General features: G+C 41.0%; 3 protein-coding genes across 4 annotated transcripts in view; 1 reads left to right on the forward strand and 2 right to left on the reverse strand.

Annotated features, from left to right (window-relative positions):
- Positions 1-530: 530 nt before the first annotated feature.
- On the reverse strand, positions 531-112,668 carry iqsec3a (IQ motif and Sec7 domain ArfGEF 3a). 2 transcript variants are annotated; one of them, XM_069670710.1, is made up of 14 exons: positions 112,054-112,668; positions 90,094-90,174; positions 53,811-54,399; positions 43,352-44,622; positions 32,244-32,405; positions 27,900-28,022; positions 21,652-21,818; positions 19,066-19,205; positions 13,517-13,642; positions 12,414-12,513; positions 12,142-12,300; positions 8,589-8,681; positions 6,849-6,892; positions 531-3,211 (listed from the first exon to the last, which is right to left on the reverse strand). In XM_069670710.1, exons 1-14 carry the CDS (start codon positions 112,641-112,643, stop codon positions 2,660-2,662), a joined length of 4,197 nt encoding a protein of 1,398 aa, XP_069526811.1. In that variant the 5' UTR covers positions 112,644-112,668; the 3' UTR covers positions 531-2,659. The 2 variants fall into 2 exon arrangements, with proteins under 2 accessions (XP_069526811.1, XP_069526812.1); XM_069670711.1 differs by lacking the exons at positions 90,094-90,174; positions 112,054-112,668 and having other exon boundaries at positions 3,066-3,194; positions 53,811-53,874.
- Positions 112,669-125,567: 12,899 nt separating this feature from the next.
- Positions 125,568-127,575, reverse strand: LOC138599362 (troponin I, slow skeletal muscle-like). The gene is made up of 7 exons (XM_069670997.1): positions 127,557-127,575; positions 127,371-127,412; positions 126,899-126,940; positions 126,651-126,782; positions 126,474-126,563; positions 126,019-126,201; positions 125,568-125,933 (listed from the first exon to the last, which is right to left on the reverse strand). The coding sequence occupies exons 2-7, from the start codon at positions 127,389-127,391 to the stop codon at positions 125,832-125,834; spliced, it is 570 nt and encodes a 189-aa protein (XP_069527098.1). The 5' UTR covers positions 127,392-127,412; positions 127,557-127,575; the 3' UTR covers positions 125,568-125,831.
- An 8,416-nt stretch (positions 127,576-135,991) lies between these two features.
- The window catches only part of st8sia1 (ST8 alpha-N-acetyl-neuraminide alpha-2,8-sialyltransferase 1), a 10,985-nt gene continuing 2,797 nt past the window's right edge, over positions 135,992-144,179 (forward strand). The window contains exons 1-3 of the mRNA XM_069671240.1: positions 135,992-136,721; positions 137,599-137,743; positions 143,190-143,299. Of these exons, the coding sequence (XP_069527341.1) occupies positions 136,543-136,721; positions 137,599-137,743; positions 143,190-143,299 (434 nt within the window). The 5' untranslated portion in view covers positions 135,992-136,542. The remainder of the gene's footprint in view (positions 136,722-137,598; positions 137,744-143,189; positions 143,300-144,179) is intronic.

Below are 144,179 nucleotides of genomic sequence, written 5' to 3' on the forward strand. Positions count from 1 at the left end.
GATATACTGCAAAGACAGGTAGAGAGGGATTCAAAGCCAACTGAGGAAGGTGATGGTTCATTTCTGTCACACTCAGTTTCCACCTGTCTTTCCCTTAATATGTCCTCTTTTTGTCATTTTTTAAACTAGTATGAGCAAACACAGTGTTGAAGAGCCAGACATAAGATCCACACGTCATTCATGATGCAGTGCACTGTTATGGCAGAGCCCTTTTTCAGTTTCTTTAAGAAAGTTAGCCACTTTCATATCGTTATGCTGCAGAATGCTACATTGGTTTCCTTTCAAACACAAGATTTTCAGTATTTCTCCCAAAATGCTTGAAGATTGTTAAATAGGAAAAACTGTGCAGTCACAGACAAAGGGTAGTGAACGACAGGGAAACACATACAATCTGGCAAAATAGAGGCCTTGAATGTGCCACTGGAAATCGACGTTTCTGTTTGAAGGGGAAGTTTGCCGTCATGTTTTTTTTACAGTTCCACTAAAGCATAACAAAAAAAAATCTGTCATCTTCATCTTTGCTCAATTCATTCATGCATTAAAAAATTGGGGGGGATTAAGAGTTCGTTAGGCCTGAAAAGTGATGTCATGCATGAGAAAAGAATCGCATTATATCTGAATGTTGAAAAAAATCATACAATCATCATCCATCAATGAAAAAACCCACAATTACCTTCAAAAGTTTTGTTTGTAACCAGTAAAAATTTTCATTCATTCAACTTCTTTGACAGTGTAAAAATTACTGGGATGGACAGCCAGGAAGAGGTCGGATTTGATTACAGGAAAAGTTTGGATGCCGCTGCGAGAAGGTCGAACACGCATACACACTCATCAGCCAGAACAGCTGATTGTTTTTTCTGCAACCTCTGCCTCTCCGCTGGGTGAAATCAAGAGTGGAAAAGGACGGAGAGATGAGATAGAGACCTCCCCGCAGCGGCTTTGTGATTATAAATCAACAAATCAGACAGATGGGGGTCAGATGGGAGCAGAGTTTACCGAACATCCATTCCACAATACCTGCTGGGGCTTATGTTTAAAAGATGGACGCATTCAGGCTGACCTATTTCAGAATGAAGGACGTGTGAAGGGGGCAATAGCATTTTGAAGGGGGCTAAAGGTAGCTTGCTTGTCCTTTCCGACACTGCTCCAATGTGGTATTTACAATCTAGGCTGGGGTGCGGGAGAAAAAAAGGATCAGATAATGCATTCTTTTTGTCCCATTCTTATTTAAAGCAGGCTAGCCAACAGCACAAACAATACTATTAATGCCAGCATTTGCAATGTAAGCCGAGTGTGCGCCTCTGTAGTTTCTACCTTTTTGAAAATGTCAGACAGAAAGGTTAGGACGGGAGAGGGAACAGTCACAAGGAGCTGAAACAAAAACCTGGGACTTGTACCGACGAAAAGACACAGAGTCTGGATGTTTCATCGGGGGAACGCACAAAGGTGGAATATTAAAATAAACACACATTTTGACATTTTACAGTTGTGGCAGAAGCATGGCGATTTCCTGTAAGAGCGAAGAAGCATTTCATAAACAACAGCAGACGGCACAGTGTGTTGCTCACAAAGATTACACGTGGATTTCATTTTGAAGTTGGAGAGCAGCTCAAACTATCTAAAAAAAACGTTCCCTCCCTCAGCGGATAAATGTGGCGAGAACTCCTGGTTCAAGATATTAAACATGAAGAGAAAAAGACAAACAATCAACAGGACGTTCCTCGGCGGACTTTTTGGCATGGCAGCAATCCACGTGATTGGTTGCCTTTGTTTCCTGTCATCCTTCGCTTGTAGGATGATCTACGGAGAGAGCGACGATTGAGCGAGAGTGTTTTCTGATGATAGAGAGAGGAGGACGCGTGACAAACAAACACAGCTTATCGGGATGTTTTTTTTATCCACAGGAGCGGAGAAGAAGAGAGAAGGCTCCATCACAGAAATAAATCAGCAACAGTGCTAACAGGAAGATGGGTTTTTATGAAATATCAAGTTTTGCTATTCGTTTTTTTTTTGTTGTGCTCCTTTAGATCGAAGCGTGAAAGGACTATTTTTTTTTCTCAAAGCAAAAGGAAGGTTTTTTTTTATTTTCTTCTAGCCCTAGCGTTTAGTCAAGTGCAAAGAAGTCAGTGTTTTAGTGGAGGCGTATGTATTTTGGCACACGTTTTCAGTTAAGTGCCAGCGATGCACGCGGGCGCACATACAGCACAGTAGGCATGAGGTTTGGGACGATAAAAGCGCGAAAAAGAAGCGGAAGGAAGGTCCGAAGAGTGTCCATCCATCACAATCCAGAAAAAAAAGTTCACGTGTTTTTGTTGTTGTTGATTAATGGAACTACGAGGAATCCATCCATCCAGGAACTGAATAATGTGAAGAGTTAAAACTGACAAAAAGTTATAGAAATTTGTTAAAACTACATAATATTTCAAAATACATGTGGAATCAAGTAAAACTTTATATATATGCACTTTATTTCTCCGTATCTTTTAAAATCTTCATTTTCTTGTCTATTTTTTCCTTAAATATATGCATATAAGTGAGATTTAATTTTTTCATTATAGCTCTGTATGTATATATGTACATTATGTACTTTTAAATAGGTAGATAAGGAGGAGGGTTTGTGTGGAAGTGTGTGCGGGGAAAAAGATACTAATTAATTTATTTACACCATGCTCCGAGAGCCGCTGGGGGTCCGATGTAGACTGAGGCGGGGGTCTGGTGGGATGTACTGGTGTGGGTGGTTGTAAGGCGGAGGCGGAGGAGGCAGCGGGGGCTGGTGGCCGTCGCTGCCGTGGGAGCCGTCCGGCGAGCGGACCGGGGTGGACATGGCCGACTGGCTGAGCTGGTGGTGGCTGTGGTGGTGGTGGTGCTGGTAGTGGTGGTGCGTGGGCGTTTGGCTGAGGAAGGCCTCCATGCGTCCGTGCCCGCTGTTGTCCAGCATGATGACCTTGACGATCTGCTGACACTGGATGAGCGTCTCGGGCCGCAGGTCGGCCATGCTGACAGCAGGCTGGTGGAGGTGGAGGTGGTGGGCGGGGGTGCTCGCTGCTGACTGCAGCTGCGGGTGCTGAGGTGGAGGCCCCTGGGTTAGCCCCTGGGGCACCTGCTGGAAAAGCAGCTCCCCCCGGTGGTTAAGAAGGGCCATGCTCTCGGGACTCGGGGCCGTGCTGCTGCTGCTGAGCTGGTACGTCTGAAGCCTGTTGTGAATTGACACCTAGTTTAGAAAACAGCCAAGAGAACAGCATCAAATGTTATAAAACTGGTTCCTCCTCTACAATCCGTCAAGCCCTCTTTTTGTTTTTTTGGGGGGGTGTTCAATGCACAGCACACACACACAGGGCATGCGTGGGGGCTTAGGTGTCGGGGGTCGGTGGAGGTGTAAAATCATCGTGACTACTGCACACTCCCCTCCCTCCACCTCCCACAGGTACTGGGAACTGTGTAGGTCGGATGCTGGGAAAATCAGTGTGTGAGCGGGGTTAAGGGGGACAGTGATCGGGGAGTGGGGGTGAGAAATTTGGTGCGACGCTACAGAAAAAAGGGGCCCGGTGGTTCCAAAGGGGACACTGAGGGCCCCCGTGTCTCCCTTCCAAACCACTGTGTGGCGCTAATGGGGGACAGCGGACACGGGGAGACTTGCTGGGGGGGTTGGGGAAACCAGAACATAGACGGAGGGCATACGTAGAAGAGGGAGAGGTGGAAGAAGAGGAGGAGAGGAGGTGAGCAGACTGACAACCACAGACGTCCACAGGCAACACTCATCAGAATGCAAACCTCCATAAGTCACATTAAACTGTTAATTAGCATCATCTTAGCATTTCTTATTTCTTTTCCAGACAGCTAACATTATAGCGACTGTGCAAGGGAAAGAGCTTAGTTTTGAATTAACTATCAATCTTCTTTCAGTGTGTCAATCTGCTATAGTTCCATCTAACCGATATGCTTCCATATAGAGACGTGTGCGAATAAGGTCAGCGGTTATTCACCTGCTATATAATAGACATTTAATGTGAAGTATCTGAGGTAAGAAGGGGATTACAGCCGTGTTCTTACAGAGCTGATGTAACTCTGGTGTGAAAGAACTCCATTAACATTTGATCCTATCCATTGTGCCACCACTATTTCTCTTTGGCAACTGAGCACATACAGTATACTTAAGGTACAGTATCAATGGGCTTTAAAGCACTTTAGATAAAGAATGAAGGATTTCTCTGACTTTGTGATGCCTTTGAAAGTTTGATTTCTAAGTACAAGGCATCATTTTCTTCCATTAATGACTAAGAGAATTGCAGCGCTGGTTATAAAGTCTCCTTTAATCATTTATTTCAACATGTTTATCGTTACTGTTATTTGGTTGGGACCAATGACAGTATATAAAGATGGACGACGTGTTTCTATCTGCTCTCATTCTATTAAAATTGATGCCAAAATAGCCCCAGTGACGGGCGCTGCCACCTTGTGCTGGAGACATCATCTGGAGCCAGAGGTGTGCAATAGAGATCAGAGGGTGGAGCCGCCGTAGCCACTTCAGCTAACCAAAACACACAAATAAATTACCGGGAAAAAAAGCAAAGATCCCGCACGTCGCTGTGTTTAACAGCAGAACAGCTTCTTGTGTTGGTCTGAATCACCAACACGTTCACAGAAACTTTTAGTTACTTTTCCTCTCGCCGTTCCTCCTCTACTCTGCTAATCCGGAACAGATTTTGTCAACAGAGCTGTCAATCATCCTTTTTACAGCATTAAATAACTAATTAAAACTAAACTTGTCAGAAAAACTAACACTTGGACGTAAATCAGCATGATAAGAACTAATTAAAATGACAGAAACCATGTTTGAGAAACATTTATCTGGCGTGTATTTTGATTTTATAGTTTGACTCATGTCCCATCTGTTAACATGGACGAGGCGGGCTTTATAACCTATACTGCAGCCAGTCAGCATGGGGCGATGTTTGGCTTCACTTTTAGGGAGCTGTCATGTCGTCCATCTTTTTAAACAGTCTATGGTCGGGACAGATTCGGTTGTCTTGTTGCTAAAATGTCCAAAAAACTTTCTGGAAGACGATATTTTAGCAATACAAGATATACACACCTTTATAGGAATAGTGGTAATCAAGCGTTGCCTGTAATAACTCCCTATTTATGATAGTGTAAAGTGCACTGTATTTATTCTGCTGTGCAAATTCTGGAAGAAATGTATTCACCATGTAGTGGCTCTAAAAATCCCCACAACTGAATAAAAAGGGCACTGTGTAGTCATTTTTGGTGGCAAACCACACTCATGTAATTTGGACTGGGCAGTAGCCAGCTGCAATTACTTTACTCTAACGAGGCCACACATTTTAATTACGCGTCTGTACTCGTGAAGCTGGATGACAAAGAGGGGTTGGGTCGTTAGCTGGATGGGTTGCACCTGTGGAGAAGCTGGCAGAGCTTTAAAGGACTGCTTCTTACAGCAGGCTCTGTTTGCCTTTCCTTGCTTTGATGTTTGCTATCAGAAAAACAAAACAAAGCTTCTCAAATATGTCACTGGTATTTCTGTCAGACATCACCACGCGTTTCTTCAATGGTGTAGATTAAAAAAACTGGATTTTGGGGGACATGTAAATAACACTCTTTACTGTCTTTCCCCACTTTTGAAACACGAGCACACACGTTTATTGTAACTGCTCTGAATGGACAGCTTGCTGTGCAGTACAGCCTTTTTGTGCCTCTAGTAAAAGCAGGATTCTCACGGTGACCCTCCTGGTTTTCAAAATAAATGTGTTTGAAAGGCTCTGCAACAGCCACTGACATTTACTGCATGCTGCATGGTAAGGCTGGCTCAGAAAATGCTCAAGACTGACCTGATCAAAGGGACCTTTATAAATGCATAAATTGAGCAGATATTCTAGTGCAAACACACACACCTTATTATTGTCTTTAAATGTCTCTTACGCAGCTCTGAATGCATGTTGGCCCTGCTGTAATTATTGTCATTCTACAAGCATTTGTGGCTGTAAAATGAAATGACTCTGCAGCCTTTCACTGTGATGTAAATGTAATTACTTCTGCTCCCACCTGCACCTGAGTGAAGATTTACAGCCTGACACAGCGTAGCAGTAAGCTGTGTGGAATTACACAGCCTCTGAATGTCAAATTGACTCTGTGTATGTGGCTTTTCACCCTTAACTACACTGCCACAGAAAGGACTAGGAAAGGTCGTGTGCCGCCTCTGGGATGGTAATTGCAAAGCCGCATGGGTACTGTAGTTCAGCTGGCACATGATGTTCGCACGGGAAGTTTCCCCCCCTGGAGGTCTGGCAAAGGGGCGGGGAGGTGACAACTTCGGGTCAAATGAGTGTTAAATTTACCCGCCTGCATGTTAATTAAGGTCACACACACACAGGCAGCATCTGAGCTACTTAGAGCAATGGCTGCGTTCTCCATTTTCCTTTAAAGGCCCTAAAGGAGTCACAATTTCTGCCTGAGCTTGTGAACTCATTTTAATTTCTCCTTAGGCGTACAGATAATATTTAAGCCTATGAGTATGATGCGTTTTCAGTGATTAGAACGTCCTATGACTGCTATGGTTTTATTAATTTTCACCAAAACTTTATCTACATTTTTCAGTACGGCAAAAGGGTCCTTTTTATCTAATATTTATTTAGAGTTATTACCTCAAATGCCCGCAGCACTCGTTCTCTCATCCACTCTTCACCCACTCCTGCTTGACGCCTCTAGCCCTAGATATATGACTTGTCCCTGGGTTTCTTCTAATCTCATCCTGCCTTGACAATGACACTGCGCTAACTTACTGCGCTGACTTACCTGCGGTTTGGGACACGGCCCTACCACTGAGCACTTACCTCTACTGCATTGTGTCCGCTTCTGTCATCTACTTCCTGGTTTCCTGGATGGGAAACGGGGAAAAAGGGAGGGAAAAAGGGACAGAAGTGGCAGCAAAATGTCTGTGTTATACAGTAATGTAATGTTTTACTGCATCTTAAACTGTTTTGGGAGAAGGAAATAAAGTTTAGAGTAAGGCACTTTATTTCACTCCAATTATTTCAAGATAAAGAGAGGAAATTTAATTTTGGTTAGGCTGCATTAGATCTCAGTGATATTGGGCTCCAGAAGGGTTGCTTAACATAGAAACAAAGGAATCCGCCTGATAATGAAACATCTCTATGTGTTAACATGAGAAATTCATTCAGTCATTTTGGCATTGCAGACGATGTAGATAACAAAATAAGGACCTGTGTCCACTAACAGCGTTTTTTGCACTGGCAGTGGCTATTTTCTATACAAAACCACTGCAGTAGAGCGTTTCAGTGCTTCAGCGCTCTTTGTCGGAAGTGCAAAAACACCACTGTGCTCGATCAAGAAGGGGCGGGATTTCCGATAACAACTTTGTCAACAACAATGGCGGTGGAGAAGCTGGTGCTTTCGTTTTTTCGAGGGTATAATGTAGAGCTGCTGCTAACGCCAGGTTTTACGTTTTCTTTCTTTTCTTGGATAAAAGCAAATATTAAGCATACAGAACAATTTAAAACAGACCTCACTACCAAGGGACGCGGGAGTGCCGCCAGACAACTTTCGTAACCTAGCAACACTAAGTGCCGGAGAGAAGCGCAAAAACTCAGTTAGTGGACACAGACCCTAACCGTGACAGAAAAAAGAGTCAAGTGCAAATCTGAGTTGCAGCAAATTCAAAATGCTACATTGTTGTGACACAGCGCAAAACACGCTATGTACACAAGCGTTTACTTTCTATTTTTGATTCAAATATGCTTGTTTGAAAATGTATTTATTAACAAATATTTAGCCTATACCAATGATTTAAGATAAGCTTCAAACAGAAGCTACGTAAAACAGAAGATAGCATGTCCACCAAACGAGCTGACTTAGATTCTCTAGGCCATCAGAATTTTTTTTTGTGGCATTGTGTTGCTGTTTCTTGTAGTTACACTTACCGAAAACTTACCCAAAGTAGCTTTACATTGCAACGCAATGGTAAGTCCTCAGAATATAACGTAGTTTTCTACAGTAAGCTAACGCTAAGTATTGACACAGGAAATTTGTCAGAGCTAAATATAAATGGGACAGCTTAAGCCGCATTTTATTTAGCATTTTATGTAGCCATAAGTGCATTATTGGAGACCCTTTCTTCAGGGTTCTGGTTTAAAAACAAGACATTCTGAGAAAGTCATCAAGTTAGCTTTCCTTATAAGCTAGCTAATAAAGCTAGTTAGCATGTTTACTGTTGCTGTTTCTCATTGTTGGATTTATCTACCTCTGTGTGAAATAAATGATGATCTCGGTTAGAAAAAATTTCAGTGAGTATCCCACTGTTTTTGTAAACTACATATGTTATACAAGAGCATGGCATTGTTAATGAACAGAGGAGATGCTGGGCTCACAATTATAAAAAATCTTTGGTGTTATATTTGTTAAAAAAAGATAAATAAAATGTATTTTTCCGATTTCATAAATAACAGCCAAGGTTCAACTTGGGTTCAACTGTCGGTAAATGAATGTGGACAAGGACAGGGTCTCTGCGTCGGGTTTTAAATGACGCAGCAGTGCACACGCACTCACACACACACCTGAAGGGGAGCCCTGTTTGCCGCGCAGCTCGAGCTGTGTGCCGTTGTTCTTCACCGAGTGAGTCTTTGCTCCCTGCTGCTTCTCCAGCTCCCCTGCAGAGAACAGGAGACACGGATTATCATCATCATAATCACAACAACAGAGAGAAACACAGGTAGAGAGGCAGAAGTAGAGGGTAAACCACATAACTCAACTTCCTTTCTATTTGTTTAATCACACACACACATGCTCTTGCACACGGTGCCACCTCCTAACATGGAAAACGCGACTCTCCATCTCCCTAATTAAACTTTGCACTTGATGGTAATTGCATGTCATTTCCAATCATGGTGACTAAATGTTTTCTCTCTAGCGCTGCGCTGCATCCTAATTTTGACACTTAACCATAAAACTAGCAGGTTGGACTTTAAGGAGTAAATTAGGTAAATTACTAGGTACAGGTTACAGGTAAACTGAGCAAAGTTACAGTGAGGTTTAGGAACAAAAATACTGAACACTTCCTGTGAAGAGGGGAGTGTAGGACTGACTACAAAATCTATTCCATTCTGAAGTTTCCTCATTTTAATCATCCAGACGCAGGAAGAAAAAAAACGCATCTTTAGATAAACAAACTGTATTTTCTCCTTCCTATCTCAAAGCAGGAAAGCCGAAACATAACTGAGGCAGCCGCGGGCATGTTTACCGATGAGCCAACAACAGAAAGCACTGAGAGGAGAGAAGACGACGTGCTGTTTGTCTGTGAGAGTTCCAGCAATCATTCTTACTCCAAGTTTTGTTCCTATATTATGTCTTTAGAAGAAGTTTGCACGAGGGTTGTCACGATATAAGAATTTCAAACTTCGATTATGATAGTAGGAAAAAAACCAGATGTGTTTGGGACATCTCTGGACGTCTTAGAAGTGGTGTGGAGCTCAGCCAACAGTCCGCAGGTCGGCTCTACGTGAAAGCGTAGGCCCAAGGTGACATGTACTATCGTAACTTTTGCATCTTTATGAGACGTGAAACTTCACAAAACATCTTAATTTACTGTTCCGTGAATGAGAACAGTCCGCCGTGTCATTGCTGTATCAGAGCTCAAGGTGTGACGGAGGGCGGAGCAGACAGACACATACACAGTCTGCAGGATGAAGCGCGACCTACAAAAACAGAATACTGTGGGGTATTCTGCGGGGTTTTAAAGAGGTGTAGGCGTGCTGGTTTGTCGTTTAGAGCGTAACCGCTGTGAAGCAATTGGAAAAGAAGAAGTCTTATTTCTCTCTTTCACTGCTTTATTTACAATTACTGCACTCGCTGTCTTCAGTTCCTGTGCATTTCACTCAACCACAGCTCCTCTCTTTCGCTTGGTTTGAAAATCTGACCGTAGATCTTAGGGATGCAGAAATTTAGTCTCCCTTTCTGTGTGTGGCTTAATCAGCAATGGAAAGGGTGTCCTGCTCGCCACATATGGCAGTTGTTGCCTCCTGCAGGGACTTAAGCACTGGGGTGATTTCCCCAGCATCCCTCCAGTATTCATCCCGGAGCTCCAGTGTGCACACGTTGCTATGGCTGGTGAAAGAGCGGTCAGAGAGGACGGCAACGATTGCCCACCTCTGTTCAACAAGGCGAACAAACACTTCATAAGCGGAGTTCCAGGGGTTTTTACAACACTGGATAAGGATGCGCTTTGGGAGCTCCTTCTGAACCTTCAGGTGAAGAGCTCCCACGATGGCTCTAGGTTGGGGACAGCTTTGAAACCATCATTGGTGGCCAGCTGGAGCGTGTGGGTCAAGCAGCTGACCGACTCCCAGCCGTGGTTTCACCAGCAGCTTTAAGCTAAGTCTTCACAGGGTTCTTTAGCTACAGCCGGCTGCGCGCGGTTCCTAAGGCATCATAGCTGAATTCACAACGTTGCCATGGGGATTATTTTAGAAAGACAGAAAGCAACAAGCATGATCACTTTTTAAATAACAATTCTAGGCCTACATGACAGAGAACTTACTGGGATAAAATGTAGGACTACAAAACGATTATCGAGCTGTGGTACCTTTCGGTACTATGCAACGTTTTTTTCATATAGGTGCGTTGTTTCATGTTTTTGTGCACAGCAGCTGTATGTCCTTGCTCCAGTGTAGAGAAAGAAATAACTTCCTGTCTCCGTATGTTGCTGCCTGCCGGCCCTCCCTCTCTGCGCAGGGTAATGCAGTTGCGTCAAATCCCAGCAGGGATGCTCCCTTTGATGCCCACTGGCGGGCCGAGCCGGGCTCTGGATGTGTGTCTGAGTATGCGCATCTCTTATTGTCTGGAGGATTTCACATGCACAGAGAGAGAGAGAGGCAAACAACACAGATGCCCGGCTGCTCTCAGGAACACTGGCCTCTTTTTTTTTTTTTTCTAACCTCAGATTCTCTGGCCTCCTGCAGTCTGTTTGAGCTGCAGTGCACCAAAGGAAGCACAAAGCTAAAGTCGATCTACACCTACATGAATGTTTGCTGAGGACCCGTTTGCAAAAAATCCTAAACATTGGCTTCTGACTCGTGTGCACTATCTTAGGACCCACTTACAGCAGCCAAGAATCTACCGTAGCCTCACACCTTCCAAGATGTAAGAATATTGATTGAGGTTGACTCTTCTTTTGTTGCTCGGTGCACGGCAGAGGGAGGAATACACACAAACATGATGCACAGGAGCCAACAGAGACATACCATACGTGCTTGCAGCCAAATAGCTGGATTGTTTGCTAGTTATTCTGGCTCTTAATGTCACATAAACCGAACATCATTCCATCTGCGTTTTGCCGTCTCCTGATGCTTTCAGCCAAATTTGCTGCAGCCAATTTTGCTTATACTTTCAGCCAATTTTCAGTCTTTACTCGGGCTGCACGTCTGTTCTGCTTTATTTTTCCAATTTTAATTAATACAGAAAAATATAGCAGATAAACGCCGTGTGTTTTCATGTACATATAAATATTTAACGATCATACTTTTTATTATTTGGAACAAACAAAACCTGCTTCCTACTTTTAACCTACTTGGTTCAGAGACTCAAGACAGAAAAAGTAGTGAGGGTTCAGGTGGAGCGACTTACGGTACGGTTAAATGCATGTTTCAACAGCGTGATCAGCCTGTGACAGTAACTTTTTGAAAGCTCACTCCTACTCTGTCCTACTTCCTGTCAGCACACAACCACAAGGCGTGTGCGCTGCAGGTGTAGCCGGCAAAAGTAAACACTCCGCGGCACGTCAGCTCTGTGAAGGGTCCGTTTCGGTGGCCACAGCGTTAACGAGCACCGGGACAAGGTGCTGCCGATAACGGGAATGCGCTCTCGGAAAAGCCGGTTGCCGTAACGGAGCATCTGCCTCGATCATCCCGCCGACATGACCTGTGACAGCAGCAGCGTTGCGTGCTTGCAAAATTTGCCTCACTATCGCCTGCGATGTGACTATTGCACAGGTGCACATTGCAATTGCGATATCGCGCAGCCCTTGTCGATACTTCAGTAAAGATTCCCAGGAAGGTCATGAAAAATGTAGACGAATATTGACATCAGAAAACCCATTAAAGGTGAGGTACTTACACTCTATGCGTATCTGCTCCATCTCCGACACCTCCGCGATCGATTCCTTCAGGTCTTCTACGAACTTGAGCAGCTCCTCGGCACTTTGGGCACAGAAGTTTAGTACCTGCTTCTTGTCTGAGCCGAAGGGCGAGAGGATGGTGATGCCGTGGGGGTAGTCTGAAGGACACAGAGGGGAGGACAGTAAGTGCCAAGTTTTTTTAAACTAGAGGTGTGAAAATGGCCGGACATGTTCAGCTCATTTTCTTCTTTCTGTAGATATAGTTCCTTACATTCATTTTCAAACAGGTGAAACTGCATGCCGAGTAGGCCCATGGCTTTGCAGAAAGTGTACGCTGCAGAACTCTTCTTCTTTGGACAAAGCTTCAAGATCTGCAGGGGAAGAGAAAGCAGTGGTTTAATCACAGTTCAGTGACAGGATGATAGAGGAAGAACTATTTGATCATTTAAAATACATTCAATAAGCAGATCGAGTCCGTACTTCAAAGTGTTTCAGATTGTGTGCTGGTCCTCTGACTCCTATGAAAAACATATTTGCTTTATATCCGGATGTATAAGAGATGTTGCGTTTTCATTAAATTACCATCCAGCTGCAGAAAGATGAGACAAATTGACACGTTCATCCTGCCAGAACAGGAGGCCAGATTCAAAGAAAAGTCCCAATCACGCACTAAAATCTTTCAAAGACAACTTCTGCCCTGCATTCAAAGCTGTCGGGAGAAAAATGTCTCCCTGGAATGAATCGCATCGCTTACTCTTGGTGCCAAATGAAAAGAATTCCACTTCAGAATTGGCCTTTTAACCTCCTTTTCCTGCAGCCACCAATTACTTTAATGCTGTAGCAGACAAAAGGAGGGTAATGCTGCTTTCTCTTTCTGTGTTTGTTGGCACGAGATCAACATTTGACATTATTATGAGTTTGCTTAAACACTTTGGATGCGTAACCCCGATGTGGCTCCTAATGAGCACATTAATTAAGCCCAAAAACTCTGATAATCCCCCCCGTCTACAAGACAAATGAACAACTTTTCCGTGCTTTGGCCCCGAGTGAGTCACAACTTTATTACCGGCTCTTAAAGCAGCTCTGTAGGGGACACATCTCTGCTTATGAGCGCACTGCAACGCTGCGTCTGCGACTATCTATTATTAAAAGAAATGGCCGGAGAGTCCTGAGCTATGAAACAACATAAAAGAGGAGCTGGAGTGATGGTGCATTGCAGCTGTCACAACAAAAATAAGCAGCTTTAAAGCTCGACTGTGCGCTGCAGAGAAAACATTTCAGGGGCGGTTCAAAAGAAACTGTCAGCATGTTAATGAAAAATACGGATTATCACATCAACTCTCATTATGAGTCTTAATTTGTTTGTATTCTTACCACAATGAGATCGTTGAAAAGGAAGACTTCTCTCTGGTGTGCCGCCTGCTTCTGGGCCTTGTTGACATCCGTCACCTCAAACAGTCGACTGCAGCACACCAGTCGTCTGTGAGGGACGGACAGAACCTGCAGAGGAGAGACATCCAGGTGAAAGCTGCTTCAATCACTCAGATTAGGCTTTAAAATCACTTAAAACAGCATTAGAAGAAGAGAAGAAAAGTAGAAGCTGGAATCCTCCAGAACAAATGACTTTCCTGTAGCTGATCAGGTTAAAGACTTTACATGCTGTATAACGAGGTAAATTAGTGACATGCAGATCGACCGAAGAGTCTTAAAATAGATTTATTAAAGCAACAAATAAAACTGCGTAATATTTTAAGGTTATGCACATATGTTCCCTTCAGGAGCACATTCACTCCATTTTATTCCCCAGATTAGGTGTGAACAAGCAAAACTTCCTGTGTTCTTGGGGAAAATTACATTTATTACAACAGACACTTTAATTAGATTTCTTTGTAAATGTGATTGTTTCACCATACCGGCTGATAATGCAGGTAATTGAGAGAGAGGCTGTGTCTAAGGGTGCATCTTTATTATTATTATCTTTAGTAGCTCTTTATCAGCCATTTAACAGCACTTTATTAAAGCCGTAGGGCCTGTGTCCACTTACAGCATTTTTTCCGCTCGCAGTGCCTATTTTCTACACAAAACAAATCCTGTTCAGTGTTTTCAGCTCTCAAAGCACTCACTCACTCACACTCAATATACTCGCTGCGCTCTCAGTTAAGAAAAGTTTAACTTTTGGAACACCGCTGCGCTCGTCAATGTCACTTCTCTCTAACTGACCAATCAAAAACAGCAAGGGGCGGGGCTTCCGATATCAACTTTGTCAACAACAATGGCAGAGGAGATGCTAATCCTAATGTGTTTTTCGAGGGTACAATTTCCAGCTGTAGAGCTTCTGCTAACGTCGGGACACGAATCAATTCTATCGTTTTTACGATTCATTTGTAAAATTCCCGTGAATAAAAGCAAATATTAAGCACACAGAGCGATTTAAAACAGACTTAACGGTCACTACCAAGGGAAGCAGAAGAGCCGCCTGACAACTTTCGTAACCGAGCAACAGTAAGCGCTGCTAAGAAGCGCTCTGAAATTGAGGTTGTGGGTGCTGCCAGTGCAAAAAACGCTGTTAGTGGACTATTAATTAAATACCCTCCTAATCAGTGCTAATTGATAGTAAGTAAGGAAGTTTATGTACATTATTTATGATCTTAATATGCTTTGCTGAGTATGGCAGTACTATCACAACACTGAGCAAAGCATTTTGTAACTCACGTACAACATCCTTACTATTAATAAACAGTAATTACAAGGTAATTGAACGAAAAGAATCTTAGTTTATGAGGCATTAATAAGTGCCTTTTAATGATTAATAAACTACCAATATATTATTTCAGTGCCAGATAACTAGATATTGGTGAACATGTGTACCTTTAATATAAAAGAGCACAAAATGGAGATTTTTTTTTCCCGGCACCAGCACTTTTCATTAACGGAGTATTATATGGTTACTAGAAGATTCTTAACTGTACCAGGAGCGATGTACAAGGTTTTTCTCGGATAAAAGCTGCAGCCAGTAACAGATTGAAAATCTCAAAAATGTAAAATATTGGTTTACAAAGTAATTTGTTTAAAAAAGCAGCAGTCTCTGGACTTACTTTGCAGAGTCTTTTTTGGGGCAAAATTGGTGTAGTACATATTATTCCAGTTTATAGAAAATCCCTATTTTGCTCACCATATTAGTAATTTAAAAACAGTATTGGTTGAAAAATTCATATATTAGTCAGGATCTACTACAAAGTTGTCCTTTAATTAAAGGGGAAGTTCTGCCTTAGCTTACTTAAACAAAACTTGTATATGTTGCTGCCAAATTATGTGTAATTTTTTGCAAAATGCATGTTGCTGTTTAGTCTCTGGCTCTGACACCAGATCAAATCAGATTAACAGAGATGGTATTGCTGCACTTGGAGCTCTTAATGTAGACTTTTTTATATAAAATGGTGCAGTTGTGTCCTAAAGGCCTGGCTTCTCCTCTTGGACTTAAGTGCTTTTCCCCGTTTAAGCAGATTACACTGCAAAAATGGCTCAGGCCTTCGGAGGCTGATCTAATCACGTTCTCGCCCCTTCACACTGACTTTCCTCATCCAGATTCTCCATGTAGGATGTCTGAAAGCCGAACGCCATCTGAGCGCGAGTCGGTCGATGTGGAGTTGATTCCTTCCTCATGATAAAATAAAAATACTCTCTGGCATCGGTTCAGTTTTCTCTTTTCGCTTTTCCAGTTTTTATCCTCTCTGCTCCCTGTGGACTGTTTGCAGTACAGAGAGAACACACACACAGCCGCTGTCTCTTTCTCTCTCGCTCGCTCTCTTCAACACTGCAGGGCATGCAGACTCCCACCCAGCTGCCACAGACAGCCTGTTTTCTCATTACACTAATGTCAGAAACATGTAAAGACATCATTAGCTTGAAATGCCTTTGCTTTTTCAAACAAAAAAAGCTCTTTACTGACAGGATTATTAAGAAGCAGCGTGACAGGAGAGAACCGATTCTACATATATTATTCATATTTCAGGGAATTGAACAGAAAATATTTAGATTTAAAGCTTTTTTTTCACATTGAAGAAGAATTTGTATATAGCTTTAATCAAGTCATAAATAACCCTTTCATGTGAGATACTCCCCTCTGACTCTTGCTGTGCTACTATTTTAATATCTCTCAAGATAAAACATCATCTGAGTCGTTCTTTTTGTAGCGGACAGCGCCCACGAGACAGGAATAGTCACTTCCTGTCACAACAATCCATCATTGTTTTGGCTGTGACAACACTCCCTCTGTCATCCTATGGCGACTCATCCATCACCGAGAGACAATTAAAGGCACAGGCCCCCCAAAAAAATCCTTCCAATGTCAGAGATTCAATGTCACTCTGAAAGCTAACAGGAAATAACTGATTAAATTTAAAACAAATTAAAAATGAAATTAAAAGTAAACTTTGAATATACAAGAGGCAGTATGAGACAGTCTTTGTATATGCAAGACTTAAAGTCTGTAGTTATACTCGCACAATGCTAACATGCTGATGCAATCTTTGCCGAGCATGTTAGCATGCTAACATTTGCAGTTGGTGGTGATGTCATTAGTATCGCAAGGATTTAGTCGTAAACTTTATTAAACAGTATCTTATAGAACATTAACAATATAGTCTTTTCACAATTATGAGTCAATGACAGTTAAAAATCAAGGCTACGAGTCTCTAGGGGCTCATGCAATGCTAGCGTCAATATGTGAACATGGTAGCACTGACAATGCTAACAGGCTAAAAGTCAGTAGCTATAATGGGAAACTTTTAACTGAGCTAATGTGTTTGTGTTTAAATGTGTCCTTATGTGATATACAGTGTTTTACATGCTACATTTCAAGAAGCACACACATAGAAGCTAAAGACAAATTAGTCGTGTAGAATGCTATTTTAGTGTAGAATGCCAATGTTTGCTAATTGGCACAAATACAAAGTTATTCTGCTTATTTTCAGGTTTCTAATTGTACTGTTGCAACTATTTTCTCATGGAAGGTTGCTTATTACATTACACATTATTAGCATATTTGGGGCATCACTATATAGTATTTAAATAGAGTGAAAAAACAAGATTTAACCGACTCTAACAGTCTTTATCGTTAGCTAGTATTATTTTTCAAGCTGCTATCATTTTTAGAATTTGTACACTTGTATGGGAATTCCTTTTAATATTACTATTTACAATTGGAAAACAAATCTGCAACTTTTATTTATATTTCATGAATGATGATTCAAACATTGGAAGGCCTCTGTGCAGTGCTAACATCCAAACAGAATTCCCTGAACTGTGTTCAAAAGCCTTTCAGTGTTATGCGTGGGCTGACACAGCACATTCCCACATGTATCTGTGTAATCAGTCAATTATAACGCTTAATACTGCACGAGTCTCAGAAGAAAATATAACATTTCCACAGAAATACTCATACAGTGAATAAAAACAGTAGCCCCAAGTCAGTATGGGAGTAGCTATGAAGTTAAGAAACTCTAGTGTTGGGTTCATCCTCTTACATTATGTTACTCATGTGCCCTGACCGAGCCTTTTAACCTTAAACTGATAGAAAAGACTCTAATGATGGCAGTGGTTAATGATGTATCTAGCTGAGTAATGAGCTGAGGTAATGATCGTGCTGCTGATGAGACGTTTAATGGCTAATACATTTGCTCTGCTAACGCTGCTAAGGCTAGGTGAGAGTGATAAGGCCTTGAATAATGAATGAGTGTCTTAGAATAGAGTTGACAAAGACTGTGTGTGAGTAATCTTATTCATGTTTTCGTATGATTAAGCCTGCCCTATTAGCAGGCCTAGGATACATAGGATATCGGATCCTGCTTACTTCTCCTAGGACAACTTCCTCAGCCCTTCCAAGCTTCCTCGTTTACTAACCCCCCCCCCCCCCGTCTCCATTTCCTTCATCAGACGCTCTCCATTAATCCTGGACTATTTCCTTAGCTTCATTGCTAGTTTATTCTTGTTGCTATTATTGTTGCTAGCTTGCTTTTTGTTTTGCTTTTGGAGTTTGCACTTAAACCTGGACCTGCCTGTTTCCTGTTACCAGGAAGCTATTAAATGCATAATAAGCTAGCATGTGGTTGTACTATCTTACTGTGCCGCTCCAGATTGCAAATAGTATAAACATAGTAAGTATGGCAAATCTTTACCATTTCACTGCTTCCCAATTGAACAGCAACAATGGATAGTGAAATTCAGGAAGGGCATTCGGCCATACGTCATGTTTAAACAAAATATTTTAGAACCCATAAGTTACCGTAAGAACACAGCTAACATTAGCATTAAGCCACTTCCTAGCTAACACTATTGTTTCATAGTGTAATATGATAAGATGGGAAAGGCTTAAATTCCTAGCTAATGTTAATGTTAGCTAGCAAAATGTAATGTTAGCTAGGAACTTTAGCTGTTATCTAATAGAAGAAATAGGTTATTAAATATGTTATCACTTAAAATATGGCCTTTTATCCATCCAGATTTTCACTATCAATTAGTTGTTTCCTCAATTATTCAATTTGCAAACCTGGAACACAGCTAAAGGACCTAGCAACATTTGAGCTTAGCATCAGGGGAAAATGGCCGCCATGTGAATATGTTGAATTGTTGCCTGTTACAGTTTGCATTTGGGTCCTTCCTTCCTGCCTGCATTCCCCACTGTGACAGTAAAACGAAGCAACCAACTGGTGAACAAAGTAAAGTATTAAGAAGCTAAATAGGTGCCTGCTTGCTAACTTGCTAAACTTAACTGAACGTTGTGTCTTAACTTGTTGTGCTGTCCCAAGTGGCCAAAAACATTAACTAATTCAGGTTAAAGGCTGTTTTGGTTTCAGTGTGAAGTTAAGCAACAGTCAGGGTGTGCATTTTGTTCTCAAAATGATAGAACAAAATTGTGTCCTTACCGTTTTCATGCCTACGATGGACTGCTCAACCTTGGAGACGTAGGTGACGTGGTCTTCATTGGAGCGTAACTCCCTCTGTTGTATTCTTTCGTAGATTCCCACCACCATGTCTCTGGGGATGTCTGCTCCGTCATCCACACCTAAGATGGGAATAAGCTTGTTACTCATAAGTACACACCTCACAGAGCAGTTGCTTTTAAATTTACAAGACATCCCAGTCCCTCAGAAGGAATATGGAGTGACTAATGAGGTACAGGAGCCAAAGTGTGACTACTTACACATATGGCTGTATCTATATTGTACTGACACATATTAACCTTGTCATTAAATGAGCAAAGAGTGGAAACAAATCCCATATTCGGCGTGGAAGAGAGCTCTTTCTTTCTGTCTCCTCCTCATCTTTGACTTTGACTCTCTGTCTTTCATTGTCCATTACCTGATGACAGAAGGCGATGTAAAGAGGAGGTTAATAGGCAAGCGAAAGGTTAACAGTCGCAGATGATTTTCTGTCTGGAAGACAGTGCAGTTCAAGGCCGTGGCATTTCATCGCCGGTACAGCTGCATGTCGTTACGCTGAAAGGTTGCCCTCGAGATGCTCCCCATTCTATGCAAACAGCTGTACCGCGCTGTGTGCTACATTGAGTTTTCAATGGGGCAGGATGTGTTTGCAGAAAATGAAGCCGCCACAAGAGATGCCGATGACAGTGAGGCACACTGGGACACCGCTGAGACATCGCTGCACATTATGGAGTCGCAGGGAGAGGAGGAGATGTCCAGGGGGAAATGTGTGTAAAGTGTCAGATTAATAAGTTACAGGGTTTTGCTGAGTGTCTCTTTTTTTTCACACTGTCTTTGCACGTGTCATGGCTTTTTAGCTATGCTATCAGTGTGGCTCTTTGCATGGTCATTCTGGTTGATGGTCCACCTCATTGTACAACATTTCAATCCATCAAACAGCTGTTGAGATATTTTACTCTGGACTACATATTCCTGGTTCTCAGAGGATTAACCCCAATGGCAGCTGGTCTTCAGGCTTTATATCCAGAACCATCAGCAGGATCAAATTTTCCTCTTATCCTGTGAAACATCTCAACAAATCTAGTAGATGGATCTGCACAAAGTTCTTAGACATTCATGGTCCCCAGATGATTAATCCTACATATAATTACTTTGGTCATCAGCAAACGTTTCCTTTACGGCCACCGCAACATTGGTTTTGATTGAAATATCTCAACGACTGTAAGATGGATTGACCTTAAATTTGGTAGAACCATTCCTATTTTGCTTGCAATGCATTCGATAAACTTTGGTAACCTGTTGACTTTTCATGTGGCGCCATCATTGGGTCAAAATTTCCATTTTTCTAAACATCTTGCGTATAAATACCTGCAAATGTGACACACTTGTGCTAATGAGCAAATGCTAAAGATGGTGTACAGATTGGTAAACATTGGACCTGCTGAACATGCAAAAGATGAGCATGTTAGCATTGTCATTGTTAGCATAGCTAGCTGCTAGCATAGCGATAGTGTGGTTTCTAATTTGCACAGAGTTAACTTGATTTTGTACGTCCTTAACATGAGCTGTTGTTCATCAATAAGCCGACTTTACACTTGGGATTATGACAACAAGAGCAAACAGGGTCAAGCATCAGGGGAAACATGGCAACACGACGCATCCTGTACATATTTTGAACTTTTAATGAGCTGCCATAATGGATTAATGTATGGTGGAAGCTGGTTCATATTAGAACAGGCCATTGTGGACCGGCTTTAACACTGACAGTCTGTTCTAATTGAGATAATTAATGTTCCATAGCTCTCCATTACTATTGGTTTGTGGTCCATAATTGCATTTCACCTCAGCCAATTAGTAGAGTGAGCTATTCTTCTGTCAGTGTCCATGAGAGACGTGAGTGAGGAGAAAAGAGGAGACAGAAACGTAGAGAATATAAACCAGGAAAGACAGATGAATAAACAGACAAAATAATAGTCTGACAGAGACCAAACAAGATAAGAGAAAAGAGCGAGACAGAGAAAACACAGTAAACCGAGCAGAAGACAAATAGAGAGGCCAGGAGAGAGTGGCACATTTTAATTTGCATAAGATGCCGAAATTGATTTTCCAACTTAATTTAATTGTGGGGAACAGTCTGGATGAATCTATTAAAGTTGTTCTGCTTCGACCTCAGCGTTCCCTGATTGATTGTGCAGAGGGAGAGCAAAACTACGACGCTCCTGTCTCGTACTCAACGCTCGCCAAATGAGCATCTGTCTGCATACGGGAGGCAAGAATTACAGGTGCTCTCTGTCTGCGTCGCTATGAGAAGTGAATATGTAAAGCAAGGCGGGCAGAAAATGTAACCTTATTTTTATCACCTTAATTTATACAGGGTGTTTGATTGAATACAGATTCAAACGCTGTTGCAGACGGACTCTCTTTACTGATTCATCTGTGGGTACGCTGCCGAAGTCAAAGCCCTCAACAGGAGATATGAAGATGCGTGATATGTTTGATTTTTACTACTTGTTGCAAGAAATCCAAACTTTCACTCCCTTAATGTGTCTGTAACACTGTGTCACTCACCTCTTAGGTTGCGTATGAAGTCCTCCAGCATCATCTTACGGTCGGGCTTGATGTTGGGACTGTACATGTCGGTGTTGAGCAGGATGATGGCGAAGGCCAGGATGAAGATGGTGTCTGGGTTGTGGAACTGCTGCACGATGTCGGGGTTACACATGCAGTAGCGCTGACTGTAGAGGAGATAAAGAAGTGGGTCAAGTGGGTAAAATTTTATGCAAGAAGGGGCGGCCAAAGGATAAAGAAGGTGGAAACGAGAGGGATAAAAAAATGTGGGTCATGACAGAGGACACAAACATGGAGGAATTACAGAGAGGGCGGGAGAGGAGGATAATTACACATAGAGGGATAAATTAGAAAATTATAAGAGACAGATAAAGGACGGAAAGAAAGGGATAACAGATGGGATAAATACACAGAGAAAACATTATCGTTTTAACATAACATGCTCATAAATGCCCTTTTACAAGTTGAGCATCAGAGTGTCCCGCCAAAATAAGATGCAGCTTTAATTTTGCTTGCGCCTTCATAACAATAAACCTCACAGTGGGCGCTCTGCTGATACTACGTCTCTGGATTGAATGGTTAATTGAAATAAGCATTAGAAAAACTAAGGGTGCATTTATCGTAGGAGAGTCCGCTGAGATTTAACCTCATATAAATGGTTCCCAAACATTTATGGGCCCTGTTGCTGGATTTACGCAGGTTTTCCTCGTACAACAGAGAAGATAAATGACGTTTGAAATCTGAATTCCCTCACTAAGGCACTTTTTTGTTAAAGAATGTGACAGAGACCAGACTTACTGTGATGTACTTCCAACCACACCCTTAAATATAAGAGGTGGAGAAGGGAGATGCCAGCGCGTCGTGAGATTTGTAGCTTTTATAGCTGTTTGCATGTGAGCGTGTTTAAGAAAAAAGAGCCCACATGGGGAGAGAAAAATTGTCGCTGTCTCTGTAAGGTGTATGGATACTTCCTGGTTAGGCATGAATAATACAATAGTACAACCTCGACTGCTTATGAGTAATCAGACACAGCTCTATGCGGAACAACGAGAAGGCGTGTGTGTTCGTGTGTTTGTGGCCCCCCTGTGGGCTCTCTATTGGAGTGTATACTGTAATGGTTACTTTAATCAGTCATCATTTCCACATCGGGGCTGTAGCAGTGTTATGCAGACCTGCTGAGCCGCATGATTGGAATCTAATGTCTCTGTGGGATAAAGACGCACACATTGGTATGCACACAGTACACTCATACCAACGTTTCAACACAAGAGGAGAAACAAAGCTTGTGTTTGTGCACATGTGCCTGTTTTTATATATGTCTCATCTGTCACCGTTCGCTTTTACAGTGAGCTCACAGCATTTAAGCTTTTAAAAGTGCAACGAAAATGCTGCCTTAGGACTTTTTTGGCCCCATATGTTGCCTGTCAGGTTACTTATAAGATGCCCTACCTTCTGGATGGGGATTGTTGAGGCTGTATGCACCTTGTGAGGAAGAATGTAGACTCTTTATAAGGCTGATAAACGTCCCCCAAAACTGCTATTCATTTTGAGAAAACAAGCTTTTTATTCTCCTGAAAAGACAATAAAACTATCATGCAGTAAACATTGCTCTTTGTAGGAGGCATAAAATCTTACTTGCTGAGCTTAATGGATTGTTGTTAAGAGAATTATTGTTAAATAAAAAAAATAAATTCAAAAGTAGGATTCTATTAAGGTACTTTTAAATGACAAGCCTGTCGATACAATATTATCACGATAAGATATTACCACGATACAATATCATGATACGATATTATCACGATACAATATCACGGTACGATATCATAACGATATAATATCACGATACGATATTATTGTGATATATCATCATAATACGGTATTATCACGATACAATATCACGATACGATATTATCATGATACGATATTATCATGATACTATAAAATTGCAAAACATATCGTGAATAAACATTTAGGATTGTTTTATGAGAAAATATTGCTATAGCAATAAATTACCTTATTTACCTGTAATTTATTCAAAGAAAACTTGAAAAAAAGGATACAATTTTCATCCTCCTTTTTTCACTTAAACCATATTTACTCCAGCAAAATAGGATTGTCCAGCAGACAAACTGAACATAAGACCCTGAACATGTGTTATAGTCTACAAAGTCCAAATATAGTGTTGGAAAACACTATGTGGATTACTGTACAGTTACAGGTACAGTGTATTGAAGATTTAACTTGTACGAAAAAGTTATGCAGCCCTTCAGCAAAGGATTATTAAGGTTAAATTACGGTTAAAATTGAAGATAAATAATCAAGTCTCCATCTTTGTGTTGACCAACATACTAGCAATCCCACTGACCGTGACCTCCGCTGAACTTGCTCGAGGAAAACTAAACACCATCTAGTGGACTGAAAAGCAATTGTTTTCATAACTTTAGTGCTAAACAATGTAAATTCAACTCCATGTAACAATACAATATTGCTACATACTTACTATAGTGATTTTTATACCACCACCCCTAGTGAGTATTTGGTTATTCCATTTATATGCAGCATGTTTTTTTTTTGTAAATTAACAATATGGAAAATATAATATCCATTTTAATCTTAATTATTATTTGCTAGATTATGTGCTTAGATTATATCCTGTGTTGTGTCTGCACGTTAAGCAGCACTGCTTTCATGTGTGTTCACCCTCTTACAGTATTTGTTTAAGGCTGTTAATGACAGGGCTGCACACAGATGCTGCTTCACATCTCGGTGTCTGAAAACCTCAACTCGACAGATACTAGTAATTATGCCCTTCTCTGTAAACCCTAAAGTACTGTAGCACCATGCAGTGAAAAACATCAATTTACGCCGCTCTCTATCTAAGTGTGCTCTTACGCAGCACTGAAAGACATGGAAAAAAAATACCCACCAAACATGAAAATGAGAGGGTAAAATGGAACATGATGCTTCCCACTGAAATAGATTTGGCAGGCTTCAAAATTTTGGCATTTGTGGCTGTCTTCCAAACCAATTTCGATTGCTAAACACGGTGTAATCCAACTGTCATTATGTCCTCAGTGAGGCTGGAATCTGCTGAAAGATTACACAAGATGCTTGATCTTTATCTTTAATAACATAACAGAAAAATGCAGTGATTGTGTGTGACTGTAGGGTGAGTAAATATGGATGTCTGGATATTACTCTGAAAATCTAAATCTGCAGCGTTGGGAGCCGGCTCATATTTGCTCATTCATTAGCACACTGACGCAGCAGATACCGAGGCTGCTGGCTGCTTTTCACTTTTCCCCCCTCACTCTTTTTTTAACTGCTGCTTCAAATCCCCTTCACTTACTTTAGAGATTTCTCTCTTTCTGCGTGTGTATGTGTGCGTTTTTGGAGGCATATCAAAGCCCAGGAGCAGGGGAGGCAGGCACAGAGAGGCAGCGACGGTTATGCAACGCTGGTTATTTATAAACCTTCCTACCCTCTCTCCTTTTCTCCCCTTGCTTCCTTCCTTTTCCCACTTCGTGTCTCCTCACCCCTCTGCTCCAGAGCCAATGTCCAAACATCACCAGTGCCAACCTCTCTGCTCACTGGCTACAACAATGCTGCTGTTTTTCTCCTCATTGGGCATCTCTACAACTGTGACAGGTGGTTGTTACTCCAGAGGGGCTACGGCTAACGGTTAGCGTTAACAAGCAGTGGCACAGCTGCACTGCAAATTGTCTCTGTCGCAAATTGTGGCTGGAAATTACATGCTTGGCTATTCAGATGGGGGCTGAATTATTAACTCTTTTGTGTTCGAACAAAAAGAATAGAAGAAAATATTTTTTTTTGTTTTTGTCAGAGGCAATGTGGAGAGATAATGTGATTTGACTGATGAGGTCATACCTATGTTTTCAATGTTTCCATTATTTTTCCATTACTCATTAGATATAGAGGATTTTGTGTCTCTTTCCATGTGCATGAATATTGTGTTTGTCTGATTAAATTTTGTCATACTAGCTTATTGTGACTGATAAAATGTAGTCAGCTTGTTGTCATGCCCCCTCTCTGTGTATTTGTCCAGCACAGCTGTGCGGTACCTCTGGGAAAAAAAATAAACGAAGCCTAATCTCACCTCTCACGAAAACAAAAAATAAAGTCACATTTGTACCTCTCAGCACGCCATCAAAACTTGATGTGGGCACATTTCAACATCAAAAGACCTGTGACTTGCATCTTAAAGCACGGCAAGACAAGTTTGGCCCAGAGGTAATTTTTGAGTGACAGTGCTTCATTTCACTTTTTACACCCACACGAATATCAGCAAGTAGAGAGTTACAAAAGAGGAGAAAATACATCACCAGCAAGTCAAATGAGGGATATTTTGCATAACCTTTGCTTGGAAAGTGAGAAAAGAAAGAGAAAAGTTCGAGTTGGATATGAATATTAACACACTGCTGTTCATAGTCAAATATCTGGTTCTTGCCTGTCTGTTCACTATAGCAATTAAGCCTGTCAAGTATCCATTTCCGCACAGCACATAATGAAAACATGGCGGATTCACCTCTTGAAATGTCTTACTTATTTTTAGACAACAGGTGCTTGATTTCAGAAATTTCTAACATTAGATGAACGTAGCCTTCTTATTTGAAGCTGGTGAAAGATTTTATAAACTGTAGCTTGTTAGCTAATCAAGCTAGTGTTAGCTTGATTTCAGAAAGAATTAACACTAGAAAACACAGGCTTCTTATTTGAAGTTGGTTAAAGATTTTATAAACTGTAGCTTGCTAGCTAATTAAGCTAGTGTTAGCTTGATTTCAGAAAGAATTAACACTAGAAAATGCAGGCTTCTTATTTGAAGTTGGTTAAAGATTTTATTAACTGTAGCTTGCTAGCTAATTAAGCTAGTGTTAGCTTGATTTCAGAAATAATTAACACTAGAAAATGCAGGCTTCTTATTTGAAGTTGGTTAAAGATTTTATAAACTGTAGCTTGCTAGCCAATTAAGCTAGTGTTAGCTTGATTTCAGAAAGAATTAACACTAGAAAATGCAGGCTTCTTATTTGAAGTTGGTTAAAGATTTTATAAACTGTAGCTTGCTAGCTAATTAAGCTAGTGTTAGCTTGATTTCAGAAAGAATTAACACTAGAAAATGCAGGCTTCTTATTTGAAGTTGGTTAAAGATTTTATAAACTGTAGCTTGCTAGCTAATTAAGCTAGTGTTAGCTTGATTTCAGAAAGAATTAACACTAGAAAATGCAGGCTTCTTATTTGAAGTTGGTTAAAGATTTTATAAACTGTAGCTTGCTAGCTAATTAAGCTAGTGTTAGCTTGATTTCAGAAAGAAGTAACGTTAGATTAAAGCAGACTTCTTATTTGAAGCTGGAGGAAGATTTTATAAACTGTAGCTAGCTAGTTAATTAAGCTAGTGTTAGCCTAATGAGTTGGTTGAAAATGCTGTCTATGACTGACTTTTTAATATTTCCAACCAAGAACTGTATGAAAAGGGATTAGCACTTGTTGGCCTCAATGCATTATGCTAAAAGAGTGATGCTAAAGCTACGTGTTTTGGCAAAAAGTTAGCACCACAGAGGCAGCAGCTGCAGCGTCAATATGTTTTTTTCATCTATCCACGCTACCCAAATATCAAGGAAAAATATTATGCTAACATAACAACCCTTAGCTGCCTAACATTAGCTAACATATTTTGACAGGTTGTTTGTTAAAAACATTTAAAGTTCAAAAGAGAAAATGGCTTTTAAGAAGAGACTAACCATGTGTCTGATTTTGCAGCGCTGTCTTGGTTGAGTTTTGCCAGAGTTGCAAGAGAGTATACAACAGGGCCTCTGATGTTAGCTTACATTCTGATATAGCATCAGATTCCCCAGTGAGTAAATGCTACAGTTGCGCTGGTCGTGAGTTATTTAACAACCTGTCACCACAAATAAAAATAAGCAATGCTTCTTGACCTTGAACATAAAGCGGTGACGATTACTATAGTTAGCTAGTTAACTGGACATGCTAACAGTAGCACATTTAACCTATTCCCTACGCTTTCTCACTTGCCATGTAGCAAAGTCTATAGCTTGATACTGAAGCTATGATAGGACATCCGGGTAGAGCTTTTAAAGAGCTTTAATACAAGATAACAATATCCATATTAATAGAAATTCTATAGAAATGGCAGAATGTGCTCGCCTTATAATACAAGTGAGAATACTGCAAGAGAGACCCAGACTCCCACGGCTAATGCTTTCTATAATTACCTGAAGGCCTCGATAAGACGTTCCACCTTCTGGGCTTCTCCCTGGACACGAATGTGGGCCTGAAACTTCCTCAGTGCTTCGTCTAACTCCATTCCTGAGAAGTCCATTTCATCCACCACACAACTGTTGAGCAAAAGAGCAGAAAAAGGGAAAATATATTGAAATTATTAGCAATATATAAACATGATAAACCCAAGATATAAGATGTAGCAGTACCCGGCCACAGCACCTCTCTGCTAACTGCAAGTATTAGCCATGCCCGGACAGGGGATTAGACTGTGCCCGCCTATCTTCTCTGTGCCACAGAGACACACACGTACTTGCATACAATCCCTCCGAGCAGAAAATCCTCCCATTACCTGACAACCTCGGCTTAATGACTTTAATTAAAATAAGCAAAATATCCCGTCCAATGAGTTCAGGGGGGATAAATACAACGTGGGCGCTTCGGAGGTGAAATGAGGTTTTGAAGCGGAAGGTGACTTTGGAAAACGAGTCGGGAGGTTTAAAAGTTTTTCCTCGCTTTGATGTGAGATGTTCTATCAAGGTACAAAGTGGCACGATAATCGAACTATGAAATTAAAGTTTTTTTCTGAACTCGGATTGGCTTTCATGTGGTTTGAGCTGAACTCATCCACACAAATTTAAGATCAACTTTATCTTCGCGGCTGTTGATGGTTATGGATGGCATGTTCGGAAGTAAGACCCAGCTGATCTGAAAACGCTTTAAACATACAGTACGTAGTTGTTTTAAGATATCGTTTTCGCCCCGTGATCTCTTCTGTTTGTTGTACCACAGGAAACACTGGGGAGCACGCACGTTCAGAGACACCACATGAAGATTGATCGCTGTGAACAAAGAGAGTTAATGAGGTGAGTACTTGTTTGTGGCACATGCTGCTCGAGCAGAAAACAGTCAAATCGCTGAGTCTACAGAAACAACATTAGATCACAGCAAAACCTGCTCCTCATAAGAATACTATGAACCGTATACTCTTTCATTAATAACTATCTCTAGCACTTCTCCCATACTATTACATCTCCTACTGTCTATTAATTTTTTCTTATTAATACTTTTACTTAGTACAGATATTCAGTATAACAGCACGGCCTTGAGTGTGATAATGCTTTTATACAACAGTTATACAACCAGCAAATAGCAGTAAAATAACAACAGATTACTTTTTGCTCCACCAACTCAACTAGTTCCACGCTTCACTTCACTGAAACTTTTGTTGCCAAGCAACCCAAACATTCTCCTGCACTCAGGTTACCACAGATCCACTGTGTTTTTTATCATGTACATTTATCTGTAGGTTTAACTTCATTATCAACCAGTGAAATAAGAGTCTGTGTGATTCAGAGGAACCAGCTTGATTAATGTAGACATAAACGGTCTGCTGTGATGTTAACAGTATTCAGAACACGTGGCTGAGGCGGAGTGATACACAGAGTGAAAAGTCCCAGTGATGTTATACTATATTAGCACTCATGGAATGCCTCTTGTCCAATCAGATTACTTGATTGGAACTAACTGTTGTATAAATTTGTATGTGGTATTGTGACTTATGTCTACTACAGTAATTAGTAGATGCTGATACTTTATCATATTTACTGATACACTTACAGGTCATGTATCTATACGAAGATACAGCTTAAAGTGCATCTTCACAGTGACTCTGACTTGATCCTCCTCTTGATCACCTCTCCTGACTGCCGAGCCTCTCTGATCGCCCTCTTCACGACTCACTTCCTCACTCCACCACAACCACCCTCTCTCTCTCTCTCTCGTCTTCCTCGCCTGTCACTCCTTGTTTATGTAACGTCAGGCGCGATGCTCTCTAGCCTGAGTACATCACTCCTCTCCTTCCTTCTCTCTCCCACACACTTGCACGTATACACATACTGTTTACATGCATACACTGTTTTGATCTGTATGCAGTACCTGGCGGGGAAATAGACACATCTGGCTTGAATTATATGTTTGCAAAGCTGTGACAGCAGGTTCACACACATATGCAAATAAAAATGAAATGGCAGGCCAGATGGAACCATATTTTAGCAACCAATGACACTGAAAACAGATCTCATTTTTCCTGCTAAACAAGCACTCTACATTATCAGTAAATGAGTCCTCCGGGTGCCACATTTCTTGGAAGCTAAATCTATAACCACAATTTGGCTTAATTGACTTGAGGCATTTTAACTGTTGTTGTTTATGCTCGAAGAAATGGGAGGAGAATGAGGCACGATTAGCTTTATAAGGACAGGATATATTCGGTTATACACCAGGCAATGCAAAGAAAACACAAATATAGATCCACATGCATCCAAACCTTCCCTACAGACACACAAACGGAGGTCACATGCTCTCACGCACACACATTCAGGCTCAGCGAATCAACATGAGTGATTTTCACATTAGGCTGCAATCCCTCACCCGCTCTCCTGTGACTACACTTTATCGAAAGTGCTCTCACACACACTTTGCACTCTCCTATCATGTTCCTCTTCAACATTCGCTTCCACTCAGAGCGAGGCTGTATGACTGCTCTGTCGGAAAATCGGGAAAAAATATACTTCTATATGTCGTGTATCTGCGCTGTGAATGCCAGTTCGAAGCCTTAAAAGCATTATGATGTTAATACAATGTATTTGGAAGCAAGGTAGTGTCCATTTAAGGTTACGTAGATATTAGATGAGAGCGACCGCAGGCGCGCAGCTTTGAGGAGTGCTGTGTCGTGTTTGTCCGACCCCGCTAAGACTAAAAGTGTTCTCGGTTTGATAACTTGGACAAAAAGGGGACGATGAAAGAAAGATCGGCTGTACCTCCTCTGGGCTGATATGCAAATTTGGAGGTAATTGGCGAATAGGAGAATGTAATGGAATAAGAAAAGACAATTACTGAGATAAAATAAGCAAGGTTTTGATAAAAAGAACAGAGAAAAGGGGGAAAACTAAGCAGTTTAAAGCATTTGATCGCTAATTATTAGTAGTTATAATTCTTGTTCTATAAACCCACTGAGTTTATTTAATGTTTTTTGTCCTTTATTTTTATTTAGATTTAAATTAACTTCTTGACAGTCTCCGTTTTGTTGTCCTATGGAGCCAATTGCTTTAAAATACAAATGTTTACTCGTTTAGCTAGCTTTACACACAAGTCAATTAAAGAGCTAATCTGGTGCGTTAGCTTGGCTTAGCCTCTCTGGTGGACAAACGACAGTCTTCAAGATAATTACTTTAAAGAACAGACTTTTGTAAACAGGGAAAACAGTTATATGTTATGTTTGCAACAGTGCGTTTTGGATAGCTTTTATTTAAGCCTCAAAAGGCATTGAGGCTTCCCTCATTTACAAGCTAATTCTATTGTAGAGAAAAGAGTTCTAAGACTTATTTCCAGAAAGTTCTAATGTCATTTTTGAAAAGAGAAGTTATCTTCTGATTGATTAATATAATATGGATCAGCATCACAATGAGTCCGGAGCTTAGGATCAGAGACCACCACAACACCCTAAAGGACAAGAGCTGAAGGGTTTAAGAATAAGATAAGATGGTTGCATCATGGGAGGTGTAGGATTCAAAATTTTTCAACATAGGATTAAAGGATAAGGATTAAAAGTCTGGATATCTGGGCATCTGCTGTTTCAATTCTAACCATTCTTTTAAAAATCTGTCTCTTGTGAGTTTCCTAACGTTATGGAACTACAATATGAAATCACTGGAGGGACCCTTTAATACACTCTAAAACCTGCATTGATTCATGTACAGCACACTAGCTTCTGCAGCTAACTGTGTGTAAACAGACCAAATGTCAACCAACAAACACAAATTCACAAAGAGCACTGCCGAACAGAGAACATTGTTTGATCTGAGATCTAATTTAAAGATGGCACAAGCCAAACTAAACTACAGATAAAAAAAACAACAAGACAAGGAGCTACATTTTCCGCTGTTCTGCTGACTTGGGATATAAAAACAAAAACCTTATATTTACATTATCTGATTGATGTGATAAAAGAAGCTAAAAAACAAAAAAGGGAAGTCAAAGTTTTTATTTTATTTTCTAACTAAACAATAAAAGCTTTGACATAATCGTCCGAGGCTAAAGACTAAAATGAATCTGTGCACAGTAAAGCTAAGGTATCAACCTGACTTGCCACAGATACATAGAGACTTCTAATGCAAAGGATTTTCCTTGTGCCAAATCCCCTATCGAATCCAGCCCTGTAGTTGACCCTGACCTCTGATCGCCCAGAAAATGGAGGGATTACCGAGGAGAATCACCTTAAGAGGAGCGTTAAATGATCCTACAAACCGCTTCAGGAAATAATGTGCGCTACTCACTCTAGGACGTCTCTGTTGAAGGGCTTCTTGCTGTTTCCGAGGAACTCTCCGATCATCTGTCGGCTCAGGCCCTTCCTCTGCAGCAGGAAGTGTGCGACGCCGATGGGTGTGTCTGGGATGAAGCCTCGAGAGATCAGGAACTGAAGGCCCTTGTCGGGGTTTCTGATACAAAAAGAGGAAAAAGAAAGGACTGAATGAGTAAAAGGGAATCTTTTTGGTGTTTTAATTCCTAAACATTGGTGGAAGTAGTTTGACTTTGACCAAAGATGTGCTCTTCAACATGCTTAACCCCACTTAGCAGCTGTAATACGACTTTTTATTCAGATTAACAGTTTCCAGGGGGAGGTATTAGTGACACACTCTTTATTTATTCATCATTTATTAACCATAATAGCTGCTGAAAGAGCACTGAGGACATTTAAAATAAATAATTTAAAAAATGATGCATTGCAGTAATGAGCTGGTCTGTAGGTTTGTCGCTCACTGTGAACACCTGCACAAAGTAAGAATCTCATCTGTATTCGTCCGTGAGCTGAATCGCAAAATTCATTTACTATTTCAAAACACCTCAATACACTGCTGAATTCAGAGGAGACTTGCAGAATCATTAAGGCTTGGGTGCAGCTTTAAATGAGTGTTTATATGCACTTTGTTCTCAGGTAGACTTGGAAGATTGTACATGCAACTAAAAAATGTAACTAAGACGGTTAACAGTAATGTATGCAGTTTAAATTTAAACTGAGACCATTTTTCTGGCAAAAAGAAAAGACAAATTGCAAACTAAACTGCCACCTGCAAAAGTTCTGTCATGATTTCTGTAATCTTCCTCATTATAGATGGGGAAAACAGAAAATTGAGAATGGAACCACAACTTTACCGCAAAAACACCGCAAATTGGGGATACAAAAGGATCATCTTATCTTAAAAAACACACTTCTTTTCTACACCAGAAAGCTAGTAATGACATATTATAGCAACCTTTAAAATACAGTGTAACTGCCATCAACAAGTGTGGAGCTACTGAAAGGCTAGCCACCACTAGATTGTAGCATTAAGCTACTGTTACATGTAGCGAGTTGTTTTATCAAATGGTTAGCCTTTCTTGAAAGCAAGACGATCTACTTTTGAATGAAGACATATGACATTATCTCCCTCATAAACCAATTAATTTTAAACGTTGCCGAAATGCTGTAAAAAGCCTATACACAGTAGTTCAGCTGCGACAGCAACTTGGTCTTCTACGACCAGTTGGTGGCTAATGTTAGCAAATCCCTATTTCACTGACATTAGAGTTAGCTTACTGCCTAAATAACCTTTCTCTACCTCTGCTACAGTTTTAGCACCATCAAGCCTTACAGTATTTGTTGCTGTGGCTAAAGTGACCGTACTCTTCCACCAACTGTTGGTTTCAGTTGAACATTCTGTTGCTAGTAGCAACCGCGACTGGCACTGTTCCAAAGCAGTTTAACTGACACTTTACTTTACTATTTTGTCAGCTATGTGACCAAGGAAGTATTGACATTGACATCTTTTATTAATACCCTTAAAATTTGCTTGTTGGAGCATATGTAGCTACAAATTTTTACCTTATGTGATTGTTGGTAGACCTACTTGTTGATTTATGCTAGCAGTTTACTAAGCTAGCTATTTTACCTGAGGCTAATGTTTTGCAACAGTATTCCAAATAACTGTGACTTACAGTTGCTAGCTAGCTTAACTGTTATGTATTTTACAATAAACTTAGACTCTTGGACTCTTACGAATGTTCAGTAGATTAATTACTGTGTTTTAGTTCTGTGTGTAGTGTTTGTGTGTATGCAAAAAAGCTTTTACTATTTTTGTAGTTTCATTGTTCCAACTCTTTTTTTTTTGTAGTTTAAGGTCTCTTATTTTTTCTGAGTTAAGCTTGCTAGTGAAGGTTTATTTAGCTGGATAATAAGGTGCATGTCCATGCCTATGCCTTCAGAATATTATTCAAACATCTTTCAGCTGATTCCCTTGCAGACGTTACTTATGTATGAACAAGGAAGTAATATCGTAACTATTTATAACCCTATTAGACACACAGGGTAGTTGCTCCAGGGAGGCTACCACATTGTTGCCACGGCTCTCGCTCTCCATTCAGTGTTTAAACCACAGCCTTTACATAACAGAGCCGTATGTGTGTGTACCACAGCTAATGGGTTTAGTAAGGCGAGGGCGGTACAGAGGGGAGGGGATGGGTGGGGGGATAAAGGGCAGGATAGCAGGAGGAAGCTGGAAGTCGACCAGACGGAGCAGATGTGCGGGAATGGGAACGTGAGGACAGAGAGGGAGGACGATGAGTGCCGCCTGAAAGCATCTGCTGCGACAGCCTCGGCACACTCTCAGCTTCAAGCTCGCCCCCTCAGCTGAAGGTGATGTCTCGCCAAACGAATTTGGCAGATATTACTCATTTGATGTTTGCCCAACAACAGATGGATCGCACATGGTGATTATTATTCGTAAGCAGAAGTGTAAGGAGGGATGATGATAGGGAAGGGAGGAAACGATGGAGAGAATCAGATGTGTGCTGCAGTAGACTGTCCTCATTAGAAAATCATAAGCAAGGCTGCTTGTTTAAATGCTGTTTACATTAGCCTGTTTACATTAGCCTGTTGTTATCAGGCGAATGATGATCGTCCTTTCTCCGGAGCGAAGGTGGATTTACTGCAATGTCATTATATCTCAGCACTGTTCAAATTCTATCTACGAGATGCTGCAACCTTGTCTCCTAGAAATTGTGCATATGAAGTTGTTTGCCACTTATATTTTAATGGGGACTGTAATTGTCACCTAAATTATGTGCAACCAGCCCATAAACATCGCCATAAAGTCATGCTCTAGGAGGCAGGGTTTCCTAAAGTCTATTCTGTTTCGAAAACCGACCTTTACCAAGTAGTTTTCGTCTCCTTATCGTGGCCAAAACTTCAATATTGAGTTGGCAGATCAGCAAAAAAGCGACCTCTTTAGTTGATTTATTATGAAGGCTTGTGGGCAGGTGATTCACAGCTGAAGACAAAAAAACTTACAAGGTTGACGTGTGAAAAGAGAACAGAGCGAAGTACAAAGACACACACACAAAACACAGAGGGAATGCAAGAGACGGTGCCAGACAGGACCCAGATGTCATGCTAAAAGCCAAACTCCCAAATGAACTGCAGCGTGCCCAAACATCTTTCTCCCTCAATCACATTTTTTCTCACCTTGCGCTCTCAAGCTATCATAAAAGCATATCTTACTTCAGCCATAACCTTATATACACTTTTATTGGCTCCCTATTTTAGATCTACTTCATCTGTGCGAGGTGTCCGTACCTCAGAGCTAGATGTGTTTTATGGCCTTCACAAGTTCTTAACTGTCAGCGCTGCACGTCGCCTATTTCTCCAGATGCACACATTTCAGTTTCATTACAAACCAGTGATAGATTGATGGCCCGGTTAGCGCCTCTGTCCATCTTTCTGAGTGGAAACACGATTGTGTGGTGTCACTGTAAACGCTTGGAAACCCAGAATCATTACAATGATGTAGACTTGCTGTTGCGAAGCGCTGCCCTTGTCTATCAACTATGCTTCTGCTGAAAAGGCAACAACATATGGCTGCTTTTCCCTTCCTTAGGTTAGCAGTTTAAAGAGCAGTGGTTTTGAACTACTACTTCTTCTACTATTTCAACTGTTTAACCATTAACTACCATGTTTTAATCATTTATTCATTTCATTTAGCTAATTTAGCCTGTTATGATTCTGATTAAGCTAATTATTAACGTTTTCATACTTTTAGCTATTAGCTATATGTCACTTTTAGCTAGAACTCCATTTATCTCCCACTTCACTTAAACTACCTTGTTTTCTTTAACCATTTACTTACTGTTTAAGCTCGCTATCTTATCCGTTTATGCCTTACTTTTAGCTAACTATTGACTGTTATCCGTTAGCCCACTTTAACTTAACTTATATATAGTATCACATTGAGTTATTTAACCATTTATGCTGTATTTTGGTATCACAACTGTTAATCCAACAATTTTACCACTTTTTTAGCTATGTTAGCTGTCTTGCTTTTCTATGAGCCTATGCGCTAACTTATTGCAACTACCCTCTATTTCAAACTCTAAATCCATAAATGTACCTGTTTTAACAATTTACCCATTATTTTAAGCTAGCTAACACTGGTGACAGTTATCCAATAGCCTACTTTTAGATAATTTTTTCAACACTTTAAGCTAATTCACCATTTATACTTGCTATTTCAATTGTTCATCCCTTGAGCTACCTATTTTAACCATTTACCAGTAATTTCAAGCTAACCATCTCCTATGTTCAAGCGTCACATTTAGCTAATTGTTGACGGTCTATTTCTACCATATATCCATCAGGCTACTTTTAGTTGACTTATTTCAACACTTTAAGCTTATTGACCATTTATACTTGCTATTTCAATTGTTAATCCATCAATTGAACTACCTATTTCAGCCATTTACCAATTATTCCAAGCTAACGATCTGCTCTGCGCATGCATCACATTTAGCTAAGTCTTGACTGTTATTCTTACTTTTATCTTATTTCAAAAACTTATCAACTCTATATTTAGCAATATAACTACTTATTTAAACCATATATCTATAATTTTAGCCGAATATCTCAAATGTTTATTCATTACTTTTATCTATTAACTATTTATCCGTTCGGTTTAGCTATAGCTAACTGTTTGAATTGTTAATTCATTTGTTTTAGCATTTTCACTCTAAGTTGCAACACACAGTATTTAGAAGTTAAAGCTGGCTCAATGTTTATTCATCATTAAATTGTAATTTCTTTTTTCATTTCAGTTGTGCTCTTCTCCAACCTTTGTATGTACCACCTGCCTGCAGAAGAGAATTCAGAAAAGCTTCCTCTGTTCGCCATCTGGATTTTAGATTTGTAATTATGTGCCGGGTCATTTAGCACCGAGGGCAGACTGTTAATACAGGCGAGCTTTGTGTATGCACAAACAAACCATACACATTTTTTTTTGCAGAGGCTCCCTCCTCCTGTCGTCAGGTTATCCCTTTGGAGGAGTTTGGCAGGCCTTGCTTTCCTGCTGGGTTAATTACCCTTCCTCTCTCTCCCACTCGCTTCACACTCACGCCTCCACCTATACATCTTATGTCACCTTGTATTTAATTCATAAAGCTCTGCTGCTGCTCCATTTTCACGCATGGAGAGTCGATGTGATTCCACCGCGAGCTGCTACAAAATCAGATCAATGCTTTCACTGCGTTTGAAGGTGGAAGTGAATTAAGGACATGTCTTACATGGTGGTATAAAATTGAAAATTAATGCACACAAAGAGGGAAATCTACTCAGGAATCTGTCATTATTGTCACATCCTCTCCTTTCTCTTTCCCTGCTGTAGGTTTGGTACCAGCTCCCTTGTGTGATGGCCGTGTCCTTGACAATCTCCCCTCCTGTAATGGAGTCATTGCTATTCCATCCACACTCAAGGTGGAAACTTTATCAAATGGTCCTCTCTCAACGTCTCCCCCTCTCTACCTTTCTGTGTCTCTTTCAGTTCCTCTCTGTTGCTCCTGCTCTCCATTTCCATCTCTCGCTGCTCCATTTTTTTATTCTCGCACTGTTGCACACACAGACGCCCAAAACTTCTGACTTTTCCTCTCTTTAATTTACTTCCTTCCCTTGCCTTTTTTATTTTTTAACTCCTCCTGCTACGGTGGGGGCACAGACCACCTGCTGAAAGACAAATACTCAAGCACTCTCACACATTACATTACCCGACTGTGTGCATATGAGAGAGCTTTCCTCTCCGCATGATCAAGCAATACCCAAGTTTTAGCCCCAAGCCAACAGCCCTGTTTAAGATGCAAAGGATACAACAGTGCAGGTATTAGAGGGAGGATATGAACTGGTGGAACTAATAAGCCTCAAGCTTGGTTTCCCTCTCTCTCCTTCCCTTCTTTTTGCTCCTCCCTTGTAGTCAGTTTATTAAAAGTCAGCTTATCTTTCAAGGTGTTTGATCGGGGGAATGAGAAGAGGGGATCGCATATAGACAGAAAGGGCTGTCATTTTCTGAAAATATCTCAAGAGTCACAGAAGCTCGTAATCAAACTGGGAGCTTTTTTAAACAGTCATAACAGTTGGGTTCAGTCCTCACTTCCCCTACAAAGATGTGTATTTAAAAATAAACTGCTGAGTGTTTCCAATAAAGCCTGAACAAACAGATAAATGCTACAGCCAATCTTCCTCCGCCGTTTAGACTGACACTATCAAAGCGGACATGTTTGAGAAGCTAATTGTACAGAGGATCGTAAAGTCTGAACAAGTGATCCTTTTTGTTTTAACTTGCAGGGACTTTGTAGGTCGACTTGGCAAGGCTGAAAGCTAGTAGGCAGGACTTCATCTTCATGAAATCAGCAAATACAAATACGTTTATGAAGTTACATGAGGTAGAAACAGATTGGATATTTTCTCCTCATTTGAGCGTGATTAAATCCTGACCTTAACTTGAACCACGTCTCTTTTAATTGTCACAGCACGACTCATTAAAGTAGTTTTGTGAATTTTATTTAACTTTAGCAGTTCAAAAACCTCATTTTCAAAAAGTCCTTCCAATTAAACAACAGATTATTTTTGTCTGTGCCTTTTTAGAACGACACATCCAGAAGCAGAACTGGGTCATTTATCAGTGCCTTCCAAAAATGCAACAAGCACTGTTTAAATATTTAATCAGTTTGATGATGCGGCAAAGCCATGATTAAGGTTTGGTTCGATGTGGGTTGAAATGGTTTGTTAGGTTAGAGGACCTTTGTGATGATTTATGCTTACGAAGATTTCATGGGCTACAGTTCTCAATGTGGCGGCCCCAGGTTCGACTCCAACACTCTGCCCTTTGCCGCATCATCCCCACTCTCTCTTCCCCTGTTTCCAACAATTTCCTCTCTCTCTTAATAAAGGCATTAAAAGGCCAAATATGGAGATTTCTTAAACTGATGTGTTGACATCTGATGTTATCCAATCTCCGAACCCATCAGCCATTACTTTTGGTGCTTCCGGTGGAGCCAGTGGTTAGCGATAAAGGACTACCAGCCAAGACTTCCTTTTCTGTATGCTACATTTTCTACAGTCTGACTACAAACTCAAGAAGTAAGAATGGTGTTGGAGGCAAGATACGACGTATAACAACAGATTGTTAGCTGCACCACGCAGATAGCTGCTTATAGGGATTAATAAACCGTCAGCAGACGATCGCCAATGGGAGACGGGATGGCATTACGCCGCATTGCGTTCCACGTCTTTAGCTCTCACAACAGACTGGTTTAGCTGCATGCAACCAAAGCCTGCTGATACGTGATTGGTCAATACTACTCGGACTACAAACAAAAAATGTGTAAGAAGAGATGCGATGTTATATAATTTACAAAGTCTACCTTTATTACCATTTATATACCGTAAAATCTAGAATATAAGTCACACCAGAATATAAGACGTGGTCTGTTTTTGGTTGTATCCCAGAGGGGAAAATGGTTTTCTATAGCTATCTATTAATAAAAACATTTATACAAGTTATTTTTAACACTATTTACTATAAACTAAGTTATCTTAATTTGACAACACACATTACGATTTGTTTTCGCCATTTCAAGTTTGCAATCCTGCTAGCTACCGGTGCGGCAGTCGAGCTCAGCCTACGGTACCGTTGATTGTTGTGAGGGTGGTGGTTGTACTTGCTATCATGACGAAGCTTTAGCTAGATTATAGTGCCATCGTCTGGGTAACATACCTTAACACAATAAAAATACCTCTCTCTGCATTTAATACTAGTATATTGGTTGCACCGCAGCCCACTTTTTAGATGAAAACAATGTATTAAAACTGTGCCTTGTACACCAGATTTTACGGTAATCCACCCTACTTGCCCTCGCAAATGAAAAATAATTCCATACTCAAATTGAATTGACAAGTCTTTTTATCGACTTTTGTTGTATTTCTTTTGTTTCCACATTTTGTTTCCCTGCTGATTACTCGCTCTGTCTCTTCCTTGCACAATGAGCACATCTCGTTCCCGCTCCCCTTGTTTTCAGTGTCACGCTCCAGCATTGATTCAAAGTTAATCAGCTTTATTGTGCCCTTTTATTGCACTGCCGAACTTGGCAGTGAGCAAAAAGATAATGTTTGTTTATGAGCTCCAATCTTCTAAATTTGTACAAAATGGCTTAATTGGGGAAATATCTTGACAAAATCTTGTAGTGGTTTTGCTCCCGGGGGAACGCAGTGTATTTTCTGTTACCGCAAGGTATTTTTGGAAAGCAAGGGGAGCTTCTACTGAAATGCTTGAGGTGGCAGGCACATAAAAAAAACAGCTTGGATTGAAATGTTAACAAATTTTTCATTCCAGTTCCCAAGGTGCCAGTTCACACAGTGGTGAAGGAACTTTTAATTACATCCACAACTCGCAGCAGAATGACTAATGAGAATTTTAGGCTTGGTGGATCGTTGCCATTATTTTCAAATCCACCTCTCATGCATTCCAACTAATGTTACCCAGCTACTCCATCAGTGGTTGAGCTCAACTTGTAATATACGAGTAAATCTAACAGATTTATTTGAATTTGTGGGGTGTTTTGGTCCTTTAGGGTACACTGTGGGTGAAAAGCTAATAGCGCGTATGTTAAATCTCCCAATTTAAGATTCCTTCCAAGTGTGCTGTTGGCTGCTTTGCACATTTTTAGGAGTAATGTGGGCACAAACATCTCTTAATGGAGGATACAAAGTGTTGACTAATGAAGGCAGGGCTGCGTATGAATTATGTAATATATTCAAATAGTTTGAGTGCTTCTCTGAATGTGTAATTGATTAATTCATACCTGATAAATAGCTAAAGGTCTGCTTATTCGTAGATAGATTGAAAACTTGCTGAGTAACTTGACACACATCTTCAGGATTTCTCTCAACGAATCAACACATCAGATTCACTCAATGCTGGCTTCGATGCACCGTTGTCACCAAGGCAACACTTTCTCTTCCTATCTCCGGCTGCCATGTAAGCACCTTGCACCTGTCTGGAGGGCGTCTTGCGGAAGTCTTATCTGGTTTTGACTTTGTCACTCTTCACTAGGCAGCGAGGGGGAAGTGAATTCACAAGGACTGAAAAGCTGCGACGGGCAAACAAAAACAAGCTTTTCAAGACAGACATGTTTTTCTTCTGCTGACAATGTGTGAAGCCACAGAGGAAAATGCAAAGGGAAGTTGGGTTGTGGGAGGAATACGTGAGTTACCTGTACAAGGTTTTGCACTCATGAAAGACGCACCAAGACAAATCGTACCTGACACGAATGTAAGATAAAGTATATCCTAAAGTTTCTAAATAAAATTGTTTAAAAAAGCCTATTGACGCTGAACCCCTCCCCTGAGCTTGACGCAAGCTTAGCAAACATAACAAGATACAGCCAGTCAATCAAGGTTTGGATTTGTCTACATTTTCCATCCTGTACAAAAGAACAAACGTGTACAGAGTGTATTAAAGGGTGTGTTTGCCTACTGTAATATCAGCTGCAGCCATTAGCATGTCCAGCTAGTAAGGTTACAACCTACAGTAGGTTAGATCTTCCAAGGCCAAGGAGAAAATCATTAGTAAGCTAGTGTAGCCTGTTTGGGACAGGATTAAAAAAAGCTGTGTCCACAATTAGCATACACAATTAGCAATTAGCATAAGGTCACACGAGCTAGCTAGTGTTATGTTTCAAGAAAACAAGTCAGTAGTAATAAGCCTTTAAGCTTATCTTACTCTTTTTACTTTAACAGTTGAATATCCTACTTGATATTACAAACAAGTGTATCCAGCTAAGTAGGCTAATATTTTATGTTACGGTATAATCGACTTAGCTCTTCATTGGCTTGTACTTATATTTTTATCAACTAATGAGAATGTTGACTTTTTGCGTGGGATATTGAGCTTTAGCCGTAATATTTAGCATCATAAGTAACCATCAAGAACATTTTCTCATCACGTTTTTTTGAAATACAGCTGAGAACAGCATTTTCCACTTACTCATTGAGCCAATGTTAGCTTAAGTAGCAAGCTAGCTAGAGCTGATATGCCAGCAACAGTTGACAGATGTCACTCTAGACAGGAAATAAAAGGTTGCCATTTAAAAAAGACAAGCATGATTTTTTTCTGTCTTGATTCAAGTACTATTAGTTTAAGGAAAAAATGGTAATGGTAAGTCTGCCCCTGTTATCATTGTAGCTGCCTGTGTGCTGTGTGAGAATGACATGCTTGACAGTGAGCAACAAGAGGCTTGGGGATAAACTGTCATTTCCACCATGTCTGGATATGTTTGCAACTTCCCATGTTAGGTCACCGAGTGTCTCATCTAATCCCCCTTTTCCTTCAGTTCATTCTTCTCCTCTTGCAAATCAGTCTTCACGCGCTTCTTTGTTTCAATAATTCATCTTGTCTCTTTTTGTCCCCGTTCTGATTTATCTGTCTGAGAAGAAAAAAGACACCTCAGATCTAGCAAGGGACTTGGTTTTCATACTGTTTGTTCTCTCAGCACAACGGGGACCAGTGAGGAAAATGCTTTTCTTTGCTCTTTGAGTCCAGAGGGCCCCATCAAACTTCAGGTACAGTTAGGGGAGGGGTGGAAGTACAGACTGTTTCATAAATCTCACTGTACTTACAGCACCATATCCTTTCCAATAAAACCACTTTCATATCTCTTTTTAAACTACCCCATAATGTCTTAGTTTATGTCCATATTAAGTCGGTTTAATAAATTTCACTCCTCTCGAGAAGGACGATCACATTCCTGGACCTGAACTCCTGGACTAATTCTTTGAGGATGGCTGTTGAAATCCTAAAATAGCAATTGCCTCAATTTAACATCTGATCATGTGTGTGTTAGAATAAGTAATTTGATGTGCTCTTTTTGCTACTGTTATTCCCTTACCTCTTTGGAAGACAGGAAGAAGGATAAGCAAACTTTCCCAAACTTAAGAAAAATACATCCCTAAAGTTTTAGATAGAACGAAACTCCTGATACTTTCAGTCGAATCATCTAAACACAGAAAAATGAAGATTAAGTAGCTACTCACACATTGAAGAGGTTGAGGCCAATGCGGTAGAGGCGTTTTCGCATGACATCAGTGGACAGAGTGGGTGATTTGCAGCTGGCAGGGTTCTCACAGTGGTAGCGTGGCAGGCTGAGGATCATGGCCTGCAGTGCTTCCTTGGATGAGGCCTCCGATGTAGAGCGTGCCTCAGTCGACGTGCTACTACTGCTCATCTGCTCTGAGCTGTTGTCTGCTGTCTCAGAGCTACACCTCTTGACCTCCAGTGGCTCTACCAGGGGCGAGCTACCCAGCAGTACAGCCTCCTGTGGTGGAGGGATGTGAGGAGGGTCTGTGGGTGGTGGTGCCACCAGAATATTATCCATCAAGATTTGAGGGGCAGCCATCTTATCCAGCGGGGTTAGGGGAGGTTGCACCTCCTCCTCCAGCTCTTCTTCACTTGGTGGAGGAGCCGGGAATTCAACATCCTGCTCGTCTTCTATCTCTGATTCTGGGGGAGGTGGGGGTTCTTGCGGGGGAGGTGGGGGATCTATAGGTTCAGCTGGGACTTCTGCAGGAGGAGGAGGGGGTTCTTGTGAGGCGGTTGGAGGAAAGAAGGCCGGAGTGGAGTTTGTTGTTGTGGAAGAAGTTGTGGAAGTGGTGTAGGCTCCTTCTTGTGGGACACAGCTGCCAAGTGTGACAGATGTTGATTCCATTAATGAGGATGACACACGGATATTCTGGCTGTCAATCTGCACTGTCACATCCCTGAACGCCATCATCAGTTTGCTTGCACTTCTTGACAGGTCACTTGGGTCCATTGGGCCTTGAGAAATTGTAGAGTCTCCCACACCAATGCCTTCTCCTCCACCTCCTACTCCTGCTGCTGCTGCGCCGAAGGAGTCAGTAGTGAACTGGTAGGTGCCCCCTTCTTGCAGTGAACACATGGTCTTCAAGCTCCAGTTGCTGAGTGCATCATCTATAGACTTAGCCAGGGACTGAACCTGTTCCGTGAATGAGTCTTCAAGGTCAGTCAGGGTACCACCAACTGTGGCAGGCAGAGATGGCGAGCGCACCAATGGGATGCCTGCCAAGTTGCAGCCTTCTGCCAGGGCCCGTTCAGCAGAGAAACCTTCCGTGTTTTGCACACGGACTTTGCGTAGGGAGATGCGTCGAGGCAGACGACTCTCAAGCAAGGAATTGCGGATCTTCTCGAAGTTCTTGCTGAGCTGGTACTGGCGGAAGGCAGTCTGGATCTTGCAGGCAGCACGGCGGGAGATGAGGTGGCCACCGTATTTGTGCTCTAACATTTCGATCTAAAAACAGAACAAAGAAGGATACAAAAGGACAGCATAAGTTGCTGGAAATTTCTGAGATAACAGCCTATAATCTTTCAGGAAAACAAACACAACTGTCAGTAAAGCGCAAGTTATTAAGAAATTGCAGCACAAACAGAAGACGGGTAAGACTTTGCCAAGGTCAAAGAAGCTTCTTCACCCATTACTCCCATAAAAATGGAGCATGAATGCCATGTCGTTTTCTCTTGTATGTCGCTGTGGTTCATGGATGATGAATATGGTAGATGAGTTGAACAGTGATGGGGAAAACCAGGCGGAGTTTGGGTTGAGAATAAATGAGCATTACATTAAAAGAGGAAAGGGGGGCTTTGTGGTACATGAAAATCCAAAGAGATGAAAAGGGTTGTAAAGTCCAATTTTTCGGAAGATTTAGACGTTAAAGAACTCCAAATATATCCCTACATGGTTCAGTAATTGTATTTTTCAAGCTGGCCTTGTGATGTCTGGACCGAAACTATATACAGTTTGGTCAAAGCCAGGGTATGAAAGAGAGAACAGAGTAAAAGCTGACTCATGGCATTTGGACAAACCGTTCATTTCCTCAGCAAAAAGAACTCATAATCTCTGCGAATTCCATAGAGAGGTCCTCCACGCAACTTTAAATTGTCTGAAACTGAACAAGCCATTAATCTTGCCTGTGAAAAATTGCTGAAATGCTATGGGAAATAGATAGAGATGTAATATAGCCATCCTCATCCGGCGGCAGCTCAAACACTAGATGAGACCTCTTTGAGTTTCCCAGAACAATCAGGGTGTGGGTATCTTTGGAAGTGCCCAGAAAAAGCTCTTATCTTCTGTCGTCGCTCTGCAATCCTTTCATTCAGACTAAATCAATGAATATAATTCTGTTTCTGTTCTAACTTTATCAAGGGCACGAGTGCGGGGGAGGATTGGGCTTTGAATACGGCGGTGTCACATTCTGCAATCTACATATGCTGCAGTGCACATTAAAAATAGCATGGTATGTAATTCTAGAAAATAGAAATCATTGCGGATCTGCCTTTCTTAAGTATGGCTTCTTGGATCAGGGTGTATTTATATGAGGATTAACTCGGTCCTCCTGTAAATTCAAATGCAGTTGAGCGAGTGGGTTCTGTGGCCACTGAGGATCAAATTGTAACTTTCAGCTGCTAATCTCTTTTCTCTTTAGTTGTGGACAAAGTCAACCAACCACCTTGCATGGTGTCCTGATAGGCTGTAATGCCCCGAGGCTTTGCAATTTGTGATAAGTGGTTAGTTCAACAAGATGCAGCCTGTGCCGTTGTCACTGGAGGGATGGAATCACATACAAAGCTCTTTAGAAAAGTGGAATGACGCTGAAAATCCATCTTATCTACTGCATTTACATTTCACTGCAGAGCCTCTGCGAGCAAAGTGAGACGTTCTGAGAATATTAAGATGGTTTCTGAAAAGGACGCTGGTTTGGAGCTCTACTGTATCTGCTGATGGCGACTTCTCAGTCGCTGTCAGACTGGTCGAACTCAGCCTGAATATTCATCACTTTTTAATCTGGATTGTTCTGTGACTGCGCCGTGTGCGCTCCTGAAGCGACAAGTTTAGCCTTATCACCATGAATGCACTCCAAAATAGACCTTGTTAGGTTTTCCTTCTTAAAGTCAGACGCAGAGGTAATATGATTGACCCCATTACTCAGAAAGGTGTCCCTCATCAGAACAAATTCTGCAAAGAGTTCCACAGCAGAGGTGCCCTTGAATGTGAAAAAGGGCCGTCAGTGTGGCTGCGTTTGATTAAATGTGGCAGTCTGGCTTGTTTGTTTTGCCTTCTGTGTTAGCCGGGTCGGGGATGATGAATAAAGCATTTAGGTCACGTTGCTTTCTTTATAAGAGTGTGTATCTGATTGTCATTGAGACGGGATTATAGCCACCGGAACGAGCTGGTATGCAGTCGAGCGGAAGAAAAAAGTAAGAAAAGTGGCAGCTATTACTCCTAGCAAGAATTATTGGGAGATGTGCCGGTTTACCCTTTTTTTGGCGTAGTCCAACAGTCTGAAGGTATGAATACATCCAGCAATTTCTATCATTGTCATTACCAATCTTTTAAGACCCTGAACATAGCACAGTGCTCTTGTCTTTCGTAGGAGATCTATTGGTCGGACCTCAGCTATGTCTACGAGCTTCAACGACTGTCTATGACGTACTGAAGCGTGGCATGGTTGTAGGCTCTAGAGAGTTGTAATGTCCAGAGGGAGAGAGCGTACATTTTCAAAGTCCACACGTCAACATCATTGCGTTCTTCCCGAGGTTAGGGTTAAGACTAGAATTTGTATTGGGGGGTTAGGGTAAAATCAATCTAATTTCTGTGCTACTTAAGGCCTAAATAGTAGACGCATGAATAGTGGATACCAACAATCAAGAAAACATGCAAAACAATGGATGTACAGGAAACTGAAGAAAAGGAGTGACAGAGGTTATTGAGGAGAAGGTAAGACATAGAAAGAGGGCCTGAGACAGACGACCGTGCCAAGAGCGGCGCTGCTGAAAATCCCCTCCATTATCCGACTGTCACTTCTACCTCTGATCACTTCACTAAGCGCTGATGGAGAGAGATTATTCCGGAGACGCAGTGGCGAACGGTGATGGCACTGCTCTGTTCCACCAGGGTTTCTAAATCGATTTTGACGGGCAGATCAGCACCATGCTGACCCCATGTGCCCGTTTGAATGAGGGGGTAAAAAATTAATGAAACAAGCCGCGCAAAGTGGGACAACACTGCAGTATGAAGTTCTATGTAGACACTGAGATACTACGGAGAGGAAAAATTGAATTCTCTGTAATATAAGACAAAATAAATGGGGCATAAATCAAGCATATAAAAAGGAGCATACGTGTCACATTGAAATGGAAACTTTAGTCATTGCAAATATTTTTTTGAAAAGGCTGTTGGTGGACATTTTGGCTTGAAACACGCTTTTTCTGTCTATGTATGAAATATTAATATCCAGAGGCTTCGGAGAACGAATGTGTTGTAGGCTGGCTTTGCTGTGCTTCAAATGGAAATGTAGCTCAGAAGAAAAGGTCAAACTAAAGTACAAAACTCAGCATGTTTTTTTTGTGTGATTTCATAAGGCAGATTTTGCTATTAAAAGTTCTGTGCCACATTTATTATGTCCTCCCCTTGTTCTGTAGCATTATAAGAGAATTTCCAGACAACCTAGCATTACGTGTCCGCCTTATATCCTTTTGCTTAGCAATGTTAACGAGAGGCACATTAAGTTACTTATGGCATTTGCACTGAAAGTAATAATCTTGAAGATTTTCATTTAAATAAATGTCTGTTAATCTATCGCCGAATGAGATAACACAATGGTGATTGAGCCTATGGCCCACTGATGGAAGTTTTGCATTTGCATTACAGACTGGCTGTCTGTGGCGACTTTCGTGGAAAAATCAAAAGCGGCGCCCAGTTAGTGACGTGTTTTCCATCACCCAGCAGTGGTTGGTCTGCCAGAGAGGGTAGGCGGAGCTAAGTGGCTGCTTTTCCAGTCTCTGCAAGTGTTGCGAGTAAACAGTAATCTACTATGGCTGAACAAACAAAGAAAAGATGGATGACTACAGATACAACTTCAAAAATAAGTGAAAATCCAAAGAAAAAGAAACAAACTCGACGCTCAGATGAAGGCAAAACAATCAAATATATTGTATATTGTATCCATAGGTCTGTATATAGTAGTTTTAGATCTATTTTTTTAGTGTCTGTGTTACCTTGTCTAACCTGTCCTTGTTTTTAAGTTTAGTATGTCTGTTTAGTTTGTGTCTGTACAGTTAGAGCAAAGAAAACCCGGACTCAAATTCTTATGTGCCCACATACTTGGCCAATAAAGCTGAAAAGGAAAGGAAAAACGACCGTCAGTGAGGAAAATCAAGAGTTACAACCGTTACAACTGCCGACCGTGGACGTCACACATGCAGCACTGTCTGGTTATCTGGGAGTATGTGCCCGCAATTGCCTTTTATTGCCATAAGGTGCCGCCAAAGAGAACGAAACTGAGAACTTCAAGATTAGCACTTCAAATTCCTTTCTCCTGTTGTGAGCTACAATGGCAGCAACAGTAAGTATATAATTGTCTTGAAAATATTACATTTCATTCCGAACGAGTCAACATTTGGCAGACATGCTCATTTGTTTCTTGCGCCTAGACTTAGATGAGATTTATTTGACACTATGTCTGAGTGGTATCAATCTTACCATTTAAACTGTCAGCAAAGAAAATGCAAAAAGTGCATTTTCAAGTGCAGCATGGCATTGCTGTCCAATTAAAATGATTTACTACACCCCCAGATTTGATTATATTGAATTTTCAGTAGGACTGACGGATTAACTCTAAAATTAAGCCACTTTAAAACTCTTTGCTTCTTCTGAAAAAAGGTTCAAACTGATGCCAGAGTTGTTTTCCTCACTCATAAATTATTAACGTCTTTTTTACAAGACAGCAACAATATGTTATCTTTAAAATGGCATTCACTCTGACATCAAATACAGCCCTCTCTTTTAATGTATGATGTTAGCTATAAATCAACCAGTTCCCACATTAATGTGTGTTGCCCTTCAACTTGAAAGAAAAGACGAATGTGCGTAAGTAAAACAGCAGATTAGCAGATTTCACATGCTGCAGGAATCAGGGGCAAAATGCAAAGCCACGTTTATTAGCTTTCATGCCCATGCACACTGTCTTACAGCACAGAAACATCTGCATGATTAATGAGATGATTATATAACAGCAAAACTGGGACACAACTAATGCTGACTGTATTACAAAATGAGGAGGACAATAAGAGACTTGATGTCATCAGAAGATGCTGATCCGTTAAGCTGATTCATCCTCGACCAAAGGCAGTCACCGAAAAGGTCAGTAGTTCCTGAAAGACTAAGTGTGACGCAGACAATAAAACAGGAGTTATTTCACAAAGATTCTATTCATTGGTAAGGTGATATATTTTCACTGTTCTCTGACATATGCTTCATTTAACATTTCTTGCATGTCACTTGCTCATTAAAGGAGATAGGTGCCTTTTGATTCATGGCCGCCACAATTACTCAACCTGAGGTTAGCCGCATTTACAGAGCAGTCGTCTGAAGTCAGGGCTCATCACCTCTCACATTATCATCCCCTCAAACAAAAGGCTCTGCAGTCAGCAAAGACTGAACGTGCATTACTTACTTCGCCAAGATCGCTCACAACTTTTTAAGTCAATTTGCAAGTGTAATATAAACAGAAAAGAAACATGGCTGAGAGATTTTTAATTGACTCGGAGCAAATTAAAATGCAGATAAAAGTCTGAGAAACACTGGGTCCCCTAAAACAATTAAAAGGAATTCATTTATGCACTGTAATGTAAGGTGATTATTGTTTTTGTGAAGATGTATGTTGAAGATCAGTTAAACCATCCGGTTGACAGTTGATGCTAATGCTAACCAGCATTATGCTAGTGGCAGTAGGTCTGTGGACCGCATATTTTTGCTTTGACGTGGGATTACTGGCTACATCCAACTTTTTGTTCTTCCTCATCAATCACCATATTCATAAGGCGGCCATTTTGGAATGTAAGGCTCAGAGTAGAAAGATCAATATAATGTTATAAAACAAGGATTCTGACAAGTCATCATTTTCACGCTTCACATTTGATCAACAGTTAAAAAGACAATAGATATTAAAAATGGTGAGGGTTATATTTCAAGACAAAACAACATATTTGTTAACCGATTAGCTAACGTTAGATAGCAGCTAATGTTAGCCTTTAACCACTTCCTAGCTGCTGTTTGATTCTGTTTCTGGTTACAATCCAGAATACTGATACAGAAGGGTGTTAATTCCTAGCTAAAGGTAATGTTAGCTAAGAAGTGGCCAAAAACTTAAGTTAGCTGTTGGCTAGCTGTAGCTAATGGGTTGTCAGATATGTACAGATATGTAGTTTTAGCTTTAAATATGGCTTGTTGCCCCTCCATATTTCGTTATCCATTGTTGCTGCTGCTGTATAGCCTTAATATGAAGAAAACCCTGGTCCTGCTATAAGCTAAAGCCATAAAGCAACAAAATCTAATGAAATAAAAATGGACTTAAGGTCGGTTTAGATGGTTGATTTTCGTGTCATTTGCGCAAATTTGACTAATATTGTTTATTCTGTGGTTAACAGCCATTTTGTATTTTAAGTAGCTAGCTAGCGTCAACCGTGTTGTCCAGCTCAGCTCCTGACTGAGACTAGAACTCATCGGAATGTCCGATTCTTTATGTCATTGTTGTGCTACTTTTATTTTGTTTTGTCGTTTTATAAGGCACTTCATAAAGCCCTGGGGCACATTTTTTGCATGAAAGGGTCAACTGGCAACTTGGGACAAAAAAAACGCACCATATACAAGAGTGAGACCGGTATGGTGGATATTTATTCTGTGGATTACTGTGCACGAACTCTGCGGCTTGTAAACATACGTCCTTTGAAGTTGCATATTCTTCACTGACCGCGTTGTTCAACTCAGCCTCTCACTGAACTCAGAACTCACCAGAAACTCTCTCTCTCTTCACTTGCCCACATCTCAACGAAGCTTTCGCTGTGAAGTTGCTCAGCGTGAACTTTAAATGCACTCCCCATTGTTGAGCCTCGACTGTGGGCTCCATCAGTCACATAACTGTTGCCATGAACAACTCTCCTTTGGCAAGAGAACTAAGTTGTGTTTCTAGATCAAAAAATATACATATACCCTTGAGATTGTCTGTTTTTTTTCTCAGTCATACCTTATGGTGATTTGAGCAGGAGTGACATCTCCATCAAAGATTAAACAAATGTGTATGTTACTGATAGTTCCATCTATTGTAACAACGAAAAAGGCGTTTAGTTTTTTCTTCTGTATGTCATAAAATGTGAATTTTATTGTGGATAGTTTAAGCTTCAATAAGGCAGAATTTGAAAGTAAACCTCAAAGTAAACGTTTGAAGAACACAAGAAAATTGAACTGGAGGTTGAACGCTCAAGAGGAACTGACTTGAAGCTCAAATACTTCGTCATGAGCTTTTTCCCCAGCAATCAAGGCATCGCCCTGCCGCAGATCCAATTACCCTGACATTGATCTGTAGATGCATCAAGCCCCTGCACCCCCGGCTGTACAGACAGAAGATCAATGTAGCTGATCGTGTATCTCCAGCATTGTTGACAGGGAGATAGTGGAGGAAGGGGACTTTCAGATGTGAGATTGAAAGAGTGAGAATGGAGGTGAGAGGGAAATGTGGGTTAGACGCTGAGGTTAAAAGAACCTTTAGTCTTGAAGAGGGAAGTGATGAAGTTGAGTCAAAACTGAGTGAAAATGGAGCTGACAGACGGTTAAATAAAGCAGCCATCTCGCTCAAACACATTAGTTTCAGTGGCAGGTTTCTTCGGAAGATAGATTTCAGCAAACATCCACCATTTGTGCTGCGCTAGCTTATCTTGTACTCTAGTACGTCTTCTTCTTGTTCTTGGAGTTTCAACAAATGTTAACACAGAATGACACAATCCAAATGAAAGTGAGAGTTTCACCTCTGAGCTGATTTAAGTTCAGTCTTTGGAGGGTACTTAACACCAGGGCAACTTCATTTACCAATTGTTCTGGGTTATCGATTATGTGCCGTCAAATGTGCCAAACCACACATACAGAGAAAGTAATGGAAATCACGACTGTAAGGAGGAAGGTCAGCAAACTTTGGGCCCCGTAAGGAACCAATGAATCCATAAAAAATGAACAAAAAAACATGCATGCTTAACAAATTAAGTAACTCAATAGTTGACAATCTAACGACTTCTCAATTGAACGTCAAATGTCTTTAAATGGCAACTAAACATCTTGTTTTGTCCAAAGGAACTACGTTGTGTGTCTGTATGACGACGATGCTGTTGTGTACCTGACAAGCCTGTCAAGGGTCCAGTGTAAAAAAGCAATGTCGGAGTAGTGGCTAAGCTACTACCAATAGCTTAGCCACTACTCCGACCGGAAAGTCTGAAGACTTACAAGAGACAAATTACAAAAAGAATGGTAGAAATTCAAGCAGCAGAGGCTGAGACGTCCTGACTTTTAGGGTAAGGGTTTGGGTTAGGGTGGGCCTTCCATCAGACCGTCACTGACTCTTCAAACTTTCTTCAAACTTTGGAATTGTTCTGTTCACAGCCAGAAAAGACAATATACAACCGTTTTTCACAGGCTGTGTGGTTCTACTTGTTAAAGTAAACTGAACTTTCCGTGTAAAATCAATAGAGTGTCCCATTCGTAGGAAATCTGCTCAGGTGTACACTGTGAGCCCCACAAGTTCGACCCAAACTCAGCTGCCTTACCTGCTTGAAGATCCATGGAGTGAAGAATGTTGGTTAGATAGATGACAATGAAAACACATGGAGGATGTTTCATGGTGGTTGAAATGGAGATGATTATGTAATGATTTCCAAGCCCCTGATGAACAGCATGATAAGATAACACAAACATGAGAACACAGAAATGCATGTTTGAACACAGTCACAGTTCATAGACAAATCGGATTCGGACAAAATCAGTTTAACTGGCTGTAATAAGATGAGGACAGATAACAGTTGCATGCTGTTGTTCTCCATGGAAATGGGGGGCTTTGCATCATCCAGAGTAGCTCAGAAAGCAGCAAAGGAAAGACAAATTCAGAGGCTTTTCATTCATGCAAATATGTTTGCACATTGTCTTTATTTGGCCCTGATGTGTGCATGTGTATGTTTTCATCTTAGCCAAAACGAAATCTGTATAAAACCTAGAAATGTATGTACAAGAGTCGCTCTACTTTCAGTAAATTACAAGAAAACAGTCAGATACCTGGGAATAAAATGTCAGAAAACACACGTTGACAATCCAAGTTTGGTGGAAGACGAAACCATGTGAGCATGTGGATGAAATGATGACATGGCGATGACAATGATGATCCATGAAATGAAAAAAAGGAAGCTCATCATTAGTTGATACAGTTTGGAAAGTCTAGAAGAGCCAATACGACATAGAAACAAAAAATCTCATCCAACACCAGCTCAAAGCAAAAGTCCTCCCCAGACAGAAAACATGTCAGACAACAAGACGTACGACACACTCCCCTCACCCAAACAACACACCGACCCTCATCCCCTCCCCCGACCCCAACACAACCCTACCTGCTTATTTTTGAGGTCGAGCGAGAGCTCATAGTCGGAGGTGCCAGAGTGCGAGCCGGCCCCGTTGCGCTGCACCCTCAATGGTGAGGCCGTGTGGTGCAGGCTGGCTCTCCTCCCCGCCCCACCTCCTTTAGCTCCTCCCCCTTCCTCCTCCTCTTCTTCCTGTGCCGCCTCGCCTTCACGCCATTCAACCTGGGCCTCCTCTCCCTCTTGTATTCGCTCCGGCTCCAGAACTTCTTCGGGTTTTTCGTTCTCTTGCTGCACCTCCCTGCAAGGCGAAGGGGCTTTCGGGACGTCCTGTGCTGCTTCCTCTCTCGGAGATTCGACTTTGGGCTGAGGTTCTGTTGCTGGCTGTGGTTTTGGCTCAGGTTCTGGCTGGGGATTAGTTTCAGGCTGAGGTTGAGGCTCAGATTGGGGCTCTGGCGGTTGGGGCTGTGGTGGTTGAATGGTCTCTTGCTGCTGTTGCTCAGGCTGCGGTTCTGGTTCTGGTTCTGGTTCTGGTTCTGGTTGTGACTCGACCTCACTCTGCAGCTCCCCCTCTCCTCCCTTCCCTTCCTCCCCCAAAGACGGCTCTGGAGAAGGGTCATCGCTGCAGAAAGGAGGAGAAAACGCAGAGTGAGGTTGCTGCTGCATCCGTGGTGACCTTTGACCTCTTCTCCAGGCTGCCTGCTTTAGTGGTAAGAAGTTGACCCTTCATTTTTTTTCTGTTTTGTATGATCTCACTCATCATCTGTCTACCTGCTCTGCTCTGTCTGCCTCTCTTGTCTAGACTGTGGCAGACAATGAAGCGCAGTAAAAATGCACAGCACAGAACAGCTGACAAAATCAGAGCAAGAGTGAAAAAAAAAGATCAAAAGTAGTCATTTATTTCAGCAAAATCTTCAGAAGAGAGAATGTGAGAAGAAAATAAACGTTGACAGCCAGTAGTGACACACACCCAACACACACACAGACATGGGGGACAGTCATGCAGCTAAAACAAATGTCTCTACACATTTTAGGCTGTATTTGCGCTTGTGTATGTGTGAACTGGCGCAGGAGTGGAGTGTTAGTGCGGGAGGTGAGTTTTTATGGTGTATTAACAACAAGAGGTGCGACGTGAAACACAGAGGGGACGTGGGAGTCTGTGTTGCTGTGTTGCCATCTGTTTTTTAATACAAACTCGCGCCTCTTCTTTCTTTTATAAGCCCAATCTTTCTTTGTCTCTGTGTTTGTCACACTGTCGTGAGTTTCTTTTCTCCCATTATAACGAGACGGCCTTGAGTTTAATCATCCCTGCTGAGGTTGTTTCTAAGTGAATGCATTTATGAATGCATCTATCTCTGCAGCGTGGACTCTTCTTCCCTGATGCTAGAGCTAAAATGATCTCTCAATAAGGCACATCCATAATAGAGAGGACATTGAAACATGAATATGTATTAAGCTTCATGTCTCTGATGAATTAACAAACTAAAAAGTGATACAAAATATTATCAACAAAGCAGAAAGTATGAATTTGAAGTTTAGCAACACTGAGAATTGTTAGCTAGCTAATATAACATGCTAAAAGTTGATAATTAGCACTGAACACAAAAAGCACAGCTTAGGCTGATGGGAATAAGGATAGATAGCGACTCAAATATTGTCGACAATTGGGCCGAAATTGGTAGGATCTATTTTACATATTAACATCTGTTTTGCCCCTGGCAGCAATTTTGTTCAAAGGAGAGGGAGAAGCTAAAGTGTTAGCAATTTGCTACGGCAAAAATGTTCTACAGCTACTTGGTGAGTTTTGTTTACCAAAGTATGAAGTCAAGTCTGAGGTCGCCTTAAACATAAAAGAAAAATCCAAGTCACTTCCACACAGTGTAACATGAAGCTACTTAATTAAACGCTGCTATCTGATCTGTAGTCAGTATTGATTGGCCTATACCCAAAGCGAAGGCAATGGTATCAGCAGGGATGGGTATCGCTAGGATTCTATTGATACTGATATCGCTACTGATACTTAAAGATACTGTTATCGATACTACTCTCCATTATTTGGTGCAAAAAGACATGTCTTTATTAGGGTGTCTGATAATGTGCCTCTGGAAGGGGTTTGTAACCAGGGTTAAGGGCTGTGGTCATCTTCCTACAGTTAACATTAACCGTAAATGTAGTAACAGTAACAACATAAGTAATGCAAAAATAGTTGTCATGGCAACAAATTTACACTTTGGTGAGCAATCACTTACTAGCGTACCTAAACCAACTGGACTCCACTGTAGTGAAGTAAATCTTATACAGTAACCTTGGCGACAGCTCTGTGACATTCCTCTCGTTTAACGATGGAGAATGGGTTTAACTTGGCTGTCTGACTTCCGCTAATGTTACCAACTGCAGTTGAAGCTGGGGGTGGCTGCTTGACTGATGCCGTCTATGGATTAAATTGAAACATAACTTAGAAGTGCTAATAACCGAAGCTAGCTGACAACAGTGACTGAATAACTACAGGCTTATTTATGAGAACCATTTAGTTTGGCTCATCCCATCTGCAGCATTACTATCAGAGCCGCTGGGACTCGGAGGCTGCGCTGAGGAGGTACTAGCTGTAATGCTAGCAACGGCGTTAACATTAGCCGCTTTGATAAATCAGTCAAACATACCGTAAATTCGTAAGTATAAAGGACTGAAAATATTGGATTGGAGCAACTACAATGGGAATCTCTTTTGAGATCAAATACTCAAATTATGATCCAATAATGTAGTCAATTTCATGGTAATCCATCCGATAGATTTTAACATATTTCATTCAAAACCGGCCAACATTTCCGGCCGGAAAAATCTGTAGGATACATCGTCTGGGAACCATGAATTTCTATAGAATATGTTATGCCAGTGCATAAATGATGAGATATTTCAATGGATATAAGAATGTTACTTTCTGGTGTCACGAGCTAGACTGTCAGAGAATCAGCAAAGGTATTATGTTTGATTATATGAGGACCACAAATGTCTGCAGTAAAAATTCATGATCATCTAATAGCTTTTGAGATATCTGCGAGTGAACAGAAGTTCCACAATCTTTCGTCATTCATAAAGCCAACGTGTTGAGAGTCACTCGACTTCCCTGAAGGACCCTCTGGAATTCAAACCAGGTTTTTCACACTAGTTCACCGTGGTTCAGATAACAGCTTGGCGCGTTATTTTCCAGATTAAGATAAGCATTTTATTTTCCCTCTTATTGGATACGGTGATAAGACTGTCGAGTCAGTGAGCATAAAATCAGGACATTCTGGCTGCCATATGCAGAGTGCTGCAGAAGAAAATCTGCACGGTGCTCCCCAGAGGAAGAGGCTTCAGAGAGACAACAAACTTTTAGTGTAAACAGCAGAAATCTGTGTTTTTGAAGAAGTTGCAGAGACACTTCTAATGTATGTTGATGTTTTATATATAAAAAGTGTATATGGGTCTATATATCTGCTTCCTCTTCTTGCATAGATAGCTCAGGCCTCCTTTTTCCTCGCATGGCAGCACGTAAGCTTGCAGAGAAAGTATCTTTAGCGGGGGGATGCAGCTGGGTCTGCAGCTTCTAAAATAGAGCCTGTATGAGTGATGAATAATGAATAGAGAAATAAAGTCTGCTGCTTCGACACTCGGGCTGCAGGTGAGCTTTTTTTTTGTGTGTGCGAAAAATAGACCTTCACGGAAAAACAGAAGACTTCTTTGAATTGTATTCGAACTTCGCAGGAGCACTTGTTTTGATTAGAGTCGATCAATAGGCTATGTGCAGCTGGAATTAAGTCAAATTCTGATGAGGGAACCAAAAATGGTTGTTGAAAAGGTGTTTAAAAAGGATTATTGGAGAGGAGACACCATAAATACGCCTTTGTCCTGTATGTGTGCATCCGCTCAAGACAACTTCTACAATTCCGATTTCAAAGTCTGCCACTCACTCGCTACATTTCAACCTCCTCATTCCTTTCATCTATTTTCCCAAGCTTCCTGTCACCCTCTCTGTCCAATCATTTCTCTCGCACGCACACATTCGCCAATGTCGTCCCGCCACTCTGTCCTCCACCAGGTAAGGAGATTGAGCGGTTCCAGGTGTCATCGTGACTGACGAGGCGGAGACGAGCCCTGGATGCTGCCTCTCCCTCTCTCTCTCTGCCTCTCATCTTTCCGTACGTCAGTTTTGAAGACGGATGAGCTCGGCGGCCTCCACGCGCTCCGACCAGAATATAATTATGGTGTCCGCTGACGTCTTCTGTTTCTCTGCTGTGAATGCTAACAGGCTGCTACTGTAGTCGGACGTGATGTTCAGGTCTGTGTGTTGCCTTAGCAAAGACTTACAAAACACATGTCACTTTATCAAGTCTATGAGTTGTATAAGGAATCTGATTAAAAACTTTAGAATTTAGCAGGATATCTAATCTGTATATTACATAATAGAACTGGCTGAACTAAGACTATAAGCTTCATTCTATTTTTGGATGCACACAAGGTCCATACATGCAGCCTTTGTTGTAGAGTCACGAATGTGATTTTGCAGCATTGCAGGGATGTGAAACACCGCATTAGTGCTGAGTAGGTGTGAATATAGAGCGTGCTCACAGCTGTCTGTTTTTCTATGTATGTGTGTGAATAAGAATGTTACAATGCTACAATTTCATTTAGCAGACGCTTTTGTCCAAAGCGACGTACATCTGAGAGTTAATACAACACAAGACGGGAAGGAACAAAGTCAGGAAGACAGAACAGATCTTTTGTATAGTAACGGATGAAATATTAAGATTCTTTACTAATATAAAAGTACACAAAATAAATGTAAAATTTCAAATGAGAGTAAGTGAAAAACCTGCATTTAGTTCAATTATTAACAGAAGTATTAGGGCCTGTGTCCACTAACAGCGTTTTTTGCGCTGGCAGTGCCCACAACCTCAATTTTACAGAGCTTCTCACCGACGCTAAATGTTGCTAGGTTACAAAAGTTGTCTGGCGACACTTCTGCTTCCCTAGGTAGTGACTTTTAAGGTCCTGATCAGACAGAGTGCGTTTTGCCGGCTGTAAAACACAAGAAGCCTACGGTTTCGCTGCTCCTTTCTTTTTTTTCACTGTTGTTAAGGCAACCACCGAATCATAGGCTGTCATTAACCTAACCGTTATTTTGTAAACTGATAGAAGGCCTCTCCATTCATCTGATTGGACAATAAGAAAAAGTGTTGTTGGGCACTTTTCTGCTTTGTTTTTCAACTCGAGGCGTTCAAAGCGAATAGCCGCACCTTCTCGATTTAGATAGGTCAGTGAGGGAGAAGGGACATCGATGAGCACAGCAGTGATACAAAAGATTAACTATTTTCAACTGTGTGAGTGCAGCGACAAAAAACAGCTGACGTCGAGGGCATTTTTGCACTTTTTGCTGCTGAGCGCTAAAACGCTGAACTGCAGTGGTTTTGTATAGAAAATAGGCACTGTTAGCACAAAATACACAGTTATTGGACACAGGCCCTTATTAGCCAGCTAGGTCCATGACATTATTCAACTATACCCCAGACATTATTATTGTTGCTATGGAAGAGATGTTTTTGGATACATTGGTTTGCATTTCATTTATTTTATATTTAAATTGATCAGTGTTTGAGTATTAACAAGTTAATTTACCCTGTGGGAGATAAATAAAGCTTATTTTATCTGATCTTATCTTAACGTAGTTTTAGTACAGTTTAAAATGCATAATGTCTATTTTTTTAATGGTGGGAGGAGCCTTCTGATTGGCTGAATACATACAGGCAGATTGCCTGACAGCTCGTTATCCCTGATTTGGTACACCTGTGGAGGTGAAGGTTATATCTGCCAGGGAAGTTCATTGTTGGTGAAGGTCAGAAAACAGAACTGTTTCTCTGATCAAATTTAGTGCAAGTATGATGCACTGCTGTGTAGATGTTTCCTTCTTTATGTCTACAAGACACTGAAGGTATGAATGAGCTTTTATAGTGAAGAAGTTCGAGCAGCAAAACGTGCTTAATGTTTACAAGGTCAAAGTACCATTTCGGCAAAAGATTACCCCTGCCATTGATGTATTATCATACATTTCAAAGGATATTCATGGGAGCCTTCTAATTGGCTGAATGCACACAGGCTGTGGGACTGATTGCCTGACAGCTCGTTATCTCTGATTGGGCACACCTGTGGAGGTGAAGGTTATATCTGTCTGGAATGTTCTTTGTTCCTCAGCTTTCACTGATGAAGGTCAAAAGACAGAACTGTTAACTTTTATGAAATGTTGTGTAAATATAAAGACAGTGTGCGGGTGCACTCTTTTCTTGCTTTCTGTGATTGATACATTATCATATGTTTAATAGGATATTTATAGGACTTTACTGTTGTTGCTTGTCAAGCAGAACAGCATACATAAAAGTGTTAAATAATTTTGTCAACATTTTTCTGTTTGACGATGTAGAGGTTCAGATATGACTTGGTCAGGTTTGGGGAAAGATCCTGGAATGGGTTAAACTTCTATTATTGGGAGTTTTGTTGCTCAATCTGAGATGTGGTGAGAGAAAAACAATCTGAAATTCAATTCTTTGTTCTTTTCTGACTTTTCTTTAATCTTTGTTTTTCTTCTGTGCAATTTCAGATGCTTTTGGAGCCCCAAACTGTTATTGAATTGAAGCATTACAAAAGTTTTGAGGAAAAATCCAAGTCTGGAACGGCTTTGATCTCAAGAACATGTCAGATGTGGAAAGAGGCCGCAAATAGACGCTGCTTTTCAATGATAATTCAAAAGCTTGAAAGGTTAGGAACCAATTCTTTCCACTTTAACACATACTTTTATTAGTTTGACGTGTTTATTAATGAAAAAAGATTAATATGAAGACAAACAAGTACTTAAAGGTCAGATAAATGAAGAATATTTTCCTTTTAAGTGTAGTCAAGCAGAAGTCTAAAGCTGCATAAAATCACTTTTCTCCAACTGCTGTCAAACCAAATCACAAAGAGGATACTAAGAAATCCTATCACAGAGACCTCACTGGTATCACCCTCTCCACCCTTCTTTCAACTTTCAGCCATCTTTGTTTTCTCCCCAAAGAGCCTCCCAAGTGGCTCAGATGCACCTGTGCTCCCTCTTTGAGCCCCAGCAATAGAACATCAAGGAGATGGATTGTAGAGATGCTGCCTTCGCTCCGGTCTTATCCATCACTTCTGTTGCAGAGTGAAGCTGAAGGGCAGCGACAAAGTTATCTGAAAAAGACATCGTTCAGTTCTTCTGACATGATGTATCTGTAGAAAACGGAAGATATTTTAAAGCTCTGGACATGAGTTTACTTTTTGCCAACACTGTAATTTATTTGATCCAACAAACAGCCAAACACACAGTGAGGCTTCTCCCACATGCTTAATGTAGGAAGTAAGTTTCTCATTGGGCAGCCTAATGTTTGAAACAATGCCAAGAATACACATACATTTGCAATGTACCTGGAGGGACGGATATTTGCGGGTAGTTTGGACCAACGCAATTAAGCATGGACGATTACAGAGGCCACCTTTGACTGCCTCAACAAACCAAAAGACGCGGTTGGATTTTGGCTAAAAATGACTGACAACTTTGGAAATAAGTTACCAGTTGCAAAGACATCAGCTGAAACTCCAGGAAGTTACTAGTTTTGGAGAGATTCAGAGGTGCTTGCAGGCACATTTTTTTACCACCAGACTTCCGCTAAGCCTTGGGAACTCAATTTGACATCTTTGCAGATGATGCGAAGATTTCTGCTTCAGGCTAGCATCTCCAAAAACAAAACACTTGGCATGACTAGAACATCAGACTGTATAAAAAGATAGACGACATGACAGCTCCTTAAAAGTGAAGCCAAAACCGCTGCTGATTGGCTGCAGTACATGTCATAAATCATGCCTCCTCCATGGTAACAGTTGGTACATGGGTCAATCCACCAGTTGATCTGTACTGCGCAGACTCTGGCTCCAAATGTGCAAGATGGTAGCACCCACTCTAGGCGACTTTTGGCTTAATTTTTGTACAACTGGAGGAGGTGGAGACCCGTCGTCTATCTTTATAGACAGTTATTGAATAACAAACACAACTGTCTGTCGGTCGAGCTGCATGGTGGGTAATATTTTGAGTTTTCCTTTGTGAATCCAACAATAAAGCTGCATAAAAAATGTATTTTACAACCATGGCGAGCGGTTCCATTGGGAGGGATGGTAAAACACTGCTAAAATTCCCAGTGCTGACTGTAGCCACTGAGCATCTGTTCAGCTGTGTGTCAGGGCGATGACTTCTGACAGGAAAGACCACCATCTTTATGCAAGAGGTCCGCTGATTATGTCTTCAGCGTGAACTCGGCCGCTGTGGGCGGCTTCGACTTTCATTAACCTTGATCGCAGAGCTTTCTGCTGCATCATCACCGTGGAGGTGTTGCGGCAGAAATAAGAGATGAGCTATATCGGCCCGTGTGACCAGCGGGGTTCAAAGGGTCTATCCTCTGGTGGACCGCAGCCAAAGACTTGCTGAAGGGGGCATTATGTGAGGAAAAAGCACATCAGCACAAGTCGCAGCAAATGAGGTCCCTGAAGAAGCTGCTCGCCGCTATCAATTCAGACTCGAGGAAGTCTTTCTTTCAATCTTAGACGTGAAGTTTATGTCCTTCCCAAACAGAACAATGATTCATATCGATCAACGGATTGTGCAGACGGAAAGCCTATTCATGTTCAAAGATGGATTACACTACTTTCCCCATGTTATAATGACGCATTACTTCCCCTAACAAGAAATAAAAAAGGCAAAAGGCAAAGAAAAGCTGATTCACTTTGATCTCTCACTGATGGATTTCCGAGCCGCAAGAAAAACACAGATTCAACAAAAATCTGCCGCCCCTGACAGTGACAAAAGTTCAGTGTTGCACCATTCCTCTCCAGACTGCAAATCATTTTTATTCCGGTTCATTTAAGAAGCTCTCACCCCTGATGAAACGGGGAAAAAACAGAAGCTATTAACATGCCCGTGGTCAGCTTCACATTAGCATCAAAAAGCCTCTGGTTCTCTCTAATCACGAGGTCAAGTTGAGTTACATTGGGCAATCATAAAGAGGACATCAATGAATTCCTTGTTCTCTACATTAATCTATGACCTGACTGCTTGTTAACCTCCCTGTGAACATATATATATATACAGAGGTTCAGAATGGGACACTCTGAGCCTGTCTACTGGAAGAAGTGGAGGATCATTGGTAACTTTTCACTTAGGAACTTATGTTGCCCAACTCAATATCCTTTTAATTGTCACATAAAGGAGGCTTTTCAAAGGTTTGTGTTTTGAGGAAGGTCAAATGTTCAATGGGTTTTTTCCCATAGACTGTATATAGGACCTGGACTCAGCCACTGTGATGTCAATCACTTCATCAATCATTTTTTTCAGCCAGAGGTGACCATATTTGGACGAGAGGTTGGTTACACATTGCCACTTTGCCTTAGTTGCGACTTGTCAATCAAAAGTAGCCCCGCCCTAAAGCATACCCTGCTTTATCTTTTATTTTACTCTAAATGGCACCATATTTTCCAAAAGTAGCATCGTGCTGTGTTGAATAAGATTTGTCACAAACTCATTAGGAAAATGTTTAGAAAAAGTAGGGCCCATTTTTTATTTGTTTATATACAATAGGGCATCTTTTTTGCAACCGAAAAGTCGCCCCCTGCTGGCCATGAGACAAGAGCATTTTAAGGCACTTAGCTTAACTTTAGCAAAGAGGCTACGTCCACTCGTTATATGCAGTTAATATTGTTTCTCTGGGTCAGTATATTGGAATAAACCGATTTATTTTATCACCTTTTGACTCTTTGAAAAATATACACTCACATTTGTGGGCAAGACAGTTTCCTTGAACTTAATTCTTGAATGAAAACATTGGTATCCCCACTGTAGCTGTTTTTTTTTCTTACCATGTTAGTGACCATAGGACCCTGGGGAAAGGGAATACTTCAATTTGAGCTAACGTTAGCATGCTGATATTTAGCTGAAATGTTTAACATGTCCATATTAGTTCAGCAAGTTGCTACGGCGGATTTTCCAATTAGCATCAAACAGGACCTACAGCTGAGGCTAATTCAAGAGCCAGAAAAAACCTATTGTAAGTACTTGAAATTCTGATCTGATGACGTCTGATCACATTTCTTCCTCAGAGGGATATACATCTTTCTAGCAATCTGTCTGATAGTTGATGAGATATCTCACTCAAAACCACAAATGTCAACCTCATGGTGGCGCTACAGGAAGAACAGGGAGATCAGGATGCTTCATCCTATGGGAATGTCGGTACAAAATCTCAAGGCAATCCATCCTGCACTTGTTGAAATATTGCACACTTGGTATTTTGACAGCGTGGTAAAAGAGAACAGGGCCTTTAGCGAGAATAAAAGCCTCGCACATAAATTAAATAATAGCCTACAGTCTCTCTCTCTCTGTGGAATCAAATGCATTCGTCTGAGCCTCCCGACATCAACAGAAGCCGTACGTCTTCTCTTTGACTCTCTGCTTTCCGCGATCAAGGTCAAACATACATCATCTCCCCCCACACGTCCGCAGCTCCCATAAGATACAACCCTCTTGTTCCGGGGCAGACAATGCAGGACTGTGATCTCCGGAGAGCCTGCAGCACATTCTCAGCCATGTTGACTGAGGCTTTAGAGCAGAATGGTTAACAAATATAGCCATGACATGTATAAATCATGTGATAGGCAGTAGGTGAGTCACATGGTTAGCTGTATCTGTGCTCGCTCTCTTTCCCCGAGGACAGTCGAGGCTTTTGCAGTAGCATGCTAGGGTAAAGGTCATGTGGAAACATAAAATGGAGCCTTCCTTTTAGAGCACTGATTTCTTTGTACCCAAAAACTGAACGATTGACATAATAAAGTTTTATTTGAATGGTTAAATTAGGCTAAAATAGCATGAAGTAGCTAGCGTACCAAGCATGGCTCGCTCTGATATTCACCTTGACTGGACATGCAGTGAGGCATGTAGGCGGTATCCTCTTTGTGCTTTCTGCTCGCCTCATGTGATCAATCTTGAAGTGATGGATTGGTTATGGAGATGCCAATCAATACGGCGCTCACTTGGGCGGGACGACATAGCTCATAAATAGCACTTTGAAGCATAAAGAAGGCAGAGAGACGAGAAGAAGCCTGGCGCAAAAGAGAAGCGGTCTGTATTTCTGTATTTTTAGATGTAATCCATAAGTTTTGAGCGCTGGGAGTTGCCAGAAGAGAGATCAATGTCGGCCAGTTTATGTCTCTAAAAAGCACAGAATCAGCTTTTAGCTCTTGCAGGTTTTTATGGAGGCTTGTAATCGGTATTACAGGGTGAGCAGGTTGAGGTGAGTCTTAAGAAACAGCGGCACGGCAGACTCAAGTTCCTTCCTCTCCTGCTGCAAATGTTAGACTTCCATTTATCGTGTTGAATTTGAAGATTGGACAAGAAGAGTCGCCCTTAAGGATTAAGGAACAAACGGCTTGCACTTACAGTATGCAAGTATATACACACAGCGTGCTATAACCACAGGCATTCCCGTGCATTGTCAGTGAAACATCTCTCCAGCAACAACAGAGCGGTGGGTATAAAAACAGGTTTGGCTCGTGAAATATGCAAGACAGGATTTCAAATTGAATCACTTCTAAAGCCGTTGCCCGGGGATGTGGGTAAAAAGGACGGAGAGACGGCGAGAGATTGAAAGAGAGAGAGAGACAGCAGCAGTGGAAATTGCATCCTAGATTTACGGTTGATACGCTGCAAGTGTGTATATATACACAGGCAGGACTGCAAGGATGGGAAAAGACATTCAATGTCAGAGTGTCATTTTTAATGCCAGGTGGATTTCAACCCTATCTTTGCGTATTTATTACAACATTTCTTTGAGGAAATATTAACCTTATTGACGACAATAACAGGTGGGACATCATTATTGTTTAGGAAGATAAACAAGGTACAAGTCTTGGCTGCAAAGTCGCAAGTTACAATTTTATTTAAAGGCTTTAAAGGCCTGTAAGTTATAGAAAATAATTGTCAAACCATTTAAGTACAATATGATAAAATATTAGGACAATATACAATATTAACATCATATCAATGCCTAATTTTTCACCAAAATAAATGTCATTTTAAATCCCTAAAAAGAAACAGCACACAGTAGAAGGCTGATAATAATTTTGACTTCAATAAACTAAGTCTACAGCCACACTAGCCGCTCTGAAGGCTGCACTTAGCCTCTGTGGTGTTTTAAGCTAAATGCTAACACATCTTAATGTAGCATATTAGCAACATTTTCTAACCCATTGAACATTTGACCTTCCACAGAACAGAAACCTTTGGAAAGCCTCCTTAATGTGACGTATTAAAAGGATATTGAGTTGGGAAACATAAGTTCCCGATGATCTTCTTCCAGTAGACAGCAGAGTAATAAATAAACCTGAACAACGTCACCTTACCTATAATCAATGTGCCTTAAATAGTGCTCTTGCGATGATGATGATGGAGTGGGAATCGCAGGGTAGCTCACGCTGCGATACTCGGCCCGCGATAACGATTAATATCACGATACAACGTTTCTGCGATAATTGATATATTGCAAGACAATCATATATCTGATTGATTTCTTCTTCAGCCAGTTAATTTCCGTTCACGTGCCCCAGTCATGTCATAAGTACCATCATGAGGAGTCAGGATGACAATATATTGCCGTATCAATATTTTGTCCCACCCTTCAATGATAATTTATAAGCCACATTGTGTTCCTTTGTGTTGTTCACCACCTCTTTGTCTTTACATCTGAATGTGATAATCCGAGGTGTCTGTCTGCTGGTGTGCACTGCCAACTACATCTGCTTCTGCTCGCACAATGTGTTTAGCTGTTACTGGATGTGCTGTACATTGCTGGCAAATTCATTGCCACTCGAGTGAGGCACAAAATCTCTTCATTCATTGGTTTGACTCAAGTCTAGGTCATGTGATCCTGTAGATTTAGCATCTTGCAAGCCAGATTTTGCCAGGAATTGGCTGCTAACATGCTACCATTATGAAGGCGCTTGTAGCTGCCTGCATAACCATGAAACAGTTTGGACATGGGTCTTGCATTAACACTTTCCTCATTATCTTCGCTATTTACGCTGTCTATGACCGAGCTGTTGTATGAATGACATTATTCCTGTCCTGCTCACAGTAGGTAATCCATACAGCGCCGCAGTGTGTTACAGTAGATACATAAAGCCTGCTCAGGATTGTCATTGTCTTGTCATTTCTCATGCGTATTTCCCTGCTTCTTATTCACATCTTGTGACACATAAGATGCTATTTTTATACCTCACGGCAGAAGCAGCTCTTTATGGGCGTCTAACAGAGAGGCAGGAAGAGAAGGGTGCGTTCAAGAACAACAGTGCCCCAAGAAACGATTCAGCTGCCGCTTTGCCTCGATGTGAGCGGAACAAACAATCGAGCCGTCCCCTTACCCTGATGATTTCACACGCTAATTGCCTATTACGTGGCCCATCGGGGGGGAAATACGTGTACTTTATTTGTCTTCACATATTTGAAAATATCTTCAGGCGGTTTCCTCGACGCATGAAGATGTTGTTTGAATTTGACTCGAAAGAGCAACACAATACTTAAAGGTTCAAATGACAGAGGCTCTATTATGATCACATGACCCCGGATAATACTGATAATGGGTTGGGAATATCTAAAAAAGTACGACTTTCTATGTTAAGGCATGCAGAGTGTATTGATTTCACTGCTCTACAGTTGCTTGCTGCAGTGGACTTCCCTTGGCAAAGAGGAGACATTTGACAGTATTAAGGGTTTGAATAGTATTCTACAGTTTGCACTTGTAAGCTGAATGGGTAAAGTTGATGTAATGTGCAGGAAATGGCACACTGTTCATCATCTCGGTGGGTCTGAAGACAAAAAGAGAACAATAGAGCTCAAAGAAAATCACTGCCTTATGCACAAAAACAGTACTTGAGTGAAACATAGAAAGCTCGTCTTTTTAGGTCTTTATTTCAAAACTATAATACATGCTGACACCACTGTATTAATCCATTCAGCGTACAGGGGTGATATGACGACAAGTGTCACATACTTCATCTCTGAACATTTTTTATTTCTTGTAATTCACCGCACAGTGGTTATGATCAAAGTGCAGGTTGTCACCTCCGGTTTGACAACCCAAGTTATATGTTAGCTGCCTGCTCAGGAAGGCTGTAACAGAGACGTGAAAGTGAAACTAAAAGATGTGAAAAAAGCGGTTGCTGTAAAATGACATGGTATTTCTGGATTTGAGGTCGCTTCAGGAAGAGGAAGGAGAATATTTAAAATCATTTCTGCTTAAAAATGTAGTTAATAGGCTCTAAAAATACACTTTCTCAATCAGCTTCTTACTTTGAGTGATTGAGTCCTACATGGACAAACGTTACCTGCCCTACGTGTAACAGTTTTGGTTAGCCTTTTTCACATAAGAGTTTAAAGAGGGCGGGGTTTAAATGGAACATGGTGATGTCACCTGTCTGTGAACCAATCAGAATTGGGCAATATTTGAATCTGATAACTGTTGGTGGGTGGTGTGCATAAAATCTAATCAAACCACACCCACGCAGTTCTGATGGGTTTTTGGATGTGAGACTCTAAATAAATAATAGGCCTACATATTTACCTTGATTGTTAGACATGAATATTTGATATTTAATATGATTACTATTTCTTTTTTAATGAGAAATGACATCTTGAGGGAAATACCACACAGGAGGCCAGTCACTGTTGCTGTTGGTCGTTTTTTTTCTTCCAATAAAATGAAGGCTAAATCAAAATACCCCTGAAATCTTCTTGGTTATGTATTCTGAAAAGTCAGTTTTCATTAACACATTTTTTGGCCCAAGCAGGAAGAAAAATTCCCTCCACAACAAGCAAAGATTAAACCTTTGACAGAGACTGACCTCTGACCTGTGATGAGATCACTTCAGTGCTTACGATCTTCTCATTCACTCATTAAACGTGTGAAGACGACCCACCATGATCTGGAATCTCCCGGGAGCAGCTTTATGTCATGTGGGCGAGGATGCAGATCAATATTACACTTTAAAAATGAGTGAATTAGCAAGTTGTTTATCATATATGGTGAAGGCTCACTTCAGTTGACCATTTGCTGAACCCCATGCATAGATTAACAAACAATTCTAGATAAGGCAGAATTTTGATTTCTCAGCCTGCTGAAACGCTGTGCTTTGGCCTTTGCTAAGAGAACTTTTTTACCTTTCAAAACCAATAACACACCAGAAAAAGTGAAAAGAATAATCTAAACTCTCTGTTTCTACTCTAAAATAACATGCAAATCTTAGTGTGCCAGGCTAACTAGCTTAGAACTAACAGGGTTAGCCTAGCATTATTTCCAAGAACACTGTTACTACAGTTAGGTATTTAAAAAAAAAAAAATTTAAACCACCTTTTTAAGCCTTGTTTCTGCGCAAACCTTATTATGCCAAGCCTACTAGCTTAGCGCCAACAATATTAGCCTAGCATTATTTCCAAGCTAACAACATAAGTACAGTTATCTGTTTTTAGCCTTTCAAAACCAAAAATGCACAAAATAAAAAGTGTAAAGGATGATGTAGAAACTCTGTTTCTACTCTTAAATAAGCTGCAAACGTTAGCGTGCCAGGCTAACTAGCTTAGAACACAATTAGCTGAGCATTAGTTCTCAGAAAACTGTGTCGCTACAGTTAGCTATTTTAAAGAATGATCTAAACTCTCTTTTTAAACTTTTTTTCTGCTTTAACATAAACAAACCCTAATGTGCCAGGCTTACTAGCTTAGCACCAACAGTATTAGCCTTGCATTATTTCCAAGCTAACAATATAAGTACAATTTGCTGTATTTAGCCTTTCAAAACCAAAATCACATGAGCAAAAGTGTAAAGACTAATCTAAACTCTGTGTCTACTCTAAAATAAGCTGCAAATGTTAGCGTGCCTGGCTAACTAGCTAAAAACTAACAGGTTCTAAGCTAGCATTATTTCCAAGAAAACTATGTTATTACAGTTTGCTATTTTAAAGAATGATCTAACCTCTCCTTTTAAACTTTGTTTCTGAAATTAGTCGCAAACCCTAATGTGCCAAGCCTACTAGCTTAGCATCCAACAGTATTAGCCTAGCAACTTCCAAGCCAACAATATAAGTACAGTTTGCTATTTTAGCCTTTCAAAACCAAAAACACACAAAAGCAAAAGTGTAGAGAATGATTTATAATGTCTGTTTAAATTATGTTTGTGCTGAAGCATAAGGTGCAAATTTTAGCATGCCAGGCTAACTAGCTTCATACAGACAGTAGGAACATTATTTTCAAGCTTACATTAGTTTTATTCAATCTAAAGGGGTGATAAGTAAAAATATAATATGTTAAAATATAGATGAGCATTGATTCAAGTTTTAATCCAACCAGCAATTTGATGAATTTGGCAAACTACATGACCTGACTGATGTCAGTAAAATACCTTTAGACTAACATAAATGGAGACTGAAAGAAATCAGAGACAGCTGCTGACATGGAGATACATTCAGACTTTCATTACATCCAGGAGCAGAGAGGTAACGGCTACTAAAATGTAAGTTTGCTGGAAATTGCTTCAGAATATCCATGAACTCGCTGTGATATTTCAGAATTGGACAGTGAGAGGATGAAGATGTCTCCGAGAGTGGAAAAGACAAATTCCCAAGTGGAACAGAAAGGCTCACGGACATGCCCTGGAAAATGACACGAAACTGCTCGATGCAATGGTGGTATCAGCCAAAATATTAAAACCTACTCGATGCTGCGAGTGACAAATTTCCCGGGTGAGTTGAGGAATGACTCAGCTGAATGGAGGATAAAGAATAGCTCTGAGAGGATTATCAATACAGTACTGAAGCTGATTGTCTAAGAGATTATGTCCAAAACAAACGGAGCACAGACAAGTCGGGGGAATGGATTTCTCAATTTTCAGATTGATTCAGACAGAGTTGATGGAAGGCGAGGCGAATGGAAAGATCAAATGTGCAACAAGCCAGGAACAAAACAATGACATTTTATCATGTCAATATGATATGGTGAAACACAGCCGAGGCCATTTGCATATTGAAAAGACAAACAGCTACATAATTTGAGTAGAGTCTGTCGCCACTTTGCCAATGCAATTCTCATATATACAATGCTTTTTAGCTCTGCTTTGGTCTCCACCAACTTAAAGGGCCACTTCGCCAATTTTCAAACTCAGTCCTATCATGCTATTATGGGGAGCTAATGCCATTGTGGTACAAAAAATGCAATTTAGCACTATGCCTTTGGAGGATGCTATCTGCTCTTCCAATGGGCCCTGGAAAACCTCCGTCAGACTACATTAAACGCATCATCTGGCGGAGGCCAATTAGCTCGCTAAACTACACTTCCTCAATCTAGGACGCCCACCTCCGATATCATGTCTCATTCAAAATCATCAGGTTTGAAATGTAGACTGCCTGAAGATTTTTTTAAATGATCCACCAGTAGATTCTCGCCGTTTGGATTCTGTACCACTCTGAGCCTCTCGGTGGGCCGTTCCTTTCAGAGGGAGGGGCGCAATGCATGCTGGGTGTTGTAGGAATGTAGAATGGGCAAAACCATGAACTATTTGAACAACTTTCTCAACCGCTATGGTGTAAGATAAGTTAAAATATTCTTGCTTCTATCGATTACAGAGAACATCAGCTTTGACTGACGGTCGCTTTTTCCATGGGAGAACTGCTCCTTTAAGTTTTGGGGCAGCAAATTGGAAAATTATCAGTCTGTAGGTTTAATCACTACAAGTAAATCTTTTTATGTTACATGTAGTCACTTGACACACTGTAAATATCTTCTTTTTATTCTCTTAATTGCAAAGGTCGGCTCTATTTCTTGTCATATCATACTGCATAGTCAACCAACGAAGCGTTACATCTATTGGATGTAAGGCTTTTATTTTGGTAGCTGCTGCTGACAATACATTATTCCTGCAGAACTAACAAAATCCTGTACTCATAGCTTTAATACTCAGTTTTTTGCTTTGTATGTAGATATAGAAAATAAAAAGTGATGAGAAATGGAGTCTAAACTTTATGAAGAAAAATGCAAAGCTGTGATATATAAAGAAAAATCTGATTTTCAGGCACTGCAGCATTGTGATGTCAAAATAGTGCCAATATAACAGAAATGGAAAACATCAATCCTCCTCCTTACTCTGCAATTCACCTTCAGAAACCTTAAGAGCCTGCTGATGGATCACACACTCACACACACACACACTTGTGTCAGTAAATGAAGTGTACTGTCAGGGTGAAAGCTATCCGGTACAAACACAATGATCTGTTTGATCCATGTTTGAAGGAGAGATAATGGGACAAGAAAGCACATTTGGCATCTGATAAAACACATTGTAAGCTCTTCAGTGTATCAAACCAGAGTGGGCCTTAGCGTAAAAACACACACGCACACACACACACACGAGCACACCCAACACAGATTCGGCACAGAACAGCCGGATACTAATGCGGCCAAACACAGTCGGGGCTCAGGGCTGGACAAACAATAATAATAAGAGACCATGAGACAAACATGCACACGTGGTTCACGGTATTACCAAAGACAAGGCAGCCTCTGTGTACACTTTATAAATCCAAATGCAAAAACATAGAAACAGCCTGATTCCAAACCTAATCTTTATACATCATTAAGTGAAAAAACATTAGTGCAAGTCTATTCGATTGATTACTTTTACTTTCAGAGAGAAACTGAGTCAAATATGCTTATTATTCAAGGACCTGGGCTTCTGAGTCATTTTATAGTTACAACTTATATACTATGTTGTTGACAGTGTTGGGTAATGTTACTTTTAAAAGTAACCCATTACGTTACTGCGTTACCTACAAAGAAAAGTAACACGTTACCTTTTGCGTTACCAAAAATTAAAACCCCCTTTTATATTGTCAGGATGCGTGTACGCTTACTGTACGTCAGCCTTTAAATGTATTGACTCTACTGTCCTTGCAGAGCCTCGTTTATGGCCCATAATCTGTAACTCTGCAGCCTAATAACAGGAATGACAGATGCAATATAACCTTTACAGCTCTTTATTATGTTAACAATCTGACAGTGAACTGGGCAGAGGCATACAGCATCAGCCACAGCTGTTTCAATGATAGCAATACAACACAGGCTCTTAGTCCCACCAGTGTTGTGGAGCTGTGTTTAGCTGCAGATGCTTTTTCACATTTGAAGTAGAGCTCTTCGCAGCTAACAAGCACTTATCCTCCAGACACAACTTACATTTCACCGTCATGTTGTTCTTGTACCTTTCGCCCCAAAATTCAAAACAATATTTACACCAAGTAAATGCTGTCCTCTTTGCCATCTCGCTAGTTGAATTAGCTAGCTACACATGCGCACTGACAAAACTGTTTGTCTTCTGCTGGTACACAGCTACCTGCCAAGAAGTAGGAGAGAAACAAAAACATTGCTTCGGGACCTTTTTTTTTTTGTGGCAACAAAAGGAAAAGAGAAATACAGCTTTTTACCCCTGTAACAGATAAATAACGGATTACTTGAATTGCAGAACTGAGGCGTTCTAACTCACAAAAAAGTAATCTGAGTACTCTTACTTTGTAACGCATTACCTCCAACACTGTTTACAAGGAGTAGACATGACTTTCTTTACATAAGGTTTGTGGAATATCATTTTGAAGCCTTATGTTTTGAGTTTTCGCCATCGCCATGTTGTTTTTTTGGAACGTGGGGGACAAGAGAGGGTCGATATGCATTGCTGTTTCTATTGTCTATTGTTTACCAGGTAGCCATGATTGTGATGGTCAATCATGGTAACCACGCTGTAAGTCATACCCAACTTTGTGGTCTATTTAACTCTAAATGGGACCTTATTTTACAAAATACACATAAAGCTGTATTGAAAAAGATTAGAAAGTATAGCGATTGACATCATAAACTCATTCCAAAGATCTTCATTGAGGTAAAAAAAAATCCTCCAAGAAGTAGGGGTCGTTTTCTAATCAGTTTTCATACCAAATGACTTCTTTTGCAACCAATGGAGACGCCCCCCCAGCATGTTTTAGGCACTTCTACATTGGCTTCACTTTTGAAACCAAGAGGCTACGTCTAATTCTCAAATTGTGTCATTATTCACTGATTAGAAGACCAAAGGCAAACCAAGTCCTCACCCTTTTTTTGCTTTGTTATATGAACATCGCACTACTTCCTGTTTAGGCACTGAAAGTGAACACAGGTCACTTTAAACAGTTTGAACAAACAACTAAAGCCGCCCATTTTTCAGAAGAAGACAGTCTCCAGATTATGTGCGCCGACTTAGAGTGTGAAGTTATTTATTCCCCCTCCTACAGGGTTTATTTGTCACCGGCACTTGGCACTGCAAAAGAAAAAATGGAGACAGGAGGTTGTTTATTGTAACGACGGAGCCGAGGCAGAAGAGACATGGTCAGGCATCAGGCGCACTATTCACTCTTTGGCACATTCTCCATTATCTGCCTCTGTTCTCAGACGCGCACATGCACACACTCATACACACTCATATACTCTAAATCAGTCTCCCCTCATCGGTGAAATTGCTTTCAAGGGAAGGGTAAAAAAAAAAATGTTTCACTCTGCTCATTCCATGGCAAAAATAAAGTTTAGTCAGGAGGTGGCTACGTTGTGTTTCCATTGACTCTTCTAGAAAGTGTTGATATGCTATCCCATCACACGGCCGATAAGAGAAGAGGAAAATTCAATTACATCTCAGTGAAATGTGAAAGATTTTTCTTCCAGAGTGAGAGCCCGTCCTCCGCTTGCGTGGACCTTCACGTTTAATCTAGTCGATGACATTGGTCCTCTCCGGAGGTCATGTGGGCTGTTATAGAGCGACTGGACTGGTTGGAAGTGTCAAAGCAGGTCTAACTCAAAATGGGCTTTGTGGGCTACTGTAGAAGCAAAGTAATGATGCGTTTTATGGTCACCAAATGGAGTGAAAGAGGGCAATCAAATAGAGAGGGTGCGGTAACAAATCTTCACCAACCACCAGAAAGAGGAAGTTAGGGAGTACCAATACTTTGATACTATACTTAAGTAGAGTTTCAGGTATCTGTACTTCATCTGAGTCTTAATATTTCTGACAACTTTTTTCCTGCTACATTTTAACACAAATATCTGTACCTTCTATTTTTAAAATTTTTAAACCTGGCTCGTTACTTTAACTTCATGCATTTGAAGGGAATAATATATTAGTATTTTGCATCATTGTGTGCCATCTTCACAATATCAAGATCAATTGCATCCTTAATGCAAGGCACGGTAAGGGCCTGTGTCCACTAACGGCGTTTTTTTTCAATACAAAACCAATGTAGTTCAGTGTTTTAGCGCTCTCCGTCTTCAGTGCAAAATTGCCTTCGGAATCAGCTGTTTTTTGTCGCTGCGCTCACTGCGCTCTCAGTTGAAAATAGTTCAACTTTTGGAAGCTGCACTCGTCAGTGTCACTTCTCCCATACCGGCCAATCAAAATCAAGAAGGGGCGAGACTTCAGATATCAACTTTATCAACAACAGTGGCAGATGAGAAGCTTATCGTTACGTTTTTTTCAGGGTACAATTTGCAGCTGTAGAGCTGCAGCTAAGGCCAGGACACGATTCCTTTCCATCGTTTTTACGTTTTTTTTCGGAAAATTTCCTTGAATAAAAGCAAATATTAAGCACACAGAGCGATTTAAAACAGACTTACTGGTCTTACCGCCGGACAACTTTCATTCATAACCTAGCAACAGTAAGTGGCAGTTAGAAGCGCTCTGAAATTGAGGTTGTGGGTGCTGCCAGCGTAAAAAACTTCATAAGTGGACACAGGCCCTAATACGGTGGATCGCGCTGCAATGGCCCAAACGGTGTCCATCAAAAGAAACAATTCAAAAACAATTGCTAAAAGCCGAAACAAATACTGTCTGGTAACTATTAAATTCACTGTCTGGTTTCCCCGTCTCTCCTGTCAATAATAAACCTGTTACACCAATGTCCTTTTATACAGTAGAAGGTCAAAATTTGTTGTGTGCTTTAAGCTACATTAACTTTGAATTCCCATGAGTCACTATCACTTTTTTCATCTCCATATTTAAAGTTTCTCTGCTTCTGTTCAACATAAAAGTAAAAAAATGTTTTTTTTGGTCTGGCACCGCTGGTCTTTTTTAACAAGTAACTCTTTTTGACCGCCCATCAGCACTTCAAAAGAAGGCTAGAACTGACAGGGAATGACACAGCCTGAAATACACGCAGCAAAGATGAGTCACCACATATAAAAAAAAAGGCACAGTGGAAGTCATGGTTACTGCTGCACACTGTGCACAAAAGCATAACGGAGTAAAAAAGAGATCCGCTGGGAAACATTCCCTTTCATTAGCGTTCAACCATCTGGAGGTGGTTCATTCGTTTAAGTGTAATGAGGAAATCTTCCTCTTATAGGTCTTTTTTTATCATAAATATATAAGCTCTTCATTTCTGCCTACACATAATTGAAACTTGAAAAGGATGGAATATCTTTCACCAAATGGAAACAAGTATCTACATCATTATAATCTCAACGTTGCCTCCGTCTTTCTTTATTCTCTCATTTAAACCTCACCCACGCTCCTTCCTTTCTTCCTCTACTTCCCCTCGTCACCCCCATCTCTCATTACAGTGAGCAAGGCGACAGCAGGTTGCCCTGTCAGCAGTTTTTTTCTCGCCCTCCTCCTCCTCCACCTCTTTCTCTCCACTCATTTCCTCGTTGATCTACCGTCGCGAGGCTTTTGGTGAGCTGTCGAGACAAGGACTCTACTCAGTGATGTATGCCAAACCTGACAGTGTCACCCACGCCAGGGACACCTAATGTCCCTTCATAGGGAACAGTAAGGGAACAACTTGTACCCCTTAGATCGCTACAGGGTTCAGTGTGTCCATGACTGTGTGGTGCGGCAGGATAAATACAACATATTTTCCCATCTTTCCTTTAGTACCTGTCTCTGTATGTGAATCTCTCACTCTCTCATGCTCCTGTAGTTATTTATTCATATGTTACTTGCCCTGGGGTGAATTTAGCTACACACACAAGGATAATGGCAGCTAGCTGTGCAAAGGCAGTAAATGGATGGAGCAATGAGATTTAGCCACAGATATTTGATAGTGAAAGGAGGACATCAGGCCATATTTCAATTTATTTGATTAAAAATATTTGATAACCCATGAGCTACCATCAGAAACCAACTAAAGTTAGCAATTAGCCACTCACTAGCTAATTTTACTGTTAGCTAGGGAAGTTAAGCTAGCAAGCTGACTGCTTACATTGCCTCTAAAAAGTGTTGTACAATGTGATACTAAAGTTCCAAGCTAATGGTAATGTTTGCAAGGAAGTAGTTGATTGCTTACTGTTGGCTGATGCTAGCTAATGGGTTACCAAAATATGCTGTATTAACAAAGTTAAGTCTGTTAATGGTTTTCCTGTCGCATTATATAACACTTTAAAAAGGTAGTGATAGCATTCGGCTCCTTCTTTGCAAATGGTAGAATTAACTAGGAGGTGGCTGAATGCTAACTTTAGCTTATTTTCCTCTGGATTTTTACTGTAAATTGTCTTAAAGTATATTCTTAAAGTTATTTACTTTTATGTTGTAGCTACTTGCCCATAAAAAAATTAATAGTGAAAGTATGACATCGGGCCATATTTCAATTTATTTGATCAAAAATATTTGATAACCCATGAGCTACCATCTGACAACAGCTAATGTTAGCATTCAGCAAGTCCCCAGCTAATATCACTTTTAGCTAGGAAGTGGCTGAATGCTAACATTACCTTAAGAAAGCATTGTACAATGCGATATAAAAGTCCCAAGCTAATGGTAATGTTAGCAAGGAAGTAGTTGATAGCTAAAATTAGCTGTTGTCTGTTGCTAGCTACGGGGTTAATAACTTCCTTCATCATATAACAAGGTAGTGTAAGCATTTAGCTCTTTCTTTGCTCATGGTAACATTAGCTAGGAGTTGGCTAACTTTAAAATTCTAACATTAGCACGTACATTATGTCAGATTTCCTTCATTTATATGACTTACAGACTGGAACACAGCAGTATGTCATTATAATAGCATTGGACTTCCCACCCTGAGCATGACTACAGAGGAAAATGTCATGTGAATGTGGTCAATAGTGACATGCACGAGGACAAGGTCATTCAGAAGGCTGAAACTGACAGGAACTGATGTAAAAATATATATTTTAATGAAAACTCATCCCCAACAGGGACTCGTTAAAAGACATCCAGTGCATCACAGCCTCTTTACTGTTGTCTGTGAGGCACATCATTTTCCGCTCGGTGATTCAGATTCAGCTTTTGAAATAAGTGGGGGTGTTTGGAGCCCATGTGAAACCCTCAAACTCAAAAGGCTGTCCTTGTAAAACAACAAAAGAGAACCGCAACACCTGTGTAATGTGATTCAAACATGATAAAGTTATGAATCATTAGTATTTAAAAAGGTCAGCTGGTGCCTTACATTTCTAAGCCCTCAGCACCTCATCCGTTACCTGCCGCGTACTGCAAAATGAAGCATGAAGAATGACGTTAATCCTTTCCTCCGTTTGAACCGACAGGAGATTTTCAGCTCACACTCTGCCCTCCTTGCTACCTCTGGAGCTGCTGGATAGGGCAGCTGAGGGCACCAGATGCCTGCTTCTGGGGCATTTGGCTCCACTTTTGTTCCCATAATGAGGCATGCGATAACACATTGGCACTGGCTGACATGATGTGGGTGAAAGGGGCTCAAATTTTAAAACTGCAGCCATTGACTTTTTTACAGTTTAATAGGTAGAGCACAGAAGACTAGTCGGTGGAATAGAGTGTGAGAATTTGGGCTGACGGCCAAAAGCAGAAAGGTCAGGACAAAATGTGCAGCCACCATGTGGACGGACAGATGTCTCCGACTGCCAGGACTTGCTCATTAGCGACCCCTGCTGTCCAGAGAGGAGCTGTTTTGTCCATTTGCGGAGCTGCTGGCAATTTACAGAGCGGGACAGCCACACACAAGGAGCAGGAACACAAACAGACACGTATCCCTGCACATTATGCTCTTTTTCTTGGCTCACACTCTCTCTTGCATACACAAATACTCACCTACACACAGGGGACATTTTATCGCCGCGCACTCAGGCAGGAGTTGAGCTATTGACTGGCCTGCAGAAAGGCACTATGGGTATTCTTAGACCCCTGAGATGATGAAGACTAATAAGATGGCAGACTATTAAAGACGGCTGGAGAGAGGAACAAAGGAGGGGGAAAGGGAAAGCATTAATAATACCTTGGCGCAGTGTGTGTGTGTGTGTGTGTGCTTGCAGGTATATGTGAGGGAATCAGCGAGATCTTGATTATCTGAAATCATGCACGCTGGGTTTAGCCAGGACACAGAATTAATCCGAGCAGTTAGCAAATGGAAAAGATCTTAATTCAGGCTGAGAACAAAGAGGACCATTTTCAGATAGAGCTTCAGCCCCTAATGACCCCCTCGTTTTTCTCTGAAAATGGAAAACATTCCAGAAAAACGCACATTTATTGTTTTATTTCTTGCAGTGAATCCGCTAGCATAGAATGGCTGTAATATTTCAGTGGATATTACATCTGGAGCTGTGCCTCCAGGGAGCCGGTTCCTAGAAATGGCCAAAACCATTGTTTCACGTGCTACAGTAAGGGATAATAAATGACCTGATATCTCAATTAGAGTCAGTAAAAACTGCATGCATTAGCTACTTCATGCATTCTCGCTGCCTGCCTCTGCAGAGCATCTAAATCATTGTTTTGCTGTATTTATGATTTCGCATTACTTCCTGTAGCATATTTCAGGTTATATTACGGGAGTGGATGTGTCTCCAGGGACAAGTGAGTCAGTTAAATGACCAAAAACATTGTTTAGCGGTGTGTAGTTCTGTATATAAATGATAAGAACACCCAAATACTGTCAGAAAAACTGCTAGCGTGAAGCATTTTATGTGTTTTCTCATTTCCAGACTCTATCATTCTGCTGCGCTTGGTTTACTGAGAATATAGTCTGCATATAGTAGCATTATTACCCACTTGTACTATTAGAATAACAAATGGTATAAAATACTGTATATTCAAGTTACACTTCCATAAAGACTCATAACCGCCAGAGCAGAGATAAAAATTACATTTGGTATGAGCTTCTAAAATTCTGGATCCTACATTTCCCATGGTGCAAAAGACCCTTCCTGCTGGGGCAGAAAACAATCTTTGAAAATGTACCATCCCCCAGTTTGTGCTGGGACTTTCTTTTATAATTTAGTAGTCGAGACAACCATGATTGTTATGACATCCTCAGGGCTGTGGCGCCCCCAGGATTTTTTCGTAGTGGTGGCCGAAGATGGCCACGGAAAATCTTGGGGTGGCGCTCCAGAACCAAAAGGCATTTATATGCCACTGCGCCGCAGCTGGCTATGCATATGTTATTTTCTTTTACACAAACTATTATGACGAGTATAAGAAAATGTATGATTTAAATGAATAGTACATAATGTAAAAATTCAGACAATATTGTTCAGATTATTCAGGGCTTTCCACAAACATATGGAGAATTCAGCCAGTAGGAAAAAGTAGACAGCTAGGGGGGTCTGAGGACATGCTCCCCCCGAGAAAAGATTTGGCTGTAAAAGCCCAAATTTGGTGGCTTCTGTTCTGACCCATTTTTAAACAGTAAGGGAATTATTGCAAAGGAGAATTAGGCGCATCGCACTGCCTTTTCTGTTAAAGCCTTTTTTTAACTGATCATTAACTGTCATTAACCTAACAGTTATTTCTTAACCGTTACCGTTAAGTTTTTCCACCTCGAGGCGCTTAGAGCATTTCTTCAAAAACGCGAGGCGCACTGAGCAGATAAACATGAGGTGCTCTGCAGCGCAAAAGCAGCACGCAAAAAGCGTCCCTCTCATTGAAACCGACTACAAAAAGAAACGCGCTCTGTCTAATCAGGCCCTCTTGTGTGTTTTAGCACTCTGTGCCCGCCCAGTCTGTAAATGGCTATAAAGTTTGGTTCAAAATCTTCCTATACTTAAATGCTGTTTAATGAATTAACTTACAATGAACAGCCTGCTTTCATTGTTCATGTTTGGATCTTTTAATAAATGACAACATATTGGCCCCCCCTTAGGGGCGCCACTGCCTCAGGGGTTAGTTTGACTGGTGAAATCAGTGGAGCGCCCCTTTAAAAATACTGACACACTCCATTACTACCCACAGCCTTCACTCTGCCTTTAACAGCAGTTTATATGTGTCGAAGAAGATCTAAGAACCAGTCGTTGACATTTATACAGAGGCAGAAACTTGAAAGAGTGCTGATACTGAGACTCGCACGTACGCAGAACATTTAAAAGTCCATACACACTGAAGATGCTGCAGCAAAGTCATCAAAATGTTGTGCTTTTATTAAATCTCCTCTGTAATAAAACCCTCCGCTTCCTTCACAATGCTGAGATAAGCTGCAGAGCGGAGAGAGATGAGGAGGAGAAGCTCTCAGATCTGTACATTTGACGTTCACCACTGTACCAGTGTTCCGCTAAAGAGGGAGATGGGCTGATGTGACAGCGTGGGGGTTCAGCACAGCAATGTATGGGAGAAGTGACTGTTGTGGTCTACATATATATAGTGTTATAAAGGTATAAGTGCATTAAAAAGAACAAAAGTGTGAATGACGTCTTGGAGCAAATTTGGTATCACAGTTCTGTGGTGAGCGTCTTGCATAAAGCAGGCCTCAGGCTAAAATACATTAGTCGGAGCTTTGATTAAAAATTACTCTAAGCACTCCTTCAAAATGCTGATGAGTGCTGATTTCAATTTTCAAGTGAATTTAGGCTACACGAATCCCAGAGGATGTGTTTAAAGTGAAGTGAGCTAGAACAAAAACCAACAGCTGAACGGATGGACCCTGAGGAGATTGACACTCCTCTGATTGGTTCAGAGATAAACATTTTGAACCAATAGGAGGGCGACAACGGGGAGAAAGCAAAAATAAACATAAGGCTTAAAGATTCTGTGTGATTATAACAATAACGTACTATTATTATTAGGGTATTGAAAAAAACATATGAATATACTCTCAGACACACCTAACTCCTAACAGACAGTCTCTAGATGTGATACCATATCTTCCCGCCGTGCCCTCTGTTCCCATGACAACAGAACAGCAAGCCGACAAGGTCACTTTCTCCAGCTGAGGCAGCATGATAGCACGACCACGGCATGCAACAGGGAGAGGGAGGCAGATGAGGACAAATATTAAATCATGGGGTGAGGAGGTGAAAGAAATTTAGGGAACTGTGATTGAGGATACCGCATGTGTGAAATTTAATTTGCCGACGCACAGGTGAGACTAATGCTTGGTGTCTCCTGGTGTGAGAAAAGGAAATGCACTTAAACAAGTTCAGCCCTGTGCAGTGTGAGTGTGAACGGCTGTCCCCTCTTTGGTAGGTAGACAAAAACAGTTTTCTTTTTCTTTTAAAAGGTTTAAAAAACATACTTGCACTTTTATGTTTTCAGTAATTTTCAAAATTCAAAAATAGACCAGAAAATGTATTTTGTTTTACAGAGGTCCCCACTTGGTTGATGTAGAGTGATAGTCCCCAGTTTGTACTGTAAACAAGTATGTGTGTATGTGTGTTTTTCTGGGCATGTCTCAAAGGCAGGTCCAGAATGACCAAACAAGCTTCAGGCACACTTTCAACATGCCCCTGAACGTCCTCCAAAAGAACGGCTCAATTATTCAATCAATTCCTCCATCTGTCTCAATGCATCATGGTCCCTGTAGTTCTGACAGTCTCCCCAACCCTCCGCTTGTCTGTGTTGCTACCCAAAGTGAAAAAGCATTTCCAGCTGTGTCCTTATTCATCCCACGTCACCTTTCCATTTGTCAGACAGCATGACTCAACTAATTAGTGCAGTTTATTATTAATTCCAGTGATTAATTAGAGAAAAAGGTGTCTTGGCGAGCCGACACAGCTGTCTACTTGTGCCGCGACCAGTGGTGGATTAATTTCCCGCAGACACACCATCATTCTCCCTGCTATGATCTCTCAAGGTGCCGACGCGTCATCTTAACCACACATCAACATTTTATCCAGGTTTATGATCAAGGACGTTCTTCAGGTGCAGATAAAAATAGCGGGACAAGCCTCCGTAATCGGATCTGGAAGTGACCCAAAGTGTTTTCTTCAGTTTATATTTCATGTCATATGCTTCACCAAATGCAGCGAGTAATCCTTCCTTCCCTCTACTTTAGCGTTCTTTATAGCGTATCATAAAATATAAGGTTGTAAACTTTAATTGAGGGTTCAGAAGTGAAGATCATCTCTAATTTACTTTGATTGTAAAGGCCAAATCTTAGTTTTACAGCCTAGCAACAAACCAATACCCCAAAACTAAAGCTCATAAATTCATTTGGTCATAAATTGGTCATAAAAATTGACGTATTCTCTGACTAAAAAGTAGAGGACTTGCATGAACTTAATCATTTCCTCTGTGAGCTAATTAGCATAGCATTACTTAAAGCATTGGTGTGTGTGTGTGTATGTGTGAGCCAGTCATTTGTCAGGAGCACAGCGGGAGGACTAATTTTAGGTTTTTTTTTTTAGATGCTGAGCAAGATGTCACTCTGTTCCATGCGCACTGTGAGATGGTGGCGGAAAACGGTCGGTTTGGCAGCTCAAGCGCCGAGAGGCTCAAGTATCATGCCAAAAAATGTGTGCTGTCACCTGCCAAAGGCTGAGTGGTCAGTTTAAATTTAACTCTGTGACTAAAAGAGCGAGTGTTTACTATCCTATCAGCTCCATCATGATGTGTTCGGGATGACTCACCCATGAAGGAAAATAGTTTTACTCAAACTCTCTACTTGAGTTTCTTTTGTGAAGTTCAGGGGGTAGCATATTTTGTAAGTCGTTCAGCTCCGAAGTTCACCTAAGCTAAATTTAAACCACAAGTATGAAGACTCAGCACAGTTGTTTTTATGCAAATTTGGATATATACAATACACATTGTCACTCGCAAAAAAATACATTTTTCTCCAAGGCATTATTCTGTGTCTGGGAAGCTATTCCAGCAATCTTCTCCTATCTGTACTGTTACACTTTTGGCTTCCTTTTCTTGTTTCTACATGTGAAGCATCTTACAGAAGTACTTGCTTAGGGTTAACCCTAACCCTAACCCTGTCCTTGGGCAAGACACTCAACCCACCCAAAGTGCCACTGGTGTATGAAAGTGGCATGAATGGTTAGCTGCTGATTGGAGATTGGCAGCCTTTGCCGTCAGTTTATGAATGTGTGTTAGAATTTAGACGAGTTGTATTCTTGACAACTGGACAGTATAATGAAATCTGTTGTTAATTGAATCAGCAGTTTTGACCTGTAAATGTCACGCTTTGCCCCAAACCCCACTTCATTTCTTTGTCTTATGTCAAGTATTGCCTTGTGATTGGAGGCATCTCTGGCTCTTAGTCCCATTAAACGTTGGCAAGGTCATAATAGCTTGCTTTTGGTCATCTACTTGGCCCTGTGACTGAATCCACTAATCCCAGCAATTATTTTGGAATGGACAGCAAAATTTAGCCGTTTGAGCTGTGGCACAGGTTGGACTGGACCAGAACTGAAGGTCTGAAGAAGCTTCTGAGGTGTCCTTTGACTCAGTGACTCTGTATGCTTGTCTTGAACACGGATAGAGTAAGTAATTACCAAAGACCTTGAACAAGCCCAGCATGTTACAATTTGCAATACTGTTATCTCAAAGTAAGCTTGACCTTCGCTGGAAAAATTGAGTGATAATAGAAACAATGGCCTGTTTTTTGGTAGCTTGGTAGAGGTACTCCTGATATTACCTTGAATTTACCTTCTACCATCAGTTAAGTGATAATGACCTTTATCTTGGTTTTTCCAAATTATTCTTCTTTCTGAAAAATGACCGTCACTTAACTTTTATATATTCAGTCCATACGGCAGCAGAGTGCCCTTTGTCTCGAACATTTCTGCTGTATCATGCTCTACCAGAGCCAGATATTGCACCAGTGACCTTTTAAGTTTCAAGTGACAACTCTAACTAACTGTGTCCAACAATTTATTGGCGACGTTACTAGACAAGATAGCTGAGATAGCAGATGGACTCGTACTGAAATGCAACACCCCAAGCTGTTCAAACTGAACAGTGTAAAGTTAAACTTACGGTCGCCTATAGAACTGTAAGAGAAACAACTAAACTCCTGAGTTCAATTTTAGCAGACGGCAGCAGAAGATAGCTCACACTACTAATTGAAAGGCTGTGGCCATCCCCCACAATCAGCCCCTTCCGTGAGTGATTATAGACCTGACTTGGTGACCCTGCATACAAATCCCCTAAAGTTTCTAAACCCTCTGGTGCCTCCTTAAAGCCTGGCAAGAGTGACCAGACTGTCAGGGTGAGTTTCCAGCCTCCGCAGGGTTCTCATTATCTGTGACAGTGAAATCCTCACGTCTCCTTTCAGCTCACAACTTCCTCCTTTGTCCTCATTTAAATGATCCCGCATGCACAGTGTTACCTGCTTGTTTCCAGCCTCCGAACTGATCGGATGAAGCTCCCCAGGTGATAAACCAAGAGCAATCGTGGCATCAAATTCTTATAAAGCTCACACTGGTGATCTTTCCTATGCTGACCCCTTTGCAAAGAGGCTTAAATCAGTCGACAGAGCCGTGCAAACAAAATATCAATGATTGAACTTTCTCTGTCAGGTTCAGCGTGTGAAATAAGGCTTCATTACATCCTGAAGAGGAGACCGTGCACAAAGAAGTAATGAGTTGTCCTTTTTATATGAAAATCAGACGGTGTTTATTGGCAAGTGGAGCCCTTCAATCATGCAGGACAACAGAATCCACTCCCTTTTATTTTTATCGATTTTGGCAAAGTTCAAGTAATTTGCAGCAGTTTGCGTCGAAAAGTGCAACTCAATCTCTGAGTTATAACTCACTTAAATATGAACACAGGGACTTGAAGCATGTATTTAAGATTCAGCGGGACTTTCTGAAAATATCAGAACCTCTGTTGTCCATTGTGAATAAACGGCGAAAATCAGAGGAATAAAACCTTTTCCATTTTACTCAAGGACTTCTTCTCAGATTAATCTGGCAATAGTTTTCGGTACATCCATGGGTGCATCCAAAACAGGAGCCTCTAATTGCTCATTCTGCCCACTTTTAATGAAGCCAATTTGCTTTCTCCCAAAGCATTAGTTGGACTAAACTTTATTTGTTTTGAGGGCCAAAAGCGAATGTGTTTTCAGCTTTGGCCTCGACCTAGTAAGTCAGGAACACGCTTTCGAACTTTGATAAGGACCAAACTACCAGACTAAGGTCCATCAGAAAAGACGGGACTCGGTCCGTTTCCAAACGAACCACGGTCCAGTTTGATTCAGGTGAGAACACATTCAGACTAAGAGTGCTTTCACACCTGACAGCTTTGGTCAAGACTTTCAGAGTAAGTCCAAAAGTCCAGTTCGTTTGGACAGGTGAGAACACGCATTCAAACTCTGGTGCCAACCATGGTCCGCCAGAAAAGACGGGATCCGTTCCGTTTCCAAATGAACTACGGTCTGGTTCGATTCAGGTGACAACATAATCAGACTTAAAGTAGGACATAATATAGGAAGCAAAACACTGTGCATTGTGGGTTGTTAACGGACGTTGACGCTTGCAGAGACAGCCACGGAGCCAGGCAGCAAGATGGGTAGAGGACAAACGCAGGGGAGCGACGAGGTGAGAGCTCGAATAGACTAAACAATTTTACAAATGCTTGTGGATACGCACACAAATACGGAGGTATTCAAACTGTCGAAGTAGAGTGGAACTGAACAAAACATTAAAGTCTGCGATCGTGTTGAGTGTGATTGAGGAGTGTGCTCTCTGTTTACTTCAATGACCAATCAGAAAGCAGTTTCATCGCGCATCAAAACTTTTGGTCAGCTGCAAATCAAACTCAAGGCAAACGCAACATTGTAACAATTTGGTCTTTAATTCAAATCAAACAAACGGACTGTAGGTGTGAAAGCACCCTTACAGCATGCTTATCCCCCAAGTATTGGAAATAGAAAATAAAAATAGAATTATACATTGCTCTGTGCCAAACTATAAATATATATTTATGGACCCTACCAAGGCTCAGATTGATCAAAATGGTATTATTTATGTTCTGACAGAACTCTCCTGAGATGTTTGCCCTTTGAAAATAACAGTTTATGGCATGCCTAACTTAGACACGAAGTGACTTTGCTGAAAGCCTGTAAATAAAGAGTTCAGTGAAGGTGACGTGACTCATCTCCTTTAGCACATCCATTATGATAGATTCCCTGCTGATCTGGTGGTGCGCACAGTGTTGTGTGTTTTCCTGGAGTATGCACACACACTTGTACATTAACACACACACATACACACAGACAGACAGGGAGCTATGTTCTGATCACTGCCAAGCCAAAGCATGCAACATGATAAGAACTGTTTTTTTTTTCACATGAACACAGATGCATTACATGTGTCAACAAGGAGGCTCACCAGTTTCCAGCATGGGAAAGACCCTACAGTACACACATCAATGCATTATGGTAGCTTTACATTGCATAGAGTACACTCTTGTTACATGGTAATATTCATACATGACTCTTTCAAACTTAACGTGACCACAGTGGAGAGACAAGCCCGAATGAAGTGAACATGAATGACGATGGATGCAATGAGGTGTGGGTGCCGTGTGGAGTTATGTTGCCGTGATGTGATGCGGTGATGCCACGTGAGTAAATGATCAACAAATCACTGACAACAATGCGGAAATACAGAAATCAACAACAACAGAATACAGCTTTCAAAAAGAGATAAGACAAGAACAAAAAAAGACAAAACCACAAGCTGCTTTCTGTCTCAGCCCCAGAGAGTCTTCCTTTTGAAGTGGTTTTGCTTCACAGATTGGCAGGGGAGGGGGGGTGTTTTGTTGGGCTGGAGGGGTTGACAACTTAGCAAGGACCTCTGTTGTGCACTTTGTTTGTACCTTTAGCTAATGGTCCCTAAGCACAAAGCAATCACAAAACACAACAGCACCAAACAGCTTCTATCAGGCAAAGTTCAAGCTGCTGAACTCCGATCGATTCTTGTCTTTTCTTTTTTGTCGACCTGCCCGATTTCCCCTCCAGCTTTGATTTTATGAAAGTCACTCCCATTCAATTTTCAGACCTGCCTCCCTGGCATCTATTTAATAGAGGCATGGAGGGACTTTTGTGAATACAGATACTGCAAGAGACTTGGGTTTTGAGTTGGTCACTGTCCGAGAACGATAACAGCAGCTCTGTTCTAGCTGTTCTTTTAAGAGTCAACAAATTCCAACTTGCATTTCTCTGTCTATAGTCTCTATGGTGTTATAAAGTGTGATTTCGCCACTCGAAGGCTCCTGCCACTTATTATGTCCAGCACAGTGTGGACTTGGATTTGCCATCAATTTGCTATACCGGCTATTTTCTGCCAAGCACAGACAGTGCTGCAGAACAATCCTGCAGAACGTGCAGGCCACAACAAACAAACCATTTTGGGGGCGGCTGGCTTAATTGCAACTGATGAATGCCATAATTTGCAGTGATGGTAGAGTGCTGTCGGTAAACAAAAGCGGGACGTAAACACAACATTTTGTGCTGTCAATTCTGCTTGAAAGGGGCAAGATAATACCTAGTCAAGGACATTTATAGTTTCTTTTTGTTCTTGCTTATCAAGCTCTGTATTTTGTACACCGCCTATTCAATTTTCATCAATAACTGTATTGGTCCGAATATAAGACGACCCTGGTTATAAGACGACACACGTTTTCAAGACTCATTTTTTTAGATGGTTTGTTAATTTGTTTTTATTTTACCTTTGCAATATCTTTAACCAATAATTGTCACATTTGTTTCAACGAATCATTAAGCATCGAAGTGAGGTCTATTTATAGAGCAGGCTTGAAAGAGCTGAATTAAGACTCTAACGCTAACGGGCATAACTTTGTTCTTTTTTTAAAAAACATACTCACACACTCTCCTGTCAGTCTCTTGGAAGCGGTCGCTTTGAGGACCACGGTACGATTTTCTCTGTTAGCATCTGTTAGGTAAGACTGTTAGCATTTTTAAGACACGACGGTACGGAGGCCTGTTGTGGCGTTTTTCAGGGCCAACGAGCTCCCAAGGCTAAGCCCGCGGAGGACAGGGCACAGAGCTACGCGGCGCAACGGTAGCCACCGATCATTTTGGCCTCACCTTTTTCGGACATTACAGTCTGTGACAACAACTAAAATTGACATCGTCACTTCGCCTCAGTTGTTGGATAACTTGACATACTTTTAAGCCATTTGTTCCGGACGATCACTGTGTCTCTCCATCTTTCATCCCTCTGGCACTGTAGTTGTGAGTGACGGTAGGCCTCAGTCTGGAGGGGTACCCCCTTTTAAAAAGTATAGACCCCGATTATAAGATGACCCCACTTTTTCAGATGTGTGTCAAGGGAAAAAAACTATATTCGGACCAATACAGTTATATACTCCCACAAAGCCATCAAAACAAAAGTTATTACAGCTATTACTTCAAGCTAACATTAACCTTTAAAATGTACTGACCTTGACAACTTTAGAATTAAAAAACACTATTTAGAAGTTTTGACGTCTTAGATTTCTAACCAGCTGTATCGGCTCTACCACTGCGATCATCTTGCTTTCCTTGCAAAACTCAGCGTAATATTTTCCCCATTATTTAATTTTTCTTACAGACAGCTCAACCAAGGACTTGGCCGTTGTCCAGGTAGGGATAGTATGATTGATTTGAATATTACCTCTGTGTTCCAGGTGATTAATCTCATACAACCCTGCCCTAACAAATCCAGAGTGCCTCGAATATATTCAAATGTTGTTGCCTAAATATGACCCAAAACCCAAGCATATGTGAAATAAGTTCCCCCATATTGACTCGTTGTTATTATGAAAGGGACGAGATCAGACTGAAGCATTTACAACCACTTCAACTTGGATAACACTGTTGGGGTAGTTGTGTTGCCTAAAGTAGCTACCGCAGCACCGCTATTAACAGGATGCATGATAAGTGGCTGCAATTTAAATTTACAGAAAACCAAAATTAAATTGTTCAAAGTAAATAAAATATTTGTGCAGATGTGACAAGGATGCAGTCATCTTACCTGGGGACACAGGCAGTAGAGGTCTCACCCTCAGGGGCCTCCGGGGCGGGGCAGCAGAACTGGTGAAGCACTGTTTGGTTGCTGTTGGAAGAAGATTAGAAAAACATGAATAGAACGATTAGAAAACATCTAAAGAAAGTCATGCTTTATGGTAGAAGCTAAGAGTTTCTTTCTGATTTTAGTCCTACAAGTCTTTTTACAGGTCAGCTAATTCCTTGGCTATTTTCTAATCATCTCCTTGAACAGTGATTGTCCAATCGTTTATGGAGGTACAAGTCCATTCCAAGTCCATCCAGTGACCTACCATATTTCTTACCCAACACAAAGACCTACCATATTTCCTACCCGACACAAAGACCTACCATATTTCCTCCCTAACACAATGACCTACCATGTTTCCTCCCTGACACAATGACCTACCATATTTCCTACCCAACACAAAGACCTACCATATTTCCTCCCTTACACAATGACCTACCATATTTCCTACCCGACACAATGACCTACCATATTTCATCCCTAACACAATGACCTACCATATTTCCTACCCGACACAAAGACCTACCATATTTCATCCCTAACACAATGACCTACCACATTTCCTACCCGACACTATGACCTACCATATTGCCTACCTGACACAATGACCTACCATATTTCCTACCCGACACAATGACCTGCCATATTTACTACCCGACACTATGACCTACTATATTGCCTACCCGACACAATGACCTACCATATTTCCTACCCAACACAATGACCTACCATATTTCCTACCCGACACAATGACCTACCATATTTCCTACCCGACACTATGACCTACCATATTTCCTCCCTAACACAATGACCTACCATAATTCCTACCCGACACAATGACCTACCATATTTCCTACCTGGCACAATGACCTACCATATTTCCTACCTGATATTATCTACCTGGCAGATAGTCTTCTCCTCTTTAAACTACATTTAAACAAGTTGTAGTCCATTCCTACAGATAATTCCAACCTGACACAATGACCTACCTTACCTCTGGTCGTTTTTAATAAGTCCTAGTCCAGTCTAACAGATATTATCTACCAGGATGCCGAATAGCCTTCTCCTACATTTTTATAGGTAGTCATCCGTTCTGATAGATATTTCCTACCTGGCAGGAAGGCCTACTCCTCTTAAACCAAACTTGGGCAGTCCTGTCAGGCTATCTCAACATGTTGAAATGGTGTGCATAGGGCTGAAGAGAGATGCTATAAAGAGTTTAGAATTAAAAGCAGTGCTTTCGTGTACCTCTCAATGAAATCAAGGACAATATTTCAGAAAGTGAGAAATTCTACAAATGCTGGCAAACGACCCTGAACACATGTGAAAGCTTGTCTGGCTTTTCCCTTTTTTTGCCAGCCTCGTTTTTTTAACCATCGGCTCTTTTTTTCTTGCCTGAGGGCTTCTGGTTTTGTTCAAATTCCTGTGTGATCTCCCAGACATAACTTCTTTTCAGATTATTGACCGGGGGAAGAATGTTTTGCCCTTACAACAGCAGCCTGCAATGTCTGCTTCTTTTAAGTCCAAGTTTAAGAGTGACTCTCTCCAACTCTCACACCAACTCATTCAACCCTAACACTTTGTCTTTACGGAGTTTATTCATGAGGAGACTTTTGGGATTACCCTTGCAGCATAAAATGACTCAGCTTGCCATCATGCTTAGTTGCCATTGCAGTTTCAACTTATACTAGACCTTAGGGCGGCCATATGACTTTTACGTTCTCAAGCAGACACAGCTGCTACTAATGTTTGCCAGATTCTGACAATACAGCATTTCAAAGCTTTGTGGAGTATGTAAGGATACAAGGAAGGTGGTTCTAATCTTTCAATGTGTATGTATGAATATGCAATGTCTTTGTCATCGTAAAAGCAGAGCATTAACTGTGTCTCATATTCTAAAATGAAATGGATAAAAGCTGCTGATGAAGCGAGAGGCCACATTTAATGTACATCGCTGGTCTGTGTTCAACTGATTCGAAAATAATAATAAGAGAGAGACGCAGAGAATGAGAGCTGCTCTGAGAGTTTTCCATCACCATGGAGATAGACTCAAAGAGACAGTTTCAGCACCACGGAGAGAGACACAGACAGAGAGTGAATGTGTCAGCACCATGGACAGAGACAGAGGGAGAGACTGGGCTGACTTTGCTTCTGGAAGGTTTATACCCTTGAATGAAGGAGAGAATCCCAAGAAAAAAATGGCTGCCAGACATCTGGAAAACGTCTTATCCTTATTCAACTTGATATGCTACATGAAGTACTCCCATAGGAACCATGACACTGTGGCCTCTTAACACTTGCAATAATGTGCAATATGCAATAATAAAAAACTGGGTACTGTTACAATCATGTATAGGTTTGGATCTCCTCACACCACACACAGCGCTGTTCCGTCCCTTTTGCCGTTTTGCCTCCGTTACTACCTCTGATGCCGGCTCAGAGGTGGAGCGACTTCCATGCGCTTTACATAGAAGACGAGACGTAACCAAGGTGTAACAATCCCTTAAACTGGCCTCCAACTGCCTTCTACTGGAGTAAAAGCGGCAAGTTCATTTGGTCTTGAACCTGTGAGTTGCTTGATAAATGACTATGTCTTTAAATTGGAGACGATTAATTGTATCAAGCTTGACCAGTTGACCAAATATTTCAGTTCTGAAGCACTACCTTCTTGCCAGCAAAGGCGTAAAATACCTCTTTCATTCTTCACCTCAACACGATGTTGAGTCTCATCAAGTGTCAGAAACTTTCTTTTTTTCCAGTTGCAGTAACTTGCTATGACTCAGAACTAGTTTCTGCAGTTTTGAAAGGAAAATAAAAAAGACTAAACTCGATTTTTCAAAACTTGTCCTCGCCTTTTGGTGGAAGAAAAAAGAATATTGAAAGCATCACGTCTAGACATTCCCCTGTTCTGTTCAAACACTCTAGATATAAAGTCACAAGTGAAGTAGATATTGAAATGTAGCGGGGAAGAGCAAGGATGTAAAATTTTAATGTACACGTGAGAAACCGAAGAGTGCATTAGCGCTCCTCCCTCCATCAGTACGTCCTCTCTTTCAACCTGGACTCACATTCTTGATTTTCAGGCTTCATCAATCTCATCCCTCCCCTCCCCCACTCCTCTCCTCTCCCTCTGTCCCTTTTTACACTGATTTTTCATCACTCTATACGACTCCCCATCCCCCTATTTGGGGTCTTAAATGCGCGGCGGGTTATGCAAGAGAGAAATCTGCTCCATTACTCTCGATGTAGCTTGTAAAAAAAGAGCAGCTGCTTGCCGTTACCCGTGTCCTATCCCTGGATGCGAGACGTGGTGAGGAGAGGTGAGACATAAAGATGATAAAGCAAGGCCGATATTCCCAGCAGCAGCCACCCCTCCATTCTTTATCACCCCTCTGCTGCCTTTCAATCTTCTGCCCTGTAGTCAATCTCCCTGACCTCATCTCTTTCTGTTTCCCCTCCTGTCCTTCCCCTGGGAGAGGACAGAGAAAACAAGGAGACCTGAATGTCTTCTTCTACGCCTCCCTGAAGAGCACGACCGCTGGTTCCCCTCAAGAACACTTCAGTCCGCTCATCCCTACCACCCTGCTCTCCGTCCTGTGGAGTGGAATAGTTTATCTCACCGTACACTGGGAATTTTGGACCAAGAACCTTTGAAAAATGGAGGTTTGCGGGGGTATTTGACAGCAGCACTAGTAGTCAGCACAGGGAGGCTATGGCAGCAGATTAATTCCCATTGTTAATGCCTCTTCTAATTGTGTTCGCCTTAACGACCGTGACACCGCCGTGGCTGTTTTTAATAGGTCGAGAACACAGGAAGCCTCTGAGGGGACACAGATTAGTGTGCGCGCTGGAAACAGCAGAGTCCCACTTGTTCACACTGATAAAGAGCGTGCATTCTTCAGGACAGGGTATAAACACAAGTAGGTTAACAGACTCGGATCAATTGTGTTGATTAATACCGTTAGATGTTATTTACATTGACACTTAACATCCACAAACCTAATAAAGTCTGGGAAACTAATTTACAGGGCTGGTATCCTGGTAGCTTCTTGCAACGCACCGTGTTTATTGCCAGTTCAATATTTTGGGGAGTACTTTCACTTTCATTTCTCAGTTAGAGGTGGGGATCTATGCCAATGTTATGTCTGTATACTAGACTAGACTAGAGCTATTGCCAGCTAGATTAGCTAGGAGAAACAGCTAACCTGGCTCTGTCCAAAGGTAACAACAACCACCACCTACCAACACTGTAAAGCGCACTAATTTGGACGTTATATTCAACATGTTTCAAAGTCGCTGGTTGGTGGTGGTTGAGGGCCAATGATTGGTCTGAGAATGCTGTCATGAACAGAATTTTTTTCCAAAGTGTTTTATTAGTTTAGTTTACTATGATGGTTCTTGACTGCCGTGATTAGCGCTGTTGCCTCACAGCTAGACGGTTCCTGCTTCGAGCAGTTTTGGACGTAGTGGGCCTTTCTGTGTGGAGTTTGCATGTTCTCCCCCGTGCATATGTGGGTTCTCTCCAGGTACTCCAACTTCCTCCCACAGTCCAAAGACATGCTCGTTAGGTTTATTGGTGATTCTAAATTGCCCGTAGGTTTGAGCGTCAGCGAGTGTGTACCCCTTTCCCACCGAAAGTAGCACGTTGACGCGGGTTTTTCATCCCCCGAAGATGCCGATTGTCTCTGTTCCCATTGCCAGTGGAGTATACTGTTGATCTCTTTTCTGCTGCGTCACCGTCTGATGTCACAAACGTGCACGAAACAGAGTGAGTAAACAGTGAAGATGTTATGGTCTTTATTGTATCTATTACTCATTCAGTCTGTTTATTAAAGTCGGCGCTGACAAATTTGGAATGATGTTCGAGCGCTGCTCGGACGGAGACGGGCGGAATTTGTAGCTACCGATGGAGCAAAGCGTCACGCCGGAAAGGGGGCGGAGATTAGCGTGTCGACACAGGTTTTGTGTTCCCATCAATGCCGATCGGAGCCGAGGCGATAATTACCCTGTAGCCTTTCCCACTAAGCAAAAAAGCCGGGTCGTTTGAGCAGTGGGAAAGGGGCTTATGTGTCTGTGATTGACTGGCGATCAGTCCAAGGTGTACCCCGCCTCTCACCCAATGACAGCTGTGAAAGACTTCAGCCCCCCCGTGATCCTGAATAGGACAAGCGATGGATGGATGATGTTTCTTATAGAGTTGGATTTACACGTGAATAGTCTGTGTAGTAGCTCCAGTCACCTACAATGTAACATAAAACAAACTTCTCTACACCCAAAAGTACAGCTCATACAAGTCAGTGGAGATCATGAAACTCTTGTGGACATTGCCACAGCTGACATAAATCCACACACGGCCAATCTGCGCGAACACCTCGAGGGGAGAACGTAGCGGAAGATCACATCTGACTCACTGATTCACCATATTTGAGAAAATCACCTCGAGGGAAAGTATTTTGGGATGGAAAGGGGATGAACTCTTTATCTTTTAAAGCACCTTTCATCTTAACCATCTATCTCTTTCTGCTTTGATCTCTGAGTTCTCACAATTTTCTCCCCGTTATTCTCTCTCTGCTCAGTTTTACTATCACCTCCATCTCTCCGCTCCGAAACAGATTGCAAGCATTTTATAACAATTTTCGGTTTATGAGGCGACCTTTTAAAAGCTGTGCTGCAGAGGTGGCGCAAGCAGGGAAGTCAGTTATCATGATCTCATGCCAGAAGCCTAATTAATCTCGACAATCAGGATTATGCTAACATTTCTCCTACGTCAACATAAATTCATCTCCCAGCACGATTCAAAAATTGCAACCCTACGAACCCTTTCCCTCCTCTTTCACTCACCCCTCCCCCGAACACTCCCCGCTGTTTGATCAATGCGAGCGCCGAAGATTAAACTGAACTCGCATGACCTGCTTTCTGTTCTTCCACGCCACTGACTCAGCTCCCCTCATGGCCTTAACTCGCTAATACCACCTATAAAAAATCTATAAGCTTTTATAAGCTCTTCCACACACTAGCTCTGTTTGAGGAAGAGTGTAATCTGCACACCGCCGCTTCATCGTATTTTGTTTTAACTTCTAATGTCTAATGTGTTTGTCGATGCGCTCCTCCTCGCGTTGAATCCGGCTTCACTGTGTCAATACCTCTCCGGCTGATTCAGCTCGGCTCAAGGCGGAAAAAGATCTGTGCACAGTGAAGTGATACAATTTGAAGCATGTGACGGAAAGAGAGAGAGCGAAGGGGGGGGGATCAAAGCTGGCAATAATTGACGGATTATGTTTCACAGACCATTTCCTCGGCAGTCAGGGTAAAAAATAGCTGTGAACATGTTCACTCATTGAAATAACATAATATGCAGCATTAGAGTGTGCCCCTGAAGGCCAAACAATGTCAATACAAACACCGCTGACCTTGGAGGAAGCAAACACATTAACAGTATTGGTATGTTTGAGGCTGCGCGACCGCTTTCTTTACAGGGATGTTTTGTCTTTGACGACATTATTTCATTTTGATGCAAAATTTTGGAATAAATGCGTTTTGGAGTCAAGGTCAAAGTCAAATCAAGTGTTTAAAAAGGGGAAGAAATAGTAAAGGTAAATCTAATCTCAATTGTGTTGAAAACAAAGCATATTTCAACTGTAAAATAAAGTAAAAAGACTCTATCCAACTTTCAGGATTGCATACTTGACATGGCGAAAAAGATGGAAGGGTCCAATTTATGTGTTTTGAATGTGTTTCAATTGAAAACAAATTTAAATAGTTACGTTTTTATTAATAAAAAGCTATAGAAAACTGTTTTTCCCTCTGGGATACTCTCCACAGACGGCGTCTTTTCCAGACTGTGTCTATTCCAGTGCGACTTCTATTCCGGATTTTACGGTAATTTAAATGACATAAAATCCATTCAAAGGATTTTTTAAAATTCTTATCAAATAAAAAGTCAAATCTGACATTTTCAGAGTAAACAAAACACTCTGATATATTTTGCGATTGAGACTTGAAAGAGGGGAAAAGGGCATTCAAAGGTTATGTCAGTGATGACTTAAACTGTATTAAACTTAACTTCTATTGTTTTCGAGCAAAATTGTATTCACACTTAAAGTGGTTGTGTGAACGTTATCCTGATACGTTCAATATCAACATGTTTCCAATGTGCCAGGTATGTTAATTAACAACATTTCTTCAGTATGTGTACAGAAAAATGCTTTTAAATTGTATATAAACATAATATCCCAGAGACAGGGCTGCTACAGCAGCATAGATAGTCACAACCCATTGAGAATAATTTAGATCATATTTTATACCGCATGCGTACCACATGTCAGCTCAGTAGAAGTGATTTGATCTCGTAAAGGAAAAAAAGCACTCAAAATGTACTTCACTTCAATCTGTCAAATTGGCAGTCGCTGTAAGTGCTAGTTTATCACTAAGCTTTAGGAAGAAATGGATTCAGTACTTCGTGTTGGTGCATATCTTTGTAGGTTCAAAAAAAAGATGTATTAAGCATGATGTGCAGTGGATTATTAGCCGGAAAATATCCTTGATCTAAATCAGGCATCTATCGTTTGAGAACTGAACAAACTGACACACACACAGGTACACACTTCAGAATATATCAATTCCTTTACACACATGCACCGTGAATTAAAAATAGCTTCCTTGAAAGGTTTACGTCAGCATGGACTCTTGGGTCATCCCAAGTGGCTTAGCTCCCCGTCTGCAAGCCAAACTGAGAGAGCTGGAAATGGACAAGAGAGAAGTGTACCTTCCCCGGGAGAAAGCAAACAAAGGAGGAGGAAAAAAAAACATTTCGTCCTCGTGTTTGATCCCTTAAATAAACTCCAGACGGTGCCAGCGTCGGGAAAGCTTAGTTATTTCACACTCTCTCTGTGTCATTGCGGCCTAGTCATTCTACTGCCGTACTTGACTGTACTGTAAATTAAAATTATGAGGTGTCAAACAAGCCTCCACCTCTTGAGACTACAATGATAGCATGTAAGCTAGCAGCAATCAGAGCAAATGAGAAGAAAACATGATGGATAAATGAATTGTGCCCATTTTAAGATTCATTTTGAATCTTTATCAGGCCAAATAACAGCAGCATGTCATCAGTTTTGAGAGAAAAATTATACGCCATCTTAAATATCAAGTGTAAATGTCATAGTTTAAATGTCATCCGCCTAAAAATCAAACAAGTTCTTTCTAGTCTCTCAACATTTTACACTCTTCAACTCAACTCCCATCTGTTGGTCCCCGTTCAATAAATCTAAAAAGAGAAGCTTTTGACGGGGGAGGCAAAACAAGCAGAGAAGGAAGAGAGCTGAGCCCGAGGGGGAAGAACAGGAGTGAACCACTTCCTGGTGCTCGCTTGTCAAAGAGAGCTCCGTCAGCTGAAGGGGTTCATGACTGACGCTGAGCTGGATTTATTTCTACTTGACAACTTTGTGTTTAGAAATGAAAATATGTTGCTCTTCTGAGATTTAACAGCCTCAAAATGGGATTTTTTTTTGCAACAAGAACCTAAAAGGAAAAGTTAGCTTACAACTATCGTTAGCTAGTTACTTCAACTGCAATTTATCTCAGACTGATATAAAATGAAAAGTTAGCTTACAACTATCGTTAGCTAGCTACTTCAACTGCAATTTATCTCAGACTGATATAAAAAGAAAAGTTAGCTTACAACTATCGTTAGCTAGCTACTTCAACTGCAATTTATCTCAGACTGATATGAAAAAGGAAAGTTAGCTTACAACTATCCAAAGCTAGCTACTCTAACTGCAATCGTTCTGATTCTGTTTTTTTATATTAATGCAATAATTTTTAATTTTATAATTTTTTGTTTGACCTGTTCCTCTCCTACACACATGTTTTGAAACGGATGTGCGAAGCATTTTTCAACATGGGTTTTCAGTTTAACAAAGCTAGCAACTAAATAGCAGCATTCAATTTTGGCTAATTTTGTTAGCTAGCTATCATGTGAGTAGCTTTAAGGAACATTCGCCATGTTTGTCAGCTAAGCGGGTTCAAGACTGAAGCTGAAAAAGAATAAGTTCTACTAAATTGTCAAAATGAAATATGTCTATATCAAAATTGTGTCATTATTGTGACAAATCTTTGGGTTTTCAGCGAGGTAATGGCGCAACTGCTTCATTTCCTCAGGCTAATAGAAAAGTGCAGAGTTAGCTTGCGGACATCAACGTTAGCTAGCTCCTCCAGCTGTTACGATTCTTACACTATTCTAAATCTAACTCATGTGCAAAACACTTGCTGGGTTACTAATTGTGACCAAGCTAGCAACTTAATAGTCAGATTTTTTGCTAATATTATCAAGTAAGCAAATAGAAATATTTAGCTAGTGAGTAACTAGTAAGTAGCTTAACCTCAAGCCCGGCAGAATTCAGCGGATGGGAAGAGAAGACAAGGTTGTAAATTAAGTCTGAAATCCCTTTAAAAAAGAAAATTTTCATAAATTTCAAGCACTAGAGAGTGGTTGAAAAGTTTTTCACACAAGAAGAAAAAAAAAAAAAAATAACAAAAAGAAAATAGCTGTTACTTATTTTCCCATGAAAGCAGAAGCTTTTCCTTCTGTTTTCATTCGATCTCCAGCTGGTGCCTCCAATATTGAGCAGTTTTAGCAGCTCATATCGAGCATCACGCTACTATCTGTTGCTGCAGGCCCATCTGCTGAAGACTTGGCAGTGGGTCAGATTTCACGGATATTCTCCATGCTTCACGCTGATGCTTGACAGCTATCAAACTGACTTGATTGTCAAATATGAGCCACAGCTCGGGCTGATGACAAAACACCCATGAACTAGATCAGCAAAAGCACGTTGTAGTAAAACAAAAAAATGTATCCGTTAAGGGTGGCGCAGAAGTGAAGTGTGAAGTATGAAGAATAAAAATGTGTTTTCGTGCTAAAAGAAGGAGGAAGAGGAGGCATGTAGGCAGATTATAGTGGAGACAAAATAGAAAAGGAGGCAAATTTTGCCAAATCATCCACACACTAAAACTTATTTTCTCCTCTTCCTACACGTGACTCATTCAGACCTCATGCCCTCAATATTTTATTTGCCTCCTTTAGTGCTACAGTTTTTAAAATCTTCATGACATCATTGCTGAAGTCATCAGCTCCTCCCCCTTGGCCCTGCGTACCTAGTGTTGTAATCCTGGCATCATGGGGTTGACAGACAGGGCGTTGATGATGTAACCACAGTGCAGGGGAAGGGAAAGATCCTTTTATGGGCATCTGAATGTGAGGATGGTCTACAATGGCGAAAACCAATGCTGACCTGTGACCTCGAGGAGAATATTTGTAATTGCAATGTAGCAAACCTCCCTCTATATTATAACGCAACAAAAAAAAGCAGGAAGGCAATATATTTTTAAAGGCATATGACACATGTTAAAGGAAGTAACTGAATACATTAAAGTGTGTCAAGCCAAGTGAAATATGTAAATAACTGAGGGGGTATAGAAGCAAATTAATAGCGTAGTGTAGGTATCCACTTTTTTTTCTCACACAGTACAATAAATCACGGTTGAGCCTTAGTTAAAGCTTTGTGTGATGTGTTGAGAAGACCAGGAAAGCCGATTGGACACGCCGTGCCTGTTCAGATCAGCTCTGCAATGCCTCACAGCCTTAGGTGGAAGGCTTTGAACATTACTCTGGGTTGGGTCGTAAAGTTAACCACACCTGACATTTCCCCAGGCGAGAGTGTGTCCGTGCGTGGGTGTGTGTTTGTTTGAATGCAACAGTGGACATGGAGATTACGTTGGATAGAGATTAATGGCCAACAAAAGAAAGCCAATACTACAGAGTTAAAATGACAGTATGCTAACATTGCTCATAAAAAGCAGTATGTAGCTGCCTATGAATAAATGCATAAAAACCATTAGCCCTAATCTTTAAGGAACCTTAAAGAACAGTTCATGTTTTTTATTAAATTTGAAAGAGTAAAGTTTTTGAATTGTAACTGTGATTGATTGGTGATAAAATTAACAGTATCTTAAGCTGTTGGAGTTTAAGACAGTGGCTATTAATTACAGCAGATGTGACAAAAAAATTAGAGATTAATTTAATTTACTTTAGATTCTAATGTTTGCTTATTATTTAACATTTTAGTAAAAGGTGATTGTTTAAAAAAATTACAATAAATTGATCTAAATAAAATAAAAGGCAGATTGTTTGTAACCTACATACAACTAACATGTAGCTAGCAGCTAGCTTTGAAGTTATGAAATTTAAATTAAAGACAGCTGATTAATAAAGATATCAGTCGCGTAGAAGTTAAACTTTCAAGCATATCATGTGATATTTTTAAGCTTATCACTGAAAGCGAGACTTCCAGAATTTGTGGCTGTTTCTGTCCAGTCAGTCTGCAAGGCTAACGCAAAAGTTAGCTCTAGCATCTTTAGCGCAGATAAGGGCTGTGGAGCAGTCTGTCCCATCAGTCAGCTAAAGTTAACGTTAGCTCAAAGAATAAAGTGTGGATTTGCGGCTTTAGAATGGCCTGTCAGGCCAGTCTGCAAAGCTAACGCAAAAGTTAGCTTAAGCATCTTAAGCGCAGATTTAGGCCTGTGGAGCAGTCTGTCCTGTCAGTCTGTAAAGCTAACATTAACATTAGCTCAAATAGCAAAAATATAGATTTGGGACTGTAGAGCGGTCTGTTGCGCCAGTCTGAGGAGCTAACATAAACCTTGTCTGAAGCCGCAATGGACTGCTGCGGCTTTAGAGCAGTGTGTCCTGTCACTTTGTGAAGCTAACGTTACCGTTTGCCCAAATAGATTGATTTGAAGATTTGGGACTGTAGAGCAGCTAGCTTACATTAACATTAGCGTGAGCAGCTAAAATATAAATTTGAGGCTGTGTAGCAGTCTTTCCTGTCAGTTTGTGAAGCCACTGTTAACGTTAGCTCAGACAGCCAAAGTGCAGTTTTGGGTCTCCTATTATTCTGAGAGGCTAACATCAAAGTTAGCTTGTTTATATTTCTCAGAATAAACTGTGGTAGGTCCTCTGTAACAAACAACTGCATCATTTCTTAAGATTCTTAAAGTTCTACATTTCGCTTTGTAGATTTATTTATAGGATAATAGAAATCTGAATTACACAATTTGTGAGTAAAATCAACTGGGTTGTTTTCCTTTCAGATTTTCAGTCCAAACATGACACATAATTAAACCACTCTCCTAGCCGTCATTGGACACACACAGATGCACACAGGCACAGATACACACTGGTACACATGGTGCAAAACAATTATGATTGTCTGTTGAGGGATTTTCAGCGTTAAGCTCTCAGGAGGTGAAATCTCCACGACAGATGGATGGACTTTTTTTTTTTTCCATAACAGCACACAGTTCTTTCTTACAAAGATCCCTTTTCCCTGAGCTGCAGAGGTCATTAGCTCGCTGACCAATGAGAGTCACAGCGCAGCATTGTCTATCCAGCCCTTGAGGAATCCAACCATCTTAGAAGAACAAACACAGCGGCTGTAACGCACTTCTGAATCTCGCATAATTTTCACAACATCTGGAAGTGTGAGTCTATGGACAGCAAATGTGTTTCATTACAGCCACGTACGTTGCTGGCTAATAGCTTATTTTGAGTTGAAATATATGAGTGGTTGTAATGCATTGCAAAGCTGTTAAAAGAGTGTGAATTTGTGGGCGTTATGTGAAGTGCTACTATTATCACATATGCACATTATCAAATATTGCTGTTATTAAACTGTTTTGTTGGTAAGCAGCTGTTTAAGTGGCCTGTTCCTTTTAATATAAGGATTTTCCCGCAGATTTGTTTTGAAGACAAATTAAAGTATGTCATCTAAAGGCCATAATACTTGTTTATGACATCTTTACCAGAACAATAATAGTAATAGTAAGGATGTGCAATTAAACAGGGATTGATTGGAAGGAAAGCTTTGATTATTCCATCAAATTATCCGCCTACATCATGCAATCAGTTTGAGTGACGCCAGATGACAACACTGATGACATTGCCATTTGCAAACACATCTCAGACATATGTAGATTGCATACTAATGACACACTCTCCGCAGATTGCTCATTACGCCTACTGTTCATTTGTGTGAAGCAGAAATGAAACGCATCAATCAAATATTTGAATAATTTATCTCCAACCATGAAAGAGGCGACTCACTCTGCAGCCTGAGTAACATGACTACCGGCGACAAATTATTCAAATCAGATGCAGAGCCGTACATTTGGGTGTGCGATATTAACATATAAAGCATGATGTCATCTGGAAGTGTCAAGGACGAAAACGACTCCTCCGTCTTTTAGTGAGTCGGGCGTTTTGCCCAAGTGACAAAGGACTGCCAGTTGGGGCCTTTTTTTCAGAGAAAATCATGTTTGACTTTTCATTTTGATTGATTACGTTAAAGACCCCCTCCAGTAAAAATCAAGTGTTTAACCGTGTAAACATCTCCATGTGGTGTTAATCATGTGCTACAAGACGTTTCAGGGACAACATAAGCAGTCATCTCCATGGCTGGGCCTGTCTGCTTTTAAACTGCAGTGTACCAAGGACAAGCTGAACAACACGTTTTCAGATTGGCAGGTTTGTGATGTCACAAACCTAAGGAGCCAATCCCGTTAGCGGACGGGGTGACGCTATGCATATCATTATGTGCAACCTATGGCAATCACTTCGGCGATGCGCAAGCCAGCTGTAACTGTCATTGTAATTTTTGCGAACTCACGACTGACTACTAACGTTAACGTTACTACAACTAATTACTACATTTCAAGCTCATTAAGTTTCAACAAGTTGCTGCTAAACGATGGCAGAGACGTGTTTTGTTTTCATGACAGATGGGGCGGTTGGAAATGTGCATAGTGGGCGGGGACTATGCAGATTCAGGATTTTTTAACGAGGGAGAAGGAGGAGATAACTTGGGAGGATATTTACAAGGTTATTAAACGTATTTTGCAGAAAAAACATATCAGACACAATTTATTATTTCAAGCAGAGCATTTTATGTCTTAAAACATGAGCTGCTCTTTAACATAAATGCAGAGGACATTGAAAAACATTGGGGCTCCTCAGGATGTGTTTTCACATCCTTCTGTCCCTGCACAGCCTTTTATTTAGCCTGTCTCTTATCCTGTGTTGTACCTTGTTACCATATCATCTTTTTCTGTAGTCATGAACAAAATATCTGGCAACCAACAAGGTGCGGCAACTCAGCCAAAACACAACATCAATCAAAAGCTGCTGGCTAGAAATCGCACACATCATTAGTCAATAGATTCCACATAATAGAGACGGAAAAAAGAGATGTGCAGGCCAAGGATCTGCTGAAAACATCACTGCCAAGAAAATCAGAGACAAATATTTTTGTCAATTTTGTGCACAATCTTGAAGCGTTTCCATGTGTTACCAGCCATATTCTTGACGCAGAAGCACAATTTGTGGCAATAACAGAGTAAAATATTGATATATTGAATTGGAAAACAAAAGCAGTCCAACATCCATTTGTAATATTTACAATTCGCAAGGTAGTAGTAACAAAGCTGAATTCAATACTACCATTTTTTTCAATACAACAACTTAAAACAACTCGAGGGCACTGTGCAACACATATTGGATAGCATACTAAATGTTAAATGACCCAGAAAGGGATGGGGGCAAGAAGGCTTGATCTGGACATTCTTGTAAAAGCCCAAAAAATTATCCGTACAGCAGCTTTTCTTTTGTCCTCTCAACACCCAAACCCAGAAACAAATACGCTCTTTAACACCAACACACAGACGAACACACACGACTGGATTACCGACAACTGGGACTGTCTTTTGCCTTGCTCAACTTGCGCATGAAAGCAGCTAATATTCTACCACGGAGTCAGGAATCACCCGCCAGCTACATCCTCTGAGAAATGAAGCAATTTAAAAGCACTACACACCAAATGTGATATTCATGATTTGGATTCAAGCAGCAGCAGAGCCAAGCCACCCTGTCATAACTGAGCAGACGTGATTCCCATTCAGACAGAGGGGAGGGTAAGCGAGCTAAAAAGCAGAGGGAGAAGGAGGGTCCAACTCTCGAGTAATGGTGGCAGGAAGGAACATACAGAAAGGAGGACGGAGAGCAAGAGAGGAGCAATATGTCCACTTCAGCTCCTTCCATCAATCACCCTCCCACTGTTCACTATCTGCTCAGCAACAAGGGACAGACAAACACAGCCTAGCATTTAGTGGCTAACGCCGGATATTTCCCTCAGGATTCGAGACCATGACAGAGTAAAAGCAGGAAGAAAAACTATTAAATCTTCTACCTCTTGTAGCCATGGACACGACTCCAAACGCAAGCTAACGTTACTCTGTGTCTACTTAATGTGTCAGGGCATCACTGACTCAGAATGTTGTGAGTCGAATTGGTTGTGGATGTTCAATATAAAGACTATTCATTCCTTTATTTCACAGTTCAGCTCCACACCAAACTCCTACATCAGCTGACATGAGTCTCCACATTAAACTGGATAAAGGATTTTAGCTAGTTAGCAACAGTTTAGCTCACAGCCCTTGAAGCACAGCCAAAGAGCTGTAAAGATTTTTAACATTAAACTGCTTTATTCTGTGTTTTACTGTCTTTTAATAACCTTGTCAGTTGGATTTAGAGAGGAGGAGACATTCGCTCCTGGTAAAACGCCTTGTAAATAATGACCCCTGAAGGAATCCTTACCTAAAAACTAGCTAGCTGCAGCTAAGCTAGCAGCTCCTCCTAGCCTTCTTTTATCCTCTAAAAGAGTGTAGGAGTAAGTTAAGGTGAAGCTGCTTTATATTGTGTTTCTTCTTCTAAAAAAAAAAGTACCAGTAAACACTGATAAACACCGAAGGGCCATTTTGAGACAAGGTTTAAGAAGTTCATAGCCCGCTCTAACAACGCAGCTAGCAAAAACTAAAGTGCAGTGATTCTACTGTCAGAACTCAAGTTTACAGAGTTTTCTGGAATGGACTAAAAAGTAGGAAGCAGAACTAAAAAGTAATGAACTAATTTTTGAGCAAATTCACCATAACCTTCGATTTATCGTGAGAACAGTGTCCTCAAGCTAGCAAACAACTACGTTAGCGTAAACATAGTCTGTGTGTCTCTAAGATTAAACCTGTGTTTGCTTGTATTATTAAGAGAAAAGGACCGTGATACTTTGAGATATACTATAGCTTCTCTTTGAGGCAAGGCTTTAGGACATGGAGATCAAGGCTAGAGTGGCTCTGAAGGGTTAGCTTAGCTGGTGGAGCCCGTGCTGGCCGAGCTCCAGGCTCATTGATCTGAGAGCGTCAGAACATGCAGAGGCTGCAGCATCCAGCAGGCAATCAGCAGGGTTCAATGTAATGCATGCATGTGTGTGTGAGTGCGATGAAACCCTCATCTCTCTGTGCTACATGTACATCCCTGTTTATTCCTGAAGGAGATGGGGCACAGGCAGGAGATGGCATACATTCTGTGCTCCAGCTGGTACCGGGCCAGCAGGAGGAAAAACGCGGGCATGGCGAGTGCAGAGGAGTCACGGCCAATGCGGAAAATCATGCGGACTGCCAGTTGGCATGTTTGGGTTTGTATGCATTAGCGAGTACTTTGTGTGTACGAGCAAGAGCTTAATATATCTGCAAGTGTGTGGGAGGCAGGGAAGCAGCTGAGGTGCACCTGGAGCCATATGAGGACCCTGGGATTTCCTCCTCAGGCAACAGGATTGCTGCCTGTCAGACACACACGCGCCTGTACGCACGCGAACACCTTGCCTACGCTGTCACTGACTCCCTCCTGAACACACAACCCCAACCTTCACACTCTCTCATTATAACACACACACATTTGGCAGCCCCCAAGCGTATACAGAAAGGACAGGGTGGACTGAACGCTCCAGCCCAGCAGGGAGATGGGTTAAGTGGTGGAGAGCCTGATGGTTCGAGGTTGGGAATGAATACTGATCCAGTTCGTGGCATAAGCTGCTGAGCTACGGAAAAGGAGTGGGGACGGAAATTGACATAGGATGAGAAAGTGGAGAAGGAGAAATGAGATGAAGGGTAGAACAGATATGTACAATCAAGGAAGGAGGTTACGCTATATTCATAGCGTTATTTTTTTCTGATGTCATGCTCAGGGTGGGAAGCTAAATTGCTGCTACAGCTGCTAATTTCGTGGAGGATAAGCCAAATTGCTAGCTTAATGTTACTGCTTACTAGCAATTGAAAACAAATTACAAGTTAAAACAACATATGTAATTTGATATTTAAGTCAGTTAGCTACCGTAAGACAAAAGCTAATGTTAGCATCTAACCTACTTTTTGATGTTACACAATAAGATAGGAAAGGCATAAATTCCTAGCTAACAGTAATCTAAGCTAGCTAATGGTAGGTAATGTTAGCGTGGAATCTGTTGTATGCTGGCTAACTTGAAGATTAGGCTAATGTCCCTTTGGATTTTCACTAGCCGTTGTATTAAGTTATTAATCAATTGAGAAGCGGTAATGCTTTGTCATACTTAGCACGTTTACAATTTACAAACCTGGTATAAAGCAGTAGGCTATAATATTTTAAGAACCCAGCCTGAGCATGTTGTTAGAGGAAAATGTCCGCCGTTTGAATGTGTTGACTGAGGTAAGGTGGAAAAATTTATCGTTTGTAGGCTGAGAACAAGGAGTCAAAGATTGGGAGAGAAATCAAAATGAGAAAAATGTAAGTTGAGAGTCTGGGAGGCGCAGTTGACAGGGAGAGGAGAAGGAAAGGAGAGAGGAGACAGGGTTGCTGAAGGCTTCCCTCTGATCACACAGGCCCCTTAAGAATCTTCCTCCGACTGAGTAACACAATTGCAACACTTCAGATTCTCTGTATGAAAAGTTTGAGCTCATGGCAGGAGCAGCAAGAGGTCTGGAATGGATGGAAACAACTTTTCAACAACATTCACTGTTCGAAGCTAAAGGCAGCCTTGATATGCTTGGGAAACAGTTACTGGAAATTCAGCACACCCGAGTATTCAGGGATTATTTGGTTGCTAACTTATTCCGCTGTTTCCATACTTCACTGAGTAAAACAAGAACCATTCCATGTTGCTACTCCCCTTATTCCTTGTGTGAGTTAGGGGCCGTAAATTCCCTAAACCGAACCTTTAGATGTGACCTGAGCTCAAATGTATTAGCATGTTTAGCTCCTTTATTGTTGCTACAGACAGTGAAGCAATGAGTTAATAGGTACATCTATACTAATAAAACTGGGCATATTTTGATAAAGTAGCTGGAAACCGTGCTTATCTTCAAGTAAACATCCCAAAAGTATTAGCTAACACAAAGCTAGCTTGGTTTGCATTCTGCTATTTGGCGGTATTTTCAAGGGTGGCCCCAGTCCTCTGTCGCAGTGGGCAAATGTACTTTATCCTGTTTAAAGAATCAAGTCAACATTAAGGGAAATACTTTCTAGCTAAAAATAAAAACAGTAAATTGACCACTTTCGTTTTCACACGCAAGAAATGAAGGTAGCGCTAATTGCAGCTGATAAACTTAGCTTCGCACAAAAACTGGAAAAAGCTTGCTAGATAGCTACAACAATTTGTACCAAAAAAATGCTTGCTTTTTTACAAGCGGTTATATCCTTGACCTGGTCTTGGTTAGCTGGTTGCTAGAAGTAGCTTCATATTTACTGTAACAAAGACAAAGATAGCAAATAACTGTTTCCCATTAAATATGACCTGTAGCATAACGTTAACGCTCACAGATGTTAAGAAACAGAAGTAACCAGAAGATGCCATCATTCACACAAGGAACCATGAGGTAAGGAACATCTGGGATAAATATACAAATACATTAAGTATGAACACAACCTTATTAGCAGGTTTGTGACATGTCCCTGTTAACCACCCCTTAACAGAGACGTGTATCTTCTGATGTGGCTCCCACAACACAGCGATACACCATCTTGATCAATGCTATAAGTGACCATTACAATACTCCTTCTCTTGTCCTGCCTTTAATATATGACTGATTTCACATTAAGGATAAATAGTGTACAGTATGCTCTCTCATAATCAGGGAAACCCTCTTATTGTATCCTCCCATGACATTTATTTCGTGCCTATGATATCCTGTGTGTTTGTCCAGGGTTCATCTATGTTAAAGCGTTTGTTTTTTCCTAGCAACCATGCTAATGCATACGGTTCCTGACCCATGCTCTTTAGGAATCATATCTTAATGGCACCATAAATCAATCTGGATTAACAGAAACAATGAAAATGCAGCCTGGTGGAACAGATGGGGCTCAGTGTAGTGCATTATGTGTGTGTGTCTCACTGTGTGCAGTTCTGGCTTAGGCAATTCATGTGACCTTGATATGGGCAAAGCACAGGCAGCGCCATGGACAGTTCAGAAGCGCACGGTGCAAATAAAAAGTAAGAGATACTGTAACATCGTATCAAAGGGAACTGATGTCCTTTTTTTGGATACTACTCAAAAACACAGTGTTGTTGCAAGAAACCCACAACAATTTTTTTTCCCAGCAAGACAGTGACATCAAACACAAAACCAAAGGTAGACAGAATGTTAATGTCCTTCAGTGCTCATCTTAGTCCAGTCAGTGTGTGACAGTTGTGCAAAGAGGAATGGGGAAAATTGCAGTGTGAAGGAGATGCAAACAAGTATTTTATATTTGAGATCTGTTTTTACAACAAAATTAAAGACTATTCTCAGGTGTAACCTCAAAGATCTCAGTTTCATTCTCTTTGGCGACACCTATGGCGATAAACGGTAATTACAGGAGCACACTTCCAAGATATCCAGACAGTGTTGCATGTGTGACGTCCACGGTTGGCTCCGGTTGTAACTCTTGATTTTCCTCGCTGACGGTCGCTTTCCTTTTAGACTGTTTGCCTTCATCTGAGCGTCGAGTTTGTGTCTTTTTCTTTGGATTTTCACTTATTTTTGAAGTTGTATCTGTAGTCATCCATCTTTTCTTTGTTTGTTCAGCCATAGTAGATTACTGTTTACTCGCAACACTTGACTGGAAAAGCAGCGGCTTAGCTCCGCCTACCCTCTCTGGCAGACCAACCACTGCTGGGTGATGGAAAATGCGTCACTAACTTGGCGCCGCTTGAGATTTTTTCTGCGGAAGTCGCCACCGACACCCAGTCTGTGATACGGCAAATGCAGCGGCTTTCATCAGTGGGCCATCACTATTGTGTTACCTCATTCGGCGATAGATAGTGACTCGACAGACATTTATTGAAATGAAAATCTTCGAGATTATTACTTTAAGCTACTTTAATTCAATGGTGTAATAGAATAAAAACTGCAAAGTGTGGTGATAATAAAGAACTCTAGTCTAATTTTTAACGAATACTAAATAAAAATAAAACTTAAATTTAATGCACAGAGTCAGTGAGGACATTTTTTACAGTGTAGTATCATCACTTGGAATATGTGTAATATGATATGAGTCACCACCTGGATTCTACATGGCAACATCACAGAACGTGCTTATCTCATAGTTATTCTAGTCCAAACTGCAAAAGAGCTGTAACCAATGATTGGTTTAATTCATCATTTGGTCCATAAAATATAAAAAACTTGTGATAAATGCTGGGGGAGTCGAAGCTTATATCCTGTTAGAACTTGTTTTGTCCGTCCAACAACCCAAAACTTTGAAACTCAGTCAGTCCCGTAACAAAAGGAAAAAGAAAACTAATCAAAACTCAGAGGCTGGAACAAGGGAACAAGGGTATTTTGCTGGAAACTGAGCTAAAACGGTTTATCAATTTTGAATACAGTTGCTGTCAAAGCTCTTTTTGTTGCCAGAATAGCAGATTGGAATTTACTCTACTAGAAATAATAGGACACTGACTCACAACGCGTCTACAAAGACGTAAATTCACACTGATTATTTCAAGCTAAAGGCTTATGAGTAACTTCAACTTGTGCAACTACAGAAGGGTTGAAAGTGCTGATCTCAAAGTCAGTGATTTTCCTATAGGATGTGATGCTGTGTCCTTGTTTCAAATCTGTGTTTACAATGTCACCACGCTCTCCCGACACCTGTAAAAATGCTACATCAGCTGAGCCTAAAAACAGGTGCATTCCTAAAAAAAAAAATACTCCTCTCATCTCACGCTCAAAGTGTGGAAAACATTCGAAGGAGAGCTGAAACGGGTAACGAATCTAAAGGGACAAGAATCGCCAACCAACACTTTACCTCCAGTGGTTACTCCCACCGAGGACTGACAGTCCACCTTGGTGCAAGGATTAAAAAACCAACCACAGTTAAAATGCCAGCCAGGGTCCTCACAATCAATATCCATTAAGCATGCAATTGATTTAACCGGGCAACAGCGGAGTGAATAATGTGAAAATACAGGAGGAGCTTGAATTACCTGCCAGAGAATTAAGCCTCGGCCTGTCAGAGGGGATGTGGAGTTAATCAAAGACTCACACAGCCTCTGATATGACAGCACAGTATCTTCCTGTAGTCGACTACACTCTGTTGTGTATTTTTCTGAGCTTCTCTTGAATATGTTTCCAAAATGTTTGCTTACTTGGGTGAGGCTATGAGGCGTTATTTCTGTTGGACTGTCTGTATGTTTTCTGGCTATATTTAGATAAGAAAATCTGCCAAGTGCATGGTGAAAATATCCATCTTATTAGGGTCACTGAATTTATTATTGACTCTGTTATGAGGCAGGAGATGGAGCCTAACATTGGTGTGAAATAGTGTCACCTGTTTGACATGATGTGCAGCTTCTAGCATTTAAATAAAGGTCATGTTAAAAAGAGAAATGCCCAGGCTGTTGTGGGGGTAAAAATCCGGAAGTTGATTTACGGTTTTATTTTGAAAATTTAATCCGAAGAGTACTTAAAAAATGCTGTATATTTCAGGTTATGAGGATGTTTTTTTTCACACAGCATGAAACTACTTACTCCGCTTTCCTGGCCAATCCAACCGAGCGGCACAGCGAGGTGGGAGTCTGCGGAACCAGCGACTTGCAGCAGGGGCTCCTCTTGTCCTCCTCGCCGGAGTCAGGGCTTCCTTGGCTCGCTTTGGGTGACTGCGGCGAGGTGGGCACGAGCTGCAGCTGCTGAGGGTGGTGGGAGGACGGCGCAGGCGGGGTTTGGTGCTGCTGAGGCTGAGCGGAAAGTCCAGGGATCTGCTGCGGATGCTGCGGCGGCTGCTGCTGCTGCTGCTGCTGCTGCTGCTGCTGGCCGAGGTGAGCAGCAGCTTTCCCCGCGTGCTGGTGGAGGTGGGCCGGCGCTTGGGGACTCGCGCTGCGGTGGGTCGAGTGGTGTTGTGGGTGGGGGTGGTGGTGGTGGTGATGCTGAGCTGGCTGCTGGACGTAGTGATGGGGGTCCCGGAGCTGCCGGTTCTCTCCTATCAGGTCCTCCACCTTCCGCTCGAGCTCGTCGATGCGTTGGCGCTGCGTCTGGATCAGGCTTTGCTGGTTCTGGACGATGGTGGTGAGCTCCTTCAGGTAAAGAACAGCTTTCATTGGATTATCCAGCAGGCTCTCCATTACTGACTGTAGCTGTGGCCGTGTGCCCGGCTGTGTTGACTCCTTCTTCGGCTGTTTTCTGGCGCTGCAAACCGTCGATGAGGCCTCTGAACGGTGCGGAACCGGGATGCTGTGGCCGCCGTCTGACGCCTCTATACGCTCTGCCGGGGTTGGGTAGTCTCTCTCTCTCTCTCTCTCTCCCCCTCTCTCTCTCTCCCTCTCTAAATGATGCTGATGCAAGGCGGGAGATCAGCATCACTGTGCGGGGGCGGGGCCGTAGTGGACCTGTGATGTCAACACGCAAGGGGGGAAACGGTGAAGCTGTCTTGCACGTTACACTTTTGGAATCACATCGCCCAACATGTGTTTACACCAGCGTCCCCCCCTTCTAGCAAAGTTCCACTTCACTGACTTATTCTCAGAAGAATTGAGTCCCCCAAGACTTTTATTTGCCTCTAAAATAATTCTTACTTTTCAGGGCTGAACTAAACTGCACACCCCCCAGTAGACTAAACTTTAACTGACAAGTTGGAACATAAAGTAATCCTACAGAGAAAGCACCGTCTGTGGAGAATTCATTCTGCCTGGTTAGAGGTAAGGTGGCTGTGAAAACTTAAGTCCCTGAAATTTCCATGCAAATCGTCAAAACACAAGCAAGTGGAGAAAAGAAAATGACAGGTGCAGCATTTAGAAAGACAGAAATGCTGCAAAGTGAGAAAAAAACAACAAATACAGAATGCAAAACAGGAAAATAAGTGATGTGGTAATGAATCATGGTCAGAAGTCTTTGCCGCTTGGACTCCATGGGGCGATATAGTCCAACAGCAGCAAGATATATCCTACCATGGAGTCTGGGCGGTGATGGGGAGGTGAAGGGTCGCGCACAAGGACGGCATGAGTGAACTGGAGGCAGAGAAAAGCCACATTTAAAAAGACAGCAACAATATTATAGGCTAGCATTGAGGGTATGTTGCAGTGCTATTGGACAGACGAGACCAGGTGATGAGAACAGCTGATGAGTGGGTGTGTGAGGGGAATGTGAGCAGAATGGTATGAGATATTAACAATACAGCATGAACTTATGCTAGAGCGTCATGTAAACAAGCTGCTTACTTTTTGGAGCAGTCTCAGTAAATACACAACACTTTACAGTCACATGGACACGTTTGAACTTGTTTTCTAGTAAAAAAAATTAAAGTTTATTATATCATGGAAATAATGTAAACTTTAGTCTGGTAGCATCCTTATGATACTATAAAATGTTTATCTTAGTTAAAGGTATAATAAGTTGGATTCTTTCTTGCATTTTGTCAACAACACATTCAAACTGGGCCCCTCCTCCTGGGCTCTTCTTCACCAGAAGCTCATTCTCACTCTCTCATGCGAGAACCCGCCCACCCCGCCGAGCTAACACCGACAGCATCCCGGTTACCTTTGCACTATCATGCTAACCGCCGGTTACCGTTGCGCTAGCATGCTAACCGCCGGTTCCCTTTGCGCTACCATGCTAATCGCCCGTTCGCTTTGCGCAAGCATGCTAACCACCGGTTACCGTTGTGCTAGCATGCTAACTGCCGGTTCCCTTTGTGCTACCATGCTAACCACCAGTTAGCTTTGCGCTAGCATGATAACTGCCGGTTACCGTTGAGCTAGCATGCTAACCGCCGGTTCCCTTTGCGCTACCATGCTAACCGCTGGTTAGCTTTGTGCTAGCATGCTAACCGCTGGTTAGCTTTGGGGACTAAGCTAGCTAAGGGGACCACGACAGTGCCCCTCCTGAAAACGTCCCATGCAAAGCAAAACAACATAATAGATGCAAAGGGAAGGGTCTGCACACACACTCACCAACACACATGTATAGAGGCCCATAACTGATGATTTATATTATATGATATCTGTAAAAGTCTATATTTTTCTACTTATTATACCTTTAAAGCAGTTTAGGGCCTCACAGCACAGTTGAGCGGGACTACTTTTATAAAGACTTTTATGAAACATTCTGACTGCATGATTCAGAGATATTTGCTGCTAATCTAGTGTTAGCTAGAAGCTAATCAGCAAGAAGCTAACAAAGTCTAATCTGAATCATGTTATCAGGATAACAAGAAACAGTTTTTCCTTTATTGGTTGTTTTCTGCTTTATTTGCAGCAGATGTTTGTCATTTGCATGCAGTATGTTGTAGTATTGAGCTTTCAGGGCCACCGTACTTAGGCCAAGCTGTCCACAACATTGCGTTCATTAACTACATCTCCGTTTCTCATCCACTTCTTGTTACAGTAAAAGAAAGAATCTTTTCGATTGATTTGAGTCTTTCCAAATTATCTGGTGACATTTTCTGCCGGCGTCCCAGATGTGACTTCAGCATGGAGCTCACGAACATCCTGTTCTCCAGGAGAACGTGTGATGTGATTAGTATCGCTCGTGGTGCTCTTTTTGTCACACAGCAGTCTTTGTGTGTTGGCTGGTAACTCTTTCTTAGGAGGAGATTTTGCCCTGCAGCGTTGGAAAAGAAAGATATGGTGGAAATTGTAACGGGTTTTGTCTAATGCGCCAACGCTTTTTTTCATCATCAATGTATTCTTGTACTTATTGGTATGCAAACGTAATAATGTTTAGGGGGGAAATCATATTCTGCTTCTGCCTTTCAGTCTCTGCCTTACTATCTGTGACTTCACCAAAAGGGAAATAAAAAACAAGTCAACCAAAAAGATAGCAGAGAGCCGAGCAAGGAAAGGAAATGGGTTTTAGGTTTGCAGAGATGATCTCTCCTGATAAAGACTAAAGTGATATTTCACTGAGAGAGTGCTCGGCTGTTCTGGCTGCTGTAGCGTGATGCTTCTGCTGCTGCATTCAAATGTGCAGGAATTTTGACTCCTTATTAGTCTACTGTAAAATGAGTAATGTTTGTATATGTAGCAGGCGTCATGTTCTTACTGTCTAGTGAAGCAAAGGACGTTTTGCCAAACTCCTCCAGAACCGGAGTGACGTTAACGATACGCTGTGATTAATGCTGTTTTTTTATGAGGACAGAGAATAAACTGAAATGGGTTTGTGTATTTATTTTGGCTGGACAAGGAAACCGTTAAAAGTTTCATTTAATGTTTTAAAACCGCTCAGCGGAAGTATAAAAATGGTTTGACCTTGAGACAGTGAAATATTGGGACCACATTGGCCAGCCAGTGTGGGTGCAGCCAGGTCCCTCCTTCCATATGGCTGCTTTACAAGCTGCACGAAGTGAAAAATGGCTTGCGCACTCGACCGGCGACACACGGCTGGACGGAGACAAAATAGAGTTTTGCTTTGGGATTGTAAAAATGGGAAAAAGGTGACAGTGGTGACTTTGGTGCTGGGGTGACATCTGTAAGGTCCAGCCTTGCTTATTATGGACTCTCTCTCTCTTGGAATAGGTGCAACCAACCTTTAACACCAATTACCCTCCAGGAGTCTGAGGCCTGAAGGGTCACACATCCTTGATCTGAGACGACAAGGACGGAGCACAAAGTGTGATACAAATAATCAAGTTTTTTACTTTAGTTATAATGAGTCTGGAGTTGGGAAACTTTAACAGCTCTCAAGATATTAAAGCTACTATGAAGATATTTTGGTTTGTGTTGATTTTATATATATATATATATAAATATCGACAATCTTGTTGCTCATGGTCTTGTTTGCTTTTACAGGTCATATAGAGGCATCAGTATCAATTTCAATCAATTTCATAACAAGATAAAAACTCCTCACAGGAGCTTTAATAAGAGTCTACCACATTGGTAGCTGCTATATGAGGCTGTTTTTAGGCATAGTGTTGCCTAAATGCTAACCTTAGCCTGGCGTCATTCTTAAAACACCAATGCTAACACACTAATATTTTGTCGGTATAATTTTTACCACTATCTTAATTAAGCATTTTAGCATGCTACCTTTGCTAATTAGCGCTAAACACAAAGCACAGCTGAGGCTGATGGGAGTGTCATTAGTTTTGCGGGTATTGGTCGTACAACAAAGCGTTGGATAATTTGAAGTATTGACCTTAAAACGGCACCAACAAATCTATTCAAATGTATCCTCTGGGTAGCATGAATGTCTGTACCAAATTTAATGGCAATCCTGCAAACAGTTTGATGGCACAGTTTGTTAAAAGCCTAAAATTCCAATGTCCTCTTTTTTAAATAAAGGCATCAGGGCCTGGGGAAAAGGCCCAAGATGTCAACCTCTTGATGGATCAAGATGAAAAGTCAGGGGATCACCAAATGTTTTAATATTTATCCTCAGGGCACCACAAAGTTCTTTGCTAAAATTAATAGCAACATTTGTTGAAATATCTTCAAATAGCCCAACATGTAACCTCCTTGAGGTGCTAGAGCAAAAGTCAGGGGAAGTTTTTTAAAGTGTATCCTCTGGGTAACTTGAATGTTTGTTCTTAATTTGATGGCAATCCATCAAACAGTTGTTGCGATATAAGATGCACATTTCCCAATGGTGCTAAAACATACGGCAAGGGATCACCAACGTAACGATTCATCCTCTGGGAACCATGACTGGACAAAATGTCTTGGTAACTGTTAACATTAAGGTCTTGATTGATACATCCACGAACATGGCTAAACTTAGCATAAAGCGCTGAATTACATCTCATTTAAAACCTGTACAACCTCAAAGAGATCTCTGATATTCAAATTCCTCTCACCTGAAAGAGAGAAGTTTGAAAGTTGGTTGGCAGTGTTAAAGTTTGTGCCCAGAACTTTTAATCTCAAAACTGTGTTATATCAATATGGGCTCACTCCCCAGAGGGCTGTTGTCTCTCAGGTTTGCCGCTAAGTTGAAAGTCGACCGGCTGTATTCTCTCTCATTATTCAGCAGTGTTTGATGCACAGTCTAACATATGCAGACTGAGTGCAGCGTTGTGAACCCAGAGAAGCATTTGGAGAAACAGAAAGCTGCCTTTCAGAACAAAGACTGTCTGGAGCTAACAAGGACTCCTGTGTTTGTTTTGAGTAGCCACAGCAAGTGTAACACTTACATACATATTTGAAAAGTTTCCATTTAAAGTGACCGTTCCATTTTTTTTTTCACGACAGAGTTTAAAGTGATTTCTAACTTTCCCCAATCGTCACACTTAGCAATAAAAGATAACTGCTCTTTTCTTTAGCTCTTTAGGGGGCAGGGCCTCTCGTTAATATGGATAAATGGCTTCTTGCATGCACCTGGCTTGACTTAGAGAGGAAGAAGCCCTAAAATGGCTCGTCAGTTATGGATGTTTTATGTGCCATCACTATCTCTCTGGCACGAAAAGCTTTAAAAGGGAAAAAAAACACAATGAAGAAGGAGCATTTATCAAAATGAAGCTGTCACTGTCTCGTGAATGATGCCAACAAAGTCGAACATGTTCATGTAGTAAAAAACTGAAGGAAATGGGAAAAGTTAGACTTGATGAAAGGAGGAAGGAATCAAACATTTTTCCAAGGACTTTGGAGCATTAATGGCATTAAAAGATGCGATAAGAGCAGACGACACGATAAGGCAATTAATGTCAGGTAGAGATTAATTACTTGCAACGCTACACTTCATTAGCGACACTCTGCAGAGGTGCCAGTTTAGAGGAGCAAGTCAGTGAGTCATTGACACATGAGCATCTGGTAGAAACAGCACTTTAAATGATTTACCAAGTAGCAACAAAGATTGTTTGGAGTGTACACAGCATGCATCTGTCTTGATAAAACATTTAAAGGGTTTTAACGCCATGGTGAATCATTCTCATGAGGAAAGTTTGGTTCTAAAGATCATCCTTTAATAGTGGATAAAAGAGGTGCAAAATGCAAATATATATTAGCTATTATGCCAACAATTTCATGCTAACCTCAAGTAAAGCGTGTTAGCATGTTAACATTTCACAATTAGCACTTAAGCTGAACTATTGCCAAAGCTGGGAATGGGAACGCTGTTCGTTAGACAAATGTTGATCTTTAGTTAAAGTATTGGACAATTTTAGCCAATGATGAGGTTTCATTCTAAGCGGACATGGTGGTGAAAGTCCATGGCAATCCAAAAATTGGGATCACCAGTTGTTAGGATATATCCTCTGGGAGCTATGAATGTCTGTACCAAAGTTTGCGCCAATACATCCAGTAGATGTTGAGATATTTCACTGGATAAAGGAAAACTTTGACTAACTGTTGGAGCTAGACGTCAAGTCAAAGGGTCACCAAAGTTGAACCATTTTATCTCAAGGCCAACGCGGACATTTGTACCAATATTCATTCCAATCCATCCAATAGTTTTTTGGCTTCTTGGTGTTGAAAAGGTAGATTAGCAAAGCTACAATAGGTGCAATCAATGCATCAAGTGGATGTGGAGATACGTCATTGGATGGATAAAAACCTTTACTTGCTGGTGGCTTTTGATGAAAGATCAAGAGGTCAATTCTTTTTTTCTTTTCTTTTTTACAATTAAACACAAGGGGAATGTAAATATCTATACCAAATTCGATGTCAATCCAACCAACAGTTATTGAGCCATTTTGCTCAAAACCAAAAATGTGGACATAACTGTGATAATGACGGAAAATTCCAAGAATTTTTCATATCCATTTTTCAGTTTAAATATTTAATCCAGTAGGAGAAAGAGAAGCCAGCACTGAATGTTGAAAATACTGCACATTTCATGAAGTACACTGCCGGGGAGAGTGCAGGTAAAAGCCATTATTCCTTATTGATTTTCCAAAGTATCTCTACACCGAGGAAGAGATGGAGATAAAAGAGCAGCAGATGAGTAACAGCTGAGTTTTAGGCTTTGAATCAGAGATGTGGGTTGTGATAAAGTGGCTGCGACTACAGACATCCCTAAGACCTTGTACATTCAGGGGCTAAATTCAAAGAATGGATTGCGGCTGCTGATAGCACCATGAATTGTGCATCACTTGCTATCAGCCCAGATTCAAGGTCCACTGGCTGTACAGACAGTTTTATTTTTTAGGTCACACCAAGTAGGAATTGTTGCCATGGTCATTGAAAAGTCTAAGCTTGGTACCAGTTATAAATGGGCTTTGGTTACCATTCTAGCTCTTTGAAGGCATTAATACTGTCACTGTAATTGCTCTGGGTATTAGCACTGTTTTAGCGAACTGGACTGTTTTTGCAATGAAGCTCATTTGCATTAAAAAGGGGCCAATTTTGTACCAAATGCATTCATATTACATACTTTAAATATGTGCAAAAGGCTCCAAAACAACAATATTCTACTTTCTTGATGGTGCAAAAATGGGTGCATTTTACATTTGAAGATTAGATGGTTTCTTTCTCTCTTATTTGCACAGGTTTAGTGGTAACAAAAGCCAGCCTATATCCTTTGGTGAATGTACCCCTCAGTGTAGATTCAACTATAAGACAACAAGACTCCTTGCAACAGATTTCATAACGTTTCGTGCTGCAAAAAAAAAGTTGTTTGTTTAACCTTGTACTTCCATGGTGGCAAATTTCTGCATCACGATTTATAATTTATTGAGTGAGGCTGTTCACACGGTCGCTCCAGGGAGACCTGAGGCGACGTCGGATCAGCTGAGCGAGTTGCTCTCTGCTTGTCATGAGGAGAGTTTTAAATCAGAAAATTAGCTTCCCCTGACACACAGACTTTGGGATTGCTTCCCAATATTTGGATGTGAAAATTGCTCTGATTGTATTATTCTAAATTGAAGAAACATGAAGAATTCAGTACAGTGGAGCTTTTAAATACACTGCACTGATTTCTACCCCATTTTCGCTTGCTGCCCTTTTGAAAGCTTCCACCTGATTAAAGCAAGGGCAATCTTTAATGGCTGCATCTTGATGACCCCTGGTCTGCTTTGGTGTCCAAAACCAATACCCATCAGCTCCTTCTCCCTTCCTTTTGGCTTATAGGAGATCAATAATGAGAAGGGAGCGAGGCCAGGGGCACCTATTGTAGATTACCTTTAACTGTTAGAGGTTATGTGTGGAGTAGTGTGGATGGTGCAGTGCCAGGGTTTGGATGCACATTGGCTGAATATATTAGGCATCTGAAGTGTCACTGATTGTTCCATTTTATGTTTAAGTTATGTGAAAATTTGGTAAAACAGATGATTTAAATAATCCATTAAAACACGTGTTAATACTTCACGTTGCAACCGTGAAAACAGAGCCACTACTCAGCATACTCTATAAGGGGAAACAAAGACAGAACCAAAGCCTGTCACAGGTAGGCGGTACAGGCTTGACGCTATGTGAAACACCACGAAGGCTGATGCAACTGCCCTGAAACAGCTTTTATGTTTGAGATACACACTAACAAACACAGAAAAAATACCCAATACCTTGCAAGAGCTTCTAACTCTGATCCAGGTAATGTATCACCTCTTAGAAGTCATGAAAATGCGAGGTTTTTTTGCCAAGGTTATGAGACATTTTTGAGAATTCAAGGCAGAGGTAACGAATCAATATATCTCTATTCACAGCATACAGTATATTTACAAGTGAAAGACATTGAGCATACTGAGAAAACTGTTTTGGTAGGGCCACTGCCTATTGCTTTTAGAGAAAAAAGAAGCTGATAAAAACACTGTATGCGACCTACTCAGCTAGGCTAGCAAAGTTAGCAGCTAGCTAGCAAACAGAGTGCTGCTTTTAGCAGCTAAAGAGAGAGAGTTATTTTCCTTCAGGAGCTAGCGGAAAGCAAAATTAGCCCTAATAAGAGACTGAGTATTTGGTTTACATTCATTAGGTTGCTCTAAATTTAACTAATCATAATTTAATACGCTTCATGTCTTCTGGATATGCTAACACGTTAGCTAGCTTAATAATCTGTACAAAGGGATAACATGTCAGTGTTGTGTTTACAGTTTGTTCTACTCCCCCACCATGTGTAAAAAAAGTAATTAATACAACTGAAGAAACATTTGTCAGTGAGGTAACATAATGTTCTGTAAAGTAAATTAGGCAACTTGGAGTGTCAGTTGAAGTGAGGGGAAGTTAACCCTCAACCTTTCTGTTGGGTCACAGGACTAGCAATGAATACGAAATGCGTCTTCATCATTTTGTTTCCAGTCACTTCTATCTGCTGCTTGTAAATGTTTCATTGAGGCTGAAAAGAGGCTCACCTCTCACTCTGAATCCAATTAACACTTTTTGACTGTGTGGAACATTTAGCATATTACGTGTGCCTGAGTGTGTGAGAGAGGGGATGCAAGCGTGCGTTTCTTTTATGTCTAAACCCTTGAATCCACCTTTCTAATGCTTCTTTTTAAGCTCCTTTTCGGTGTCATTACCTCCAAATATAGGCGAATATTTAGAGAAGAAACAGGATTTGCCGCAAGCTGCTTATTTGTCACTTTACAGAAAGCTGTAAACACCTACTGTACAGGAGCTACTTAGTGTAGCACAAGCCCAGAGGTCATAGAGAGGTTGCCAGTTTGCCCTAATCCATGAGGGGGATGTGAAAGTGGAGAAGTAAATTAATACATTTCTTCAGTGACGATTTCCACAGACCATTTCAACAATTAAAGAGACTATTTTGTTTGGTTCTTAATCACTGGGTCAACCGTTGCAATGTCCCATCCCTGCCAATCACCTGACTAGCTAGCTGGCTGCACACCTGTTCCTCATTCCCTCGTTAGCAGAGAACCATATATACCAGTCATTTCCCCGCTTCCTGTTTTCAGAACATCAACGTAGCTTATGGCATATTGCTTCAACCCTCTTTTGCTTTGGACAACCTTTTTAAACAGTTTAATATTAGCTTACTTTGTGTTCTTGTCTGTGATGTGTTTCTGCCCCAAGTTGCCAACTCATCGCCTGTTTTTTATCACAGTTTCTAGAGAAGTGCCTGAGGTCCTGGGTCATCCCTTGTTGCCAAGTAAATGAACAGACAAGATATTAATTTTGGGGACATGTATCAAAACAGAAAAAAAACAGTATTGTAAATTGTCTCTTACCTGTATACTAATTCTGCCACAACACAAGAGCTGAGCACCAGGTGGTCGTTCTAATCACCAGGCCCCCCTCTGTTAATGTGAAATATATTCCAATATTGCCGACCCCCAGTCCCCGCAGCAATAAATACACTGCTCGTGCTGCATGTAGATTGATGACATCAATCACGCTTCCTCATCAAGCTACACACATACACACTTCAAAGAATGTAACCTGCTTCTGTGTTGCTTAGAACAAAGCTGTAATTATTTAATGTCAGGCTGTCAGACCAGATACATTGAATACATTTTCTTTCTTTTAGACAGTTTGTTAAAAATCTAGAAAATTGCACACGTTGGATAATTAAAACACCAATTTTGGAAGTTAATTACCTAAATACATCAACTTTTCAATTATCTTTTTAACATTTGTAGCAGTAGATGTGTTGTATTCCTCTGATTGTTGACTGCCACCAAGTGGCTCTGACGCTGAAGCACAGTTTGATCCCACAAGCAGCAGTGACTTTGCTGGTTTGAGTTTTGGCGCTTGAATGTTTGATATCTCGACATGTTTCGTGGACAATTCCAGTGTCATGACCTTATTGACATGTGAACAGTCGCTATGTGGTGTCGACATGTGTGAATATAGCACATCTGGACAATTTGTTCTATGTGAAGGCTGCTTTCTTCAGTGCCTATTTATAGACACAGTGTCAAGACCTGGGGTGCTTTTCATTATCAGAATGCAAGGGGCAAACGAGAGGTGAGAGATCAGCTTTTCAGCATGACTAAACACACAACATACACACACTGACACAGAGGAGGTTGGTGTTTAGACAAACTATGAAGGATGTGACTTTTCACCGTCCATATTTCACACATTAATCAGAATAGGGGTGGGCTTCGAAGTCAGTGGAAAGGACAGAATTACATTGGTACCACAGAGTGATAACAGGCATTAAATCCATGGGTGCCAAAATGTGGCTACCTTAGAAAGTGAGACTACATCACCCCTGCAGCTTGCTCAAGTCACAGTGAGTCAGGGCAATAGTTAGCCGAATATGTAAGCAAGTGTGGTCACCCTTTTAAAAATTTAGATCACCGCTGTTTGTAATGCAAAACAAAAAGCTGACCAGGGCGACATGTGTAACCTAAGACAAAACCTGGTCAAAGACAAGACTCTGAGATATTCAGAGCTGAACAGTGTAGGCCTACAGCGTTGGATAGCCTGGGAGCCAATTTTCACATAGCAGCTGCAGCTAATGCTCGCCTGCGCTGAAAAAGTCGAACCCTCCATGGACCACAATAACTTGAAAAAGAGGTATCAACACCTTCACACAGATGATAATGTAATTAATTGACTAGTTAGATAAGTTGTTGTTGTTGAAGACATTTGGGGCTTTTGTCACAGTCTTGGTTGACGTTAGCTTAACAGAAGCTGCAGCTAACGTTAGCGAGTCTGCTTTCAGCGCTGAAAAAGTGAAACCCTCCATGGATTACAAAACTTGAAAAAGTAGTATCAACAACTTCACAGAGATTTTCATGTAATTAATTGACGACTTGGATAAGTTGTTGGAGAAATTTGGGGCTTTTCTGACTGTCTTGGTTGACGTTAGCTTAACAGAAGCTGCAGCTAACGTTAGCAAGTCTGCAGTCAGTGTAGAAGACAAAACTTTATTAAGAGGCCGCAGCGACTTCCGACATTTTCAAGTAATGTATTAGCTAGTTGGATAAGATGTTGGGGCTGATTTGCTGATTTTTTTTTTATAGTGTTGGTTGACGTTAGCATAATAGAAACTGCAGCTATCATTAGCACGAGATATACTGATTACATTCTGTTTTGACGTTAGCTTAATAGACGCTGCAGCTAACGTTAGATAGTCTGCAGTCAGTGTAGAAGACAAAACTTTTAGAAGAGGTATCAACAACTTTACCTACATCCTCAGGTAAATAATTAACTAGTTGGAGAAGTTGTCGTAAGAGATGAGTGTGTTTTTATTAGTCTTTGATGTCAACATCTGCTTTACATTTTTTTAGCAACATTAGCCAACACCACTTTAGCATTTTTGTTACATTAGTATGAAATCAATGGCAGGCTACATTAGGTTCTTATTTGGTGTGTTGTATAAAATGGTCTAAATAAAAAAAAGTTGAAATTGAATTTGTGTTTTGACTTAATTTTTACTACTAAAGAACAAGAAGAACAAAGATAAGGTCAAGTTTTATATGGGTGACAAATGCCAGGCACTGGTTGAAACGTTAATGGTACCCAACCCTACATCACACATTGTTATCCTGCAAATGGTGCGAGTATGTGTGCATCTTTTACATGCTTGAGGGATACAGATCAGCTGTTTAAACCCACCTTTCCATAAACAGCCTATAAAAGCACACAATAAACCAACTGACCTGTACTTCCAGGGATCTTGAAGCTATTGTTGGTGTAACTGTCATTCTAGAAATAACAACGGCTTTGGCGACGGCAGCCAGTCAACCCAGTGAAACACACACACAGAAGACGCACATGCATGCGTGCAATGTGTAGGACAACAATGCCAGCGGGTTGTGCTGTCCGGCTCAAGTTTTGCTCTCAAAGGCTAGGACAACATCACGGCTAAAAATAGTCCGCCCAGGTGTTCAGGAGTCAGAGATTCGCCATCTGCTGGAAAGTCTCTGGGGTTTATTTCTATCATCATGCTCTGGAAATAAGTTATCAAGAAGAAGTTATTTTGAACTCTTTTGAATTAACTTGAAACATAATTCTGAAGAGTAAAACTTTTTTAGTTATCAGATTGGAGGCTTTCTTTCTCTTCTTTTATGGATGTGTCTGTAAGATCTATTTAAACATTATGAGGTTTGCGATTAGGTACACCTGTTGTTCCCCCCTCCCATCCTCCTTTTTTAAATCCATCATGAGTTAAGCTGCTCTCCAGCCTCTTACATGCCGCGCATAAACCAACGGCTGCCAGTACAATGAAACACGATAAAGTCAAATACAGAAATGGAACATCAAAGACTCACACACAGCTTATTCATATCCACTTTAATTGTCTAAAGATGGCATAAGAAACAAATGTTCTTTGGTTATAAAAAAATCAATGGGAGTCTACTCATCCTACACTTTTCTTTAAGTGCTTTGAGTCATTGCACCGTCTAGCAAATGGAAGCACAACTGAAGGATGTATGCTCAGTTCCTACAGCTTTTAAGTCATTCAGCCTTCAGACACTCCATGTTTTAGTCTAGACACATATTTCCCTGCTCCTGTTTGACCAGCTTCATCTTTCCAGTGTCTCACTGTGCTCCGCCGCCTGTATCAAACATCTTCTTGCGGCCCTCCATGCCTGACATGGCCTCCACGTTCTTACGCCAGTCGCCCACTTCAGTAGTGAGCACCTGGGGTGAAGCAGAAAAATGCAAATTAAAACCTTACATCGTCCTTGAAGACCTGAAGAAGTTTGAATGCTAGATGATTTTATACCTTATCCTGTTTGACATCCTCCTTCTTCACAGACTTGAGGTTGGCTCGGAGATCCATGGAGCCCTTGTGTTTGGAGCCCAGGAGAGCCCTCATCATCTCGTCGGCTGACACCCTCACCTTCCTCAGGGCCGGCTTTTTGAACTTGCCTCCGAGGTCCTGCACCTTCAGCTTCAGCTCGTGGATCTAAAGGAAAATATGACACAGCAAACAGCAAGATCTACTTTGTCCTCATGCTCCTGGGAAGCTTTTAAATGTATGCTAAGGCTGAATCATTCATTAACTTCAAGGCGATTTTAACCTTGGACACACATTACATCTGCTTTTGAACCTGAAGTAACTAGAAAAGTTTTAATCTCTAGTTTCAAGCCAAAGAAAGAAACTTTTTTCATTAAAAAACATTGATTGAATCAGGCAACATATTATGAAGAGGTGCAGGAGGGCGCTGAGAGACTTACATCTTTGTTGTGTTTGCTGACTTTCGATTCGCAGTCGTATCTCTCCTCATCCACAACATCAATTTTTGAATGAAGCTGTTTGCAAAGATTCTAAAGGGGATAAGGCAGGTTGTAAACATTACTCAAACGCTTTCATACATTTTCCGCGGCTATTCTTGCGTGTCTCATGACCCTAACCTGTAGCTCATTCAGTGGTAATCCAGACAGTTGCAGAGGCGGCAGCTTCTCTCCGAGGTAGCGCACTTTCTCCTCCTCCCTGTCCTGCCTCTCCTTCTCCAGATCATCACAGGCTCTCATGAGGAGAAGCATCTGATTGAACAAAACAGATACCAATCAATACATAGCATGAATTTTTAAGAAAAAACACTTTAATATGATGTTAAAGTAGAATCCAAGTTTATACATTACATATAAGAATCACTCACTTTGAGGGAGAGCTTTCGAGAAGCCGAAATCTTCGACTTCGGCTGTGGAAAAAAGGTTTATATCAATAATATTTTACAACATATTTCAAAAATCATTCATCAAAAAGTTACTGAGTCTAGTCAAGTTTATAAAAAGGTCTGTATATGAAGGATGGACATCATTTATTAGGTGCAGAGTTGCATCAAAAGTTTGCAAATGTTCTGTCAGGGCTTTTATTCTGAAATCCATCTGTTCCATATATAGTCAAATTCATCTGGAAGGACCCGTGAGTGTCCAACTCTGCAACACTCACTGCAGCCGCATGTGAAAAGATAATGCTTTATTATTAGGATGAAGTCAAGGGGAAAGCTCTCAGTGCTGCTGATAACTCTGTCAGATAACCACTGCCAGATCTTTGCCGTGTGCGCATAAGGACAATGTGTCCCCTCTCCATGCATGGAGGATTAACACCGTGGAAAGTAGCTGGCTCACCTTAGTCCCTTTGGGATTCATCTCTGCGGGTCTGTTGTGCTCCTGAAACCCCAAAGAATATAAGATGATGCTTAAGGTAGAGAGGACATTAACAGACAAACTTTTTTATTAATCAACTACAGTTAAATAAAATATAAACCATGACTAAGGCATTTAGAAATGGAGGATTAACATGAATTTTCTTACCTCACTTCAACTGTAATCACACAAACAGACAGCACACAAGAGACAGCATTAGTACAGTTTTGGGGTAATACGTCAACCCAATAAACCACAATGTAATCTGACCAATCACAAAGCAAACAGTCCCCAACATCCTTTGACAAGAAGATTAAAGCGAAGACTTGACAATAATGAATATTACCACCAATACCACTATATTGAGGAACATTTCAGTTGTTTACAGTGTAACAAACACCTCAATACGTTTGTTTAAAAAGCTTTGATAGTACAGACAAAACTCTGACAGCAGTAAATGATTTCTTGTCAATTCAACTGACCAATACATTTTCTGTAATATTATATAACATTGTTCTACTGTTTAAAATAACAGTTGATTTGTAAGAGAATCAAGAGCTGTATTTAAATAGGTGTGGAAATACTTCAGTAGACTATAATCTAGAAAAAAATTCGCAACTTCGCAAAATATAATTTAAAAACATAAAAATTAAACGAAAGCCTTAAATAATAAAATCCAACAACAGACCAGTGGCAGTTTTACCTGTGAATGGACGTCTGTAGAGGTTCAGAGAGTCAAACAGTGTCCGCTGAAGACAATAGGCAGCTTTTTATGAGAGCGGTGCGGCACATGGACAGCAGATATAACGTCTGTTCCCAAGAATGTGCTGGCACGGGACCAAACATGAGATATCACCACCCCCAACACTGAGACAACTCCAGGGGAGTGTAATAATAAATCATGGAGCATTACCTTAATGGTATTGTCCTGATATTGCCTCTTGTTGCTTGAAATGTATTTTTGAAATTTTATATATTGATTTTATCTTTAAAATTTTGTAGTGTAACACAAAGAAAAACATATGCTTTTCTTTCTTGCCAAAAACTGGTTAATAGCTAGCTGGAGACCCCAGCTGGTTAGCTTACCTTAGCAAAATAAGTTAAAACAGCTAACCTAGCTCATGAAAAGGTGACAAAAATCCACCTACAAGCACCTTTTCCACATTCAATTAATTGACATGTTTATCCACGCAAAAGTAGTAGTAGTTTTAGAGGAGGATATGTTCCGGATTATTCCTTAGCCCTGACCAGTTGCTAGGCAGCTAACAGCGAGTACAGGAAGTTAGCATACTTCAAGCAACAGTTGTCTCTATTATTTACACTTAAGTTTTTTTCTAATTTAGATAAGTGTGATATAAAGTGCTCATTAGTTTAGATGTGCTGTTAGCTGGATTATCTTAACTTTGGACACAGACAAGCTAGCTGTTTCCACTCTGTATGGCTAACAGTGAGCTTAATGAAACAGCTGCTAGCTTTAGCTTCATATTTAGCATACAAACTTGATGTTTGTGTCTTGTAATCCAACTCTTAACAAGAAATAAAGAAACTGTTCTGTACTGTAAACTAAACATCAAATTATTAACATATGGTAAGTGCTAGAAGAATAATGACCCAAAACACAACAAGAATTAAAAGTTATAAAGCATTAAATGAGTGCAATACATACCCAAAGCAAAGCCCCCACGCATAGCAGAAGCACGCAATCACATTCTAAGAATAGACAGCTCACCCATTACAGGCTGTATTTAACTGTGGTAAAAGGAATTCAGTATTACTATCAATTCATCAGATTGAAAGGGGACAACAAGAGTTCAAGTATAAAGGTTAATCACAAATCTGTAAGCTAGCCATGGAGTGACATTTAGCTCTGATTTATCCGAGGGGTAAATGTTGTGTTGAGTGACATTATCAAGGTTAAATAACAGGAATTAGCTCCTCTGACATTTGATCTGCACTAATCACAGTTATTATGATAAAAATACGGGTTGGTGTGATTATGTAGAGCCCCAAAATAACAGGCGGTTGATCCCCTTTATCCACAATGGCTCAAAGTTAATCGGAACAGGAGTAGGAGGTACAGCATGGTTGAATAGCTGCAACAGTGATGATATACAATTTAATTCAGGCTGAAAATAGACGTGGAGGAAAAGAGAAGAGGAGGAGAATCAAACACTTCATAACAAAAGCATAGATGTCTTTGCTAATCATATTATAGTTAGCAACTAGCATACACGTGCAACATTAGCTGAGATGGCCCTACTAGATGGTGTTAGCAATATTATCACAGAGCTAAACTCCCTCTGCAGATGTTTAACACCCGTTACTTAAAACAGATCATCAACAGCCCATGCTAAACACCAGGAGCTGAAATATGCAACCGTGGATGACACTCGACAGGCACAGACAGCGCTAACGCTAGGTAGCCAAATAGCTAATGTGAGACTATTCTTAATATTTCACTGACTTTTTTATCATCAGAATCCCACAGAGCTAAAAGCGATCCTGCGACTTTTCTCCAGCAATAACTTGCGGTTAAAGTTAGCAAACATTAGCCGGCTACCAAGCTTAACTTATGTCGAGAGTACGGTAAACATTATAACTGCTTTACATTAGCGCAACCTCTTCTCCTCAGTCGAGTATCCTGTTACACGTGTTTTTGCATTAACATCTACTGTCAACAATTTCTTGGCCTGACTTGATCAAGATTTCCGAGCATGCATGCTAATCTCGGCCTGAGCTCTGACACTTCTTGCTAATCACTTAACCCCCGAGCATCAAGTTTCGGTTCTTTCCACTGGCTTATCCTGGAATAAAGGTGGTCCAAGTGCTAAGATGTTTTTAGTAAACCGAGCATTAGTCACAAGGACATCTTCGGAAGAGTCATGTGAAGTAGGGAAGAGTCACTGCTAAACCTTTGCTGTCAGTGAGTTGTAAGGGCTTCTTGGAGATTAGAAAGAATAAATGAAGTTACATCTCACATCCCATTCACTATTATACTCGTTACTTTAGGTGGGAGCCAACAGTAAACCTGATTTGTTAGCTAGCTAGGCTTGTTGTTTGTCAAATTATAGACTTCATATCAACCATAAGCTATGTTATTGACTTTGAATCTTGCTAGCATACCATAAGATTTGTAGCTCATAGCTTCTTTAAGCTGCAATGTGGACTAGAAATATCTCCGAGGGCCAAGTGGTATCTGAAGCCTGAAGTATTTAAAGACCAGCTCCAGTCATGTTTTAAGACATATAAAATGCTCTGCTTGAAATAATAAATTGTCTGATATGTTTTTTCAGCAAAATATTTTTAATTGCCTGTAAAAATCCTCCTAATGTATCTCCTCTTACTCCTTCATTAGAAATTCCTGAATCTGTAATCCCGCCCACCATGCAAATGTCCAAAGCCTTCGTCGTGAAAATAAAACACATCGGCAACTTGTTGAAACTTAGCTAGCTTAAAATGTTGTAATGAGTAGTAGTAACATTAACGTTTGTAGTAGCAGTAGTGAGTTTGCGAAAACTACCATGACAGCGCACATCGCCAAAGTGGTCACGTAGGTTGCACATAATGATATGCATAGCGTCACCCCGTCCATTAACGGGATTGGCTCCTTAGGTTTGTGACGTCTCAAACCTGCCAGTCTGAAAACGTGTTGTTCAGCCTGTCCTTGGTACACTGCAGTTTAAAAGCAGACAGGCCCAGCCATGGAGATGACTGCTGATGTTGTCCCTAATATGTCTTGTAGCACAGGATAAACACCGCATGGAGATGTTTACAAGGTTAAACACTTGGTTTTCACTGGAGGGGGGTTTAACTAAGTTTGAGTTGCATTAGAGCCGTATGGGATGGGAATTACTTTTTCAGGTATTATTCAAACCCTCAGCCGTTACCGGAAATGGATTTACTGATTGTTAAAACTTTGGATTATGATTGCAAAAAGCATGAAAACCACATTTTTTTCTTAGTAAGTGACCATGGTGTAAGTGAGATAACGCCCTTTAATGTCCATGATCAGGAATTGATGGACTCCCTCGAAGCTGCACGATTCTGGCCTCCATGTCGTCCATAATATCCTGATAACCTTCACAGCCATTAACCCTTACATATGTCGATTACATAACATACATACAAAAAAGTAAACATAAAGCAAAAACATTCGTACAGCTATTTTCCCAGGTTTTACAGATGTCTTGGCAGATATCTCATTGGCATAGAACATCAAAGTTCCAGTTATATTAGTGCGACAGTGTCAAACACCATTTGAAGTTGCTTTGTATGACAGTGAGGGAACAGGAGCTAAAGAGACAATACCTCAGCGAGCAATGAGAGGCAATAAAAGGAGGAAGACGCGGGGGACAACAAATGTTCTGTCATCATTTTTTTCCAGTGATCCTCAGCAGGTGGGAGTGCTATTTCTGATGCAACCCAACTCCCCTCTGTCTCCACACACACACACACACAGAAAAACACAGGGAGGCCTTGGTATCGGGGAAGTGCTTGAAATGCACTTTCTACTGCTGCAGCTTTCATAAATAGATAGGTGACAGCTCAATGTGTCGCCCTGCCGTTCTCCTTATGTGGTCGTAAATCTGAACAATTGAGCTCATTTTGAATTTCAGGAGATGAAAAGGAAGAAGAAAGCGACATCAGACACAGCAGCATTATTCTGAGGCCTGATCCTCACCTGCCCTTTGAAGGGGTATTTGTTCCATCAGTTGTCTCACACATAATCCATCTGATCCCACTGTCATCATGACCCAGCAGGCTCAGCCATGAGGTGACTGGGTGTTGACTTTGGGGTTTCTGTTATCATTCTAAACCATGCTGTGTTGTGTGTAACATGACCCAGCAATGTTATAATAACACAGTAACTAAAATGTGCAGGGGCTGGATCCTCAAGTGCCCACTGTGTCCCCATTTTACCCTATACTTTAGCTCTATTTAGGTGCAGGACCAGATTTTGGAATTGGACGTGTTCTGGTTTTGTTTGTAGTTCTTTTGTAATCCGAAGAGTACTGATCAATAAGCAGGCTTTGGTTGTATTCAGGACGAACAATCCGTTTTAAGAGCTAAAGGGGCGGGACGTTAACTGCTCTCATCTGCAGTCTTTCTTATTACTCTCTACAAACAGACATCTGTATGCAAGTTCAGCTAACAATCTATTGTTCACCGTCATATCTGAGCTCCAACTCCATTCTCGCGTCTCAGGTTGCTAGTCAGACTGTAAAAAAAATGAAGCGTACGGAAAAGGAAGTCTTGGAAATGACAGCCAAGACAAAAGAGGCACCAGACAAAGAGTGTTACAGACGCTGTGGTGCTTTTAGCTTCACAGGAAGCCTGAAAAGTTGGCCGGTCAATCTCAGGCACTACATTGTCGTCAGACGATAGCCTATGGGTTCCAATATGGCCCAACACTTTGAAGTAACTTCAAGTTGTGCATGCTGCATTAGGGCCTGTGTCCACTAACAGCATTTTTTGCGCTGGCAGTTACTGTTGCTAGGATATGAAAGTTGTAGTGCGGAACTTCCGCTTCTCTCGGTAGTGACCGTTAAGTGTGTTTTAAAATCGCTCTGTATGTTTAATATTTGCTTTTAATCAAGGGAATTTTACAGATACAAACAAAATCTATGGAAAGGACCTGGCATTAGCAGCAGCTCTACACCTGGAAATTGTACCCTTGAAAAAACAAAAGGATTAGCTTCTTCTCTGCCATTGCTGTTGATGAAGTTGATATCATAAATCCTGCCTTTTCTTGATTTTGATTGGTCGGTGAGGGAGAAGGGACATTGAGCAGCGCAGCAGTGTTCCAAAAGTATTTTTAACTGAGACACAAAATAGCTGACACCGAGCTTCGGGCGCTAACTGCTAAAACGCTGAACTGCATTGGTTTTGTATAGAAAAGAGAAAAGAAAAACGCTGTTAGTGGACACAGGCCCTTAAACTTCCTTCTGCGTTCCACTTTCTACTCTTTTATTATAATGTTCCATCTTATTTCAAATGTTAGCCAAAATGATCTCCACTTAAACTACCTTAATCTTTAAAATGCTGCAGACACATAAAGGTATCCATCAGACTAATAAAGTTATATTCATATATTATATTAACGTAGATATATAATAACAGGCCTGTCAAAGGGGGACCAGACTTTATAAATGCCTTTATACTTTTGAAACCAAATTTTTATTTTGCAGATGATACTGTCCTCTTCGTTTAAGCTGAATTTTGAATGCAGGACTTGTAACAGAGTACTTTTATTTATGTTACAACACTTAAATTATTCTTAAATGTTAATGCATCAGTAATATTTCCAGTGATACACAGTAATAGTACATCCTTCACAGGGGTCATTTTGCTGTTAAAAATGCAGGACTTTTCCTTGTAATCAGGTATTTTAAAACTGAAATATCTCTTCTTTCACTACTGTAAGGTATCTAACAAATAATCTCTTTTTTAAGAATCAGAATATTTAAGAATCAGGATCTTACAAGATGTCGTTTTTTCCCTTCAACACTGCCTGTCACCTCTTCCTCTCTGGATCTCGTTCAGACTTAAACAGTGTTTCTTACTTTGGACATGGGGCACTGAGAGCAGCTGATACATGCCTGCAGCCAAGTAGTCTGCTATGGCATCCCTCTGCCCGCTGCTCTAACCTTGACGCTGCCCTCCAAGTTTCCCAGTAGGGTGCAGAGGGAGCAGCAAGCAGCCAACATTTCTCAGCTGGCTGCCGTTCTGTCAGCCTTTATATCCTGACAAAAGTGTAGGAGGAGCTGTGAGATAGCTGTGGGACAGCTCTTATATTTGTGTGCTTGGTTGCGAGATTTTAAGTGAATGTGTTTGCATGTTTTTCAATTTGAATGGGGAGAACATTTATTTATTTATTTTTTAAACTGAACTAGCTTTTTGTTTAGTTTAAATTAATTAGTGTCTGGGTATTTGTAGGTATGTATTCATGTCTAATTTTGTCCCTGTACCAGACTTGAATTTATCTTCAGATGTATGTAATACAACTATTTAAGAAAGGCCTTTAATAAGAAGAATTAATTGTTTTTGGACACTCTCAGCCCTCTTAAAAACACTGAAGACTGGGCTGGCAGCCAAATTAGAAAAGTGCAAATTACTAAAAAATGGCCCACACATGTAATTTTTGTTTCATGGGAAATTAAACTACAATTACGACTGACTACCAACTTTGTCCACAAGGTGTCATCAGAGCTTTATTTTACTCTGCAGTTGCTGACGTGCAGAGAAATCTTAATATAATAAAAATAATTTAACAAAAGGAGAGAAGACTTTGAACGTGCTGTCTGGAATAAAATAAAAAAAATAATGTGATTTAAGTGTGGAGTCAGGGTGTGGCAAAAACCGGCAGCACCGTCTATCATCTTTCAGGTTTTTTTCATGCAGTGCAGATAAAGTCCAGCAGGGGGCAGCCGCACTTCATATCACAGATCTCAGCGGGAAGCCAAGGCCAGACACATTCATTCTGCAGCAGCCAGCGTCAAGCCAGCAGGGACAGAAACAGGACTTTGGAGCAGGACTTTCAAAATAAAACTCCCTTTAAAAAAACTTGCTCCAGCTAAGTGAAACCGGGTTCCAAAGTAAAACTAGTTAAAAAGACACCAAATTAAAATGACAGAGTATCTGTGTAAAACAAAACCACTCCTGCTCTTTTTACTTCCAATATGAAACGTCACTTAAAACAGAGGCTTAAGGGATAAGGGCACCTCCCCCATTGGACTCCTGGGCCGCTGCCCAGTAGATCTGTTCGTTACTCTAGTGGGGCCTACATAAAACAATCACATGCATTAGAGCAAGTAAAAAATAAACAACAACAAACACAGTTTCAAATGCTTCAGTTACTTGTCAACATGCCAAATTTTAACCAGCCCAATTGAAAATGTAATGGCTGCATTAGGGCTTGTTTTGTACACACAAAACATGCAGGAGTCATGAACCATGAAAAGAAAAGTAGCCTACATACACAATACAGGTGTAAGATAAATCCTCAAATGTACTAAAATAATTAAGTTGATAAGTACAATTGGACAAAATAAAATAAACACACAAACAATTACACATAGAGGTTGGGAGGTTTAAACGCAGATTTCTAAAATGTCCAAATGGTATAAATGTGTTAACTTCAAGGAGTTGTAGATAATGAAATAGTTTATTATTTATCTAAGTCACAGCCAGAGTTTTATTTTTACATTTTACCTTAGCTTTTGCCAACTAACTACAGCTGGTAATTTGTGCTAGCAACAGTCGTCATTTAAGCAGATGGAATTCAGGGTCATCGGCTGTAAATGAGAAGTTGTCCTTTTTATAATTACCTAAGTGGGAAATTGAGGACCCATTATTTTAAAAAATGTGAGAGGTTAATCGCAGTATCATTGTAAATTGTAATTACGTTGTGCTCAAATGTAAACCTCGAAAGGCGTAGCAACCGTAACTATCGGGCTCAGCTAACGGTTAGTTGCCTTCCGCTGTTATTTTAAAGGATGACTTCCGTTCTCTCCCATGCTGTTCCTCGCGAGCTTCACGCGCCTCCAGCAGCACAAGAAGCACTTTGTCTCGTGAGGGGGGTGTTGACAGGAGGAGGAGGGGGAGGTGGAGGGAGACTGAATTGGACTGGCCCGGTTCACTTACATCGCAGAGCCAGCAGCGGGACTTGCTCAGCGGAGGCCCGAGGAGAGGACGCTTTGGGCGGGAGAAAGAAGATCCAGGTGGTCACACACGGACACCCCTTTAGGATTGGGATACATCGGGACACCGGGCGGGGAAGGGAGGGGAGGGGGCCCCGCATGATTCCTCTCAATCCGCAGGCTGTAATGATGGTGGTGATGCACCGACAGCAGAGCGGCGGATTCCTGCAGAGCCCGACACACTGCACCACAAGCCCGCAACCGAGTGTGAGCCGCCCGCTGCAGGGACACACGCTTCTGCTGCACAAAACAGGATTTCCATACCGATGCTTGAGCCGAACAACCGGGTAACAGACAACCCAGCAGCTCCATTCATACTCCACCCTGTCTGCGGGATGAGACTCGGGGTCGCAGCGGACGGAGACCCCAGCTTTGAACCGAGCCTGCGTTTTCCTGCACCTGCTTCGATGTGCATGCACCGGTTGTTTTGAACAACAGAGAAGAGGGGGGGAAAGATGTTGGGGCGATGCTACCGGGGCAAGCTGTCGGCGTGGGCCGCTCTGTGCGTGCTGGTGCTCTGCTGGTTCTACATATTCCCAGGCTACAGACTCCCACGCGATAAAGAAATAGTGGAGGAGGTGCTGAGGCAGGGGGAGGCATGGCAGAAGAACCAGACCGGCATCGATTTGTACAGGTTCGTCTCAGGGATCACATTTCTGTGCATTGATTTTCCAAAGTGCGGCCCGGTGCCCCCAGCTGCCCTTAAGGGGGTTGCTGTAGGTTCCTGGGGCACAAAGGGGCAGTAAATTACAGAATGCAAGAAGAAATTGTGCAAACATCTTTTATTGTTTGTGTTTATTTTACCTTGCACACATTTGAGAGCGCTCTAAAAGAGAATGATACAGTTATGTTAAGCAGCAAACATCATTAAGGGTTCTTGGGACCAATTGTCATATTAGAGTGCCTGTGACCTCCTTTGTCTGTATTGAGGTCCTTTCCCATAAGGCCATATGCCATAATAGAGTGGCGAAATCCTTCAAAATATTAGTAATGCATCAATAACACTTCTTAAAGTCTTAAATCTGCCAATATGTTGCAAAATATCCACTTAAACACTCAGCGACACTGTTTTTCTGGTTGCAAAAAATGTGCTGACAACTCTCCGAGGCAAAGCCGATTAGGATCATCAGGGAAGGTGACACCTGCAGAGCGGTGGACAGGGCCCGCAGGAGCTTTGGTTTTAATGTCATACAGCTTTAAAAGACCTCTATTTGGTCCAGTGGATTCTTATGATTTAACAGTAGAGAGTGGGGAAAGCTGAGGATGAACCGCCTATTTCATATACCTGTTATAGAATGCTTGAATTCATGTGCATAGCCTTAAATTTTCAATCATTTCCAGCTCTTGATCTTACACAGCAGTTCTTTTTCCTGTCATGCTTATGCCAAAAAGTTGCGCAATTATTGTCCCCTGTCTTTTATCAGATACCCAGCTGCCCTGCTTAATCCAATTTGTGTCAATCTGTCCAGACCTCACCTGACATCTTATCACCTTGCATCTTCCCTGAACAGGAAGTTGCTGACGGAGTGCTGCGATCCGAGGAGGATGTTCGCGGTGACCAAGGAGAACTCTCCGATGGGAAAGGTCCTGTGGTACGACGGCGAGTTCTACCACTCGCACACCGTCAACAATGAGACCTACCCGCTCTTTGTGCAGGTACGGAGACGGTGCAGTAGCACAGGAAGTTTTCACCACATGCAGAGCTTTTATTTTGTTAGTCTTAACGTTGACTTTTGACACTGAGAGATGCAGCTGAAAAGCAACAGAAACCAAGTAATTGAAAACGATTTTTCTCCCACTCAGCGAAATATGACGCTGTTGCAATGAAGCTGGGGGTTTTAACATGGATCCTGGTGATCCATAATAGAGGTGGGGAGGAGACTAGGGAGGAGGCAGACACTGTGAAAGAGAAAGATTAATAGTAGTGTATGCTCCAATGAGAGGAAAGTCAATACTAATATGTGGAGATGTGAAAGAAAGAGCCTGTTAGAGTATTAAGACACCTTAAGAAAAGATGCAAACATAAAGAATGTGAGGTATGACATGTTCCTCTGGCTTTCACTTTAACTTTAAGTCATGTTAGGGCTGTAAAAATCAGGGTTTTTATAGAGACAGGAAATGTGATTGTAATAGAAGAAGTAGAAGAGGACATATCCTGTTGTGTTATTTTCCACCATCTAAGATAGAAGCGTTTAAAATGAGTGAAAAGGGAGGATGTGCTTCAAGTTTCTCCTTCCCTTTCCTCTCCACGGAGAGAATGTAGCATCGTGCTAACATAAACCTACACTGTGTATTTATGCCTCTGTGCATGTGTATCTGTCTCCAGATAAGGTCTGTGGGACTATTTTTACATGGTTCCATGCCCGTGTGTGGTTGAGGGTGTGTGTTTTTGTGCCTGGAAACAGGACAAAACGAGAAACTCCGCTTTGAGAGCTGTTGCTGTGGTTTTTGTATCCAGGGGCAGCGCATCTCGCTAATAATCAAGATTGGATCCCCATTACTGATGCCGCTGATCTGCAGTCTAATATCCCGGCCGGTAAATGCGATGAATATCTGACCCTAATTTGCAGGCGCGAGCTGTGCATGTTCATTCATGAGGGATGGGGGGAGGTGAGGGTGAATAAATGAAGAAATGAGAATATGAAGGGAGGGAGAGAGGCCGAGCTGAACCACAGTGTGGGTTTGTGTGTGCGGTAATATACGGCAGTAGGTAAAGTGCGTTTAGTAGAATTTACACTTTGTTTTATTCATGTTTGTGCTGTAAACTCAGAATTCATCGGGTCTGCGACAATTTAAATGAATAATTTGGGTCGTTTTTTAAACAGCAGTGCCAAAGATTTGCTGGCTTCAGCTTCTACAAAGCCTTGCAACTTCTCTTTTCTTTTTTTTTTGGTCTTTTATGACTTTATTGAGAGAGAGTGTGAGGACAGTTGATGGTGTTGGAGACGGGGGAAGAGAGTGGGGATGACACGCAACAAAGGGCCGAAGGTGGGAGTCAAACCCGGGGATGCTGCAACGAGGACTGTAGCCTCTGTATATGGGACGTGCGATTTAACTGCTGAGCTAAGCTGGTGCCCCGATTTGCAACTTTTCTTTCTTTCTTTTTTGATGGAAACAACATAACTTTTGGATTTGGGGTTGTTGGTTGGACAAATATGATTTGTAGACATCCCACTGGTGTTGTGAACTAGAATTTAGTTGACTTTTTGCCTTTGTTGGATAGGACAGCTGAAGAGAGACAGGAAATGTGGGGAGTAGAGAGTGGGGGGTGAAATGCACCAAGTGATCAACAGACTGGGCGTTGAACCTGCAATCAGTGCGTTGAGGACTGTAGCCTCTGTACATGGGGCTGCTCTACCAACTGAGCTAAACCAGCGCTCCTTTTTATGTTATTTTAATGTCAAATATCTTCAATTGATTAATAGGAAAAATAATCTACACACTAATTTTTGTTAATGAAAATGATTACATCCCTAATTAATGTTGCTATATACTATTTACAAGTGATATTTAAATACACCACCACCGCATTTGATGAATAGAAAAAGCTCTTGCTGACTTTTATTATCTGAGTCTCATTATTATTTTCTTAATGGAAAGACAAGGACAAGGACAAACTATTCCTTGTTCACACACAGATTGGGTGTGTTTCGTTTAGCTCTTGAATTTCCTCTGCTCATCATTACATATAACATCCATCACTATGTCTCACTGGGACATTACTGATGGTTATTTTTAGTTAGGTAAAAGTAACAGCTAAATGGTTGAAATAGTAAGCTAAAAGTAACAGCTAAACGGTTGAAGTAGTTAGCTAAAAGTAACGGCTAAACGGTTGAAATAGTAAGCTAAAAGTAACAGCTAAACGGTTGAAATAGTTAGCTTAAAGTAACGGCTAAACGGTTGAAATAGTTAGCTTAAAGTAACGGCTAAACGGTTGAAATAGTTAGCTAAAAGTAACAGCTAAATGGTTGAAATAGTCAGCTAAAAGTAACAGCTAAACGGTTGAAATGGTTAGCTAAAAGTAGCGGCTAAACGGTTGAAATAGTTAGCTAAAAGTAGCGGCTAAATGGTTTTAATAGTTAGGTAAAAGTAACGGTTAAATCCATCACTATGTTTCACTGGGACAATTTTACACCTAAATTGTAACATTTTTTGCTTGTGTAAGGCTCCATCCAACTCTCACATTGCCTTTTTCTAGTGGCAGGGTTGCACTTCCTCTACAAGCCAGTTATATGTGTTTTGCAGATGGACGGTAACCAGTGTTTAGGTGGGATGGACGAAGTATAAGCTCTTTCACACACACACTCTTATTCTCTGCCTTCTCAATTACCAGTGCTGTGATTGCAGGTTTGGACAGAAGCAGCCTCTCTACACTAAGCTGGCAGCAGCTACAGTATCTGAGCTTGTGCCAGGGAATGTGCCAATTTGGGCTTTGACGGTTAATTGCTGGTTAGTTCAGTGGCTCGAACAGTGCATCCATACGTACAGTTCACTGGACTGTACAGTACATTTGTGTGATCTCTTCATTTTTTTGATGTTCACTTCACTTTCTTTTCCTTTCTGTTGTCCCGTTCAACAGAAATGGTGATGTGAGTTAAATAAATAAAAAAATCCCATTATTACGCACACATGGAAAAACCAAACAGTAATTAAAACAGTAGCTGGTTCCAGCTTCTCAAATGTGAGATTAGCAGCTTTTCTCTGCTTCACAGGAACTTGAATATATTTTGGCTCAAGGGTGTTTGTCAGACTTTTTATAGGGTATCATTTCAAATATTGAAAGAATTGAAAGAAAAATATAGATATTAGTCTGAAATTAAAATGTTAAATGCTGCCCTACATTATAGTAAACCAAACCAAAACCGTTCAAGATAACAGTCAATGACTTGGATTAATACCTCTCCAGAAATAGCTGGACCACATGCTACTGTAATAACTGTCCCCCTCTTAAGTCTTAGTCCGGCCCGCTGGTACCCCTCCCCTGCTTAATGTGCTGTTAGCAGGGTATTGTCCTCTGACTCAACTCTGTCACGCTCTAAAAGAGACCCTGAGGCAAGTTGTGTGTGTGTGTATTCCCAATTTTGTGCACTCAAAGGGGAATAATGGGCACAATTGTTTCCGCCGACTCGCTTAATCCATGCCTCTGACTTAAATACAGCCAAGGCATAGAGAAAGGACATTTTTGGCTCTTGCCTCTTGAACCATGGTATTTCAGTGGTCTCAGAAACAGCTGTAATACTGTCCTATGCCAGGCCTTTATTTAGATGTTGATTGGGCAGTAATTCACTACCAGGGAATAGCTCAACTAATTTGAATCAATATAATAAAAGAAATCCACATATTTTTAGCTGTCCTGGCCCATACATTAACACTTCAGCAGTGTGTGACTATTGAGAGTAAAAACGATCAGCGAGCTAGCAGAGAGGTCTGAACAGTAAGCTAAAGGCAATAGATAAATGGATGAAAAAGATAGCTAAAGTAATTTTAAACAGCCCAGTTAGCTTAAAGAAATGGAGAAAAGACCATAAATGATTGTTCAAATACTACTAGTAGTAGTACTTTGGAATAGTTTGTGAGAAGAAATGGATCAAATAGTTAGCTAAAAGTTAATAATAAAGTACATAAACAGTTGAAACTGTTGGCTAAACGTAATGGCTAAATGATTGAAAAATGTAGGTAAAAGTAACAGCTAAATGGTTGAAATAGTAAGCTAAAAGTAACAGCTAAACGGTTGAAATAGTTAGGTAAAATTAACGGCTAAATGGTTGATAAAGTTAGCTAAAAGTAATGGCTAAATGATTGAAATAGTTAGCTAAAAGTGACGGCTAAATAGTTGAAATATCTAGTTGGTTAGCAAAATTACTGGTTCAACAATTTAAATAGCTTAAAGTAATGGATAAATTGGTGAGATAGCTGGCTAAATTAATAAATCAATGGTTGAAAAGGTTAGCCAGAAGTATTGTATCCAAATGTTAGCTTAAAGTACCCGATAAACAGTTGAAACTGCTTTCTAAAAGTAATGACTAAATGGTTGAAATACTTAGCTTAAAGTAATGAATTAACAGTTGAAATAGCTATTCAATCTATTAAACCAGTGACAAAGTGGTTGAAATAGTAAGCTAGAAGTGAAGGATACAATAGTTAGCCAAAAGTAAAGGTTAGAATGGCTGAAATACTTAGCTTAGAGTAATGGTTTAACAACTGAAATAAGTAAGCTGAAGGTAGCGAAAAACAGGTGAAACAGTTAGCAAAAGGTAATGATGGTTAAACTAGCCAGCCAAAAGTGCATCAACAGTTGAAATAGCTATTAATCTATTGAACCAGTGACATAGTTGGCATAAAGTAATGGATATGTGGTTGACATAGTAAGCTAGAAGTGAAGGATAAAATTGTTAGCCAAAAGTAGTGGCTAACTGCCATTAAAATAATGGCTGAACAGTTTTAATAGTTAGCTTAAAGTAATGGATAAATAGCTAAAATAGTTAGCTAGAAGGATAAACTAATAGTTAGTGTAAGGTAATGGATAAATTGGTTAAATAGTTAGCCAAAAGTTATGAATGTTACAACAGTTAAAATAGCTGTGTAATGAGTAAGGGCTAAAAGTTATGGGTAAGTGATTGAAATAGCTAGCTCGAAGTAATAGATCAAATAGTTAATGAAAAATAATGTATAACCCGTTGACATAGTTAGCTAAACAACAGAAATGTATTTGATAAATGTTTGCTAATACTTGAAAAATTAGTTCAATAAATTATCTTAAAGTATTTGAAGCAGCTGTAAAACTTAGCTTTAGTTAAAAGTACAGGATAAATAGTTAAATACTGAGCTGAAAGCCTGCTGGTCAATAGATGATCTTTGATGACCTCGACTTGCTCCTTACTTCATATGCTAGTGTGTCCATCAGCACACGAGGCTGTGAGGGGAAATTAGCAGTATGTCGAGGTCACTTCGCTGAGCACAGGGTGACTCATGCTCCTGCCTTCATTTGGGGATCTAAGTTGAGAGAAAATAAATATTTGTTTCTGTGCATGTGTCTGTGTTCATGACCAGATGGTTGCGTCTGTGTGTACACTAACCGAGCTGCACCTTTCCTTCTGCCCAGGACAACCCTCTGCAGCTGCCCCTGAAGAAGTGTGCGGTGGTGGGCAACGGCGGCATTCTCCGGCACAGCAAATGTGGACGGGACATCGACCAGGCCGACTTCATCATGCGGTGAGAAACGAGGGACTCTGCGGTGCTTTCTCACCACTCCTCCAAATGAATATCTTCCGTGCCCGAGAGAGCAGCCAAACATCATGAGCCATCAGTGATAATGAGAGCCGGTGTCGATTGTAGCCAAGAGAGAAATGCAGACAGAAAAATGGGTCACAGTGAGGGCACAAGAGAGAAAAGATGTTCGGCATTAGAAAGCAAAATAGGAAAAGATAATGGAGGATGAGCGAAAAGGCATAAAGCAGATTGGAACCATCTGGTGGTACACAAACAGGAGAGCAATAAATGATTTCGCTTCACTCGTTAAAGCAAACAAAACACTGGAGAAAACAGGTGAGGAGACTTAGAGTTCACACAAGGAGAGTCATTTACATACCAGATAAAGGTTTCGATTTATTAATCAAACCGATGCATTTGTATTGGTTTGGATTGAAGAAGAAACTATCTCTGATGAAGCTGAAATTCTCTATGAGGAGGTGTCAGCTACTTCAGAGTGGAAGCAAAACAAGTAATGTGGAATCTGTAGGTGATTAAACCCCGAGCACAAGGACACATGCATGCAATCTCACAGTGGTTATAGAAGAATAGCGCAATACCACCAGTAAAAAAGCTAGATACGTTAAATAACAGCGTCTGAATAAAATGAATATACGTTTTTCTGTATATTGGATGGATGATAAACTTCGCTGTAGATCAGCGTGGGTTTTCCCCTCCTGTGCTCTGGGTTCCTCCCACAGTTCAGATGCAGTTCAGATCAACTGGAAACAACTGGAAATCCCCTTTTTCCTGCGTAAATATATGCGCAGGATGTTATCCTCACCTCCCCCAGTGCAACAGGATGATGGATATAGGGATGTATTGAGTTTGAGTGACCTAACCC

The sequence above is a fragment of the Semicossyphus pulcher genome, unplaced genomic scaffold (genome assembly GCF_022749685.1).
Source record: "Semicossyphus pulcher isolate SPU_LCO1_2020_fin unplaced genomic scaffold, fSemPul1.0.p SCAF_20, whole genome shotgun sequence".
NCBI classification, from domain to species: domain Eukaryota; kingdom Metazoa; phylum Chordata; class Actinopteri; order Labriformes; family Labridae; genus Semicossyphus; species Semicossyphus pulcher.

Excerpts from the sequence above, each read along its gene's own strand:
- LOC138599362 (XM_069670997.1), bottom strand. The coding sequence starts at position 127,391 with ATGAATCCCAAAGGGACTAAG. Across the intron at positions 126,564-126,650 it reads TACCACTGAATGAGCTACAG|AATCTTTGCAAACAGCTTCA; the intron begins GTTAGGGTCATG and ends TATCCCCTTTAG. Across the intron at positions 126,202-126,473 it reads TCAGCAAACACAACAAAGAT|ATCCACGAGCTGAAGCTGAA; the intron begins GTAAGTCTCTCA and ends ATTTTCCTTTAG.
- iqsec3a (XM_069670710.1), bottom strand. The coding sequence starts at position 112,643 with ATGGAGAGCCTGCTGGATAATCCAATGAAAGCTGTTCTTTACCTGAAG. Across the intron at positions 8,682-12,141 it reads GGAGCAGATACGCATAGAGT|GGGAGCTGGAGAAGCAGCAG; the intron begins GTAAGTACCTCA and ends TGTTCTCTGCAG. Across the intron at positions 6,893-8,588 it reads CAAACAGGGCTCCCCTTCAG|GAAACCAGGAAGTAGATGAC; the intron begins GTGTGTGTGTGA and ends TTTCCCATCCAG.